This window comes from Syngnathus acus, chromosome 10 (assembly GCF_901709675.1).
Source record: "Syngnathus acus chromosome 10, fSynAcu1.2, whole genome shotgun sequence".
NCBI lineage: Eukaryota > Metazoa > Chordata > Actinopteri > Syngnathiformes > Syngnathidae > Syngnathus > Syngnathus acus.
In genome coordinates this window covers 3,419,401-3,523,584 of record NC_051095.1, presented here as the reverse complement: position 1 = coordinate 3,523,584, position 104,184 = coordinate 3,419,401, and the positions used below count along the sequence as shown (strand labels likewise).

General features: G+C 45.1%; 10 protein-coding genes and 1 long non-coding RNA gene across 20 annotated transcripts; 5 read left to right on the top strand and 6 right to left on the bottom strand.

Annotated features, from left to right (window-relative positions):
* Positions 1-1,177: 1,177 nt before the first annotated feature.
* ntn5 (netrin 5) lies at positions 1,178-10,456 on the bottom strand. The gene is made up of 7 exons (XM_037260271.1): positions 10,364-10,456; positions 4,980-6,376; positions 3,835-4,023; positions 3,415-3,564; positions 2,833-2,883; positions 2,530-2,610; positions 1,178-2,456 (listed from the first exon to the last, which is right to left on the bottom strand). The coding sequence occupies exons 2-7, from the start codon at positions 6,364-6,366 to the stop codon at positions 1,984-1,986; spliced, it is 2,331 nt and encodes a 776-aa protein (XP_037116166.1). The 5' UTR covers positions 6,367-6,376; positions 10,364-10,456; the 3' UTR covers positions 1,178-1,983.
* LOC119129656 lies at positions 9,612-26,362 on the top strand. Its single transcript, XM_037263021.1, has 11 exons — positions 9,612-9,622; positions 18,684-18,690; positions 22,026-22,179; positions 22,253-22,303; positions 22,377-22,583; positions 22,863-23,107; positions 24,028-24,106; positions 24,148-24,238; positions 24,380-24,498; positions 25,602-25,738; positions 25,812-26,362. The coding sequence occupies exons 3-11, from the start codon at positions 22,116-22,118 to the stop codon at positions 25,980-25,982; spliced, it is 1,164 nt and encodes a 387-aa protein (XP_037118916.1). The 5' UTR covers positions 9,612-9,622; positions 18,684-18,690; positions 22,026-22,115; the 3' UTR covers positions 25,983-26,362.
* On the bottom strand, positions 12,030-13,816 carry cnpy4 (canopy FGF signaling regulator 4). Of its 2 annotated transcripts, XM_037260473.1 has the most exons (6): positions 13,648-13,816; positions 13,395-13,521; positions 13,143-13,239; positions 12,941-13,063; positions 12,364-12,481; positions 12,030-12,293 (listed from the first exon to the last, which is right to left on the bottom strand). In XM_037260473.1, exons 1-6 carry the CDS (start codon positions 13,754-13,756, stop codon positions 12,217-12,219), a joined length of 651 nt encoding a protein of 216 aa, XP_037116368.1. In that variant the 5' UTR covers positions 13,757-13,816; the 3' UTR covers positions 12,030-12,216. The 2 variants fall into 2 exon arrangements, with proteins under 2 accessions (XP_037116368.1, XP_037116367.1); XM_037260472.1 differs by having other exon boundaries at positions 12,030-12,481.
* On the top strand, positions 13,060-19,557 carry LOC119128120 (calpain-5-like). 4 transcript variants are annotated; one of them, XM_037260291.1, is made up of 15 exons: positions 13,060-13,121; positions 13,432-13,505; positions 14,999-15,244; positions 15,645-15,810; positions 15,877-16,008; positions 16,087-16,298; positions 16,379-16,571; positions 16,648-16,823; positions 16,905-16,982; positions 17,124-17,439; positions 17,516-17,638; positions 18,059-18,255; positions 18,397-18,515; positions 19,034-19,170; positions 19,244-19,557. In XM_037260291.1, exons 4-15 carry the CDS (start codon positions 15,646-15,648, stop codon positions 19,412-19,414), a joined length of 2,019 nt encoding a protein of 672 aa, XP_037116186.1. In that variant the 5' UTR covers positions 13,060-13,121; positions 13,432-13,505; positions 14,999-15,244; position 15,645; the 3' UTR covers positions 19,415-19,557. The 4 variants fall into 4 exon arrangements, with proteins under 4 accessions (XP_037116186.1, XP_037116187.1, XP_037116184.1 ...); XM_037260292.1 differs by having other exon boundaries at positions 15,640-15,810; XM_037260289.1 differs by having other exon boundaries at positions 14,999-15,810.
* Positions 26,363-26,674: 312 nt separating the features above from the next.
* LOC119128240 (transmembrane protein 272-like) lies at positions 26,675-29,096 on the top strand. 3 transcript variants are annotated; one of them, XM_037260493.1, is made up of 5 exons: positions 26,675-26,823; positions 27,465-27,542; positions 27,616-27,666; positions 27,740-27,946; positions 28,220-29,096. In XM_037260493.1, exons 2-5 carry the CDS (start codon positions 27,479-27,481, stop codon positions 28,426-28,428), a joined length of 531 nt encoding a protein of 176 aa, XP_037116388.1. In that variant the 5' UTR covers positions 26,675-26,823; positions 27,465-27,478; the 3' UTR covers positions 28,429-29,096. The 3 variants fall into 3 exon arrangements, with proteins under 3 accessions (XP_037116388.1, XP_037116390.1, XP_037116389.1); XM_037260495.1 differs by lacking the exon at positions 26,675-26,823 and adding an exon at positions 26,833-26,853; XM_037260494.1 differs by lacking the exon at positions 26,675-26,823 and having other exon boundaries at positions 27,444-27,542.
* On the bottom strand, positions 28,986-33,345 carry pcolceb (procollagen C-endopeptidase enhancer b). Its single transcript, XM_037260322.1, has 9 exons — positions 33,170-33,345; positions 31,973-32,081; positions 31,632-31,890; positions 31,418-31,542; positions 30,888-31,024; positions 30,165-30,814; positions 30,013-30,093; positions 29,769-29,939; positions 28,986-29,508 (listed from the first exon to the last, which is right to left on the bottom strand). The coding sequence occupies exons 1-9, from the start codon at positions 33,253-33,255 to the stop codon at positions 29,378-29,380; spliced, it is 1,749 nt and encodes a 582-aa protein (XP_037116217.1). The 5' UTR covers positions 33,256-33,345; the 3' UTR covers positions 28,986-29,377.
* Positions 33,346-33,822: 477 nt separating this feature from the next.
* On the bottom strand, positions 33,823-44,856 carry per1b (period circadian clock 1b). Of its 2 annotated transcripts, XM_037260172.1 has the most exons (21): positions 44,669-44,856; positions 41,075-41,709; positions 40,738-40,991; positions 40,540-40,635; positions 40,209-40,330; positions 39,942-40,143; positions 39,666-39,860; positions 39,205-39,283; positions 38,993-39,099; positions 38,766-38,919; positions 38,422-38,689; positions 38,226-38,334; positions 37,663-37,825; positions 37,469-37,581; positions 37,247-37,393; positions 36,825-37,163; positions 35,971-36,755; positions 35,651-35,837; positions 35,336-35,534; positions 35,105-35,255; positions 33,823-34,842 (listed from the first exon to the last, which is right to left on the bottom strand). In XM_037260172.1, the coding sequence occupies exons 2-21, from the start codon at positions 41,428-41,430 to the stop codon at positions 34,552-34,554; spliced, it is 4,317 nt and encodes a 1,438-aa protein (XP_037116067.1). In that variant the 5' UTR covers positions 41,431-41,709; positions 44,669-44,856; the 3' UTR covers positions 33,823-34,551. The 2 variants fall into 2 exon arrangements, with proteins under 2 accessions (XP_037116067.1, XP_037116068.1); XM_037260173.1 differs by lacking the exon at positions 40,540-40,635.
* Positions 44,857-47,189: 2,333 nt separating this feature from the next.
* On the top strand, positions 47,190-54,409 carry rell1 (RELT like 1). Of its 2 annotated transcripts, XR_005098944.1 has the most exons (9): positions 47,190-47,345; positions 48,660-48,890; positions 51,337-51,408; positions 52,058-52,112; positions 52,896-53,144; positions 53,225-53,351; positions 53,515-53,615; positions 53,859-53,903; positions 53,980-54,409. XR_005098944.1 is itself a non-coding variant. In XM_037260455.1 (8 exons), exons 1-7 carry the CDS (start codon positions 47,321-47,323, stop codon positions 53,889-53,891), a joined length of 792 nt encoding a protein of 263 aa, XP_037116350.1. In that variant the 5' UTR covers positions 47,190-47,320; the 3' UTR covers positions 53,892-53,903; positions 53,980-54,409. The 2 variants fall into 2 exon arrangements, 1 of the variants encoding a protein (XP_037116350.1); XM_037260455.1 differs by lacking the exon at positions 53,515-53,615.
* A 128-nt stretch (positions 54,410-54,537) lies between these two features.
* zgc:194930 (uncharacterized protein LOC557813 homolog) lies at positions 54,538-62,838 on the bottom strand. The gene is made up of 3 exons (XM_037260457.1): positions 62,573-62,838; positions 59,285-59,337; positions 54,538-57,687 (listed from the first exon to the last, which is right to left on the bottom strand). The coding sequence occupies exons 2-3, from the start codon at positions 59,314-59,316 to the stop codon at positions 56,934-56,936; spliced, it is 786 nt and encodes a 261-aa protein (XP_037116352.1). The 5' UTR covers positions 59,317-59,337; positions 62,573-62,838; the 3' UTR covers positions 54,538-56,933.
* An 890-nt stretch (positions 62,839-63,728) lies between these two features.
* On the top strand, positions 63,729-97,335 carry LOC119128274. The gene is made up of 4 exons (XR_005098958.1): positions 63,729-63,926; positions 64,027-64,123; positions 93,698-93,842; positions 97,072-97,335. It is a non-coding gene; the product is annotated as an uncharacterized LOC119128274 (long non-coding RNA).
* Positions 66,916-82,002, bottom strand: LOC119128071 (NACHT and WD repeat domain-containing protein 2). Of its 2 annotated transcripts, none has more exons than XM_037260146.1 (8): positions 81,644-82,002; positions 80,901-81,072; positions 77,601-77,689; positions 75,210-75,326; positions 72,570-72,773; positions 72,252-72,402; positions 71,186-71,775; positions 66,916-71,120 (listed from the first exon to the last, which is right to left on the bottom strand). In XM_037260146.1, the coding sequence occupies exons 1-8, from the start codon at positions 81,656-81,658 to the stop codon at positions 67,224-67,226; spliced, it is 5,235 nt and encodes a 1,744-aa protein (XP_037116041.1). In that variant the 5' UTR covers positions 81,659-82,002; the 3' UTR covers positions 66,916-67,223. The 2 variants fall into 2 exon arrangements, with proteins under 2 accessions (XP_037116041.1, XP_037116042.1); XM_037260147.1 differs by lacking the exon at positions 81,644-82,002 and adding an exon at positions 81,384-81,565.
* Positions 97,336-104,184: the final 6,849 nt, after the last annotated feature.

Below are 104,184 nucleotides of genomic sequence, written 5' to 3'. Positions count from 1 at the left end.
CGCCTTTTGATGACTGCCCCCAGTTCTCCCAATTCAAACAACTTCAAGTAAAAAAAAAAAAAGAAAAAAAAAACTTTGTCACTTTGGTGCCCCTCGACTGCGCCGCAGAGAAGGACAACAAAGCCAGGCCACACATAATAAATTAACAAACCTTTTTATAGAAATTGATTTAATATCATCCGTTTATTAAAGCACATATAGTCAATTATATAGAGTAAATGTTTTTATGGCTCAACACAACGGAAAAAACTTGCATAGTGCTCTGAGTGCGAAGATGAAAAATTTCGGGTGTTTCCACAAGCTGATGAAATGTAGAAAACATGGGTTGAATGTTGTGCCGAGGCCTGGCTGCTCTCCATTCGTCCTAATCTGAGCGGGATTGTGTTGCCGTGGCGGCGGCGGCATGATGGCTGCGGATGGCGGGGATTGACCCTCGGACTTCCAGGTTAACAGAAGCCGGGTCCTTATGGCAGCTCCAAAAAAAAAAAGATAAAGGGGGGAAAAAAACCTTGATGCTCGAATTAAATGGTTTTTATAAACCACATTTTAAAACTTCTAGCCCCCAGAACAAATGACATCATCGTCTGTGCACATTTTGTACAGCCAAACTCCAATACACTCCTCTTTTTAAAATTCATTGTTTTGAAATTATCCTTTTATACATCCATTTTATTTTTGCATTGCTACAGCCAAATTCAATCCACTCTCCTCTTTTTAAAATTCATTGTTTTGAAATTGTCCTTTTATACATCAAATTTTCCTTCAATAGTCATCGTTCATTCTTCAAAATTGCTCGTTTATTTTCTGAAGAAGTTCTACACTCGGTGTCTGCTTTGCATTTTTGCTGTGCATATAAAAAAAAAATCTTGTCTCATAGAAATGTTTTATAAAAACAAATGCATTTTCTGAAATGTAAACAAATTTACAATTAATCCAGCTCAGTTTTAATCGAATTGAAAATGAATACATTTCACTCTTGTTATCCTAATATTAATTATCCTTTAAACATCTCCAGTTGGCTTCTCTTTTCTTAACTGGAACACATAAGAAGTTTTTTTTTTATCTTTCATGTTGTCTTACATTTGATTTGTATTTATGTACTGCCTTTTGTATTAGTATAATATATATTAGTATAATATTCAATAAATATTGAATTTTGAAATATCCCAATTTCCTACACGACCATACAACGCGGCCTCTTATAGGAACGTCCGGTAGTTTTTGTGCGTGGGGAGACGTGTGAACAACATGGCCGCGCACGGTCCGCGCCAGCCAGGCTTAAGTTGTCTGTTAGTGTCTGTGTAAGTGTGTGCCTTCGGGGACTTTGGGGGGGATCAAACGCTCATGTCGTCAGGCGCTGCCGAGAGGAGACGGCCGCTGACAGGTGCTTCCTGTAGACCCAGTGTGGCAGGTGCGCGCACACACACACACACACACACACTGAAGGGCAGATAGTTTGCCTCTCAGACATGCTTGTGCGCACACTGACCCATATGCACTTTGTTGCTTCCTGCCAATGACCAGGCAGCCAATCGGCAGCCGCCTTTTCCAAAACATGGCCGCTGTGCAAAAAGGAGCTCTCCCATCTGTCTTTTTGTAACACACACACACGCACACATGCGCGAATGCACATACTCACTGGCCGATGATGTTTTGACTCCCAAGTGGAAGCAGTCGCCATGACGGCAGGTTAGATGCCCAAATATGGACGTGGTTGGTTTAGAAATTCAAATATACCACAAAACAAAGAGGACAATGAGGCACTCTAAAGTAGCCACGCCCAAATAATGACATCACTCTTCCCTGCTCTTTCTGTGAGTTGCATGCACTCGTGGCCAACAATGTGGCGCTCCATCCATTAGCACTCGCCTCTTTTTGTATTATAACAATAAATATGAAGCAAAGAGATCAAATAAACTAACTTTATGACAAGAGCATGAAAGTGGTGGTAAAGCAAAGAGCGTTAAAAAAAAAAAAAGCTGTTCATGAGTGACTGTGTTGTGGTGACAAGGTCGAGACCTCGCCGGATGAGCTTCCGTTGTCTGTGTCGGCAAGCAAGTGAGGGGGGATGTATCCCGTCTGCGGTTCTGACGGATTCCTGTCCTGGTTAGGGGGTCGATCGGCACAGCGGCCCTTCTTGTCCTGCCCGCGAAAGCCCCTCAGCTTGGGGCTCCAGTGTTCCCGCCACTGGAGGGCCAACGTGGAGCGGTCGGCCACCAACCTCCTCTCGTCCGGCGCCCGATCCCTCTCGCCTTCGTCGGCCCCGATCAGCAAAAAGGTCCGGCCCACGTGGAGAGCGGGGCAGCCGCAGGTCAGGTCCCGGTCAGGGACCCAGAGGGACTGGGGGCCCCTGCGGATCCGCGTGGCGGATCCCGTACGGAAGACCACTTGGACCGAAATGGAGAACTGCCACCAGGGACCCGAACGCTCCATCCCTCTCACCTGAACCTTCAGCACTAACACACACACAAACCTTTGTCAATTTCTCGCCGAATCAAAGCGAGCAAGGGCTCGAATGAAGCAACCGACCGTAGTCCTTGAGGCAGTACGTGTCCAAGTTCATCCTGACTTTGCCCTGAGAAGGTTGGCAGTGGGGGACACACTCCTCATCTATGGCCAGGGGCAGATAACATGAACACAACACACAGGCCGTCTCATTAGTGACAATGTGGCCGCTTCTATTTGTCATCAGAGTATCGAGTGACCAACAGATGACCTTCCTGAGCAGTACGCAAACATTCCTGAAGAGTCTTGAGCCTCTTGAGGTCAAGTCACATGAGCCAATTAAAAATCAGTCCGTATGAATTTAGGCTTAATTATACTGTTACTCACCGATGCCGTATTGAGGTTGAAAAACTGGAGTTGGAGTAATCTCTTGAATCCCTGCAAGGATAAAAAAAAAAAAAGTCAGACACGTTTTAGTGTGTGGTCTTTTTTTTTTTTTTTTACGATCAACAAACCTCACGCGGATGTTGACTTCTTCAGATTGTAAAGTCGCAAGTCGTCCTTTCATACATTGTCCAGGCTTCTTGTAAAAGTGCAAACATTTATCACGTACCACACCAGGTTTGGTCCTTTCTGTCACAACTCGGCCTGTGACATGAAACATCCCCTTACCGAATCGCTAACCTTCCCGTCTATCGCGTTATTTTAGCATTAAGCTAGCTGACTTTTATTACAATGTCTTTTTGTGTTATGTCTTTATGTTTGTCTTGACAAGTGAGGAGAGTCAGGCGAACAGTTAAATGCCCTGCAGGAGGCTAATGGATGCTATACTTAGCCCCCTCCGTCTGGCAGTAAAAACAAACAAGGTTTTCTTTCACGCAGAGCTTTCGCTGTCAGAGTTATGAGTCTGGGCCTGTTTTGAGCCGTGTGACAGGTGATGCGAGGTTGTGCTTGGCGAGATCGACTTACGGACGCAAGGGCGCAGAGGCGACGTGCCCTGTTTGTATCCAGGGGCGCAGCGGTTGCACCTGAGGCCGGTCACTCCTTGTCGGCAAAGGCACTGACCCGACGTGTTGTTACACCAGTGGCCCACCGCTCCCAGAGGATGGCACTGACAAGCTGGGGGGAGGGGGGGGAGAACCGGGGTCAATCATCATTCAGACTGTTTTCAATGCAGACTGCATCGTTGTCATGGTCACGCCTCAGGGGTCCGGTTATAGCTGTGAAACCAAATCAATGAGAGGAGGGGGGGGTTCAACCAGAAAGGTCAAAGGTCATGGGTCACGGGCAGTGTTACAGGTGGAAGGCGCGTCCCGAATAGCTGCGCCCATAAAACACACTCGTTTACATTTGGTCCAACACACACGCATGCGTTTGTAGCGAACTGACGTTGGCAGGCTTTGCGGTGGTGCAGCGGCTTGCTTTGGTCCCGGGTGTAGCCGTTGTGGCAGTACTGGCAGTGGCGTCCGGCCGTGTGGTGGCGACACTTGAGGCACACGCCGCCGCTACGTCGGCCGGACTGCTGGAACACCTCCATGCTGAAGCGGCACTTGTTGGAGTGGCCGTTGCACTCGCACGCTGGAGAAGGGGAAATGCTTTCAATCACGTGTCAAACTCAAGGCCCGGGGGCCAGATACGGCCCGCCACATCATTTTGTGTGGCCCGCAAAGACAAATTGTGCATCAAATTCGTATGTCAATATTAAAATGACTACCGTAATTTTCGGACTATAAGTCGCACCGGAGTATAAGTCGCGCCAGCCATAAAATGCCCAAAAAAGTGAAAAAAAACATATATATGTATATAAGTCGCTCCTGAGTATAAGTCGCCCCCCCACCCAAACTATGAAAAAAAACACGACTTATAGTCCGAAAATTACGGTAATTGTTTTCACTTTTAAAAAAATAGATCTATTGCTAGCAATTTTTATTACCATTCATATTTTTAAAATTTGTTCACCGTTTTTCTTAGTCTCTGTTTTGAAAACTAGTTATTCATCTAGTCATTCACTAGTTTGTTGAGTACCGTACACTGTATATAATTTGAGACATTCAGACATTTATTTGGGTTGGCAACCCTTCGAAGGAAACCATGACTATGATGCGGCCCGCGACAAAAATAAGTTTGACACAATTGTCGGTTCGGGCCGACAATTTAAAGTTTAAATTGATTAGCCGTTATGCTAGCAATAATATTTTAGAAAGACACAAATACACTGCGGTTTGACACTGTCGTATCTGTGACTTTATGTGTGGCTTTAAAAGTCGGGGCCTAGCCTGTCAAATGGACATGGGAGTCATCCAATCAGTGTAGAGTTGGCTGCTGTTAGTTGCTAACTGGCTAGCCGTTAGCTAGCCTGTGTACCTGGGTGTCAGTTAAGCTGTGCAGCTAGTGTTGAATCCACTTGTTACGTGATTGTGAAGTTATTGAAAGTGGACCGGCGGCTTTGTATGTCCTTGACCACTTGTGGAGGGACCTTGGATGAATCTGAACTGGAGTTCGCCAGATTGCAGTAACTGCGCGGTATGACTTACCCACACAAGGGTTTGGGTGGGTGGGCGTGGCTCGATGCCAGGGTCTGTCAAAGTAGAAGTCCTCGCACACGTCGCAATCCGGGCCGGCCGTGTGATGCTTGCACACGCACACGGCTCGCCCCGCGTCGTCACGTCGACACTTGGAAGCGTGTCCGTTGCATTTGCACCGACCCCCTACCTGCAGGTCCGAGAGGGCCAGAGGAGGCAGGGGGGCTACGGTAGGCGGAGCTTGTAATGCCGCCTGAAGGTTCCTGGAGGTTTGCGGGATGTTGGGATGGTTGTTTCTTCGCTTTCTCAGTTCTCGTCCCTTGGCCGCTCTTTGGCGTCCGGTCCAGTTACAGTCACCGTTTGGACAAAGGAGCCACTCCTCGCCGTCTTTCTTACGACCAAGCTTTCTAGCTCGCTCATCCTTTTTCATCGCGACCTCCAAACTGTAAGTGTCCCCACTTTCCTTACTGGTCACGTTGTTTCCTACCTTGTGATGACTTCTCCCTCGAAGCTTCCCTGCTTTCTTCTGCGTGCTCATTTCAGAGTTTGTTGTGGCCCTGTTATTAAAGGAAGGCACGTTGCCAATCGGATCACCGGCACCGCCCGAACTCCACCTCAGGAGATCGACAACTCGACCCTCCTCAGTCCTCCCATCGTCCTTCACTCCCAAGCTCAGTTTTGCGCCGGCGGATGTTTGATGGAAGACCACACGGATGTCTGTGGCGGTCACCCAGTCTTGCAAAGTGGGACTGTAGTCAAAATCCGGAGACGACGGGCGGCCGTCGAGGGCCGAGAACGCCAGCACCATACCGCCCCGCTGCCTCTGCAAGGGCCGAGGATCGGAGCACAGCGGTTCCGTTTCCTGGTGTCTGGTCTGGGCCGCCGTCTGGGAGGGGAGCCCAAAATCCCCGAGGCAATCGCTGGAGTAATGTTGCATCGCCCTCCAAGTGTGTCTGTAATCCATGGATTTGAAGATGGAGATTGAGATCGGGTCGGACGGTTCTCCATGATAGCAGAACTGCAGACTTATGTAGGTGATTTCAAAGCGCCGACCCAGGGGCACGGTGAGCACCCAGTCCCCGCTGTCCTGACCCCCTTGCGCCTGCCAGCAGGTGAGGTTGTGAGGATTGTGAAGATCCGTCAAGGTGGTGACGTTGCCGTCGAAAGCTCGGATGGAGCGTCTGGCGTCCACTGAGACCCCGTAGGCGGCGTTGATGAACTCGGACAGACAGTGGCGAGGACGGCCGTCCGGGTGGTAGCAGGGATCGTGAGGCGAAGCCCAACTCAGCGGGACGTGGGACAGCGAAGAGAAGAGCAGAGGCCGAGGAAGAAGATAAAGAAGGAGGAAAGCAAGGAAGGGAGAGGTGGGAGGGGGAAGGGAAAAGATCCGGAACATCATGTCATCCAGCCTGTGGAGGACAATAAAAGGACAACATTAGAAGACGTTGCTTGAGGGTCACCAGTTTTGGTGAAAGTCGTCTTTTTTAAAAAAAAAAAAACAAGATTGCATCAGTGCAACTCGACCCCCACCCATGCAGGAACCTGAATCTCCAAATTGCTCCGGTGTGCTCAAAGGCTGCGATTGTCTGAAATGAGCAAAAAATATGTCCGACAACTGGAGCCGGAGCGTATCTGTCCCATTTATGGCTCTCCCTTTTCTGAAACGCCGCCGCCCGCAAGCGTGCGATTGGGTCGAGGTGTGCGCTGCCTAAAATCTTTTGGACCCGCAATACAAGCGGCGGTCACGGTCGCGTTGTGGGGAAATGATTTATAGATGGAAATCTTGCTTGAGCCCCAAACATGAATTGTTTTCGTCTCTAGTGAGACCAAATCTCTTCCTGCTTCTCCCATCTGGTGACGAGTATAATTCATCCAACTGTCAGGAATTTATCCATTCGAGAGTCGCTTTTGGAATGTAGTCAATACTAACAACGAACCCCAAAAGGGATTTCCTCTTCAGATTATCTTCCATTCTTAGTTTCTTTCCTCCGTCACCTTGCTTCTCCTCTAGGTTATATTTCCGACCCTCGCTCGTGTGTCACCTGGCCCCTTCGCTCTCGACAAGATTAACGGCGTCCTAACAAGCGTCTGACACTGACAGCAAAGTCAGCGCGGGCCCCGCAGACCCGGCCTGTCCCGCCTCGTCATCACGCTCAATTAGCAAGCAAAATATGAGGCTTCCAGAGGGACGGTCTGGCTCAGGAAGCGGATCACCAACCCTGAAAGGACATGCACCTGTCTATGCGCTATGACCGATAGAACACACACAGGACGGGAGAAAGGCAAAGAACACAATTTGTGTGTGTAGAACGGCCAGCTGACACAAGGAAATAGTGGCGTGATGACTTCAACTTCTCCAACTGCGGGGGGTGATCTTCTGATCCAACTATGTGAGGCTGGCGAGAATCCGTGCTGACAACCTGGGGGTATGTTACAGCCTGGACACCACCATGCTAGGCATATAAAAATACACATTCTTTTCTACCGCTATGTGTAGGTTGGCACTATTTTGAAGGTTTAGAATTACTATCTTTTGCTAATTTCCATTAGCGTAGCTAAGCTGTTTTACGTTAGCATTGAGTTAGCAAACATTGGGTAACACTTTGGTGTTTAAATGACCCCAATGCTAATTTATATTAGCAGCTAGTAAACAGTAGGGTATATAATTAGCCTACTTTTCACTGTTATGTTAGCATTAAGCTAGCAGACGATGGTGTGTTTGAACATTGCGGTTTGTGAATATTTAATTCTTGAATGTGATACAGCTCCGTGTGAGTTAAAGTAGCATTTGTTTGAAGGTTTATGAAGACAATAACATTAATATTTATTCCTGTTAGATCCTCAATGGGGTTTTTCTAAGATCGTCGACTAAATAATATGGCTTTGTTGTACTTTTTGATGTTTAAATAGGCGATTTTGATTCTCTTCTTTTGTGTCGGCTTTACAGTGATTTTCAACGAGGAGTGACCAAATAATAATTTGAAGCAAGCACACCGTGCCTCTTATTTAGAAAATTGAGGGAGTGAGAACAAGCAATATTAAGTGTTTTTTAAATACGTTTAAATATGTTTTAATCAGTTTTAAATGTGTTTGTGGGGTAGAAAATAGTATTTGAAAAGGCTAATTTAGCTGAATGCCTCCTGATTATATACGGATCACATGCTTCTTGACACACAATTCAACTTTTTTGTCTGATTCATTTTTATTTTTTTAATTGTCGAGCTCTCCAGCCAGCTTGCCCTCCAGTGTGTCCGGGGTGTGTTCTACTGAGCAGATGAGTCTCACACATTTTAAAATTCCTCGTCATGGGCCTTCAGCGGCTCGGGCGGAGGCGAAGTCAAAGCTACGTGCGGTTGGTCTAAAAGTGTGGAGTGTAAGAATTGATTTTTCGTGCGCAAAGTCGAAGCTGCACCACATCTGTTGGCACATGTAACCATTCTGACACCTTTGTTAATTTGCGATTGTCCTCAGAAATACAACACTGCAGCCTGGTTTTCCCAAACCACATTCCTGTGTGTGTGTGTGTGTGTGTGTGTGTGTGTGTGTGTGTGTGTGTGTGTGTGTGTGTGTGTGTGTGTGTGTGTGTGTGTGTGTGTGTGTGTGTGTGTGTGTGTGTGTGTGTGTGTGTGTGTGTGTGCGTGCGTGTGTGTGTGTTATTCCACACGGAGCAAATTCCAGCTGCTCCATTTTTGGTGTAATAATCTAATTTTAGTGGTAGGGGTGTCACAAAGTGGATTTGCGCCCAGCATGTATCTTTAGTCTATTGTCGTTAGGATTAGGGATTTATCGTAGAAAAAACAAACGAGACATTGTTATTTCCAGCGACGATGGAAATCAATTCTTTTTCTGTCCCTTATTTTGACTTAGAAAAAATATTTCGTGCTATTGTTATTATTTGCACGGGTTGCTCACGTTTAATACGTTTGAATTGCCAATTAACTGTTGATCCCACGGGATGGCTGCAAAGCACTACTTTTATCGAAATGAAGCGCCTCGATTCCCTTCAACATAAAAGACGTGGATAGTAATGACTTGCTGGGACAAATTGATTGTAAAAAAAAGAAGAAATTATATACACTGTATTCATGTAATTGTAAATAATACTATTACATTTCGCCACTTGACCCACTTCTGTTCCATGTCACCAAGACCCCACAAGATGACCCCAAAGCACTGCTTTTGACTAAATCCAGGCCCTCATGTGACATTATTCCTTCCCCACACCACAGAATCTGCCACCGGAGGCGTCTATGTGGTTTATTTTTGAAGAATTCCACATGTCAACCACTTGATGAGATTTAAAAGCAAACTTTCTGTCAATCCCAACCCGTGGCCCCCCGCCCCATTTTTTTTTTTACAGGCATACGTTCAAGTTGGCTTCCCATGGAGGCTTCACATGTTGATCTTGAAAAACAGATGGGAATGAAATCACTGTGATTCCATGCTGGTGAACATGTAGGCTACGTGGGTATGCATGTGTGTATCAATTAAATCCACATGCTGCCCACAGGATTACTCATGGCTCACACATGCATTTTGTGTCAGATCCTCAAAAACAAACAAAAACAAAAAACAAGTTTGCCAAGGCCCCCCAATTCGGATGGATCATCCATCCTTGGCCCCCTTAAAAAGCTTCATGAGATAATGACTCGTGGGTTTTGCACTACTGGCAAGAGATAATAAAACAAGTTCTTTGGATGAGCTCATGACGACAGCATTATTCATTTGCCCTATTCAATCGCATAAAGACTTGTTAAATCGCATTAATCCCTCAAGACAGAGAAGGGAAAAGTAAGAAACATCATTACATCGTGCAAGGTTTTGAACATCAAAGTCTTTCATTATTTATTTATTTCTAATAATTTTGCGGTTCGATCGACTTTTGGCTAGAACAACAGAAGCATCTTGATGGCGTCAATTATGGCTGCTAATTGCGCACATTTGCCGCAATCTGTTCGGTTCCTGGAAGTAAAATATTTGCAGAGCTGCGCCATTTCAAGATGCAAGGTCATTACAGAAGATGACATTTATATTGATTGCTGGTAATTATTCCCAGTAGTCAGTCTCATAAATCGTAAGAAGCAGAAACCCTTTTGTTATTAGACTTTTTTTTTTTTTTTTAACGGAGCGTAACTCGTTTAAACAATTCCGAAAAACTTGTTGGAAGGGGGGGGGGGGGCAGGTTTTGCTTTTAGGCCTAACTAAAATAGGCAATTAACAAGATGTTACAGTTGTTTAACTGATAAATAAAATGACTGTCTGGTAATAAATAGCCTAATTAATTAATTAATTATCATTTTCTCTGCTTTGGTTGAAAAAGGCGTGACTTAACTCGTTTTGGTAAATAAATATAATTTTAATAAAAGAGTTGAAGGCAAAGGTGCGTGCTCGCTCACCATGTGCGTCCTCCGAGATGGCGCTTCTCCTACCAAAGTGTCCTCACATCCAGTCTCGGCTCGCGCGTCTGTCTGCTGGCCTGCAGGAGGGGGGGAAAGCAGATGAAGAGGAGGAGCAGGGAGGAAGAAGGGGAGTGAGATTGCCAGGAGAAGTTAGTTGAAAGGAGAACGAATGCAGCCAAACGACTTCACGCACAAGCAAATTCATGCTATTATTAAAATAATTATCGGCATTAAAAGTAATGTTTTATTTTGAACGTTGTTGCTACTTTCCTCAAATCCACTTTCTGAAAAAAATACATTTTGTATTTTTCCCCCCACTTTGTGAGACACCAAATTGATAATAAAGCCGCTTTTTGACGTTTGCATTACTCGTTTCGATACATTTGCTGTACTTTTTTTTTTTTTTAAGTTCTGCAAAAGTATTATTTAAAAAAGGAAATTCCAGCAAATGTTTTTATTTTTTTTATATTGCCGTTGGTCTTATCTTGTTATCGTCACTCTTTGACCCAATTAGCCCTCTGGAATCGGAAACTAATTGGCGGCGTGCAATATACAAGATGGTTGTCAGATGTGAAGCAAAGCTGATACAGATGGAAATGGAAGGTGGAGGTCGCGAGGGAACACTTGATTGGAGCGAAGTTTCCCCCGAGAAAGCCATAAAACTGATTGATGGCTCCCCCGGAGGAATGTTTCCCCAGGTGCGCTTCTTCTTCTTTTTCACGCATGCATGTGCGTGTCTGCCAGTTGCAGCGCACTTAACGAATGCTATGCTTGGATGCGGGACAAGTGCAAAAATAAGGCAACACAAACAATCACAATTGGAGAGGCTTTCACTCAAAACCAGCACACAATACAAGTTGGAGCTTTGTTCCGATGGGAAGGTGTTCGCTCCCTGCATGGCAGGTGCCTCACGTTGGCAGATTTTGCAGCCTGCAGCCAAGTACGAGCAAAACCATACCGAATTGCGAAGCATGCTCCTCATATGTCATCGTCAAAGTATTCATTGTGTGATTTGGTTTGTTGGCTTTATTGCTGCAGGGGGAAAAGAACGCAGTATAGAAATGTATTGTTAGCTGAGAGGAAGGTGGTCATGCATTTGGTTCGAAGGCCAAAAATACACAAAAAATTCCGATGACGTCTATTTCCACAAAATAGAAATAAATGCATTTAATTAACGTTAACTTTTTACATGTGTTTGTCAGTTACTTAAAGGCACCCAGTCAAGAGCTCAGTTAAACCCGCTGAGTTATGTTAAAAATATAATGTAATAATTATTTATGACGACTATACATCATAATTATTTATTACAATCAGGGTATTGAACTTTACTTTCCATCCTATGTAAAATCATACTGGAATTATAACCTCTATTATCATTGTAAAAATGGTAAATACAAATATTATATTTACTATTCATATTATTTGAATATTACTAACTTAGTATGCCGTTGTGGCCTTGTGAATGAATAGTTGTACACTTTCTATGGAAAGAACGTTAATAAATCAAGTCAAGAGCCCTTTAGTCTGTATGTTTACTTGTGGCGCCCTCCTGTGGCTATTTTAGTTACGATTCGTGTGACACGGGTGGATAAAATATAAATAGAATAAACCCAACTGAATGTAACTTGTTCTCGCAAAAATAAAAAAATGTTCTTGTTTTTTCTAAGAATTTATTCCAGATGTAAAAACTGTACATTTTGCATTTGTGGGTGTCTACTATATACATGAGGCAAACGGGGTAAAAAGACATTAAATATTTGAGGAAGCACGTCGTCCTTCCACCAGGGGGCGCAGCCTACACAAAACGCGTGCTGACATGCGGGTTCGACGTCACTTCACTGTTCTGCAGGTCAAAGTTCATCAGCAAGTCTTGTCTCTACGCCTCCGCTGGTTGCCAGATCTCCCTTCCACACCTCCTTGAGACATTCTGCACCAGAAAAAACAGACAGTGAGCACAGATGGAAGAGAAGGAACTTTTGACTCAGGGTGTGTCCGACCTCTTTCGCCTGCTCCGAGGACATGCCTCTCGCACAGGTAGTCCTCCAGTTTCTGGTCTTGATGGTGGAAGTACCACACCTCCACCACTTCCTCGTACTGCTCCAACATGTTCTCGCACTGGAGAGGGATGCCCAACAGCCCGATAGGAAGTTACAAAGTTCATTGGGTTTAGGCTTTTTCTTTTGTGACTAACTGCAGTGAGTGAAGGTTAACCACATGTTCCATAATGTTCTCATTAAATGTCCACGCTGTCAATGTCCCCGCCCTCCAGTGTGTTAACATTTCCTAAAACTGTTGATCCGTCAGCAATGCTAACATGAGCCAAAAATGGTTAAATTAACCACTAATGTTCATCCTATCCCTGTCCAACTTCTCAGTAATGTTAAAAACATCCAATACGTTCCTGTCCACGCTGTCACCAATGCTAATACTAGCAAAAAATAATTTTAGTGGCGGAGGGGGTGAAATGACAAAATACACTTTGGCACACATTTTTTTGGACATTCCTGCTCTATTAATTTGATTTGTAATAAATTGTTAGAATACATTTAGGGCACCTAATGTGTATTTTCCTACCTGTTTCTTCATATCCGTCACCTCCACAGAGGGCTCGTCCCACAGCTCATACGGCAGGCCCAATTCAACTTTCACACCTTTGTGGACCAGGTTCTTCAGTGTGCTCATGGTCTGGCTGGAACCCTGCAGAACATGGGAAAGGCATCTTGGGGAGATGAGCACGTAGAAATCAGGGTTCCAAGTAAGTGAACGTTAAGGTAACCTTTGAGTAGCGTAGGCTGCCCGGCCGCTCCGCGTGAACGCTATAATGGAGGATGCGCTCACATATGTTGTCGATGGCCTCCATCAGACGGGTCTCCCTGGAAAGAGCCATTAGGGAAACACATTTAAACTAATGTTTCAAGCTTTCATGACTGCTACATTTTCATGATGGTAGTGATGAAGCCACCAAAAGGGGTTTATAGTGATGTCTTCATCATGCTGTCCAGATTTCGAAGCGCAATATTGGACGTACGAGGTGTTGTACTTGATGGTTTTTCTTCTCTTGCCAGTGTCCAGCACTTCTCCCACCTCCAGTACTTCCTTGGAGCGGCCGCTTCCCCGCAGGGCTTCCTGGAGCTCCACGGTGAGCAGTTTACACACTGGAGCACCGCAAACAAGCTCTGTTATAACAACTTATTGACTTCTAGTGTGACGTTTATGGAGGTTTTAGGGGTTTAATACCGCTACTTAGCGATCGCTAACTAAAACATTCTGCAACTTCTCACCTTCACATTTGCTCGGTAGTCTGGTGTCGTCGTCTGCTCGAATAAAAGCGTAGGAAAAAAGCAAATAAAACGCTGCAACGGTGACAAATTTCATCGTCGTTGTTGGCATCCCCTGGTGGACTGGACTATTTCTCCCAGAGCCACATCGGCACCGAAGGTGAAACTGCGCATGCGCATAGATTCGAGCAGATTTCTTCTTCTTGCTACTGTAAACGTCACCGTGATGGTGCTTTATCGCCATCTATTGGTTCACGTTTTCTTGCAATTGAAAATGACATCGTGTTTTCATTAAACAAAAATAGTTCAAATTTGTGAAATATTTGCTATAACAATGAACGTGCTTGCTCCGCCAAACTCCAATCTTTTGAAAATGTTGTTTTATGAGTGCACTTAAAATAATAATAATAGTAATAAATCATATTTGTAACGCACTTTACATTCGGAGGAATCTCAAAGTGCTACATGGCAAGTAAAAACAATAAAACAAAGCAAAAACAGAGCAAGTGTTGCTGTTTGGAGTCGAAACTATATTCTTAGAATAATTTCCAATAAGGATGTCATAACTGACCCCCGACAGGTATTAATTGTTGTTATTTTGGGTTGTTATATTAATGACCTGGACTAGTTACCAGCCAATTACAGAACACATAGTATAGACCAACAGCATTCATATTCACATTCAAAAGTACTTTGATTTTTTTTTCAATTTTATTTTATTTTGCGTTGTTTTGTTTTATTTTATTTTAAGAAACATTCAGTCATATTGACTTTTGGTGCAGGTTTCTGGTATTGTGTTACACAGCTATTTGGCTGTATATTTGGCAGTGAAGCAGTTAAAAGTGACACGGCTTCTCTTTCTCATGTGTCAGGGGGCAACACACACACATACACACTGGATGGAAAAATGATACCCAGGGAGTCGTTTGGAACACGCAAAGAAAACCAGCAAAAAAAAAAAAAACAGTAGAAGTTATTCTGCACAATATTCATGGCAGCTCTTATGTGAGTTGAAAATGGGCTGACTTTGGGTGGAAAACAAGACTTAAATTAGAACAGCAGAAGCAGCAGTAAGTGATACACACACAAACACACACACACACACACACACACACACACACACACACACACACACACACACACACACACACACACACACAAAGACGGACTGTCCCTTGGAAAAGTCATGCAGCCTAAGCGTCCACAAACAGGTGAGTGAGGTTAAAGTGTTCATCTTGAATGTCTGAAACTCAAGTGTTTCTTGTGTAATTGTAGCGTGTCGCTGTTGTGATCAACGGTGTGTTATGTCACCTTGCGTTTTGACTGTCTATTGTGTGTGTGTGTATTTGTGCAGATGGATAGAGTTACACTGCAGTCACCACCACCCTGAGCTTCCTTGCCATACAGATAAAGACGGTCTCTCACACCTTCATCCTGGAAGCGACGTGCACCCGGCAGGCACATCTGTCCTCCAGGTACAAAGCTGGACACGTGGGGATGAATCCTGGAAGCATCACGGGAAAAAGAACCAAGCTTAGGAAGACTGAATCGCGAGAGGAAAAGTGGAGGATGAATTAGGCCATCTGAGGAAGTGGAGAAGGTAAAAGTTTGCTTATTTGGATCAGAGAGATCTGAGTGAAGAAACTTAGGATGCTTTCAAGGTGTTAAATGCCTCTCCCACTTGAAGTTGACTGTCGAACTAAACATAGAACAAAGAGAAATACATCTTGTGTATTTAAAACAGCTGCGCCTTAAGAATAGCCTTCCAGCTAAATGCTAACATATAATGGAAAATGCCATTGAAATGCTAATGCTAAAAGTTAACGTTGATAGTCGTGGTTTTCGAAGCAATGGATGTTGGAACACAAACGATGGGGCAACACATGGAGACATCACGATGCAGGCAACTCTATGAAAAATGACTCATTTTAAAGCGTCTTACTGAGTCGAAGTAGAAGAACTAACATTTGTTGCGTGGATTCCTCCACTACCAAGACGAGTATGACAGAGCGAGTGAGTGACTTCCAAGATCAGAGCTTCCACAAGCTCCGGCGGGCGTGCCTCCGACGCGGCGCCCTGTTCAAGGACCCCGAGTTCCCTGCCGCCGCCCAGGCGCTCTTCTACAAAAGGGCGCCGCCGCCAGGGCTGACCTGGAAGAGGCCGCGGGTGAGGACGGTGTGGCTTCGTGACGCTGGACGGGTTTTGGCTCATTGCCGCATCTTTCCATCCCAGGAGATCTGCAAGGACCCACGTCTGTTTGTTGACGGCATCAGCACGCGTGATCTGCACCAAGGAAGTTTGGGGAACTGCTGGATGGTGGCCGCCATTTCCTGTCTGGCGTCCGAGCCCACCTTGTGGAAAAAAGTACGAGAAACATCATTCGAATACAGATTTTTAATCTACTGGCGGCTCGATCTGATTGTTTCCACTCGTCCCGCCAAGGTCATCCCCGACCACATGCACCAAGAATGGAACCCCAAGCGTCCAGATTTGTACGCAGGGATCTTCCATTTTCGCTTCTGGCGCTTCGGTCGCTGGTTGGACGTGGTGGTGGACGACCGCCTGCCAGTCAGCAGCGACGGGGTTCTGCTCTTCTGTCGCTCGGCCACGCCCAGAGAGTTTTGGAGCGCCCTGCTGGAGAAGGCCTATGCCAAGTTGGTCACTCTGCGACCTCCACCAAGAAGCTGATATCGCATAAGTTGACGCGGATCTGTCACGGCCGGTGTTCTCGCAGGCTAAATGGATGCTACGAGGCTTTGGAGGGAGGAAACACGGCCGAGGCTCTGATCGACTTCACCGGGGGGGTTTCGGAGCCTCTCAGCCTGAAACGCGAGACCCTCAGCCTGCACGCCGACCAAAGGAAGTCTCTCTTTCAGACGCTGGCCAAGGCCCACGAACACAAAGCCCTCGTCACATGCTCCATTCGGGTAATTGATAAACAAGCGGAAACTGGCATTGGTAACTTGCCATAAAAGGACTTTTTTGTTTTGGTGACATTGCCAGCCGTCTGAAGGCGAGACGGTGGAGTCAGTGATGGACTGCGGGCTGGTGAGGGGACACGCTTACGGGGTGACGGCGGTGAGGAAGGTGTGGAAGGGAAGCGGAACATCTAGACTGTTCTTGGTGCGCATGCGGAACCCTTGGGGCACTACCGACTGGACGGGTGCTTGGAGTCAGCGGTGAGGGGCCCACTAAAACCTTTTACAATTTTCTGGTAAAATCGAGTGATTGTGATTTTTTTTTTTTTAACCCTTGTGCAGGTCACAGCAGTGGCAGCAGATGAGCCGTGCAGAGAGAGAGAAGATGGGACTTGTCGTTCGGGATGTTGGCGAGTTCTGGTAGCTATTTATTCACATCATAAACAAACGTTTAAATGTATTGCAGGTTCGAGAAACTGTAACTGATCTTTTACTCATGAGAAACAAAAATTCCGAGTGACGTTTTCCTCGCTGTGAACGTGGATCCTGTCCTTCCTCCAGGATGGACTTTGAGGACTTTTGTGGCTACTTCACGGACGTGGTGGTGTGCCGCCTGGTGGAGAGGTCTTTCCTGTGGCCCAGCTCCCACTGGAGGGAGGTGCGCTGCTACGGAGAGTGGGCCCCGGCGCCATCGTGCCCCAGTAGGCCTCCGTCGGCCGTTTGCGTGCTGAGCCGGAGGAAGGAGGATCCGGTTGAGGAAGGGAGAAATGGAGACAGTGAGGAGGAGGAGAACGGAGGCCGGGAGGCGCAGATGGACAAGAGGAGCCGATGCGGAGGATGTATCAACCATAAGGACACCTTCCTGCACAATCCACAAGTAAAGCAACTCTGAATCTTTCATGCGGGAGGGAACAAGCTTGAACGCAAGCGTCCCCCTCAATTTTCTTTCGCAGTTCATGTTTGAGATCCGAGGCCACGAGGAGGAGGTGCTCATGTGTCTGCAGCAGGAGGACCAGAGGATACGAAGGAAGGACGGCGGAGGAGACAACCTGCCCATCGGTTTTGAGGTGCTCAAGGTGAGCTCACCAACAGCCTTTCGGGGAAGACGTTTGAGCTTATTACTTTTTGAAATATTTATTTTTGCTTTTGTACCGAAACCCATTATTTATGTATTTGTTTGTTTTTAATATTATTTATATAATATAAAATGTATGTATATATATATATGTATATATATATGTATATATATATATATATATATATGTATATATATATATATATATATATATATATATAATTTTATTTATTTATTTATTTATTTATAATCTTAAATATATATATATATATATATATATATATATATATATATATATATATATAATATAATTTTTTTTAAATTTATTTATTTATTTACTCACTCTACCCTCATAGCATTTCTGGATATCGATTAAATGGTGAAACTTTGAACTCTGCACCCCGCCTGGTTTGACCTTCAGGCGGAGGAGAACCGCTGCAGCCGAGTGCAGCGGGTGGTGGAGCAAGCGGCCAGTTCCGTCTACATGGACTCTCGCAGCATCACGCTAAAGGCCACGCTGGCACCGGGCTCCTACGTGGTGCTGCCCACTACCTACCTGCCAGGAGCCAGCGGACACTTCCTCGTGCGGCTCTTCTCGCGTTCGCATCTTCACCTCAGGTGCGGCATCTTGCGTACCTTTACCTTTTGGTATTCGGTAAAGATGGGAGGGAGGAACGTATGTGCAAATCATATGTAGGGCAAGGTTTTGTGGCTGTATGATTTTTTTATTGATCTTCCAATGACCTTTTTGTCCACTAGGGAACTGAAGAACGACTTGCCATCGCCACCTTTACTTCAGTGCTTTTTACCTCAACCCACTGTTGTGACCACAGTCCACCTACAGAGGGCGACAGGACTCTGCCCTCCCAAACAGATAGGTATGTGCTGTCATTCGGCCATTTTTTTTTTTTTCCTGTATGGAGATGATGACTTAAGTGACTTAACTAGAGGCTTCAACCTTTTTCAATGCTCTATGCCACAAGTGTCAAACTCAAGGCCCGGGGGCCAGATCCGGCCCGCCACATCATTTTATGTGGCCCGCGAAGACAAATTGTGCATCAAATTCGCGTCATTACTAGAATTGTCTTCACTTTTAAGATCTTTTTTTTTTAAATATTTGACCAGTTTTTACTCGTCTGATTTGAAAACGAGTTATTTGTCAGTTTGTTTTGTAGCTTTTACTGGATATAATATGAGGTGCTCATACATTAATTTGGGTTGACAGTCATAATGGCCCTCCGAAAGAATCTATGACTACAATGCGGCCCGCGAAGAAAATGTTTGACACCCCTGTTCTATGCTAGCTTAATGTTAGCACAAAAAGGAAACAACTTGTGACACAAATTTTGGGCGAAGCGATACCCGTCTCTCGTAAATGTGGCGCTTTGATCAACAGCTCCCGATGTTTACGCCATCATTCGTTGTGAGAGCGCCACCGTTCGGTCTCAGGTGTTTAAAGCCAAAGGAAACCCAGAATTCCACCTGAGAGCCATCTTTTACAGGAGATACCCCGACGCACACATCTCAGTCGAGGTTTGCCGTCTTCCAGTTATGATAAACATTTGCCTCGGGTGGGTTTATTTGAATGACAGTGTGTTGTGTGCAGATTTGGAGCAGAGGCCTCCTGTGGGACTCCATTTTGGGCCACGCCCGACTCCACACGACGCCGACCGACCAGAGTCGGGACCACGCGATGGAGCTACGAGGAGGCCGTTCAGGTTCAGGAGGTCGCGTCTATGTGGAGACGTCATCGAGCGTCTGCCTGATGGACTTGTAGCCGCCTCGCCGGCTCGTCCGGTTGACGCGGTAACGAGAACCGCGCCATCCCCTGGAGTGTTTTCATTTGAATCTACCAAAATAGGGACGATGCCAAATGCTTGCAACTGCTGTACATTTGCAAAGTTTTGTTTTCTTTTCATGTCATTTCTCAGATGTGTGAATATTAGGGGTGTAACGATTCATCGATACACATCGATTAATCGATATAAGGCTCTACGATTTATTGGCATCGATGCTAAACGTAAACATTAGGGGTGTAACGATTCATCGATACACATCGATTAATCGATATAAGGCTCTACGATTTATTGGCATCGATGCTAAACGTAAACATCGATTTATATCGCCGTGTTTGACCTCGGACATTAGACGCGACTTTATTTTGAAATCCAGTTCATTGTTGCTTGCTTCCTCTTTCCGGGAGCAGTGAGCGGCGTGTTGTGTTGTGAGCAGAGCAGGCACGTGAAAAGGGAGTCGACAACTAGTACGCGGCTCCTGGGCTGGTGCTATGGCTAGTGTCCAAAAAGACGAGGAAATTTCCTCCCCTTTAGGCTTCAAGTCATTCTTTGGAAGCACTTTGGATTCCAAAGAAAAGATGACTCAACGAGTCAACGGACAAGACACGTGCAGTTTGTAAATCCTGCCATGCGGTGATCAAATATTCAGGGACCACAAATCTCGCCGCACATTTAAAGACGACATCAAAGTTCAGTGTTAAAATAAGCACTTTGTATACTACAATACTCTTGTAATTTCCAAAATAAAGAGTTTGCAGTACCTTGTTGATTTTGCGTATGAATTGTTATAAATCAGAATATTGTTCTATATTTTTTATTTTAAAAAATATATATATATGTATCGATCGTACAGCACTATATCGTGATGTATCGTGAATGAATCACAGCAGGGTTTAAGATATCGGCAAATATCGTATCGCGGTTCTTTGTATCGATATGATATCGTATCGTGACAAAACCCGCGATTTACACCCCTAGTGAATATTATTGTTTCTTCGAGTGCGTCTCTATGTTCCTGTCATTTGATAGAACAAGCGACTCCATTTAAGAATTTTTGTCATGGGAAATGATACCGCCAGAAACACTAGTGGCTGATTAGTCTTTATTGAAATATTTTCATTTTGGGGTGTGCTCACTTTTGTTGCCAGCATTCATGAAAAGGTACACCCCACTTACTCAACTGTTATTTTCAATTTACACATTATTTATTTACACTATCTTTTCCTTTACCTCTAACAAAATTGTGGGGGAAGTCCGACTGGATATTTGATGTGTAACTTATTTCTCAAAGACATTTCTTTTCTCGCTCAATACATTTTTTATTACCGTTAAATACATGCCATTTTATTTTACAGTGTACTATCGTGAATGCCTGCATTATTAGATGACTTTAAAGATTAAAAGTTTTTTTCTTATGTTAGGCTATTTAAAAAACAATACAACTAATAAAACTTATAAAACAAATTCTTAGCTCACCTGTCAGCGGGACGAACCTCCCTCTCTGACGTCATCAGCTGAGGTCCGACCAGCGACCACAACTTTGCCGCATGCACACGGTGTGGCAGTGATTCAAGAAAGCGGAGAATCTTCCACGCTTAACCCTGCAAGAGGTCGTCCGCGCCGGTTCGGGTAAGAGCAGAGGCGTAGACAAGCCGGGGCGAACCGGGGCGGCGCCCCGGTTAGGACTCCCTGCGCCCCGGTTGTAGAAAAAAAAAAAAAAAAAGCTTTTTCGATTCTTCATTTTCATGCCGTTTTTTTCTTTCGGTCTTGCGCGAATGTGCTTGCGCTATTCTATGTGCGCGATGTTATCCATTCACCGTTTGCCTCCCGGACGTTGTTTTAGCGATCAGCGAACGGCGTGGGTGATGTTCGATTTTTTTTCCTGTGGGCGTGCGCCCCTACTGGAAAAATTCCTGGGCACGCCGCTGGGTAAGAGGAAAGAGCAACTTGCGTGGACACGTAGGATGTTTGTGTCAAATGGGGTGTGGTGCTAAAACTTTTGGTTGTGTTGTTTTGCTTCTGATAAGTGTGTTTTGCATTGCTTTTACGTCGCTCCCCCCCCCCCCCCCCCAAAAACTTGTCACGATACGATATCATATCGATACAAAGAACCGCGATACGATATTTGCCGATATCTTAAACCCTGCTGTGATTCATTCACGATACATCACGATATAGTGCTCTACGATCGATACATTTTTTTTTTTAAATAAAAAATATAGAACAATATCCTGATTTATAACAATTCATACGCAAAATCAACAAGGTACTGCAAACTCTTTATTTAGGAAATTACAAGAGTATTGTAGTATACAAAGTGCTTATTTTATCACTGAACTTTGATGTCGTTTACGGACTTAAGTAGGAGTCCAAATTTGGGTGCGTATTATATATACATGGGTACAGGCTTTTTTCCAGCATCAAACTGCCATTTTTAGTATTATACATGGGGGCGCATTATACATGGAGAAAAACAGTAAATAGCTGGCATATTTCAAGACAATGTTAATAAAACACAAAGACGGGCTGGTTGCTGGAGATGCAGTTTGTGTTGCGTCACTGCACAGGTCAGGTTATCCCAAGTAAACACAGTGATGAGAAACGGCAGGAAATGAAGACCGACGATGAGAAATTGGATTGAATTCCCAATTCTTCTCCTCACCTTTAGCTCCGACCGTCATCATGTCCGACAATGTGCTCATGAACCAAATCGGTAAAATTCCGAAAACGTCAACACCCGTGTTAGGTGAGAGACTCCTTAAAAGCGACCAACTTGAGGAAGGAGACAATCCTGATGTTCTCCTTTATGCTCCCCTCAGTGCTTCTAAAGGTGATCTTGTGCATCATCCCGATTGCTATGATCGCAGTGGGTGAGTGACACTGGTACTAACTTTCAAGTTAATTGTACAAGTCGGTAAGTGTGACATAACTCGGTGACATCAGGGGCAGAGCACCTGGACGACTGCCCCCGCCAACGCTACATTCCCATTTACCTGATTGTGATGGGCGTCTTCTCAATGCTGCGGGTGATATCGGTTTACCTGCCCTGCGCCCGGCAGCCCAAAGACGGCCCTCCGAACCCGCTCTACCGACTCAGCCTGGGTTGGAACGCTCTGTTGGCCGTGTTCCTCATCGCCTGGTTCATCGCCGGTGAGTAGCGGAACTTTTTCGCACTTGGAGGCAAAATGGTGCTTGCTACTTTGAGACTCCCATTAGTACCTAATAAATCCGATATTTATTGTAATACAAATTTGTTAACTCATTCACTCCCATTGACGACTATAGACGTCAAATATCTATTTTAACTGTGCTGGCAGTTAAAAAAATACTCCTTGAAAAAAATAATCATATTAAATTACAATATTAAGGGGGGGGAAAAAAATGCACGGATCACTAAAGATTGTCGACTTTGCATATTCCTTCTTCTAGGTAACGTGTGGATCTACTCCATATACAAGCCCAACTACCACAAGAACATCACAATGCCTGAGCCTTACTGCGACAAAAGACTCTACCAGTTTGCCTTCTGGACTACGACGCTAGTCTACATCCTGGCGGGTGTCATCATGGGATTCGTGGCACTCGGCATCCTCGTGCCGGTCTGCTCATGTTTGTTCTGCAATGCCGACCCCGATGATAACATCTGGAAGATCGCTGAGGTTTCGCGCGACCGTGTAGCGGCGGACGAGCGGCCTGCCGCCGAGGCCGCTGAGCCTTGACAGTATCATGGCATTGTTGGCGATATGAACAGATGACAGCACTCATGATTTAAAATTTTGATTCTATTTTCTCTGAGGAACATTTGGCTGCAATGTCAAGTAGTAGTTGGCAAAATAACAGGTCAAACATTTGATTGACAGTGTTTTTATATATGGAGCTACCTAATTTTTTTTTTTTTAAATCATTCAGGTTTGTTAAGAAACGGTCCATTTCTTATTTGAAATTACAGCGACTTTAGCTAATAATGGTTAAACTGCTAGCAACAAAACACATCCAAATTGGGCTCGTTTCGTTAAATTTGCAAAATGTCATTTTGTTGGTGTCGTCCACATTTGTGAGATAGCAGTCATGTTTTTTTTTGTTTTGTTTTTTTTCCCTTCAAACTAGGCTTCTTCCTCTTGTCACATTGCTGCAAAGTCTGTCCAAGCGAAACAAGCCTGTGAGGTTGTTGATTGTTTACATGTTAAATCAGGAAGTCTTGTACAGCTTTAAACGAGGACAATTTAATTTGCATTTAAACTATGACAATCTTCAAGTATGACATCTGAGGTTATGTCACCATGTTATTGTTAAATAAAAGACGCACTGAATGGTGAATTGACCGCGTACAGGAAATGATTACGGATTTATTTCTGTGCAAGCCGTCTTGCATGTTGCTTCATGGAGGAATTTGTTCAAATCAAAATTAAGCACTTAATTGCCCCTTTGACCCGGACAACAGCATCACACCCTTTTTTTTTTTTTAAACATAAATTACATAACATTATCCTGCTATTGTAGAGCAGTCGGAATCTTAGTGGGTATTACAATATATTCATGTTTGTGGAGCCCCGCCCCTCTCCCCTCTGATTGGCTGATCTGGTTGTGATGTCAGACGTCAGCAGCCTTTGGCCGCCAGGAGGTCGAGAGCTTTGTCGTGCACCGGCCTGTAGAAGAGGGTGAAGCTGGACGGGGTCAGGAGTCCTTTTCCCTGGGGATCTACTTTTCCCATCAGCACGTCGTTTTGGCCTGGGGACAAACATAAAACAAAAATCTGTGAAATTCGTCCTCGTGCGGCTCTTCTCGCATTCACATCTTCACCTCAGGTCCGGCGTCTTGCGTACCTTTACCTTTTGGTATTCGGTAAAGATGGGAGGGAGGAACATATGTGCAAGTCATATGTAGGGCAATATTCTGTGGCTGTTTGAACTTTTAATTGATCTTCCAATGACTTTTTTGTCCACTAGGGAACTGAAGAACGACTTGCCATCGCCACCTTTACTTCAGTGCTTTTTACCTCAACCCACTGTTGTGACCACAGTCCACCTACAGAGGGCGACAGGACTCTGCCCTCCCAAACAGATAGGTATGTGCTGTCATTCGGCCATTTTTTTTTTTCCTGTATGGAGATGACGACTTAAGTGACGACTTTTTCAATGCTCTATGCCACCAGTCTCAAACTCAAGGCCCGGGGGCCAGATACAGCCCACTACATCATTTCATGCGGCCCGCGAAGACAAATTGTGCATTAAATTCGTGTCATTACTAGAATTGCTAATCATCTTCACTTTTAATATCTTTTTTTCTCCATATTTGACCAGTTTTTACTCGTTTGATTTGAAAACGAGTTATATATATATTTGACTGACTGTGTGTCTGACTTCATAAAGTGTGTCTGACTTCATAAGTGTGTCTGACTTCATAAGACCAAGTCGGGTTGTTGTGATGCGTCTAGTGTGTTGGTAGAGTGCCCAGTGCATGTCACTTCTCACTGTCAACCCTCACCGCTGGCTAGCAGTATGCGAACGGGAGAGCCGAGTGCGTAAGTCTCTCCCTGCCAGTACATAGCCTCTCTAACAGCAAGCCCTATGTAGTGCCTCCACGCGGCGGCACATGGTAACTGGGTATAACACGGACCCAGGCTAAACTACAAGGGACTCGGAGGAGGTTTGGCCCCTAGACGTGCGGCACGCAGGCCCACCGGTGTGTGGACACGCCCTGGTGCCCACGAACCAGCCCCCAACTATGGGTTAAATAGTACCACTGCCCAGTGGGCTCCTCGGGAGAGGAATGGGCTAAGGGAGTCAACCCCTACAGAAAATCAATTTCCCCTTGGGTTGGTGTCAGGAAGGGCATCCGACTGTAAAAAGTTTTGCTCCAAAAATATTCTCAGCCATATCGAGAACCCAGTTCAACCCAGCGGCGCCTGGAAAGCGGACTTTACACCGATGATGATGATGATGATGATGATGATGACTGTATATAATATGAGGTGCTCATACATTTATTTGGGTTGACAGTCATAATGGCCCTCCGAAAGAATCTATGACTACAATGCGGCCCGCGAAAAAAATGTTTGACACCCCTGTTCTATGCTAGCTTAATGTTAGCACAAAAAGGGAACAACTTGTGACAAATTTTGGGCGAAGCGATACCCGTCTCTCGTAAATGTGGCGCTTTGATCAACAGCTCCCGATGTTTACGCCATCATTTGTTGTGAGAGCGCCACCGTTCGCTCTCAGGTGTTTAAAGCCAAAGGAAATCCAGAATTCCACCTGAGAGCCATCTTTTACAGGAGATACCCCGACGCACACATCTCATTCGAGGTTTGCCGTCTTCCAGTTAGAATAAACATTTGCCTCGGGTGGGTTTATTTGAATGGCAGTGTGTTGTGTGCAGATTTGGAGCAGAGGCCTCCTGTGGGACTCCATTTTGGGCCACGCCCGACTCCACACGACGCCGACCGACCAGAGTCGGGACCACGCGATGGAGCTACGAGGAGGCCGTTCGGGTTCAGGAGGCCGCGTCTATGTGGAGACGTCATCGAGCGTCTGCCTGACGGACTTGTAGCCGCCTCGCCGGCTCGTCCGGTTGGCGCGGTAACAAGAATCGCGCCATCCCCTGGAGCATTTTTATTTGAATCTACCAAAATAGGGACGATGCCAAATGCTTGCAAGTGCTGTACATTTGCAAAGTTTTGTTTTCTTTTCATGTCATTTCTCAGATGTGTGAATATTATTGTTTCTTCATCGAGTGTGTTTCTATGTTCCTGTCATTTGATAGAACAAGCGACTCCATCTAAGAATTTTTGTCATGGGAAATGATACCGCCAGAGACACAAGTGGCTAATTAGTCTTTATTGAAATATTTTCATTTTGGGGTGTGCTCACTTTTGTTGCCAGCATTCTCATTTCATCACAGTTGTCTAATGAAAAGGTACACCCCACTTACTCAACTGTTATTTTCAATTTACACATTATTTATTTACACTGTCTTTTCCTTCACCTCTAACAAAATTGTGGGGGAAATCCGACTGGATATTTGATGTCTAACTTATTTCTCAAAGACATTTCTTTTCTCGCTCAATACATTTTTTATTACCGTTAAATACATGCCATTTTATTTTACAGTGTACTATCGTGAATGCCTGCATTATTAGATGACTTTAAAGATTAAAAGTATTTTCCTTGTTATTTTTTTGTGTGTTAGGCTATTTAAAAAAACAATACAACAAATAAAACTTATAAAACAAATTCTTAGCTCACCTGACAGCGGGACGAACCTCCCTCTCTGACGTCATCAGCTGAGGTCCAACCACAACTTTGCCGCATGCACACGGTGTGGCAGTGATTCAAGGAAGCGGAGAATTTCCCACGCTTAACCCTGCAGGAGGTCGTCCGCGCCGGTTCGGGTAAGAGGAAAGAGCAACTTGCGTGAACACGTAGGATGTAAAAATGGCGCTTGTTGTATGTTACATGCGTTTGTGTCAAAGTGGGGTGTGGTGCTAAAACTTTTGGTTGTGTTGTTTTGCTCCTGATAAGTTATGCATTGTTTTTACGTTGCTCACAACCCCCCCCCAAAAAAAAAACTTCCTTCAATGTCTTTATCAAACAGCACAAAAATGTTATTGTTGTTGCAATAGCTACTTGCTCAAGTGTGAATGTAGTGTGTGTACAAACATGCTCCAACAATCCACTTGTGGATGACACTTTGCCAGGTGAACGTTGTGTACCTGTACTTTTGGTCAAACTGGCTCGGCTGGGAATGTGGTCCGACTGCTTCCATGTTCGGTATATCTCTGACTTGTATGGCGACTTACTTCACGCAACTGCGATAATGGCTTGAACATTTAAAAACGAACTAAATAGCTGGCATATTTCAAGACAATGTTAATAAAACACAAAGACGGGCTGGTTTCTGGAGATGCGGTTTGTGTTGCGTCACTGCACAGGTCAGGTTTTCCCAAGTAAACACAGTGATGAGAAACGGCAGGAAATGAAGACCGACGATGAGAAATTGGATTGAATTCCCAATTCTTCTCCTCACCTTTAGCTCCGACCGTCATCATGTCCGACAGTGTCCTCATGCACGTCATCGGTAAAATTCCAAAACCGTCAACAGCCGTGTTAGGTGAGAGACTCCTTAAAAGCGACTAACTTGAGGAAGGAGACAATCCTGATGTTCTCCTTTATGCTCCCCTCAGTGCTTCTAAAGGTGCTCTTGTGCATCATCCCGATTGCTATGATCGCAGTGGGTAAGTGACACTGGTACTAACTTTCAAGTTAACTGTACAAGTCGGTAAGTGTGACATAACTCGGTGACATCAGGGGCAGAGCACCTGGACGACTGCCCCCGCCAACGCTACATTCCCGTTTACCTGATTGTGATGGGCTTCTTCTTCATGCTGCTGGTGATATCGGTTTACCTGCCCTGCACCCGGCAGCCCAAAGACGGCCCTCCGAACCCGCTCTACCGACTCAGCCTGGGTTGGAACGTTCTGTTGGCCGTGTTCCTCGTCGCCTGGTTCATCGCCGGTGAGTAGCGGAACTTTTTAGCACTTGGAGGCAAAACGGTGCTTGCTACTTTGAGACTTTCCCGTTAGTACCTAATAAATCCGATATTTATTGTAATACAGATTTGTTAACTCATTCACTCCCATTGACGACTATAGACGTCAAATATCTATTTTAACTGGCAGTTAAAAAAATACTCCTTGAAAAAAAGAATCATATTAAATTGCAATATTAAGGGGGGAAAAAATGCACGGATTACGAAAAATTGTCGACTTTGCATATTCCTTCTTCTAGGTAACGTGTGGATCTACTCCATATACAAGCCCAACTACCACAAGAACATCACAATGCCTGAGCCCTACTGCGACAAAAGACTCTACCAGTTCGCCTTCTGGACTATGACGCTATTCTACATCCTGGTGGGTGTCATCGTGGCACTCGGCTTGCTCGCGCTGGTGTGCATATATTTGTTCGGCCAGGCCGACCCCGATGATTACATCTAGAAGTCCGCTGAGGTTTCGCCCGACCGTGTAGCGGCGCACGAGCGGCCTGCCGCCGAGGCCGCTGAGCCTTGACAGTATCATGACATTGTTGGCGGTATGAACAGATGACACCACTCATAATTTTAAATTTTGATTCTATTTTTTTCTGAATAAGGAACATTTGGCTGCAATGTCAAGTAGTAGTTGCTAAAATGAAGTAACAGGTCAAACATTTGATTGACAGTGTTTTTATATATGGAGCTAATTTTTTTTCTTTTTTTAAATCATTCAGGTTTGTTAAGAAACTGTCCATTTTTTATTTGAAATTACAGCGACTTTAGCTAATAATGTTTAAACTGCTAGCAACAAAACACATCCAAATTGGGCTCGTTTCGTTAAATTTGCAAAATGTCATTTCTTTGGTGTCGTTTACATTTGTGAGATAGCTGCCATGTTTTTTTTTTTTTTTTTCTTCAAACTAGGCTTCTTCTTCTTGTCACATTGCTGCAAAGTCTGTCCAAGCGAAACAAGCCTGTGAGGTTGTTGATTGTTTACATGTTAAATCAGGAAGTCTTGTACAGCTTTAAACGAGGACAATTTAATTAGCATTTTAACGATGACAATCTTCAAGTATGACATCTGAGGTTATGTCACCATGTTATTGTTAAATAAAAGACGCACTGAATGGTGAATTGACCGTGTACAGGAAATAATTCCGGAATTTTTTCTGTGCAAGCCGTCTTGCATGTTGCTTCATGGAGGAATTTGCTCAAATCAAAATTAAGCACTTAATTGCCCCTTTGACCCGGACAACAGCATCACACCCTTTTTTTTTTTTAAAACATAAATTACATAACATTATACTGCTATTGTAGAGCAGTAGGAATCTTAGTGGGTATTACAATATATTTGTTTGTGGTGCCCCGCCCCTCTCCCCCCTGATTGGCTGACTTGGTTGTGATGTCAGACGTCAGCAGCCTTTGGCCGCCAGGAGGGCGAGAGCTTTGTCGTGCACCGGCCTGTAGAAGAGGGTGAAGCTGGACGGGGTCAGGAGTCCTTTTCCCTGGGGATCTACTTTTCCCATCAGCACGTACTTTTGGCCTGGGGACAAACATGAAAGAAAAATCATTGAAATTGTTTCTCCACGAAAGGCAAGAGAGAACAGATTTTATTTGTTGTTCAAGATTGACCAAAAGCAGCGTGGACTGATGAAATTGACATTGCGGGTTGTGTGAGCAGTTAGCGAAGATCGCCCAGATTGACGAAATCGAATCAATCTCATGTTCTGACATTTCTTGCAAGGAATAAAATCCTTCTTATCTGGAAGGCTTCTTCGCCGTTCAACCGTCTTTTGGTCATACCTTTGTTCAGGCCCGGACATCTCTTGCACGTCGAGATGAGTTTGACAGTGACGGCCGGTCTTGCTTTGTTGATCTTCAGTTTTCCTGCCTTATAGGTTTTGATGACAGACACTTCCACCGTGGCGGAACCTCTCGGACCAGCGATCACATCTGTAATTTTTCCTGTAACCACTAGAAGGGGAAAGGGCGTAGTGTGTATTAGGGTAGAAGCGACCAAGCCTGGAAGGGGCCGGGTTTGTCTTACCGAAGTCGTTGGGGCAGAAGCTGGTCAGGAGAGTTCCTGTTTTCTTGCAGGCTTGGGTGCACACAGGGTTCAGTGGCAAAGCTACGGCACAGATACACGAAAATAAAGCAATGGTCAATAAACGAGTCGAAGGAGACGATAGGGCGACTCACGTTTCTTGTTTACTGCCGGCTTCTTTGGAACCACCTTGCTCACTCCGGGTTTTGGCGTCACTTTAGGTTTGGGCATCACTTTAGGCTTGGGCATCACTTTAGGTTTGGGCGTAGGTTTGACGATGGGTTTAGTTTTAGGGGTGGGTTTCACTGGTTTGATTGCTGCTTTGGGAGTGGGTTTGGTCTTTGGTGCGGGCTTGCGTGTCGGTTTGTCGACTTTAACGACTTTGGGTTTGGATGAAGGCTTTGTTTTGGGTTTGGGTGGTGGCTTTTTCACTGGCGCTTTGGGGGTGGGTTTAGCTGTTTTGGGTTTGGCCGTCGGTTTACGCGCCGGAGGCTTTATCGGGATCTTCACGGCTGGTTTTTTGGCGGGTTTCGGGGTGGCTTTAGGTTTAGGTTTGGGTGTGGTTTTGACGGGTTTAGTTGTGGGTTTGACGGGTTTGGCCGTCGCTTTGACGGGCTTCTTTGGCTTTACGGACGGTTGCCGCGTTGTGGTGGGGATCTCGGATCGATGGATAAAGTCTCCCCCGGCGGTGGGACTCCGAGAACCCCGGGGCACGCTGTTATAGTAGGCCATGAAGCCATCTGAGGTCACGCTCAGGTCGGAGACAAACTGGACAAGGAGCTGATTCCCATTGGTCACGATACCCCTACGGAAGACATGCCGTCAGGTCGACAGCTACCGCAAGATCTCCCGGCTAAATCATTTTAACTCAGACTCACCCCGGTACCTTGTCGCCACAGAACTTGCCAATTCTCCTGGAATCGTCTCTCTCTCCCCCGTTGAACAGAGCCACGTAGTCATAGCGACAGTACGTGTCCGGTTCCAGGTCCAGCTTCTCAAACTTCAGCTCGATCACCTGGCGAAGAAGCGGCGACAGGCCAACACAAACTGTGACATGAAATAAATAATAAGCGGGCAGCCGAGGCGTGTTTCCTGAATCCCACCTCCGCAATACAGAGGATGCCATTTACCCCCGCTCTCGGCCCGGTTTCCTAATTCTTCAATCTATTGGCACGCACAAGTGCGCTCATAAGGAACTCTTTCATTGGAGCGAGAACTGCTACTGGAGACGGAGCCTTCTTTTGCAGGTATGTTCCTGCCTCTTCCTGCTCCAAAGAACCGCAGTTACCAAGATTTTGGAAACTTATATAAGGAGCTATCTAAAGCTAACTTGAATCTTTAGTTGAGTCAGTTTTTTTTTTATCTAAACAAATGAATGTAAAAGAATTGAATTCGCAAGTCTGCTCACGTTGCTCGGCTCGACCGAGATGTACCAGGAGCAGCTGATGCCCGCTGGGTAGTTGGAGTTGGGCCAGTTGGGCGTCTGGATGGATCCCTGGGCTTTGGTCAACCGCCCGCCGCAGAATTGATTCTCTGTGGAAGCAACGGGGCGAAACCACACCAAGATTTGCCCATATAGTCATCTAAATATATTTATAAGCGCCACAAAAATGCCACCACACCTTCCACATGTGGCTTCCCCGCCCGGAAGTAGGCCAGAAAGCCCCTCCCTCCCGTGGCTTCGTCCGACACCATATCCAGCATCATGGTGTTGGAGGTGGAAATGAGCGCTCCGGGCCGGAAAGTCCCGCAGAAGCGGCCCAGTTTCTGTACCAAGCGCGTGTGGCCGTTGTAGACGTCCAAGTAGTCGTAGCGACATGTGGGCTCGGCCTCCATGTCGAATAGGCGGAAGGACAGCATGACCACGTGACCTTCTGGAACCTTGAAGGAAATTAAGAATAATATGACGTCTGTTCCTGAATGCTTGCTAATATCCGTTAGCGAAGAAAGACGTGTGACTCACGGTGATGTACCAGGTGCATTTACTGTTAGCTTTGTAAGGACTGGGGAAGCCTTCGCTGGCCACGATTCCCGAATCGACGACCAGATGCCCGCCGCACTTGAAGACGGGCCTGATGGAAGGTAGAGAAGCATATACGAGGCCACCATCAAACGCAGGGCGACTTCAAATGCCAAGTTTAATGAGGCGCGGCGCCTGCTAACGTTTTCGTACGGGCTTGCAAACCACAGCGGCACAGTGCGTGTCTGTTTTCGCAGCCGATCATCGCTACTACTTTGGGAAGACCGTCAGTTGACGGTTATGAGGGATTCATTAATCGAGCAACTCAAATTCAGACTCTGAAAGATTCTCGGTTTTGTTTTTGTTCAGTTTTGTGTGTGCTGCTGTACAGTAAAGCCACATTTAGCCGGTGGTGTCCCTCCCTTACATGCCACAGGCATTTGGAACCCAGTGTAGAAGACAATATTCCAGGTGCTTCATATACAAAGTCCAGCAGGGGGTGACTTTACTTCATATCTGACCTGAGCTTTTGACCTTTACGAATTATTTGTTTATGTTTTGTATTTCTTAGGCTTCGGTACAATTACTTTGTTATGGTTGTGGTTCAATCTGGATTAAAAACAAAAAACACTGGTCAACAAAAAATTTTGATTCAAGATGGTTTAGATATATTTTTGACCACTGATTTTAAAAAAAATGCCTTTACTTTTTCAGGTTTTTTATTTATTTTTATTAGGTTTTCTTATTTATTTTTATTAGTTTTTTTAATTTATTTTCATTGTTTATTTATTTTTTAAATTTGACCTATAAATGCTTGCGCAATATGGATTTTTGTCATTTATAACAGTGATGTTTCAGGGAGAGAAAAAAAATCCACCAGTTACTGAAGCTAAGCTTTAATTCTTAAATATTACTAAAGACATTTTGACACGTTGTTTTTTTGAAATAAATTATTACGAAAACCTAACATAGATTGCAAAAGTGCAATGTGGGAAAAGCATCACACGTGGATTGCATTTCTGACAAGTCAACCACATCGTCTCTAAGCTGCAGCCTGCAATTTCTGGGGCGCGCACACACACACGTATAACTGTTGACCTGCACACTAGTGTGTTTGAAAGCCAGGCTGCCACATATACAAATGTGGCAAAAACAACATTCTCAACTCTCTCCAGTTTAGAAACCAGGACAACAACTCACCTGGTGTAGTTGGTCTGACTTTGCGCTTCCGTCCATCCTAGCGCCAACGTGAAAAGCACACACACCATCCACACGCCGACCTCCATCTAGCTTGCCCTCTGAGATTTAGAGAGGCGACGGTGGTAGCGGCGAGGAGCAGGAAGGAGGGACAAGCGGGGTAGAGGGTGGAGAGGAAAGGAGGAAGTCATGATTGGAGGTTCATTCATGTACAGCGATGTTGCATATGTTTTTTCTTCAGATGTGTGTGTGTGTGTGTGTGTGTGTGTGTGTGTGTTGGACAGAGTGCCACTGTTGGGTGTGTGTGTTTATTACTCCACGACAGTGCTCCACATTCAAGCCTTTCATTTGCTAGCACTGCAATTGAGCCACATGTCTTGAAGGGGCTACAAAGTCTGTTTTAAAGGAAATTGGGCTAAATTTGTTAGCTCACAGCTTTCCTGTATTGTGTTGTTTCGATTGTAAAAGAAATCCACACAAACTGTGGATTTGGTCCGTTTACTTAGTCCAAACACGGCCATTCCTTTTGTCTTTTTTAAGCTGTGGCGAGAAACCACCGCTGAATAGCTAGCTTGCGCCGGACACTTCCTTGTGTCCGTGCCAAAACATGCAGATAATTTTACCAGAAATGGAAAAAACAGGGGAAACACAGTATTACATTTGAAGTTGTTTTATTGTCTTTTTTGTACAAAGGATTTCACCCAAATTTGAAAGCAATTGACAGCAGCGACGCCATGAAGCAGAGTATCACTTGACCACAATAGCGTCACAGAGAGGGACAAAAGGGAATATGTAAATGGGATTTTGTTTTTTAGGACTTCACCACACTCGTGCTGTCTCTCTTTACTGCACCCCCGAGCAAGGCCCTCTTTAATAAACTTTTTATACATGGCACAAGCTCGGGTCCGTCGTCCGCTCTCAATTCTCAGTGGGTGAACATATAAAAATATACACATTTTAACAAAATAAAGTCAGCCCGTCTTTCACTGTACTGTACATTTAGCGTCCTTTTTATTTACACAAGCCGACAACGTGATTAGGAGCAATAGAGAAGCCGGATCCCGCAACATTCGTAGCTGGAGGTCACAGAGGTGAACATCACACAGAATGTCAGTGAAGCACATCTATCATACATGACAGGTGCTTTTTTTTTTTTGTGACTCGTCTTCCTACTTCAATAAATATGACCCACGAAAGAGGAAGGCGCATCGTGTGGATTCCAGAAGGTCTCACACGTCAACGTAAATGTCAGTCGGGATTTAGTTGAGACGGCGAGTCTGAAACCCTGAGTGCTCCAACGTCTCATGATGATGTCATTGTATGTGTGCTTCAGGAAAGCGCACATTAAAAAGTTCTAAAAAGTTGTGCCATCTTTGGCCGCTGACTTAGTGACTCATGTCAGACTGTGGCGGCAGAGCGTTGTCCTCTTCCGCCCCCTCCGGCGTCGCTCTGTGTTTATCTGCGGTCAGCGCTTGGCAGCTTTCTTGTGTTTTGCCTTCCTCCTCGTCCCCCTCATCTTCCTCGTCGTGGTCCTCCTTCTCCTCGGTTGCCTCTGACGAGTTTTTCTTGACCTCCTTTTGCGTCTTAAGCACGCTGCAGAGCTCCATCTCGTGGATCTCCACGTCGAAGGGGGTGGCGTGGGGGACCAATGTCGGGGACTTGCAGCCGGAGCAGCCCTGAGAGGAGCAAAGAAACGCGTCTGGGTTATATGCGCCTGTCTCCAACTTTGCGTCACCATTTAATTTCAAGTAAGTTGAAGTGAAGTCATTCCATGGTTAATGCATCCTCACGTTTTAATAACTATGACTTTGAGTGTGTGGCTTTAAAAGGCGGGGCTTGGCATGGTGAGTGACGTGGGTGTCGGGTTAGGGTTAGTTGAAAGTGTTGCGTATATCCTACCGACTTCAAGTTCGGTTTGAGTTAGTATACTGTACTTACGGAGATGTTGATGGCTCTGGGGAGGCGTCCTGTGCGCACCCACGGGTGCACCTGACTCAATTCCCTCTTCTGATCTTCCGTGAAACGGGGCTGGTGTTTCTGCATGCCCCTCAGCGCTTCGCGATCCTCTCGCAGCACCGCGTCCATGTCCCTGTTATACAATGGCGCGAGATAACCGTAAGTCACACGCCATCACGCGGCCAAAGCGATCCTTTTGCCTGATGCTCTTACCTGATGGGCAGCTGGTAGGTCATCATGACCTTGTCGTCTTTGTTGGCCATCAACAGCCAAATGGGGTCCTGCAGGACACATTTGATGAACTGTTCCTCGCCACCGTCACCGCCCCCTGCTGGCTGCTTGCGGGAGTGGTCGTTCTCTAACGAGTCGATGCTGCCAAAATATTTGCTGGTGTGGCTGCCCTGGCTGCTACCTGGATGGACACCGAGAAGGAAATGTCAATGTGGCGTCAACATTTTTTTTCATCAGGTAAAATAACGTGACTGTACTCTAATGATAATTCAGCATTAGTAATGATTCTCTACTAACTGGTGCCACTGGTGCCGGAGGAGCAGCATCCGTTGGAGCCGGAGCCAGAACCCGAGGACCTGGTGCCTGATGATCCGGATCTAGAGGCGGCGGATCCTGTTCCAGAACGCGAGTCTTCCTGCAATAGCAGATCCAGCAAATCGCTGGAAGTCGACATGGCGTCGTTGTTGGATTCATTGGCTTCCCCCTATGAGGTAAACAAACATGAACATTCATGATGAGGAACATGTTCCAGGGTTGTAATGATATCTCATATCATCGCTATCAACCGCATATTTCAACGACAGACACCCAAAAAAAACAAAAAGCACTGTACTTACGTTATGATTCTCCTTGGTGTTGTCATCTGAGCTCCTCTGATTGGCTGAGCTCTGCACACCGCCCGTGCCACCCTGCACGGTGGGCGTGGTTTGCTGAGAAGCCGCCAGTACGGTGGCGGCCTCTAACCGGTTGCTTGTTGACTCCTCCAGCTGCAGCAAATTGAGGGGGGAGGAGCATCGGGACTGGAAGAGGGGGGAGTGGGCACTCTCGTGATCGGCGGGGATCTGCGTGTAGGACTGGGGAGTGCTGCTACGAGACGCCGCACCCGTGCCAGGTACGGACACGAGGTTGCAAACTGCTGCGGGGGCCGGAACCGGGGCTTGAGCGATGCTGGGGTAGTTATAGTTTTGATTGAAAAACTGCAAGGGCGGGGCGCCTTGCTGAGAAATGGGTACCCCCATTTGGGGGAACATGTAGTTGGGAAGAACCAAGGCCATCATGGGGGGCACCATCTGGGCAGGGGGGAAACGTGACGCATCTGGTGCGGTTAAGGGCTGAGAGAACGGCGGGTAGGCCGGGTAGATCGGAACCATGCCGGGTGCAAACGGAGCAGCGGGAATACTGGGCTGAGAGCAAACAGACGGCCAGGAGGAGGAGTTTGCGGGGGCTCCGATGTTGAGGGGCCCGGCTGCCGCTCTGCTTCTGGGATCTTGGTGCATCCCCGTGAGCCCCAGAGAGCTTTGCTGCTCAGATGACTCCTGGTGCCTGGGCCTCTTTCCGCCACGGCCACGTCTGTGACTGGAGCCGCCTCCCGCGGCCGGGTAGTCCCGAGAACAACGCACTCCTAAGAGACACATCATGAAGAGGATCAGTTAAGTTTAAATCCAGCCCGCCCTGAAAGTTAAGAACGTACCTCGCGCCAGAGGGTTGGCGGCGGGCGCTTGGCAGCGCACGGTCGAAGATGTGGTCTGATCGAAAATGCGGAGCTTGCTGAGGTCTTTGAATCGGTCGAGGAAGGCCTGCTCCTCCTGCTGCGTGTGCGCCGACAGCACCTCTTTTGTCAGACCCAGACGGCCGCCCCCGGCGGGCCGGCTGTCCCTCTCCGGCTGAGTTGGCGGTGCAGCTTGAGGGGGCATAGCCATTGGGGGAGGAGGGGGAGGAGGAGGAGGAGGAATGGAGATGGTAGCTGGCCCACTCGAGAGGTTAGGAGGCGTGAGTGTTGGAGTGCTCGGGGCCTCCTCCATCACAATGTCTGTCGGACAAACAGGAACTAATGTTTACAAACGTGACGCTCGGCTGGGTATCTTTTGAAAAATAATCTGTGACTTTTCCAACCTGATTCCGGCGGCTTCTTATCTCCCACGTGCACGATGGTGCTACTGAAGCTACACTGGGACGTGACGGAGGCCACGCTCTCCGCCTTCATGGCTAACGTCAGCGGGGGCAGCGGAGGGGGTTTGCCGACCCGGCCGACCGACGCACCTGGAGGGAGCGAGTGACAAATATGATACGTTGCACAGATGAACAGGCGGCGGAAGGAATGAAATCAACACCCACCTTTGACGTTCCCGCCGGCGTCCTGCTGCTTGTCTTCATCGGAAGCTGATGTGCCCGAATAGGAGCCGCACTTCCTTTTGACCGTATTAGGAATGTTACAGCTCTCCAGGTACCTGGAGGACGTGGTCAAAGAGGTCAGTAGGTACTGCAAGTCAAATAACGGGGCCGAAAATGCTCGCAAGAGCCATTCTTACCTGATGATACTGTCGAGACAGTTGATCTGTTGGTAGGAATATCCCGGTGGGGACTCTTTCTGTACCAGCGAAGCAGGCAGGAAATCTTTCAGTGGTTCGGTCATGTCAGCGATGAGACCTCGAACGGGTTCACTGTTGATGGCTCTCGGCCTGCTCGTGGCAACTAAAGTAGACAAAAGCACAAATTCAAAATAGGCCTCTTTAGCACATGTGAGTAGCTAGGTAGCTTGAGCTATGCTATCTTCTGCTTTCACTGGCTTTCCCTTCTCTATGACACATGCACCATACGAAGGAGTTGATCGAAGTTAAGACCGCAAGGTCGCACGTTATCAAATAGGCTAGGCAAAGTGGTATAAGAGTCGGGACCTTGGAGGTGGGGGGGTTAGACCTTCTTCCGCAAACTCGCAGAGAAGGCTCCACTGCTGTGTATGGACCTTTCTGGCATATATTAAATAGTTCAACTGAGAAGGTAGACTCCTGCTAATTATTATTAGCATAGCGAGCATTAAAGGAACTGGGAGAAAATCTAACAGATCCTATTTTTCATATTTTTTGAACATCACCTGTGCTGCGATTTGCTCGAGGGGCCGGCCTGTTTCGAGACTCGATGAAAACCTGCTGCCCGTTTGTCTTGACCATGTGAACGTCTTTGCAGATCTGCTGAAAGGTCATCTAGAACAACCAAATGCACAACGACCACAATTAGCTCGTTGGGAATACGACAAAATCGTCAGTTGACGCCCAAGTCTTGAAACTCACAGGCTTGCGCAACACGACCGCGCCGTCATCCATGGCGGGCCCGTTGCTGTCGCTGGAGGAGGCGGCCGAGGCGCCGAGACGCTGCGGCTGAGAGTGCCGCGAGCCCCGTGACCCGCTGGAACCCAACGAGCTGTAACCCTGAGACCCGGCGCTGTGCACCGGCTGCACCAGCAGACGGTGGATCTTCTCGCTCAGCTGTACTATATCGGGCGTGGAGGTGCGGGACTCGCAGCCCTGCGCCGCAAACACGTCCTCGTTCAGCGGGCTCCTGGCGACGGGAGAAAACGGTACGTTCAACCTCCGGCGCTTTCACTGTCAGTCGGTCTAACAGGGCGGTGGCTTACGTTCTGACTTTGTGGCGCCCTACGATGAAGGCCACCTTGCGGCTCCAAGGGTTGACAAAAGAAGACCAGCTGGTGTCGATGGTTAGGTATTCCCCGTTGCGGGCGCACATCCTCAACGGCGAATACTCAAACGGCTGGCCGGCAAACTGAAAGACTGCAGGGAGACGACAATCAGTGAGGGTGACCGCGCCCACCAGGATTTTCTGACCATATTCAAATAAGCTTACTCTTCTCGTGTATGGCCACCATCGTGGGTCTGTCTTCGGGGTGGATGTAAAGCAAGGTCGGGGTTCCTACCAAATCCTGCGGCAGATATCCCAACAACGGTACCGCCCTGCACGTGGAACAAAATGAAAATGTCAGGAAGGCAGATCGCAGCAGACGAAGCGGCAGAAGGTGAAACAGCCGTAACTGCGTCACCCAAGGTGAGGGAACTGACCTCTCGTCGACTTCCTGGAAGAGGCAACTGGGGGTGTGACTGGTGGTGAAGATCCTTTTGTCTGTAGGGATCCGAGGTGCTGATGGGAGAAGATGGCAGGAAAGAGGGGCATGTTTAGACACAAGCCGAGCACTCACGTCACCCATCACGTTGCATCTCTCTGTTACGCCAATTAATGAGCATTTCTCAAACATGTGAGATGTGTTCTGTGTTGTCGCCTCTCTGCTAAGCGTGTGAGGAAAACATGTGAAATCATCACACGTCTGAGATGAGAACCTTTTTTTATCATTCTGGCACCGTGAAGGCTGGCTTAGCGTGAGATTCGTTAGTCATGCCTCACAACCGTCACAACCGGCGCTTAGCATGCGCTCATAATCCACGGAGTCAGAATTTGTGTTGTTGGAAATAATATTTAAAAAAAAAAAAATCAACCAGTTTGAGAATTATAAAGTTAATAGTACCTTCGTATCCAGAGTGGACCCTCTCCGCAATGAGCAGGCAACAGGGCTGCGGCTCGGAAGTATCCGAATCTCGGATGGTGAGCTGATAGGGCGTCAGGCGGAAGGGATAGTAGCGCACCTCGCCGCCCTGCATCCGGTTGGCGCTGATTCTGCAGAACATGGACTTCTCCTGAGTGCAGTCCATAGCGGGCGAGGCTGAGGGGAGGCAAGCGGACGGTCCAACGTTATCGCACGGCCCAATGAAGCCGTTCCTGACTTGCTTGAACGGGAACTCACCTGATCCCATGCAGGAGGCCCAAAGGGGTAGACGGCAAGGCGCCGTGCCACTGTAGAAAGTGCTGACGTCCTGCGGAGCCAAAAGCTCGGAAAACATGGTGCCCTGGAGACGCTCTGGCTTGCAGCGCAGCACCGACGATCCCTGGGGTGACACGTAGACCACCTTCCCGGACAGGAAGGACACGGCCATTGAGAAGGTATCCTGGGAGAAGAAACACAGCCATTTAAAAATGTTCTTCTGGACCGATGCTTTACGTGTGAACTTACCGTGTTCTTTAGTGTGTATTCTGAAGTGATGTTGTCCAACTCCTCGATTGTGAAGGCAGACAAGTCCAGGCTACAACCGTGGCACTCTTCCACACTCCATTGGTGATAGTACTCCTTGTTGGCTGGAGATAACACAACAGGAAGTGCATCAGCAACGAGATTCACAGATTTTGGTTCTCTTTGTCGATTATTGTCAGCCCTGCAGTTTTAGTGTCGCTCATACATTTGTACGGCAAGGTGAAAGCCGGATAACAAGTGTTGCGGACGTTTTATTTGTTACTGATTTCAAAAGAGACCTCCAGGCCTGAAGGAACTATTGGAAGAAACTAACGGATGGACTGGAGTAGCTGGCCGAGACACTGACACCATATGTTGCAGCCCGGCCCAGCAGGAGTTTGCCAGAAAATCCAGATTACACTCTCCAGGCCTGAAAGTGTATATGTGTGAATATTGAGTGTGACAATTAAATTTGCCTCAGAGGTTGACTTCACTTTCTATAAATTGATCTGAAGGTAAAAGCGGATCTTACCTCGGACTTGTCTGACACACTGCAGGGCGTATTTAAGCGCATTCAGCGTGCTGGAGTGGCCCTTGGACTTGCGCTCGGATGGCAAGCGGAGCTTCAGCTCCTTGATGGCCTTCATGAGTTCCTTCTGGCCTTGGGCCCTGGCCGACTGATTGCTGCTGCAGCCAGACGTGGAGGGCGGGTCGTGCTCGGAGCTGGTGGACAGCAGGCTGTAGGCTAGCGAGCCGCTCGGAGGCGACAGGCTCTGCGAGTTGGAGCTGGAAAGAGCAGCGGTTGTTGAAAAGACGGCGGACTTCCCCTCCCGTTTTCCGGCCGAGAGTTCGCCGAGTTGCGAGCTTACCTCTTTTGGCTCTCTGTGGTTTCCATCATGCCCGAGTCCTTGCCGTTGGACGAGCTGTGCGAGCTGCGTGTGGACTGGCGCCCGCGGGAACCCGTGTCCCTTTCGCCGGAGTCGTTCCCGCTGGAGAGGCCGCCGTCCATGTCGTCAGAGTTGGGCTCCCTCTGATCGCCGGATCCTTCGCTTGGGGACGACCCGCGCCCGGCCCTGTTTCCCTGGTCGGAAACATCGTCACCGGTGCTTTTTGCGGCGTTCAGCTGCTCGGACTCAGTCTCCTGGTCATTGTCTTTGTCTGCAAACCTTGTCCCTCGCCCACGAGCGTTGTTGCTGGCCGCTGACTGAGTGATGTCATAACTCATACTCGACTAGGATGAGGCTTGCACCTCTCGTTTGAAGCGGTAGCTGAGGAATGAGCTCAATGCTACTACTACTTAGGTGGGACTGCTATGTACGTACGAGTGAATCATAGCTGATGGCTGCGTTATGTAATCAGATGAGAAGAGAAAGTCACGGTCTGAGATCCTGTCATCTTGTCACGCAAAAAGAGCTTCTGAACAAAACGCCACTCGGACAGTTGAGATGCTCAGTTGGATGTCTATCTGGTCCTGAGATGTGATTCCAGGCAATTGGATGGCCACCTAAGAAGACAGAGAAAGATAAAGTGAGGACTTGATATTCTGCGCAGCATTGTCACTCAACGATCTTATTTATCATGTCATGTTCACGCCGCCCAGATTAACGCCGGTGAAAAGGCTTTTGAAAATCGAAAGCCTGTTCCTATTTCCAAACTTATGCTGGTGTCTCATTATAGAACGGGTAGAACATACGTTGGTGTCTTAAATTAAAAAGAACATTTGCCAGTCGTCAGAGCTTAGTCGCTTTTGACCTTGAGGACAATCTGGAATGGATAATCTGTAAGTGTTCTAATAAACTGAGGTTTGCTGCATCGGGTGTATATGTGGACATCACCTACGCACGTAAAAGTCTACGGCTATTTATTCCTTCAGTGAGGGAGACGCCCAGTAATCTCTTAAACCCTACAGACGCAAAGAAGACAAGCTCCGGGACGTCACTACTTTCTAATTGATTTAATCGCATGACACGACAATTCAATTTTAGATGCAGAATTTGGTCATGAACGCCTCCTGTCGTGTCACAACAACAGCTCAACACAGGTGACATGTCAGGACAACTATAACTTTTGAAAAAAAATTCCGACCTTCCTCAATATTACGATTTATTATGCGATTAATTGTTACAAGGTCCTCTTCACATCACTTATTATAAATAACTGTTGTGGTCATAAGTTATCTAGACACTACATAAATTAATTATGAACGTGTTTGCTGTGATTGTTTCTTTTTCACAGTGAAATGAGCGCTCATCTTGGTCAGGAGAATGATAACACTCCCACATGACAAAATGTGTGCTCCACCGTTGGACGTATGGACGAGAAATATGCAAGCAGGCTGTGCGAGTGGGTGTCAAGGCCGGCTTTCATCCATGCAGACTTCCATGGGCTTTGGTCCTGACACACACAGCGGCGGATCAAAAGAAAGACGGTGAGGCTAGAATGCTAAAGGCCATGACAGCCGCCCACCCAAATTATTGACCGGATATGCACCGTATAACCTGTGAATGTCTTATTCTCAAAATATGGAACCAGACTTGGGATATGAGTTGGGTTTGTTCCGTGGCCACGCCGGTGAACGGGAATGTCATTGATACATTCCAGTAAGAGCTAAACGTTCTTTGTCATTCCTTCTGGTACGTGCGCAGATACAAATCAACTTTTTTTTTTTTTTTAAAAACGATTTAAGTCAAAACCCCTCAGTAGCGATATTAATAATTCTTTGCAGGGGATAAAATACTAATTGTTAGCCATTGTTGCTTAGCATTCAGGCAGCGGAGGCTATGTGGTTGTTTTAAATGCACATTGTGTTCTCGTTTTTTAAGTTTATTTTAATAGTAGACTTCAACTGGGTGTGACAATTAACAGTTTGAAGTCTCTTTTTTTATAAGTTACTATCCACCAAACTGTTGTGAAGTGAGTCACCATACAGCACTTTTTTTTTGTTCACTGAATTGGCAAGCATGATTTGGGTCAGCTCCATATTTGAATCAATTCTTGTAGGTCAATCTTTTATTCCCCAGTATGTTTGCTACGTGATCGCCCAAAATATATTGACCTTTCTGACATGTTCTCTGTGTTAAAAAGTGATAAGAAACTTGTCTGTCTGAGTGTAATGACGATGGAACACGGGCACATGCGGAGACCACAGCCTGACACTTGACGTGACACACTTCCCCGTTGCAGTGTACAAAGGCTGAATGTGGGTGTGGTCTCGGCTCAGCAACGTGCGCCTACATGTGATGTGAGCATGCCCACCAAATATATCGTACTAAACAAACGATTGCATTTTAAATCAAGTTGCTCCAACATGGGTGTTTTCATGTCCATTTCATGACATTTACCAATGTCTAAACCGAAACACCAAGTCTTTATGAGCCCCGTACATCAGGCACGTGTACTCGGCAGTGTTTTCCACAGTGGCTCGCCGGCTATGATTGGCTAGCCAATCGGACCAATCAGAGAACGCGCCGGTGATCGCCTGCCTGTTACTGGCTGGCCGAAACTCCGCCCCCTCGCCTGGATTTGGCCGGTATTCCATCTGATTCCAGGTCAGCTTTGACAGCTTTGCACAAGATGCGCACTATCCACAACTACATCATAATCATGTTGTATGATACAAAACCTACATTTTAAGTTTCGTATTGGGAGATTCAAAGATTCAGTTTGAAGACTGAAGCCAGATGAAAACCACACAAAATATAACAAAACATTTATTTTGTGCAAAGCTACAATTGATATTGGGATGCGCATGATCTAAGATGTACATATAAAAGCCATATTTTTTTTTTTTTTTTTTTTTGCAAGTGCACTTTGTGCAGCTTGGGTACACGATGTACAGTACTTTAAACGCTCGTCCAGGCCACGTCATTTGATTGGCTTGCAAGCTTGCAGACTCTACCAATAGATGAACGCTATCAGCAACAGTAACGTTTTTTTTTTTTTTTTTTTACCAACACACCCACCACCTTGCAAAAAAGTCCATAAGAGCAATCTCAAAATACAAAACAGCATTGGAGAAGAATGTGTTTTAGTAAATTGACGTGATTCAATCACGACCTAGTTTCTTTGCCTGTAATTATCAAGAAACCAGAATCAATGTGTTAATGTGGCGTGGGGATATACAAAACTGTTATCATCTTAGTCACTAACTAGTAACCAAACAAATTAAAGACAGGCTGTTGATAATCGACGTGCACGCAAAATAAAACACGTTAAGACCAAAACTCACATTTTGCTGACACCCTCAATTCAATCTTAAGCATTTGATTAAAGCACTCGCTAGAAGAAAAAAAACTGCGTTACTGTAATAAATAATTATGAAATGATTACTATATATTGTAGCTACAGGTTTTGGTACGGTCTCTTGCGCTATATGTTATTATCCTGATTATTACACTGCTATTGCGTTAACATGCAAGCGCTAAGCCAGATCGAAGACCCGAACTCAACAGTCGGCAACGTACCTTTTTAAATTCCCGTTGAAAATGTATCAGGCGAGCTAATATCCCATTTTAGGTATCCAGAAAAATTGACAACGTTTCAATCATCCTCGATTGCACCGACTGAATGTTTGTAAGCAGTGTCTTCTCACTCAACATTTTGCAATTCCTACTCGCCCCAGCCCCCAGATAGAACAGTACACACACGGACACACGTGAGGAAACATGGGGAAGCGAGTCGGACTCTCTCATTGGACGTCAAGACAACTCAGGCCACGCCCATAACAGCGCCCGAGCGCGTTCCATTGGACGTGAGGGGCGGGGCTCGTAGCACGGGGCTTGCTAGTCACGTTGCAAGCTGAGTGCTTCTGAGTTCATTTACCAACAGTGCAAAAACGTGAGAGGGCGGCACCCTGTGGGTCTTCGTTTTACCGTAATATCCAAATTGAGATGCCCAACAAAAATGACACAAGGGGCTTTGTCCTTCGTTTTTTCACAACAGTGTCATTTCTTGATCTTTTCTCCCGTCTTGTTAAAGAACTGCAAGTAATACATTCTACTGTTTGCCTATTCATGATGTACATACTGTAAGGATATCACGGTCGAATTCCAGAGCGCGTTTATTGGCGGTCTTACGGACTGTGCAGACACGTTTCAACGTGAGAGGGCGTCACCATGGGGTTTTGCTTTACCGTAATACCCAAAATGAGATTCCCAAACAAATGACACAAGGGGCTTGTCCTTCGTTTTATTCACAACAATGTCATTTCTTGATCTTTTCTCCCTTCTTGTTAAATAACTGCAAGTAATACATTCTACTGTTTGCCTATTAATGATGTACATACTCTACAGATATCACAGGCGAATTCCAGAGCGCGTTTATTGGCGGTCTTACGGACTGTGCAGACACATTTCAACGTGAGAGGGCGTCATCATGGGGTTTTTGCTTTACCGTAATACCCAAAATGAGATTTCCCAAACAAATGACACAAGGGGCTTGTCCTTCGTTTTATTCACAAAAGTGTCATTTCTTGATCTTTTTTCCCTTCTTGTTAAATAACTGCAAGTCATACATTCTACTGTTGGCCTATTAATGATGTACACACTCTACAGATATCACAGGCGAATTCCAGAGCGCGTTTATTGGCGGTCTTACGGACTGTGCAGGCACATTTCAACGTGAGAGGGCGGCACCATGGGGTGGGTTTTGGTTTACCGTAATACCCAAAATAGATGCCCAAGCAAACGACACAAGGGGCTTATCCTTCGTTTTATTCACAACAGTGTCATTTCTTGATCTTTTTTCCCTTCTTGTTAAATAACTGCAAGTCATACATTCTACTGTTGGCCTATTAATGATGTACATACTCTACAGATATCACAGGCGAATTCCAGAGCGCGTTTATTGGCGGTCTTACGGACTGTGCAGGCACATTTCAACGTGAGAGGGCGGCACCATGGGGTGGGTTTTGGTTTACCGTAATACCCAAAATAGATGCCCAAGCAAACGACACAAGAGCCTTGTCCTTCGTTTTATCGTAACATTGTCTTTTCTTGATCTTTTTTCCCTTCTTTTTAAAGAACTGCAATTCTACTGTTTGCCTATTCATGATGTAAATGCTGTACAGATATCACGGGTGATTTCCACAGCCCGTCTATTGGCGGTCTTACGGGCAGTGCAGGCACATTTCAACGTGCTCAGGCACTGACGTCAGTGTCCCACGCCCCTTGTTCACAAGCACGTTGCAAGCCTGTTGTTGTTGCTCTCTGGCTGTAAACAGAACAAATGTAGGGCACTTCCAGCCACGTCAGTGAATAAATTGGGATCTCATGTACAATTACACCACGCCACCATAACATCTAATGTCTTTACACGCCTATATTTGAATTCATAATGATTTCATCCTATTTTTACTGGTTCGAATTAAAAAAAAGTTTCCTCACATGGCCGTCATAAATACTTAAGTGGTATGGATGTGTTCTTTTGTTTGATAATATTAATAGTGTTAATCCCTTTTACTTGAGTTGCAGTGTATTCGGCAGAATACGGCACATTTATGTCTGGCGCCACCTGCTGGTTGCCAAGTAATCGTGCTGTCTGCCTAAGGAATGAAAGTATGCTTATTCCCTTGAAAGATGTATGTATGTATGTATGTATGTATGTATGTATGTATGTATGTATGTATGTATGTATGTATGTATGTATGTATGTATGTATGTATTTATTTATTTATTGATTTATTTATTTATTTATTTATTTATTATAAAAATAGCTCCACAATGTCTCCTACCGATTTGTTAAGTGGGATTCCCGGTTCTATGTTTGAGCGATAGCTGTGAAAGTTGGGAGACATGCATATATAACAGGCTAAGAACTACAAAAAAACTATTTTAGAGCCATATGCAATTCCTGACAAGAAGTCGTGATGTGCAAGTATCGTGCAAGGTCGACGTTGCAGGCTGCCAAAAATGTGCGTGTCACTTTAAGAGCAGGGCGTGTCCGCTGTTCAGGAATCAGGAAGTACGTTGATGTTTGGTTAAAAAAAAAAAAAAAAAAAAAAGTCCCTCCTCAAGCTAGGCTGGTTGTGCGTGTGTGACCGCGCAGCGTCCAAGATAGGCTGCTAGAAACATCACCAGCATCCCGGCCAGCTGCTGTCCACGTCGCCGCTTCCACCCATGGACGACCCAGTGGCGGTCACGGGTAGGTGTCCAATTTTACGGATTGTTCCTCGGTATGCGTGTTGTTAGCTGCCTGCCCTGCGACTATTTTTCTCCGCTGCCCGAAAAGGTGGCGTAGGGATGACCCTGTTGAGAAAGTTCTTCTTTTGCATTTATTGCTAAGTTTTTTGTTTTTTTTAGAGGACAAGATGAAGGTTACCGAATCAACTGTGGCTGTGCAGATTGAGATGCTTTAAATCTAGCCTTGTAACACTGAATATTTCTTCAGACAAATAAAAGGGAAGCTGTTGGTGATAAATCCCTGACACAGCAAGTGGTGCTTGGATCCTTGTGTGAGTTTCTTGACTGAATCAGCCGTAGAGCTATCAAAGTCTTTTTGGTGTCTTAGAAGATGAAGGTCCTGCCTGAAAAGTGTTTGACAGTCTCAATGATGAAGGTCTTGTTTGAAAAGCAAGACCCCTAAAGAGCAACTTCTAGATTATTGTGCTCACTCCTGTGTTGGTTGTTGATAAGAATATCAGTATCTCTCCATGTACATTTTGAGGGGTTTAAAGTATGGCCAGTCTGGTTCAGCCACACTAACTGATGACACATAGTGGTCACGGGAAGGCCACGATGCAAACTATTGTGTTCATCTGAGTAAAGTTCATGCAAGTGCAACAATGGACACGCACACATGTGACTTGAGTGTGCAAGCAGACAAAAGGCCGCATACAGCAGCAGGACAAGTTTCCGAAAACATGCAAATGTGATCTCGGATGGATGACTTTTTATGTCGTATGTCTTTTGCGAATCTGTTCAGAAAACACCTTCAAATTAGAGTTAAACAGTACAGCTTTATAATTTCAAAACATACTCGTTGATGTTTTGTCTTCTCGGGGAATCCCCTTCTCTGATTGGTTAACCAGTTTGACTTAAAATATCCACCAAATTATCGGGCAGGACAAAAATTCCAAACATGAACGGGTCAAAATTAATATCATGTTTTAAACGTTTACACTTGTCCTAAAAACTCAAGTTAACAAGCACGGAAGGAATATTTATTATTGGTGAGAAAAACAGGTTAGGAAGTAGAATAAGTCATTTAGGGATGAGCGAGTCATTTTAAGGTATCGGGTACGAACAGAGACTGCCCATACCAGCCGCTGTTAATCTTGGGGGGAAAAAAATAAAATGTGAACAGGGGTGTGTAGACTTTTCCTATCCACCGTGTGTACCCTTTGACGTAATTTTCATCTACTCCTCTGTGCCGTTGACCTCCAATTTGTGCCGCTCGCACATCTCACCGGTCTCCAGCTCACATTACTCTCTGTCCATCTTTCCATTTGTCCTCCAGCTAGTCAGAGCACAATTAGCGGGAAAGTTAACGAGGCCGACCGGGGGAGCAACACTGACTACACGGCCTTCGTGCTGGTGCCAGTCTTCTTCCTGCTGGGGCTGCTGGGGGTGATCATCTGCCACGTGCTGAAGAGGAAGGGCTACCGCTGCACCACCACAGAGGCGCCGGATGAGGATGAAGCGGAGCAGGCGTGTGAAGACGAGGAAAAAGATCCAGAACTGGGCGGAGGTGAGGAAACGGACTTTGGAATTCCGAGTAACTGTTTATAATTACGAGTGTCGGAAGTGACAAAAAGTACAGCGATGATGAAATCAATTCATTTCACAATAGGCTGCACTTTGGAAATTGGTCAGCAAGCCTTTGGAAAAGAAGCTCCAAGCTGATTAATCAAACTCCCAGTTACTATCAATCTAAACATAAAATACAAGCAAATCATTCCTCGTCTATTGTAAACGACCGACTTTCAGTCCACTAGTTTATGCTAATTAGCATCTGAATTGCTGTGATACATCCCAACAGATTAAGCATACATGTACATGACGGTGTAAAAACACTCATCTATTCTTTATCCTCTGTGAAGAGCGACTAATATAAGTGCTGTACTGATGAGCTGAGAGGAGTGGAAATGTCTCCGTATATCTGCCTCGTACCGTCACAGGTAGCCAAGGGGGGCATGCCAAAAAAAGCAACACAATGACAATCGAAGCGATGCAGTGTGACAAAGACGACTTAATTCCATTTAATTAAGTCATTACTGTATGAATGAAATTATTTTTTCACAGTGGGGGGGGTTAATCTGGCACAAGAATCCATCTCAGCAGCCATTTTGCCACTTGATCCCAACTGAAAATGAGATCACGGTGGCTCAAGGTGACGACCAATCACTTCTCGATTTACCGATGTCACATGACCAAACTCAGAAAACAGGTGAGCCGTGATTGGTTGCTACCTGAGAGCCCTAAGCAACTGTCATTTTCATTTGACAGCAAGTGGCAAAATGGCCGCCCTTTAGATGGATAATATTTGCTTAATTCATATTCCACAAAGGCAATATTTATATTGATTAATATCTGATGTAGTCTTGTGGAGGCTATTAGAACGCGTTATTGCAAAGAACATTTTTGATTTGACGTCCTCTTTATATCAGGCGTGATCTTGCGTTAGCTCAACTTTTGTTAGCGAAATGTGTCCCCGTAGCTTGCTAGCACCGTTTAGCAAAAACAAAACTACTCGTATGTATTTAATTGGATCAGATTTAGTTTTTTTAAAAAGCTGCCTGTACTTTTGGTGGCGTGTGATTATGTCCCACTCCCATACTTGATTGTCACATATTTGACTCGTGTCATCCGACACGGCTGGTTTTGACTCGTGTCATCTTACAAGGCTTGTGCATTCATGACACTGATTACTTCATGGAATTATCACGGCAAAGCTACTTTTAATTTCCATTGGCTCCCTCACTGCGTGACAGCTGCGGCTCATGTGTACTCTCGTCACCGTGGTGACCACAAGGTCATGGGAGCGACCGAGTCGAAGCCTTTTTGCTTCCTCCTTCCCGTAATCGTTTTCAAAGTCAATCGTCTTGGTGCGCGCAGACGTGATTCTTCATGTTACGGCCTTTCCTCACTTTGTGCCACTTCCTGGAATATCGCTGCTCCCCCACAGCGGTTCACACGGACCCCTCTCATGTGAAGCTCAACAATCAGCTCTCATTCATTCCCACTTTTCATTCCGCGGCGCTCGGGTCGACGTGAGAACGCCTCGCATATCGCAAGGCTGCGTGAGATTTTGGGCTCTGCATTCCGTCGGATTTCTTTTCTAGCCTGCACCGAGTGTTTGCGGTATTTGGTGAGCAGGAAGCAAGAAACAGGCTAGCCAACAAATGATGACAATTAAGACATGGTGAGAGAGAATGGGAGATTAAAAATAGCTTACAGACAAAGGTATTGGAGCAATAAAGTCAATTAGTTGGTTTTTGTTGTATCCTGAAGACGTTTGGGTTTCTGATGAAAACATGAATGTCACACAAAAGTTCAGAATTCCAGCTTTCATTTCATGGGATTCACATTTGGAGGTGTTGAACAACTCATGACAAAGCCTCTTTTTTTTTTTTTTTTTTTTTTTTTTAAGCCACCCACTCTTCAAGTGAGCCAAATTTTTGGAGCATACATTATTAAATTAACTTAAAGTGAATAAGTGTATTTCATTCTCTTGTTGCATGAAAGGTTCTTAGGATTAGTTTCGATTTTTTTTTCTGTAAATTGTCAGAAAACAAATGGCTTTGTAGACAGCATTCATGAGTTGCCTCATCAAATAAAAACTTGAATTGATATTTACCTTTTGATTTGTCATCGGTATAAAAGAAAAACAAAAAAAACGATCTTGCTGTTCCAATACTTCTGGAGGGGACTGTATAAAGCAACCTTGTGTTTTTTTTATTTTTTTTTTATTATAGCGCCGTGGGCCCTTGAGGAACAAAATTTCGTCCGTTTCAGACAGAATCGACTATAAAATAGCTTTAAATGCTCTGTTCAAGTGTCAAATAGCTAAGCTTGTCCATCTTCCAAAGTGTTGGCATTTCTCTCCGTCACAATCAATGCCCAAATGGTTATTTTTTTTCCCCTCAAAAGGTTTTTCTGATTTCAAATTCATCTTTGTTTCTTCCTGCTCGCAGAGTTCAACGACACCCTCAGCGACAACAATGACACGGTGGGACAGATCGTCCACTTCATCATGAAAAATGAAGGTATGTCTCACTATGTCCCTTTTTTTTTTTTTATTTGAAGATGATTGCACGAGTGCCCGTGCAGGTTTGTAATTAAAAAAATGCCAGCGTTGACAGTTAATATCCCGCCGCTTCCCGACGGGCCGTTTATTGATCGTGCGGTTCGACGCTTCCACCTTTTATTAGATCTCGGGGGCCAATGGCGGCGTACCGCAGTCCCGAAACGATGTCGGAAAGTAAATGGTTCAAATAGGCGTCACGTTCTACTGAAGGCCGTCGTGCTGCGGGGGCGATAAGAGAGTGCTGCAGGCTGATAAGGTGCACCTCAGACGTCTTTGGGCGTTTGTGTAGATTGGCCGAACGTGACGACTTCCGTCTGCTTACTCCTCCACTGAAATGATTATAAGCGCCATTATTAATCATTTGAAACTTAAACATACCACCTACTGCGATTCCCCCTGAACTCTTTAATGGTATTTCAGATGTTTACAAACATCCAAACATTGCTTGACTCTTAATATGTGTGATGTGAATTTAAAGTTGAGTTTTTGGACATTTGCGTAGTCGCCGTAACAAACACGCGACCCATTTGTGTGTTCAGATAATCTGGTGGTGGAAAATGATCATTTTTGTTGTTGTTGATAAATGCACATTTTTTTTCCTGTTTCAGCCAACTCGGATGCCCTCAAAGCCATGATTAATGACAACAGCATTGATTCTGATGGGTAAGCTTTATTGTAATTAAGGTCATCGTCCTGCTGTGTTGAGTACGACCACAAGATGGCAGCCTAACCCTGCTCGGAAGCCTGACGAGCCTGTCAAGCCTTTTTTTTTTCTGGCACAGATCTTATTGAGAGCAAGCAGCTGTGAGAGTAGGGTGGGGTAGGGGATCCTTACCACCCCACCGCTACCCCTCTTTTGTTTCATGTTTTGATAGTGACCTAATTTCTCAAAATGTAGCATGCTCAAGCTCCCTGATCACGCCACATCACTGGCAACAGCGTCTTAGCTAACCTAGAAAATGCAAATACTGTACAACTTGTGTGTTAATGCTGAAGATCTAAAGCAGAACTGAAAGGCTGTGGGATGGTTTACTTGGAAGTCGGAATGGTTTGATTGGGTTAAGAAATGTAGGATTTGCAAAGTAGTGGAAAGAATGGAATTTTTGGAATATTTAGTGTCAGCTCATTCAGTGTGTTTCTAATGACCACATAGGTATTTAGCAAATTTTGACCCAGATTATTCAGATAAATCTAAAAACGAAGGTGGACCTAACACAGAGCCCTGTGGTACACCCTTGTGAACAGATAGTCGGCGCATACACCATCATATGTAATGCACTACGAGCGACCGCAAAAGTCTACATTTTAAAACAACGTGGTCGACCGACATTTTGGAATGCGGCAAGTTAATCGCAATTTGATTCACCAAAACACGACGAGAAGTTTCTTGGCGCAGAATAACGTGTGAATAAAAACCAAAGCCCAATTTTCTTTTTCCTTCCACAGCGCACCCGTCACCCCCACCTCCCCCTTCACGCCCTCGCCTCCCACGACCCCCATATCGCCCGGAGCGCCCCCTGGGGCCGCTAAGCACACCTGCAACCACCTGCACACGATTGGCGGCTTAGGCGGCCACAAGAATATCTGCACGCGCTGCAGCCAGAAAAAGTGGCCGCTCATGAGCAAGCCGGCAGCCCGCAAGGCGGAGCCACGCCGCAGCCTCCTCGGCGAAGTCACGGTGCTGTCCGTGGGCAGGTGGGCGCCATTGGCTCAAATTCACTCGACCTTCGAGATTTGCCATCTTGATCTCGACCGTGTTTGTTTTCCCCGTTCAGGTTCCGTGTGACAAAGTGTGAGAAACCTACCAGGGAACGGCGGATTATGTTCACAGCGGATTCCAACGGGAGCGTTCCGTCCGAAGATGCTGTGTCAAATAGCCGGACAGTGTCCGAGTCCCAAGAGGTTGGTGAATTGTTTCCTACTTCTGAATTAGAAAAATCACCAACGAAACAAAAAATTACGAAAGATATTTATACAAATATTTAATTGTGCTGTCAAATTATTTTGTGACATTGACAGACGATAGATTATTGAACCTGATTTTTTTTTTATTGCTCCATTCCAGAAAGCCTGACTAAAACCAAGCCATCCCTTGGGAAATAATGACAATCCAAAGGAATGAAAGGCCGAGTCGCACATTTTTTTCAGAGCTGGGAGAAAATTTGGGTGAAAACATTTCTTGGAAAACTAATTGAACGAAAACAAAAGCATCTAAAAATAACCAGGAAATAATTTGAAGGAAGTAAATCATTTTTTTTGTATTGATTAAATGAGATTAGATAGTTACCCACTGCACACTTAGTTAGAAATCAACTCAGATCTTTCGTAGAATTTCTAGCTGCCTTCCCTTCCCCTTAACCTTTTTTTTTTTTTTTTCATTTGAATCTTTCTGCTTTTGTGTTAAATCAGGAGGAGAAAGTCAACTTGGACAAGGACAAATGAGGAAAAATCCAGGTAATTACGAAATGCCCAAAAACTGCATCCCCTTAGCTTTTCCAGTAGATTCATTTTATATTCTCGCCCTTTTCAGCCTCTTCCACGAGAAGACACTTCTTAAGCCTCCCGACGCAAACGTCGACACATAAGAGCAATATCAAGTGTGTGCGCACCCCCTCACGCCCCCACGCATCCTTCCCCAACGGGACCAGAGACGTGCAGTCACACAAACCTCTTATTTACCAGCTACGGAGGAGAACGCAAGTGTTCCTTTCTCATTTAATATCCACACGTCAAAAGGCAGGAAGCAAACGTGCGTGCCAAATTCCACTCGATTTAATAAGACTCGGTCAATCGGTACGAGGAGTCGGACGGAGACAGGAAGTAAGGATACGATCATGTCGTGGCCTCAGGAAGTTGGTCGTCATAAAGGAACATAAGCGTCATATCGTGCTCCAGCTAGAACTATATCGAGTATTGCAAACGTGTAAAGAATCGCTTCTATGTGCCAGTGAAATATTTTTTAAAATGTTAAGTCAGACGGAGGAAAGGCTCCATTTTTACTGTCGTAACTCATCATTTCATTTCTAACTTTCTTCCGAGGCATACTAAGGATGCACTTATCTCCTTGTTGTTTTTCTCTTTTTTTTTTAAGCTTCTATTATGATTATTATCATGAGTAGGAGCTAAGCGTCCTACTCATGGGCGTGAAGGGTTTGTGTTGGGACATTTGTGTGCTGAAAATCAGCCCATTGAGTCCGTTCTATTTTTTTTTTCCTCCCGACTTGGGTTTTACTTATGTAAGATCGAGCCAAGTTTTGGATGCTGGTTGCTGGTCTGAAGCGATACCAAAGCAAGAGAGCGTCGACATCATAAGTGTCGAGCTCTTCTCTCATTCTTTAGGGGTTATTCACCTTTTAAAGGCTATTATTTTTTTAAATATATATATATTTGTTTACAGCATAAGTATTATCACATCAGTTTTTGGATGTATGACATATATTTTATTATTTCTGCTGTTTTTTTTTTATTTAATGACAAAAAAAATATGGAAATAAAGACGAATGTACACTCTTGTTAAGTGTGTCACAATAAGATTGAACTAGACAGGACTTTGAGGGCGGTTTTGATGGGGGGGTGGGGTAGACCTGAATATCACACAAAACTACGTCACCCTGCCCGTAGCTGTGAGCTTTAAGCAAAGTTCCCTTCCCCAAACACGCAAGGTCGCAAAAGGGCGAGGCAGGCAGGCAGGCAGTCACTAGTGCAAATATTGACTCCTGGTTGTGCACATAAGTGTGTTGACTTGAGCTTTTTTTTTTGCCAAGTATCATCCAAAAAGTTTCAACAATATTTTTGTGGAAAATGGAACATTTATATGCACTTGTCTCTCTGGTGTTCAATTATTTAAGGCACCATGGTGACAGTGGGGAAGCCTGGTCAATGTTTAACGGCCGTGAACACAAACATCTTGCCTCTGGCTTGAGCAACACGGCTAAATGCAATTTCCACTGAAATGAATGTAATATTTAACTTGAGCCAGCAGGCCAGCAGGGACAGCAAGGACAGCTTTTTTTTTTTTTCCTTGCCACCGTGTTTTTCCTTTTCCTCCTCGGAGACATGGAAATGTGTGTGTGCTACAATTAAGGGTGACATCATTAACGGCAACAAAGCCTTGAGAAAAACAAACAGATTAGGCAGGCCTTCACACCTCGGGGAGCATCCATGTGTGTGTCTAATGTCCATGGCTAACTTGCAGAAAGTGGTGCTGCTGTTGTGGAAATATCTGCGACCTGTCAATTTGTTCAAATTGTCAGAATTATCTTGTACTTGATTTACAAGAAACCAGCGCTGAGGGAAAAACAACCAGTCACACGACCTGAGTCCTGACTGACCAATTGTCAAAACATGCAACCTGACCTGTTAGCTTAAGCATTCCCCCTCAGGGAAAAGAAAAAGGCCATCCCTTGTTTGCTAACAATAGGACATAAGACTAGCAAACAGAAGCTGGTGGATTCAGAAGCATTACAAAATTAGCAAAAATTCTACTTAATAGTATGTTTATCAATTGTTTATATTTTTTATTGGTTGTACTTTGCCAAAAAAATACATTTCAAATACATAGTGTTATACGAGCAATCCATTTTGACCGTCATGCTAGCAGCCGTGGCTAACATCCGCTTGTTTGCAGTGCTAATGCTAGCTTAGTATTAAAGTAAGGCACTGCACTTCAAACATTTGCGACAAATTATAATGAACCCTTGTTTACGGTGACATATACTTAATATTTACATTTTGACGTCAACATTACAAATTTTGACCGGTCGCAGATCTTTCCGTAGCACCGTTATCTCCATGACTGAACCTCACTGGTATGTCAGAAATGGATACTGAGAGCAAACAATAAGCGGAATTCTATTCAAGATTCTGAGTCGATGCTTGCATTTTTCCTTAAAATGTGCAGTTGGAATGTGACACAAGTGGTAGCGTGAGAGCCCAAAGGTACTCATTAGCGGCCGCCGCGGCAAGCAGCCGGTCCCACGGTGAAGCTGGAGAGAGTCAACAAACATTTGTGTGGTCCATTAAAAAACACAAAGTGAAGGTCCATTGGACACAGTTTGATAAGTTATAAAATGGAACGCTCACAGTTTAGCAACATTATTTGGCAGCAGAGACATGAGCAAACAAAACAACTGCAGTTTTTTTCAGGTCTCGTATCCTACTGAGCACTCGTAAATGAGCCTTGACGAGATGGCGGACAAGATTAGATCAGATCTTGCAAAGTTCCGGCCTCAACCTGCTCATCATCAAGCATGAGCTGATGTCATAAGCCAGAAGGACAAAGAAATATGGACATATTTGTGCTTTTCCTCTCACATATATACAGTATAAATAAAAGTGATGATGAGAGGAAGGGAAATGTGGAAATTCTGATATGATGAGAAAACGCTGACGCCATGCATTTTGCGAGGATGGCCGAGTACTAAAACATTTCCAGCTGTCTCTTCAGCTTCAAACCTTTGTCCACCTTGTAAACGGTTTTGCAAGTCACTCCTCATCCTCCCCGGCCGTGGCGGCCTCCAGGGCGGCGAGCGCCTCTGCCACCATGGAGTCCGTGACGCTCCCCGCCTCGTTTCGGCCTTCTTCCTCTTCGTCCTCGCTCTTTGTCACAACGATGCCGCTCTCAACCGTGGACACGTCCGCCGCCTTGGATCTTCGCTCGTTTCTGGTGTCGGCCGACCACAGGCTGGCGGTGCTGGTCTGGATGTCCACCGAAAAGACGCTCTCTTCGTCCCCGGTGTCGCAGGGGTACTCGGGTGTCCCCCCGACGCCTTCGTCTACCTCGTCCGCCGACAGGCTCCCGTTGGTGGTCACGCACTGGGTGACGGGGCTGTCCCAAGGTCTCAGCCCGCCAAAGACCCTCTGGTTGTCGTAGGCCTGAAAGGCGGGGTACACCGGCACCTGACTTTGGTGTTTATCCTGGATCACCCATTGTGGCCCCAGAGCGTCCGGTTGGATGATATAGAGTCCGCCATCCGCTGGGGGAGCGCTGGCCCGTTGGTGCGGCTGGTTGCTGGGCGGCGGCACGGCGTGGAGCCTGTAGTTGACGTGGTTGTTGTCCACCTCCAGTCTGAGGTTGCTGTCGCTGGAGATGGTGTAGGCCAGGTTGTGGAAGCCCTCCTTCTCCGAGTGGTGGGCTCCTTGTGAGCGGCCCCTGAGGGCCCCATCTGAGAGGTTGTGCGTTCGGTAGAGGGTGTCTGTCTTCCTCACATCCACCGCCGCCGATGGATCGGAGATGTAACTGGGAAAGACGGAAAAAAAACCATCAGCACAATTTAACTTTTGGGTTGACGATAGAGGCCGTTTATAATTCTTATAAATATTATTACTATTCTCTTCATTTCCTGGCTTTTTTTTTCTCAGCTATGTCTCTAAAATCTAAATCAGTCCAGGGTGCAATCAGCTTGGGTTAGGCTCCAGCTCCCCGTGACTCGGAACAGGACAAGCGAAACAGGAAATGTGGTCCTGAAGCTTTTTGTCGTGTTATTAATGATAAATATTGATTCAGAATGACTTCAAATGAATTGCTTGGCACAGTTGTGTGTTGTTATATTGCGGTTTTGTATTGTTTGGATGCTTTCTGTAATTGTGACATGACAGTGGTGATTTTTAGAGGCAGACACTGAGTGTCTGTGTTTTTGGCAGAGGGATGGATTTATTTTCAACAGATTGTTGGACGTTGCCTGTCACGTTGTTTTTTTTCACACCAATCTCCTTTTCCTCATGTTTATTTTCTCCTCCAGCTTGCAAGCTGCGCTTGTCCACCTTGCACCTCTCCAGGTGTCCTTTTCCACGCTAATATACGCCCTCTTTGTTACTCTCTTCTTTTTCGAGGTTTTCTCATCCACAATTCATCATCATCCTCCTAATTATTACAAGAACGGGCTTTTTTTTTTTTTCTCCTTCCTGGTACGAGCGGACACGGCGAAGGTTTCCTCTCTGGACCTCACTTGCTCGCTCACCCTGAAAGCTTCTCTTTACAAAGCTCCCAGTAAAGCTTGAGAAAATTAATGTTTACCTCTCCTCTCGTACCAAGGTGATGAGCATAACAAGAGTTGGAGGCTCAAGGACGTTTATAAAAAAAAAAAAAAAAAAGGGAGACACAAAGACACTTTGGTTGGTTTCCAATCAAAAACTGATTATTTTTAGTCTTTGAGTCAAACTCGAGGCCCGCTCAATTTTTTTCTACTTAGGAAATATTGTCGTAATTGAACAGTAGTATTTATATTTGATTATGACTATTTTCTGTGAATTCTTTTTGTAAATACTGATTTTATCTGGGTTGCTTTTTGGTTGTAACTGGCAGCAGCATTTCTTACGAAGTATTGTTTTGGCTCGTCTGCAGCCCCAGGTGGGCATCAGTGGTAGCACTCGAAAGTGGTTTTGGATCCTATTTGGAAGGCAGGAATTTTTACGTTAGCCTTGGTTGCCCCACTGTCGAATGGTGTTCCACAGGGTTCAAGTTTGGGGCCCCTGCTGTTTTCATTGTATTGGCAGCCCCAGGATTCCAAGTTGATTTATTTTACACTATACTTGGCTTAGTCAGGGCCGTGATTACTCTGACATCAAAAGAAACAATTTATTCTTCACCCCTTATTTGCATATAACCCTTGGCATATCTGACTGTAATTTTCCTTATCCTGTCCACCCGGCCTTGATGCCACAAGTCCTCAGTCTTCTTATTCATTCACCTGCATATCATTATGAGAGCCTTGCTACTGAAACGGGATGAAATGACGAATGATGATGACCACTTTGACACCTAGTTTCAATTAAAATAGATCTCCTCACGCTCTCATTGCAGACAGACACCTGCCAACCGGCAAACTTCTTCTCACCTTTTCATCATCCGGCAGCATTGACACCCCATTTGGCCAGCTGAGAGATAGAGCTGCAGAGGAACAAATCTCATTAAAATCAGCAGAAGTAAAAAAAGAAAAACACCCAATCCTCCGTTATTTTCACTTTTGATATGGCCATCAAGCCTTTTGTCTTTCTGTGCTGACATGAATCCTAAAAAACAAGACACATAGACTACATGCTAACAATTAGCATTAGTAATATATAGCATTGTTTACAGATTTTTGAATACATTGATTTAACAATACTCACAGAATAAATTAATTTCGTATATATGTCAACCACTGTTGACTAATTTATTGCCCCGAACATTCAGAGTGAGGACAAATCCCAAGACGCTCTAATCGAGGGGGTTGTTTTGCATTCGAATGGATGCCAGGTGAGATTTGCAAGGCAAAAGCTGCCTGTGAGTTGAGGTCATTCGTCCTACGGGTCAGCGCGGGAAAGTCCCTGTACCGCAGGGCAGACTTGACAAGGTGTCATCTTAACACTCCTCTGAGCCAAAATCCTGCTGACTCAGTCCTCGACAAAGTGTAGTCTTCCCAAAAAAAAATAAAAAATCTTAAATTCGTGTTGAACAACTGGAGATGTTTTGTGTTCACTATAATGTAAACCTTGACATCATTTTTATTTACTATAATTAAGTCTACCCGTGGACAAGTCGACTAGTAAATTTTACGCAATTGTTAGCCAAGCATCCACAATAATCATGAGATGATCGTTTCGGTGTGCACAATCATTCATTCCTTCAGCTATCTGCTGATTCTTATTTGAATTTCCATCCTTGTTTCCTGCTCCATTGAATACATCAGATACCCTTAACGCATTTTTATGATGGGAAAGATGTTGGGAAGATTACTAAAAGGCAGCCATATTCCAGCAGTGAGGCATTCCCTCACAGGAAATTGAAACATCTCATCTGCGGAGAAAAAGGTGCGATAAATGCAAAATCGTTGCGGGCTCGACGTGGACTGGATTTTAAATCCAGCGAAAACTTTTCCAATTGGGTTTCATATGTAAAGAAAGACATGAGGGCCTGTTTGATGTTAAGACACTACTTTCGTATGAACGAGTATGACCTTCTGTTTTGAAAGACAATATTGATATCAGTCTAGAGATGTGGAAGCTGTTGTGAAAGCGCCATATAAATAAAGATAAATTGTATTGTATTATATCATCAGATAGATGGTTGTCTTATTTCTGAGGCATGGCGTGGCCAGTAGATAGTAAGCTGTCATTTCCCAGCTCGGGGGAGATGGTGTTGCTGTGGGCGCGGCGTTGGAAAAGTGGACAAACTGGTCGGACCTCCATCTCACTCTCTGTAGCGTTTTTTTCCGCAAATAATAATTCCAGGTTGTTGAAAGGGAGACTTTGATAAGCCTTCTTATCACCTCCTGAGCTTTTATCATCCAACTGCCATGTTGAGATCTCTAACCTAATCTTGCTTTATTGACTTTTCACTTTCAATAATGTACTTGTGAGTATTGTTAGATGCTGTTCCCTGTATTTGTTTGAAGGTTTGGAATTATTGTATCTTCGATGCTAATTTCCATTAGCTCGTCTATGGCATTTCACTTTAGGTGTTAGCATTAAGTTAGTGGAAATGACATGATGTGTAATGTTTAATCCTCTTGTTTTATGTGTTAGTTATACAGTAAACTTAAGATGGGCGTGACCAGCTGAGTGGTAGTGACCAGAACCGAAGAACTTTAAAGTGTATTCAAAACAATTCAACATAAGCAACTCCGCCACTAGCTTAATGCTAACATAGAAAACAAGCTATTGACAGGTTAGCATAAATAGTCACGTTGTTATAACCCTTTAAGCAAGGGATATTTTGCCGCACCAACACAGCAAGAACATAACCGGTCCATTTGCTTGCTTGCTTGCTTTAGAACAATGACGCAACACTGGGTCGGTCCCATGTCACAACCAGAGGGCCACTGGGAGTACTTTGAGAAGACGCTCTGTCTGGAAATCATGTTACTGCCTTGTGCTGAGTGCGAACACCCTTCTACCGAAAACAAGGCCTCGGGCTGCAGCGTGATGAAACCGCTCAATTAGCCGACGGGCCCACGCTTATCGACAGCGACTCGGCGGCTGGTTCGTTTCGCAAACACAGCCGCCGCTGTGTTTTCTCCCACAGACCACGACCAACCCGCCCCCCCTGGAGCTCTCACTGTACTTGGAAAAAGTACACATGATCTAACAACACTCATTACACAATACCAAATTTTTATTTTGACTTGCTAAAGCGTGATATTGATTCTCGGTGGCGGGTACAAATATTTTACCTTTCAAGTACTTGACTTGAGGAATATTTTTCTGACAAATTATATAGTTATGTGAGATTTTTGGACTTTTTTTGGAGTAGCTGGAGTATAATTAATACGTTTGATTAGCTTAAAACTTGGAAAGCATAAATTAATTAAAACACTTTTTATTTTGACTTTTGCCTTGTCAGACTCTTGCAAAGCATAAATTAAAACAAACCACTTTTGGAATTTTTATTTGGACTTTTGCCTTGTCAGACTACTTTTTTAACGACCTTTTGTTTACAATCATCTAACACATTCGGTAGCTCAGTTGTCATCTTTTATATCCTGCCGCAAGTCATGCCGCCATGAGCAAATACTAGAATTTGCATCCAATCGCTAAAACTTGTTTGGTCAAACAAGCTCTACCGCAGGGTGGAGTTGACCACAACGGGAGTGGGAGACTGGAGATGAGCGCCGCCATTTTGGCCAGTGCATGATGGTCTGACGAGGCCCATGCAGGTTGGAATGTTGACATGAGCGACGTGCAAACACAGCTCAAGGCCACATACGGTTCTTCCCAGGTAACGAACAAACCCTCTGATTAATGAGTTCCCTTCACTCATTAACCAGCCTGGTGGGGATTATTGACATAATAACAATGTTATAGATACTCACGTTCTCTCTTAAAATGTACATTTTTTATATTCAACATTTACACTCACATGGGTGTAATATCCAAGAGAAAATTAGCAATTGCATTATTTAAAGTCCAGATTTAGGCATTTGGATACAAGGTAATTAACAGTTGAATTAATTTAAAGAACATAAATACTGTTGTTAAAACGGTCGTGATGAAACTTTCTGTGAGTTAAAACCACATCTCATATTCTTCCATACTTTTTAGACGTCTTAATCTTTCCTTTTGAAAGTCATTCCAAATGAGAAGCTCTTTTTCTTTCATTTTGTATTATTAACATTTTCTATTTCAAAGAGGAGTTTCGCACCTACCTGTTGCGCTACGAGAAGGTGTGGCACTTTGCCCTAGGTATCCAAAAACACACTTGACATCTAGATTCTTTCGCTTTTTAGTTTGTTTTGAAATAAAAACGATGACTCCTCTCAACTCGTTTGGGGGTAAACCACCACCGTCCCGCGGATGAAGTTGTTTGGGTCGCCCCCACCTTGGAGAATCCTCGGTCCCATATCTCCAACCCCGACGCAAGTCTGAAGAGTACGGATGACACACGAGTCTAGTGGACCACTATCAAGTCAAACAAAGTAACGCACACGAGTTTCCTGTTAACAAAATAAAACAGCAATGCCCGCTCAACAAACTCACGCTTTCAACCAATGTTTTTTACTTTAACTTTACAATGACTGGACAAAACCTTTTGTCTTTTTGAAATATTGACGGTGTTTTAAATGTCCAGTTAAATACAAAAGGCAATGGATAGCACAACAATATTGTTGAAACAGTATATTAAAAAAAAGTAGAGTACCAACTGTAATAACACTATCAAAGTAAAGAAACACGATATACCAGGACTGTGAAAAATATTATACACAGGCTTTACTGTATTTTTAACTCTTTCAAGCAACCGTGACGCTCATATCAAGTTCAAGACGGCGTTACAAGTCCTGAATAGTGAGTTTTACAAGAAGTGTATATTATATAAATAAAACAAAAGGTCTATTGAAGATCAAGTATTTTGTTACACTGAGTTGCTTGTATTAGCTGCACTGTCACTCAAATGAAGATGTGGGTTTGAAAAACTGGTTTCCTATGTTTACAGATGCACAGTGTTGTCCTCAAAAGGAACATAGATCTTATCGTCTGTGTATAATTTGTTCAGTGTTGTCACCTTGAAACGTGTTGAAATGCACTTTTTGGCCTTGGCCTCTTTGATGCGCACTGAACAGAAATGTCAGCCCAAATTGGAATTTTGCATCCGCATGAACATCTGCTCCATTAGGGCTAAATGAGGTGCATTTTTAAGTGAGTTGAACAGCAATGGCATCCTTATTGGGACTTAGAGAATAAAACATTAAGGAGGAAATTAGCAACGGGAGTTAAGTGAGTCATTTGACCTTTCAACTTTATTTACTACTAGTATTATCATTAAAAACAACTCAATAAATATCACAAAATAATAAATATCACCAAAACAATTGTAAATAGTTAAAACAATTGGTTACAATTCACCTTTGCTTATGCGATTATTTGTGTACTGTATCTTTAAAACGGTACGCGTGTGGCAGCCAATCAGCGTGGCCTAACTTTATTACCGGAAGTGAGCACGTGAAATTGAAATCAACGCATTATGGAAGATTTGTTTCATATCAAGTTTTGACAAAAGATTCGGTGAGTTATTATCAAGTTCCCAACTATGAACATCATCCCGTTATCTATGTAAAAACCCGCCCAGTGATTTTATGTTGTGTATTTTGGCTGGTGAAACAAGTAAACATTCCTTTTGGGCAATGACGCTTGCAAGACAAATCCAATGCAGGAGGGATGAGGATCATCATCTGGAGAGAAATGACAGATTCTTCACAGTGGTAAGACGTTAATTTTTTTTCTACATTTTGTTTTCCAAAAAGACTGAATGCGTTGCTTCAAAGCAAATCAAACTGTTGTAGCCGGTTTTCTTATTTACAAAACAATGCAATACAACTAGAGTGCATTTTACAACAGCTGTAAAGTGCTTCAAATATAATAATGCGCTAAAACATTGAAAACAGTAAATTAAAAGACAAATTAATAGTTAGTCAAAAGCCAAAGAATACAAATATTTATGTTACAGATGCCACAAAGTAGGCGACAATGCCTTATCCATGTAATGATTGTAATTCTAGTGATTTGTGGAGACAAATTTGTCTGCTGTGAAAAAGAGACATTGCGCGATTCTTATTTCCAATACCTTTCCTATTGATTTTGTCATGATATGCTTGTTGCTATCGGTCCTATTCCTACAGACTTTTTATGCTGACGAAATTGTGGCCATTATGCATATTTTCTGATTCCGCTTTTGTTGATATTTTTAGCCAGGTAAGGTATTCTTGACTGCTTTATCTGTAGCAGCCAGGTGGGAGGGAGGGAGTGAAACCGGGTGAGTCAGAGGCTTCCCCGTTGCTTCCGAATGGAAAAACCCAGGATCTGGCTCACAGGGTAAACACATCTGACAATGACCAGGTTATTTTGGGTCGGAGGAGATAAAGAGGCATTTTTGCACTGTACTCGGTGTAGGAAACAAAGCGTGACCTGACGCTGGGCAAACAAGGACGGTTGCACGGCTGTGTCGTGAGGACAGGCAGGCACCCCCAACAAACGTGATCTCACCATCACGCAAACGGGCGTGGCCAAGCCTGTGGATACCGTGTTGCCGTGGAGACAGGATCCACACGGATAGATTGGCTTCGAGTGACACCGCAGGGAAATTAAAACAGCAGCTCAAAGCCCCAGGCATTTCATTGGCCAATCATTGTGAATTTGTTGGCAAGTCCTGCACAGGTGCAAACCACACGCATGGCCTAATTTCAATGACAATCTCAGCCCGCGTTGGCCATGTATTCACCACGCTTGTCGTCAAGCGGAGACAAGCAATTACTGGCCTTTCAGATGCGTTAGCATCTGTGTAATATGCAATGAAGTGCGCCTATGTGTGTGTGTGTGCTCAAAGTTACTGACACATGTCAACGGTGTTAATTAAAGATCCAGACCACGTGGAGGCAAAAAAAGTGAACCGTTTTTATTTCAGTAAAATGCTCCATACAAACAATGCATACACACTAAGTTTCATATTGCTTCGGACATAAGTTTCTTTTCTGCTCGTGAACAACTCTGTAACAAAGTACAACATTTATGAAAATATAAATCTCTAAATAGGTCATCAATCCTGACGATACAAATAATACCATAGAAACATTCATCACCAGTATGTCAACTATGAGTTGCAAACATAGAACTTATTAAAAGTCATTCAAGTTACTTTAACATACAGTTAAAACCATTTACGGGCTTCCATATGGCCACATTCAAATATACGCTTAAATTGGCATTCCAATATATTCGGGCAGGACTCTTTAAAGTTTTTTTTCCTTTTTTTTTTTTTTTTTAAACAGCTACTTTTTTAATCATAAATAAAAATCACAGTCCAACACTGAAAACAATTTGGCAACAATATAATTACATTACAAGCCCCATTAAACAAAATGAGTCAAACTACCATTGGGACTTTGGCAATCACATATTAGAGTTTTTTTTTTGTTTTGTTTTTCAGAAACGCTTGAGGGGAATTATTTTAAAGCTGATCTTGCTACCTTGGGCCATCATCTTAACGGTTGAAAATGAGTAAATGCACTAGAATAGCCCTTAGAGAAGTCTATCATGGTGAGGAGAGTGTGTGGCTTTGCTTCGTACTTGTCACATGTCAACACATCCTCCAACCTGGGCCACAAATGTTGTTGTCACCCAGTGTGCATTTGGTGAGCTCCCCAAAAAAAACTGCAGTTGTGCATTTTTTTTTTTCTTCTTCATATCAACATTGGCCTTATTGGAAGTACACGGTGCAATTCAATATCATAATTGTTCTTCTACAACTACTACAAACACTTAGAGCATCTAGCACATGTGAAATAATCGTTTCATCATCCTGTAGGCAAATCCTGTTTACAAATTGTGTCAACACACAATGCTAGACCACCTAAAATAAAAGTAACACAATGCTCCACATTGGAATAAATCTATGTATTTCTCACAAACCACTGATAAAGTGCTTCCACCTTGTGTCTAAACCGCTACGGTAAATACATATGCACAGACGGGCCGAAATTGTTTCAGTCCAGCAACTAATCGCAGTCCTTTTTCTATTCCGACGCTTGAACTTCACAAGACTCAAAGCAAGTAGACTGATTAAGGCGTGACTTTGTATGGTGCTATGCTACACTGAATGCTCCTTCGTGGCGTTCCTCGCACGTCGATGGAACTGCAAATTCACAGTCAACATCCCGCCAAGTTTCTTTAACTGTTGTTTCAAAGAGTAACGCAACCCACGGCTTCCCGTTGTTGTTTTTGTGTGTGTGTGTGTGTGTGTGTATGTACTGTAGTGTTTACAAATTCCCTGCATTTTCGTAAATCTTGTAGTCTGCACGTAAAGACATTTAGAAATTCCAGGCACTCACTTTGATTGCATTAAGCACAACTTAACATTTTTAAAGAGTTGCACAAATTGCAGCAGCCAAAAAAGGAGACGTGTTTGTTTTTTGTACATACCGTCCGATAGAAAGGAAAAATCGAAATGCTTTCTTTTTGTGGAACACAATGGCATCATGTACACGATGTAAACGAACAAATTGGACAATAAAAGTGGCAAAAATAACTGGAACGACTTCAACGGTGCTCTGTCGCAAAAAAACATTGAAATCATTTGTTCTTCAAATGCGAAAAGGACACGTAATGGCAAACCCGCATCTCATACAATTAGTTTCCCTCTTATTTTATTTCTCCCAGCGTCTGAATGTAAAATGAACGGTACAAGAACTAGATAGGGTAAGATAGTCAGACGCCTGACATTTGCAGCGGAATCACGTGGCTGTAAACAAGAGTCAACGACAACCCTCCAGAGATTGTAAACCCCGTCACACGTCTTCTCTTCTTTTTTCACTGCAGCAGCTCCGTCTTTTTTGTAGGCGTAGTAGACTCACCTTCGCCGGAGTCAGACACGTTGATGGGGCTGTCCCTGGAGAAAACCTCCGTTGACTCCCTCCAAATGCAGTCGGCGACGGTCTTAAAGGAATGATTGCCGCATTTGGGACGGACCTTCTGCGAAGCGTTGTTGACGATCTGCCGGCTGTTGGATGTGGCTATCTTGATCTTGAGGGCGGCGTCTACGCGGTCCACCACGGTATATGTGCCGATGCTGCCGTCCTCAAAGCCAATGATGATGTTCAGGGCTCTCTGAGAGAGTGAAAGGAACGTGGGCGTCTTGTATAAGGAGCACGTGCCGATACTCTTGCCGTCGGCAAGTCGCATCACAATCAGATTGGACACCACGCCGGCGTCGTCGTCCTCGTCGCAGTTACGGAAGCAGACGTAGACGAGGTAACGGCCGTCTCGCGATAACTTCTGACGCCAGATGATACCGGCGGCGTGGATGAGCCTCAGCTTCCCGCTGTGTAGGTCCAGCACGTTAATATTCTCGTCACCTTTGGAGACGATTCCTTGTTTGCCGTTGGGCGAGATCTGGAAGTCCTCTAGATTTTTTAGAAAGTTGGCGGGTAACTGGACACGCCTGCAAACGGCTTCGTCCGCCACGCTCCAAATGAAGACCGTCTCCGTGGAGGTGATGAACACGACGCAGTCGGGGCAGTCGGGAATGAGTTTGAAGCTGACGATGGTGATGCCGTCGTCGCACACAAACTTCTTGGATACGCTGCCCGACCACAAGCTAACGGCTAGGAGCTTGTTTTTGGAGGTGCCCACCAAGAACGTGTTGGCTGTGGTGATCAGAGCATTCTGGAGGGTGACCAAGATGTTGCACACTTTGTGACCTGTTGCTAGTCTCCAAACTCTTGAAGCGTTCTGTTCACAGAGTGACACAACAAACTGGTCGTTGTGGGTGATTAGCAGCTGGGATATTTTCTGCCCATTGATACGAAAAATGTTCTCCCCGGTGTTGGTTTGCCAGATGTACTGACTGCACTTGTCATCCGAAGTCACCATTAGATCCCCTGAGGAGGTGAGCACGCAGTTCTCGACGATGCCCTCGTGCTTGAAGACCGTTTCTATGAACCCAGTGCCGAAGTTCCACTTGTGGACCGCTTCCGAGCCATCCATGGTAAACACGTAATCCTCTCTGCCAGACAACTGCAGTGTCTGGATCTTCTTGCCTGTTTTGTCAATATTGGACATTGCGGTGATGATGTCAATGTCCCAGACGGACAGCACTCCACTGCTGGCAACAGAAAGCAGCAAGTTATGGTGGACTGATTTGATGAGTTTAACGATGGCCCCCGATATCTCGATCAGGCTCGCCATGCATTGCCCGCTGTCCCTCCTCCACACAAAAATGGAAGAGGTGTTCTCCATCGAGGCCACGATACTTTGTCCGTTTTTGGAAAGAACTGCAGCGACAAAGCGCTCGCTCCGTTTGGCTTTGAACTTCTCCACCATTTTCCATACCTTGGTATCGAGCACCTCAATACTTGTGGCCTTGCAAAGCAGAATTGAGCGCTGGTCTTCCGAAAGCTCAATGCTCACCACTTCGCTGTCATCTCCTCTGCAGTCGTAATCCTCCATCAGACGTGGGTTGGTGATTTCTTTGGTGTTCCATACCGACAGACTCCCCTCATTGTCAATCATCACCATTTGGTTGATTGTGTCGAGGACGAGGATGGACTTAACAAAGCCGCCGGAAAACTCCGAGGTAACGGTGGCCAACTTGTCCCCATTCCCCAGATGGAAGATGGATGCGGTGTTGAGGTACTGTCCGCAGAAGGCATACATTCCATCCGGTGAGCACTGGACACAAGTCACCTCGTACCAGCAATGGAACTGATAAAGAGGCCAGCCGTAAAGTAAGTCAATGACGTTGACGTCTTTACTGGCCTCGAGCCAGGCTAAAGCATGGTGAGTTGACAAAGTAAAGCCGTTGATAAAGGCCACCCCGCCGGCGATGCCGCCATGTTTCGACCCCTTGATTTCGACTTCTGATAAAAGGCAGGATTTGTGATTATCGTAGATAAGGAGTGTGTTTTTAGTCGTGGCCACGACTAAATACTTCTCATCGGTGGTTAACCTGATTCCGAGCACCACAGATCTGGCTGTGTCGATCTGCCGTAGAAGTTGCCTGCTCTCAACGTCCCATGTGCTTACAGACCCATCTTCAAGGGCCACAAGGACTATGTTGGGTGCTAGAGTGGGCAAGATCTCGACAATATGCATGTAACTTGAGCTCAAAGGTAGCCTCTCTGGACTGTAAGTGACGTCCATCGAGGAGTGAAGAGGCACAATCGAGCAGTACTTGGGACCGTCCTTGTCGCACTCCAGAAGGAGATGCCTGAGTTTGGGCAGGGAGGTGACAACTGGCAAAAGCCTCTGCTGCAGTTCTGCAGAAAGCGACGCTGGGTTTTTCAATACCTTCACCTTGACGCTACGGAGAGTAGTGGATAGAAATTTCAGCTCTTTTTCTTGGGTGTAGCTGTAGGCCAAGTCGATATCATTTAAAGCCTTCTCAAACTGTCCGATCTTGATCATCGTGTACAGCCAGCTAAAGTTCATGATGACGCCAAACATGAGGTCATCCGTACGGCCGCTCCTAGTGAGGTGGAACACCAGCTCTGTCATCTTCCTGTGGTTGACAAAGAAAATGTCGGGCTCCAGAAGGTTGCACTGGAAGACCCAAGGCTGCTCAGGGGTTTGTCTGTCGTATGAGTACTTGTCAGATGATGTCTTCTCATGGGATTGTTGGTGGTGGGGATTTTTGTGGTGCGATATATTTTGGGAGGTAAAATGATTGTTGTCGTAAGTGAAGATCTTCTTCCTGCCCCCTGACCACGCCCCCAGGAAGTACTCGGCTAGGAGGCTGTGCATTTGATGGACGTCTTCCTCGTTGCTCAGGTACAACTTCTGGGCAATGAGATGCAGATGGCGGTTGGCCCAGACCATCAGGGTGACGTTACGCACCTGACGCTCCACTAGATAACCTTCCAGTTCTTCTTTGAGCCGTGCTACCAAGTCGCAAGAAATCCTCAAGGGGTTTTTGAGGTACGATACCACAATGACATCTCCGAGGACTATGTTGTCCAGGGAAAGAATGTCCTCCAGCTCAATCTCAGTTAACCCTGCTTTGGCCATGGTGATGTACCCCAACGCTCGGACGACAAATCGTTGGCCCAACTTGTTCTCTACGGAATAGAATAACTGTTCTATGCTTTCGTGTACCGTAGAGCACAGGGATTTCTCATCCACGTCTTTGTGAGACCTCCAGTGCACCACCTCTCTGTAGATTAAGTTAACAAACATCGGCAACGTACACTTTGCTAGAGCCTCGTTGACATAGATTTGTTGGCCCGAGGTGACCTTTCTTTTTACGCCGAGTAATTGCTGCTTTAGCGTCTGGCTGCAGACCTTGCGGTCCCTCTGTATCAACTCCACGTAATTGTCCTCGTCATGGATGGCATGTCGGAGCTTCTGCAGGATTCCGTGTTTATTGGGCAACGTTGAGACCACAATGCGGACTGTCCGAGGGAGTTGTACGGGGAGCCACCACAGCTTGCGAGCTTCATCGGCATCGGACAGCTGCTCCAGGGCATCCAGGATGATGACCAAGGGCCTGTGAAAGGACGATTCTCCGAGCAGGTTGACGAGGAGCTCCCTCATTTCCTGGATTTTGGTAGGCATAAAGTGAATCAAGCAGCGGTAGTTTATTGCAATCTGTTCACAGATGCTCTGGAGAAGGGTGCGCAAATCTGTGGAGGGTTGACTCGAGCCAATGAAACGGACAATAACCACGGGGTCCGTTTCCGGGCCCGTCTCTTTCTGCAGCCACGTGTAGGCCTGAAAGACAGTTTTGAAAGATATTTAACATTCCCGAGCACCAAATGACACTGAAAATGTCTCACCTGTTTGGCAACTTCAGCAAGTAGCAGTGTCTTTCCTGTGCAGGGTCCCCCGTGCACAACCAGCGGGCTCATCCTACTCCCCTTGGATGGCAAAAGGTACTCCTGCACGTAATCCAAGGACTCGGTCTGGTACTCGTGCAGCGCTGCGTAGGCTTTACACAGGGACAGGTGCTGGAGAATCTCATCATATAGCGGGTCGGTCTCTGTGTCAAAGTTCTGCTGGACCGTGGCCTGAATTATATCCACCATGTCCTCGTAGAACTGTTTACATAGTCCCTCCACATAGTGACTCTCCACTTCCTGGGAGTAGCCTAGCTTCATGTCGCAGTGCGTGACCGAGGAGTAAACGCGGAGGTTGGAGGCGGCCACCACGGTTGGTATGAACTCGTCGCGCACCTTCAGCAAGCGCTCGTACGCTTCCTGGTTCCGCATGATGCGGTCGCCGCTCATCACGATGTCCATGTAGCGGGTCATCTCCGGGAGTTTTGCGAAGCGGTCAAAGTTTGAAATCTTGCGAATGTAGCAAACGCATTTCCTGAGAAAGGCGGGAGTTTGTTTTCCGAGGGCAAAGTCTAATTCGTCTTCCAAGGCTGAAATGAGAAAACGACAAAAAAAACTTATTCCACTTAGACATACCGCGTGCGAATAACCGAAACTAAAACGAGTATTTCCTAAAACCGCCAGTTACGAACCGCTTAAGATGCAGCTTAAGTATACCACCCGAGATCGTCCGACGTGTCTAACAGAGTTCTTTCAGGAGATAATCTGCAAAGCTTTAGTAACCATTTTTGCCAGCGATTACATTGATCCCTTGAGCCTCATTTAAGAAGAGCCAGAGATGATATCAGTGAACAAAGTGCAAAAGAGCCCGCTGACTGAAATGCTGCCAGTGTCTCCTGTGTAGTTTTCTTCCCACAGTTGCTTCCTAATTAGATGAAAATAAATCATCTTTGGAAGGAAAAGTTCTAGGAGATGGCACATGAGTCTCCACGGAGAACAATGATTCACAATTAGGATTAAGCTACGTTTTGAAACAAAATTGGAAATCATCAAACCTGAAACTAACCAGAGCAAAGGAATTTTTTGGCCTGAGCGCTCGGCATTGTCCCCTTTTCTTGAAGCTGCAGAACCGCAGTCCGGAAGATACGCTTGATCTCCTCCGACACTTTCCTCCAGGCCTTGTCATTCTTGGTTTTGGCTGCACTGCTGGACTCCATCTAAGTTGGATCGCAGGCAAGGAGAAAGGACAGATTGATTTCATCCTTCAGCCTTGCGTCACATGCAGAATTATGAATCTGATACTAAATGAAGTGCACGTTTTGTGTTCTGCGGTCAGCGAACGAGAAGCATTTCTTTTATGAACTTCGTCCATAGATGCACTCACCGAGTTCTGGTACTTCTTAAGCATTTGGGCTTTGGGTTTGAGGTAGTATGCGGGTGGCACAGAGTTTTCATCCCTGCAGTACCACTCGTCCAAGATGTGTGTGTCCAGCCCGGCCTCCACCGCGGCATCCAAGATCATCTCAAACTCTGCCGATTCCACCTCCCCTGGGACTCGGATGCTGCCGTACTTCTCTCCGACCAAACCCTGAAGGGCGACAAAAGGACAGCAAGAAGGGTCAGCAAGGCAAACAGTCAGTTCGGTTCCGAGCATGACAGATGTAGGTCATGTGTAGGAAAGATAGCTCTTGGTCTCCTTTGTGAGGAAAATTTGTGTGGGCCCATTAGTTATTCTAATCAGAATCACCACCTCCGTCTTCATCATCATTACACAACATCTCCTCACGATCTCTTTGTGTCATCAGCAAATGGAATATTTCACCACTTAACACCGGTCGGTGCATCCTTTTGAGTGGCAGCTTAGTGGGGGATCCGCTTAAATGATTCCCCTCCATGCTTCATCCGACACCTTCAAGGACAACCTGAAACGAAGCCTTCCACGACACGATCGGTTGATCTTTACATCCCTGTGTAGCGCCACATTTCTAGCCTCGACACTCCGAGTCAAGGAACTGGAAAACTATGCTGGTCGGCTGGTTGCCTTGGCGATAGCGGCGGCAGCAGATCCGAGCAAAAAGTTCGATTTTCCGCAGCCCTCCTCTGTGATATTGACATGCGTCCGTGTCGTTTCAAAGGAATTAATCCAGAGTTGAAAAAGGCTAAAGATGAGACAAACGGGCAGGATTTTTTTAATTGTCCACTTACAGTCTTCTTTATGAGCCTTCAGGTGAAAGCAGTTAAAAAAACAATGGCTTGTCCCATCAATCAGCAAAATCGTCTTTATTGATCTGGTACACGGTCTTGAGTTTCGACTGATGCGCAATAACGACAGCCCGCTCAAGCTTCCGGGACAAGGCGATCATGTTAGCCTTACATCATGCTAACATAATAGGGGGGGGGGAGCAGAAAGCTAAAAAAAAAATCAACGTTACTTTATCCCCTATGATCTTCTTTCACTGATAGGTGGGAGAAAGAGCAGAAAGTGGAAGCGGTGAAGCTGAGACGCGTCCTTGAGGCGTTTATCGAGCATTTTATTTTTACACTGGGGAATTTGAGACCTTTGGGGGGCTGAAGAAGCGAGAAGAAGAAGAAAAGACAGTTGTGGCTCATTGTCATGCTTCCCATCACCATGCCAACCCTTGCAATCACCATGGAAACCTTCTGTATTGACAGATTAGACAACCCCCCCCCTCGTCCAGGTGTGTCACGTGCCTGAGAGGGGAGCCTTGATGTCCAGCTCATGGAGCACGACTAAAGCCTCACATGCACTTTGTAATTTCAATTGAGGAACCTTCTCAGGATTCCGTATCATTCATTTATCAAACAGATAATCAAGACATGATTTACATATTCACGGATTTTCTACTATATATAAAAAAAAAACAAGCTCAAGATAACTATACCACAAAAGCTGGTATTTGAGCAGGGGTGTGTAGACTTTTTATATCCTCTATTTTGCGTTATGTGCTTGCGGTCACCTCGACTGCGGTTTGCCGATGTTCAGGGTCAGTCATGGTGAAGGTGTCGAAATTGCGGGCTACCGACGTGACCGAAATCGGCGCGGCTTGAGCGCGAACGTCGAGACGGCGGCGCTTCTTTTCAAATCGCCATTTAGCCTGACGCCGCTCGGCTTGCATTACCTGCAGTGTCGTCGCCGTTCGTCGTGGCTTTGAAGCGCACGAGGACAAAAGAGTCTTTATCACGGAGACCTTTTTGAGAATTATGAGGCTATTAACTTGTTCGATACCACCGAGGTTAGCTGGGAAATCCGTGATTGTCTACCGTACGGCAACCGTTAGCGCAACGGTTATGCAGCTCTTGAATAAAAGACGATTGGAAATGTATAGCTCAATACATCTCTGCGCGTGAGCGTGTGTGTGTGTGTGTGTGTGTGTGTGTGTGTGTGTGTGTGTGTGTGTGTGTGTGTGTGTGTGTGTGTGTGTGTGTGTGTGTGTGTGTGTGTGTGTGTGTGTGTGTGTGTGTGTGTGTGTGTGTGTGTGTGTGTGTGTGTGTGTGTGTGTGTGTGTGTGTGTGTGTGTGTGTGTGTGTGTGTGTGTGTGTGTGTGTGTGTGTGTGTGTGTGTGTGTGTGTGTGTGTGTGTGTGTGTGTGTGTGTGTGTGTGTGTGTGTGTGTGTGTGTGTGTGTGTGTGTACACATATATATATATATATACGCACACATTTGAATTAAGTAACCATGTTGGGAGCATCTCATGACATTGTGCAATTGAATGTCATGACGCAATTAAAGTCTCCAAATAGAAACAAAACTCACTTAGAGGAGGGAGATTATGTTTTCAAGAGTGCTAGGATACTGTCCTACCCATAATGCATCACCTCTCCATCTCACCTCCAGAAAAAGATCTGTTCTATTTGAATAATTCAGCATCCATTACTCTACCTGTCATCTCTGCCCTTCTCCCCCCCCCCCCCCCCGCCCCCCTTTGGCCCTTTCCCGGACCCTAAAATTGCACGACTCGTTTGTCTTAGGAAAAGTGTCATTTTTTTTCGCTCGCGCTACTCACAACGAAGCACGGTCCCGCTGACGTCTTCAGACATTCCTCCAGGAGCTTCATCCTGAGTCGCTGCAGCTCCGGACTGTCCCATTCCTCCGGATCCACGCCCCAGTAGAGGTCCACCACCTGAGCCACCCCCCCCAAAAAAAAAAAAAAAAATCAGTCGATAATTGATAGATTGCCAAGCGGGCTCGTCTCCGACGCCGCGGCAGCCCCGAGCAGATTACAGATCGATCTGGAGGAAGCTCACAGCTTGCCACATCAGTCACGGCGTATCAGTGTCACTTATCTAGTTCCCGCGATGGGCGGCGTGCCGACGAGCCGCGGCCGGGGGAAGGAACTGGAACGAGTTTATGACGGGTGTCCGCCGGGTTCTAGCAGGTGACTGCGAGGCCGCGTTGTAATCAGGAGCTAAATTAATAGTCGTATCTATTCGGCGAGCGTGCGTGTGTGTGCGAGCGAGCGAGGGAGGGCGAGAGAATACGCTGATTAAATTTGCGCCGTGATCGTTGCTCTTCATTGCGGGACAGAGGAATGGATGGATGGATGGATGGAGGCAAAAATGGGCAGTTCAGAAGCCAGGCAGCAATCCAAGTTAAGCAAGGAAGCATAAACGAGGCTAAGAGGAAATTTATCTGAAGTGTTTTTTTTTTAAATGGAGAGGGTGAGACAGGATTTGGCACCCCCCCATCTCTTTTTTTTTTTCCTTCATGCCAATTTGCCAATCCTCTCCGATTGATAGCACTCTCCCACTCCTGCCCTCAACTGCAGTTTGCTTTGCGTAAAAGCCGAAGCAGCTTCTGCTAAGCGGCTTTTTAACGCCCTTGAAGGAGTTTGCCTCCGGCAGGTCAAATGTAGAAAAAGTTTTCTTTTTTTTTTTTTTCCACCCCCCCAGTGTATTGATTGTTAGACTGTTAAACATCGGGATAATGCCCATGAAGCCCCGAGAAGAAAGGTCACGAAATCGGCCGTGAGGCAGAAATCCCCGTCTGCGAGTATAAAACAAAATTCCAGGCAAAAAAAAAAAAAATGTTGCCATGTTTGAGATCTCATAAGCTCCTTTTTGAGATAGAAATCCAGTCACTATTTTTCACAAATTGCAGAGAGGCCTCCATTTGCCAACAAATCAAGTAGAAGAAAGCAAAATGCATTTCCGGGACTTCTTAGTGGCTTAGTTTGGGAGTTATAAATGGGTCCAGCGCCCCGTGCCCCCCCCCCACCTTTGCACGCTACTGCCGCCTCTGCATGGCAACCGGGACGCAGCCTTTTGCCCTCACGGCGGATCGCCGTGCCCACCTTTTGGCCTCCCCATCCTCTCAGTCTTCCTCATCCCGCTCCGTCCACACAAAGCAATGAATTTCCGGGAGTAAAAGTGAGTCAAGTGGCGAGGGAGCGACGAGACTGGGATTTCATCAGCCCCGGCATATGTGTGTCAGTGTGTGCCGCCGGGAGGAGACTGAATTGCGGATTGTGCGCGTGCACATGTTGTCGCCGTGGCACGTGAATATGAAATCAAAGCGAAAAAAGATGACCGGCAATTTGACTCCCGCCGCGACAATGATTCATAATCCAGCTCTAGTAAACCGGTCCCCACCGAGGCGCCAACGTGACACGGGTGAGGTGGGGGTGGGGGTTGTGAGTACTCGCGGCTTTTCTGCATAAATCATTTCACGCTCATGCGTCATGACAGCAAGCTGAATCACCAGACGTGCACATAGCCGCACATTGTCGAGCCAAAAAGTGTCTTTGCACATTTTGCTTCCCCAGCCGTCACGGCGCGCCTCGACGTCACGCACGCTCGCAACTCTGACCATCTCGCGATGTCATGCCGAGTGACACGTGTGACTTTTCCGTGCTGTTTCCTGCTAAACATGCGTCCTCGGGCGCGAGTGTTAAATCCTGTCCACACATCCCCGCGGAAAAACAGACTGTTGAATTGTTTGAGGGTGTTATTGTGAACAAATTGCAGCCAAACTGATTTGAAAAAAAGACAATTCTTTGAATGCAGACGTGCGACTCTTAATTAAGCTCCAAAATGACCTATAGGAGGTTCTAACACGAGCCGGAATTGCAATCCTGCATAAAATCGAGATGAACAAATCGCTCCTCGCTTTTCCAAGAATTATCTGAAGGCCAAATCTCCCGCTGGCTCGAGGGCTCTCCCGGATTTGTCCGACTAACTCCGATAGCAATCTCGCCGTGCGCGTCGATGTGGATTTGCAATGCAGATGTACCGCGGAGGGAGGCCGATGACAACACGGAAAAGCCCTCACGTCACCGCGCCGACGTTCGTGCCAGACGCCTTATCTCTGCCGGCCTTCTGTCCTCCGACGTCGGGGGTCCTTTAAGGTCCCGAGCGCTTCACGTGCAATCTGTCAAATCCCGGCAAATGCGACTAACCTGGAATTCAATGCCGTAATTCTCCCTGCAGAAGTCGCGTAGTTTGGGGTAGACGTGCTCTTTCAGCGCGTTCCTTTCTGCTTCTGTGTCTGAAAGCAAAGGGGAAGATAGAGGGTTCTATTTTTGTGACCGCCGCAAATCCACTGCAATGTAAATTTGCTGTCAAAATGGGTGTTGATAATTCGGTGACAAGCGCAAACCAGTGCATTCAGTGTTTCACACCGACGACGACAATCGTGACAATGATCATTGACCGAGATGCTTTAAATTTAGAAGTAAAAGCGATGACATAATATACTGTATACTCTTCATGGACACACACACGCTCATTACTAAATACTACGACTACTAAATCGTGTGCACTGCAAATAGTTTGTTTATTTTGTAAAATTGTTACTCTGATGATATTTGTAAATACAATTTTGCTGTCAAAAGCACATTTTGAAGAAATCAGATGTTTGAGGCATCACTAAGACAAGTCACTGTTGTGCTTAAAATGTATCATTTCACAAAAAAACGTATTTTTCGGTCCTAAATATTGAATTAGGGTGAAACTAACCCATTTATGATCTTTTCGAAGGCCGATTACTAAAATATTGATCAAGGTAGAATCAATCTTTTTTTTGTAACGAAAGAATAAAGGCAGTTTTTGTATTTACGTCGTCAATAATTTGTGAGCCTTGAAAGACGTCTGGCATTGAATAAAGGGGCTGTCTGCGCCGTTGTGGGTGTGAAAACAGCCGAGATCATTCGCTGCTAGTCACTGTGCAATCCATCCGTAAGCAGAGCAACGTCTCTAGCTCTCAGACAACATTAAATACAGCGTGACCTGATTGTAACCGCTGGTGACTTAAATATGTCCTCAGACAATGTTTGACATTGTGTCCCACTTTTTTTTTTTTCTTCCTGCGCTCTGTGTGCAAAATGTGGGCTAATGTGCCAAAATGCTAAGCTAGGCTAGCTGCCACCAGGCTCCGATCATGTCGGAAAGGTTGAATTGAAATGTCCCACAGTGAGAGCGAACGCCTTGTTGTTGTGTCCCACTTTTTTCCCCTCTCTGTTTTTCCGCCTCTCCAAACGCTCGCCGTAATCGATTTAGACAAGCCCCGGTCTCTTTCCCTGGAGGGCGCAGATGGACAGTTCAAACAAAACATGGCCGACAGGGAGACCTGCACGGAACGCCCCCTCGTAGAACGAGGGGGGCCAAGCCGGCAAATTTAGTCTGACGTATTTTTCGCTCGTCTATCTTTAGCAAAGCTCGGGGCTCGGTCCGGACATGCATCTGCCCACAGCTGGCCGGCGAAATGTCACATTGAAGCTCGCCGATAATGTGCAGTAAGTGGCTGCAGCGGCGCATCTCGTTCCATCACAGCTACACTGCGAGGAATCATAAACATCTTCATCATTGGGTGTTTGAAAGCTTTCAGATTAAACTGTCTGAGGATGAGTTATGGTCACCTGATGTACGGCGCGCTTGAAATTCAAAGCACGGCAATGATGCGAGACAAAAACGAGCTTTGTGAAGTGACAGGTTAGTCAGCTTGACGAGTCAGCTTGCAGCATAAAGTGACAAAAAATGGACAACTTGAGAAACGATTAATTCAGGGGGGACTCGTAAATCAAAGTAACGACAGCTCCAGTTCATTAAACTGGTCAAGACATTTTAAGAGCCAAGTCAGGTTTTCGATGTTTTTTTTGCGCTTGGAAATTCAAATTCAGAAATAATTGCATTCAGGTCTGGTGTGCCTCAAGGGTCCGTGCTTGGCCCCATACTTTTATTAATGCTTTAAATTCCGTATTGAAAGCTCTTTAACGATACAATCAACATTTTTCGGAAACGTCAAAATACCAATAAACGTCATCGCTGTAATTTACACCGTGTTGTCAAATCATATTGCGCAAGCTTTTCAAATCCAAGCATCCAAAGCGTCACTATCCTCCAGTTTGGAGGCTCTGCAGTGATGCAAACACAAAGCCAGTGAGCAAATCAATAGAAGATTGCCCGGAGAGGATGCCGAAGGCGGAGCGAGGAGGCGCGGACCGGCCATCCGTGAAGGCCAGACAGATGTTTGCTGCGTCTCCAGAGTCCCGTATAGCGACTCTGGAGCCGATCTGCTGCGCTCGCCTGTTGAGTTGAGGCGATTGGAACACCGCTTGCTGTATGTGTAGTAAAGCGGACGGGGGAACTCCCCCTTTGCTCCTACGACCGCATTTGTTAGTGAGCGCTGGAGCCAATGTCAGTCTGGCTAACATCTGTGCTAGCAGCTGTTGAGTGCTAAAAACGTAATGTGGAAATTGAACGCCTTGTTCTTGATATTAACAAGAGGCTCGTTTGAACTCTTTCGGCGTTCTGATTTGATGCCCTCTGTGTAGCATGTAGCAAATGGTGAGCTGTCAATTGGATTTCATCTCTTGGCTGTGATACCTTCCAGTTTGTGTTGTTGTTTGTTTTGGGCCAATCGGATTTCAGGAAATGGTTTTTGGTCTGGTTTGATAACATTGCATTTTCGTTTCAGAAGAAAATTTGTAGATTTTACATAGATGTGATCGGCTGGATTGGATCGATAGCAAATACTATCTTGTTCACTCCAGGGTTGTTCTGAGATGGCTTCGGAAATAATTCAAGCAATTACGGTCGAATATTTTTCTCCATTATTTTTAAATCACGTGGGGTTTTTTTGGGGGGGGGGGCAGAACACCACACCCCTCACATTTTCCACATATTGAATAATTATCAGTGTTTTTTGGTGAATTTCACTTTTTTGACCCCACTGCATTTTAGTGGGCATATTTTGCATATTCTCGGGCCGCTGTGAATACTGTACTGTACAAATGGACAGTATAGATCGGTGATCAGCTATCATTTTGTTTTTAACTTGCTGATTGGTGATCGGCTTCAAAATACTGTTTGTGTAAAGCCAAAGATGAGTACTCTTTGTAACCACAGCCATACTGATAACTTGGTAACCCGTTTCTTGGTTTCTTCAATTCATCAGTGTGTGTAGTTTATACCCCTTTTGGATTAATTTTTTTAACCAACGTGCTGGGCGAGGGTCAAATCCGGAACCCAATGTGCTGGATATAAATAAATAACCCAGCACTGAGCCCATTTTGGATCCAGTGCTGGGTTAGATATTTCACCCAATCTAGGTTACTTTCGGTTTTCAGAATCTAATATTGATGTTGCTGCTTATGATGTTAAGAATTATAGTCGGAAGGTCTAGCTATGAATTGGTAGCCACTGAGGTGCTTAGACTGCTCCGAGCTGAGGTCACCAGTTTCAAAAGGGCTGATAGCTACCGTCAGGGTTGGCGCAGATGAAGACACGCACGCTGCGGCCGCTGGGAACGTGGTGCGGCGGCAGGGCCAGGACGTTGCCGCTGATGGCCGCCCTGCGCAGCGCCGACTCCCGCGGGCAAGGCTGCCGGCTGCCCACTCCCGACGGCCACATGAGGGGCGACTTCCAGCGTGGCTGCGCACAAACACACACGCGCGTGTTTTAGTGCGCGACATGCCTGGCTAATCCGATGAACTAACTTTAAGAAAAAAAAAAAAAATCAAATCGACGTGGAGATGGCAGTGGGAGAATTACATGCAAACGAGACGTTTTAATGAGGCATGGGTGGGATAATGAGAAATTAAGATATCGCCACGGTGCATGCGTAACGCGTGTGCACATCCATGGACGCATGCATTGACCACAAAAAAAATAAAAATAAAAATGCTGCGAAACGACACAACTGAAAGGGACGAACAAGGCAAGCATCGGCCGTTTTCGCACACCCTAGAGAGGATGCTTGCAAAGGCGAATAACCACCGTGGGTGCTTATTCCGCCGGGAACAGGTGCAGACAAGTCGCCGGTTGTCCAAGAGTTGCTCAATCCGGCAATGTTTGTGTAGGAAAAAAAAAAGAGGGAGGAAAAGTTGTCGGTTCAACTCAACATGAAATCCCCCGAAAAGGGACAACTAAAAGCAGCGAGGCGTCGCATCCAGGGACGACAAGTGATGCTGGAGACAGGCTCAATAACGGTCTTGGTGCTCACATTCATCCGCTTCATTTCGCCGCTTCCGGTTAGATCCGAGCGTCGAGGGCGACAAGAGCACGACAAAAACGCCCATCAGGGTGGTCGCGGGACGGGAAGACGGTCGGCGCTCGCTGGGCTGCACCCCGCCGCATCCTGCTGCCTCTGCGAGCCGACGGAGCTCTGGCAGCCGCTGAGAGAAACGTCAGCTCGTACAAAATAAAAGCGGAAGTGCGGTGGCTTTTCAAAATAAAGTTCGTTTCGCTTTGCGGGGAGCGCTCCTCGAGGGCTGCGCCGACAGATCAGGCAACAAGCAGTGTGCTTTTGTATTTCAACGTAATGTACACGCAAAGCACCCATTTGCATGCTAGGGAAATCTTAATTATCGTGATTGTAAGTATAGTGTTGCTATCTTACTTTGAAAACTAAAGATTGGTTGTGATCAAGCTTTGATTTGGTTGTCAAACTTGATATAGGAACACTCAATTTGATAACCCAACGATTTAAAATCAGTGGCGGGCAGAGCATTTGGTACTTGGTACCACCTGTATTATGTTGCAACTCTAGAAGCTGTCAATGCTGAACAATAAATAAATAAATGCTGTATAACAGAATAAAACATCATTTGGAACCGTTCACAATATTATTTATCTCATAATGTGACAAAAGCAAATTGATTGACGCTGACCAGTATGAAATGCAGATTGATAATGAAATATTGATACCCTTGATGGAAATATCGATAATTTTGAGGCAATGTATGACAAAGGAACTAAACGATTTTGATCTTGCCCAGAGAAATATAAAATGCTACAAAATAAAAGCTAACCAAATAATATATTGGCACCAATGCAGTAGGCTTGGTAAACTAAGCTAGGCTCTTGTAGCGACCGCGTGGTGGCATGATGGCTAGCTTGACTTACCTTCTCTAAATTTTGGCTTTCATTATCAGTATTTTTACCATCGCGGTGTTGCTACCAACATCAGTACAACGCAATCCCGAAATCATATTCACTCGCAAAGAAACATAAGAAACGTAAACATTCGTTTCAGTCCGTACTTTGGTACGCAAATAATTTTTTAGCCATACAAAGTCCCCTCACACAGCAACAGCCGCGCACGTTTTTGTTTTTGCTTTGCTCTGGATCAGGCACAAAAAAAAAACCCCACTGGTGCATTAATCCATCTTTCCTCCGCCTATGTTTACATTCACACGTCCGATAACGAGGCAAAACCCAGGGGACATTGTAACGCAATGAAAGCCAGCAGGCATCGCTAGCTATCAGATGGGCGGAACCGCACTTGAGGAGAAGCAGACTATTCGAAACTCTACCTCCCCTCCATCTCCTTTGTGGCCAGACGGAAGCCCGTCGAAATGATTTTGTGGCTATTTCGGGCGGCAAGGAGCTCTTTTCATCGCTGCCCAATTAGCACTTTTTGTCTGAGCTCCCGCTGTGACCTTTGCCGCTAATTGATTTGCGGAGGAAGCGGCGTAACGCTCCGCTGTACACACCTCTGCTTTCTCATTGCCTGGAAACTTGACGCTACTTGATTTCAATTGTATAACAGTGATCAGTCGTGTAAAAAATGCACTTGTCGCTCTCTCCGCAAATTAAAGTGTCGGGTTGCCAAGTAGAAACCTGACAGTAATGGCCACATGCTGGCCCTTCGTGTTACACGTCTCAGCTCACTTTGCTGTTGAGACTGCCATGTAATTCCCCTCCGAACCATCAGGTGGCAGAAGTCAGTCATTCGAAACAAGGTCATTAGAAGCTTTAAATTTGGGCCACGCGACGTAAATTGCAAATTCAAATCTAGCAAGCCATTTTGTATAGAAGTGAGACTGTAAAAAAAAAAAAAAAAATCTTGATGAGATTTAAACATTCAACAAGAAAAGCAGAAACACACTCACGATCATGGTGGAGGTAAATAAAACGTCGAAGTGTGGAGAACGCTCTCGTCTTTCTGTGTGACTTCCCAAGGAGTTGACATAAAGGTTGACAGGGCAAGGCTAGTTAATCTTTTGCGGAACACAAAACGTCACCTTTCGTAACCCTCACGTCAACGCCATGTGCGGCGTACTGGCTGTGTTGTCATCTTGTGGCATCACGACATTGTCACGGCGAGAAATGCGAGTCTCCATCCAGCCGTGATAGGTCAAGTGTTGGACGGGTGATTGATGGCAGTGGAGTCCTGCTTTTCAGTTGCTGCTCAGTCCTGGAAAGCCAGCAATCCCTTGAATGTAAAATAAATATAATACGATACTCACAAAAAGTCAGCGATATTCAGCTTTGGGGTGAAGTTTTAAGACGAGACTATAATTTAATGGAGCCTTTACAGGTGAGCTCAGTACTTGTCCTCTAACAAGCTGCTGGATGTCAAATTTAACAACAGGGGTTTGATCCCTGGTTCAACGACCTTGGCAGCACCTAAAAATGGCTCACCAGTACCTTGCCTTCAAACAGGTTGTTAGATAAGTGAAGTTGCCACTCAACAGAGACTGGAAGAGTGTCTGAAAGGCAAAAAGGCGTACACCCTTGAACATTTTCATGGGTCAAGTAACGGTTTTGCAGATCAGTTCCTAGGCTCTGACCTTTGTGACTCGGACGTGACTTGGACTCGGACCTTTGTGGCCTCTGACTTGATTTGGACTCAGACCTTTGTGGACTTTGCAGATCAGTTCCTCGGTTCTGACCTTTAGGACTTGGACTTGACTTGGAGTCAGACCTTTGTGGCCTCTGACTTGACTTGGACTCAGACCTTTGCGGACTCTGACTTAACTTGGACCTTTGTGACTCGGACTTGACCTGGATTCACACCTTTGAGACTCGGACTTGACTTGGACTCAAACCTTTGCGGACACTGACCTGACTTGGACTCGGACCTTTGTGATTCAGACTTCACTAAGAGTCGGACCTTTGTGAACTCGGACTTAATTTGGACTTGGACTTGACCTGGATTCACACCTTTGAGACTCTAACTTGACTTGGACTCAAACCTTTGTGTACACTGACTTGGACTCGGACCTTTGTGATTTGGACTTCACTCGGACTCTGAACTTTGTGGACTCCGACTAGACTTGGACTATGACCTTGACTTGACTTGGACTCCTGTACTTGGCTTCAGCCCTGGTAATTTAATCCATTCCAAATTCCCTTCAGCAAAATGTTCCATCTTGTGCCGCCGAGCCACATGGCAGCAGTAACGTGCATCTCAAAGAGGCGACTCGTTCTCTGATCCGCACTCGCTCCTCGCTGAGCCCACCTCATTCCGATGTCGTCTCCTTTGTAGTCTTCCGGGAGTCAGACGAAGATCTTGTACCAAGCCTCTGTGGTATGTCGGGATTAAAGTCTCTTCTCACCCGTATTAGCTGAGCACAAACAAAGACTCTATACACGTGTGGCATATGTGAAAATATACATGAAAAATTCACTGAGATGTGCTAGCTTCCTGATATCTGAAGCTTCTCTCAGCCAAATGATGAATAATAGAGTTGTGCATTCATAAGGCTCGTACAGCTGCTCTTTTCATTCGCTTGAACTTTTCATGTCACCGCTCGAACCCTTGGCATGGCGTCAGCATAGTTTTTAGTCTGCCAGGATCATGTGATGTGGCTCAGAGGGCACATCCCGTTGAGGTTCTTCTGACTTTCAGGGTTCCTCCAGGAAGCCGAATAGCATCGTAGCCTCCGTGGATAGTTTAGTCTCTGTTTTTCAAGCAAAAGTCTGAGCTGGCTGTCATGAAAATTGGGAAGAAGTAGCAGATGGTGCGCCCCCCCCCCCCCCCCCTCTCTCTCTCACCCCACCACCATCTTGGACACTCTGAGTTGCTGATAAAGTGAGGCGCTTTAGAGGACGGCCAGTTTGGGATCTTTTCCTGGCTCGATATCCATGGGTTGTGGAAAGTAGGTGTCACGTTGTGGGATTGAAATTCTTTTGGAAGCTCCACGGTTGGCTTCCCATCACAAGTGATGAAGACATGACGAGAGAAGCGGCGTGAAGAGTAAGCTAAGGGACGTAACGCGCCATTTATTCCAGGCTGAATTCTTGGCTAATGAGCTCCCGCAGGATGGAGCCACTTTGGCGCTCTGACAGATGAGTCCCAATTGGTTCCCTTATTAGCCTTAGCTTAGCTTGCCAAATATCAATGCTCTCAAATGTCTCCGCTTCCTGTCCTGCTTCTCCTTTTTCAGATCCATATTTTAGGCGTTGTTTACTATCCACTTTATTAAAGACCCTGTCAAGTGAATTTAAAGATTTGTTTCGAGATGTCAAGATAACTGTCACGGAGAGCAAGGTTGTTAGTTCAGCAAAGCTTAATGAAATAACTCAAACTAAAATATATATTTTTTTCATTTTGTGAGCAAAGGAAAAGTCAATATCTATCTTTAAACATACTTACATTATGATATTTACATTTTAGACCCTCAATCACTATTTTAAGCAGTTAAGTCGCTTTTTTTTTTTATTTAGTCTTTCATTTCAGTACAGTACAATGAACATTTACATTTGTACACTATTTGAAAACTTTTCTGGTTAAAAAAAAAAGTATTTCGTGAATGTAAATGCTTTTAAGGAACCGAATATCGTATCCTTGCACTATTCAAGTGATAGCTTGATGCTAATGTTTTGATAGGTAAATGTTTTTATGCTGATGATGTCATTTGGTGTGTCTGACTTCATAACATCAAGTCGGGTTGTTGTGATGCGTCTAGTGTGTTGGTGGAGTGTCCAGTGCATGTCACTTCTCACTGTCAACCCTCACCGCTGGCTAGCAGTATGCGAACGGGAGAGCCGAGTGCGTAAGTCTCTCCCTGCCAGTACATAGCCTCTCTAACAGCAAGCCCTATGTAGTGCCTCCACGCGGCGACACATGGTAACTGGGTACAACACGGACCCAGGCTAAACTACAAGGGACTCGGAGGAGGTTTGGCCCCTAGACGTGCGGCACGCAGGCCCACCGGTGTGTGGACACGCCCTGGTGCCCACGAACCAGCCCCCAACTATGGGTTAAATAGTACCACTGCCCAGTGGGCTCCTCGGGACAGGAATGGGCTAAGGGAGTCAACCCCGACAGAAAATCAATTTCCCTTTGGGTTAGCGTCAGGAAGGGCATCCGGCTGTAAAAAGTTTTGCTCCAAAAATTCTCAGTATGGCTAGAGACGGCCATATCGAGAACCCAGTCCAACCCAGCGGCGCCTGGAAAGCGGACTTTAAAACGATGATGATGATGATGATGTCATTTCCTGTCCCCTTTGTGATGTCATTCCCTGTCCCCTTTTTGTAAATGTTACTGTGTCAAGTGAATATTTGAAGAATATAAATTGCAATCGTAACATCTGCCCGAACAATCTCAATTCAAACTATTCTGAAAATCGTTAAACCCCGTCTCATGTTTCCTATCCCATGTAAGACGTGTGTTTTGGTTCAAGTGTTTTCATCCTCCTTGCGGCCTCTGTGATTCTCTGCCGGCAATTGTTTTGCCCCAGACCCATTTGGATCTAATTGATTAGAAGGCCGTGAGCCGGTGCTTCAGCCTGTTACCATGACGATGTCGCATGGCTCCTCAGGTATCTCCTTAGATACGTGTGTGTATGCCGGGATATGTTGAAATGATGCTTATGCGTTAAGTGCGAGATGACTTTACCGCTCGCCCTTGGTGACCATGACGACAACGGCGGCTTGTGTGTAAAAATTGGCAACATGTCAATCACGCCCTTCGGAAAAGCTGCGTAAAAATAGACCGGTGATTTTAGGTGCCGCAAAAACACATCAAGCATTTAATACGTCCCCACGTAGCTTGACATGCCCTCTCATTTATTGGACCTCGGAACATCCCGGCTGCGCCCTTGACAAAATTCGCCAACCTTAAAGTGTGTCGGAGTGAGTGTGGACAATGAGCAGCGAGCAAAGACGCGATGGTGATGTCATCAAATGCCGATGTCATCGAGAGCCGGTGCTTATGATGAATTAGAAATATGGGCAGTTACAGAAACCGTCCCGGTTTGAGTGACTACGGACTCTGAAGGCTCGGAGCGGATTAGATTTACACGGCAACACAAAGAGGCTGAAATCTAATTGGACGAAAACATCCAAGATCCCGGAAGCAGCGCATCCAAGAGAAACGCGATGAAATTTAGAGAATGCAATTTCATAGAACAAATAGCAAATTCTCATTCCGTGATGCCAATAATGAACGTGATCTTTCGAGCATCCATTTTGTTTCTTATTATTTCAATTTGAAGATGCATTTGTGCTTGTGCCGTAAACACGGCATTAGAAATGAGCTAAAATTAGAAACCGGCTCAGGTTTGCAGACGTGCTGTCGTGATTGTCTGTGTGGCTACAAAAAAAAATGTCCTCCTTGAGACTCGCCCATGAATACGTTGGATGCTCAATGAAGAGTAGTGGGCTTCTAAAAATAGCTACATGCAGAAATCATTGGCTGTGTATGATATTACACTGAATGGTATGTATGTGTGAGCGTTGTGTCGCTTTGCGTCACGTTAGACGCTGTTTTATTATTGGCTGACTGTCCTAAATTATTTCTACAGCACTGTGTTGTGAACATAAGCTCCTTGGCGGAGAGAAGCAAGACCAATTTAGACGCCCTTGTGTTGTCAGGGGGAGGGGGGGGGGGGGTTGGGGTGTGAAAAGGCTTGGCTCTGGCTGACCGTGTGGCAGCTCGGGATTGCGCTGAAGGTGGAAAGGAGAGTTATGTTTTTTTTTTTTTTTAATTGATGGTTGGGGGGCAAAAAGACAAAAGGTGGAGTCGTCACGGAGTGAATGGCGGACGTGAGACAATCGGCTGCGGTGATTAAAAAGACACAAAGAGAGAAAAAAAAAGAACGACGGGCAATTATGGTTGGCAAAGAGCCAAGGCAGCTTCTTAATAATTCTTCTGCCGCTCGATGAGCGCAAGATCATGCCACATTTCATGCTAAGATTTGCAATTCCTCATTAATTTCGCCTTAAGCTCGCATCTCGCCTGACAGCAAGAAACTCCAGGCTGCATGATGTTGCTCGTAACAATGCTGATTTCAACACACGTGTGGCCAAGCAACACAAGTCAACACCATAAATTTTTTTAGTTGAGAATTATCACACTGTATATTATTCAAACGTAATAAAAGAAGCAATGTTTTTTTTTCTTGCAAACTAACGTTACTGCAGAAATGCGGAGCGGCCAAATCTACGCTCTTGCTCCCAGACTCCCACGTCACTCACCGACCAAGCTCCGCCTCTTAAAGCCATACACATTCAAAGTCATAGTCTTGAATGTGTTTTAGCCACAGCAAAATAATACCCAAAATATATTTCATACTGGTATTATGCAAAATGTTTTTTAAATGTGATTGCTTGAATAATCAATAGTCAGTTCTAAAAAAAAATATTCAATAAGAGAAGGAATACTAAAAGGTTGGTGAGGGTCACCAAGCTTGACTATAAATATAAATTATGGAAGTTCCAAAGAGGGCAAGTTTTTGAGCGATGTTTGAAAAGGTCTCAATAGCCTTTTGTCCATAATAGTCCGCATGGGCATCCCGTTAAAATGTCCCGAAGACGTGTGCGCGATGCGAGCGATATCGTCAATAGACTCTCATTGCGGTGCCTTTCTTATCTATTTTTCTCCATCCGAGCGAATTCTGAATGGACCCGAGCTCGGGCACAATCACAGGCGCTTGCTGAAATCTGTTTTGAGATCTTTGCTTTTTTTTTTTTTTCCCCTCCATCAGAATATAATAGAGGGGGATCTGATCATCAATAACCTTTTCCAGTAAGAGGCCAATCGCTCCCTCTCGGATGAGTTGAATTGATTTTTATTGTAACTTGATGTGTTTTGTGGAAAGGGATTTTTTTTTTTTGACGCCTTTATGTTTAGGACAGCCAAGATCGCTGTGTCCTTGTAAAATGCAGACCGCCTCAAGTTGAGCTTGAAGGAACATTCATTTAAAAAAAAAAAAAACGTTTGCAATTTTCACCAGATCTTTTCCCCCCGCAGTCGGCATATTTTCTCGCTTTACTTTGTCCTTGTCACACGGTTTTTGCGGTATCGATCCTGTTCCAGCTGACCGGGGATCAGATGATGCCCAATTTTGAGACCGAGAGAGGGATGATGATGATATGACTTTCCCAACAATTGTAACCTTTCAACACTAAACATGACAAAATGTTTGTCATGATCTTGTCTTCCCACTTTCACGTGTAAGAGCTGATTAGCAATTTGTCTGCAATGGGAATTCAGATAAGTTTCTAAATGCATTTTTTTTGTCTATATAGACCGGTCGGTGTCAAACCTAAGGCCCGGGGGCCCATATGCGGCCCGCCCTATCATTTTATGTGGCCCGCGAAGACAGATTTTGCATCGAGTCTTCACTTTAAAAATAGATATATTGCTTGCAATTTGTCTTTTTAAAATATTTGAACAGTTTTTACTAGTCTCTGATTTCAAAACTAGTTGTTTTTTTTAAAATGTCTTTCACCCTAACCCCATTTTGTTTTTATTTTAAATCCTCTTTTTAAAAGTGGTGTGAGACTAGCAAAGTAAACATTTCGGACTTTGTTGCTTCCCACCACTGGTCGAAGAAAAGATATCGCGCAAGTATTTAACATACACAATTCCTTAATTGTACGTGTAGCTGTCGGCTAAGTGCGTATTGGATATTCATGAGGATTTCACGGTGGGCTCGACGCAATGGCAAACTAGACCATGAAAGGAGATGTGCAAAAGCGTCCTCGTGCGATGATTTATTCAGATTGGAACGTTCGCACGCAGAGGAGCTCACGTGATGGGGAATAGTCATGTTATTTGTACATTGCAGACAGAATATTAGCATATTGCTCATCAGATGTTCTTTCTTTGTTTTAAACCAACGCTCACAATTTGCACAGTCCTCATGCTGAATTTTACTTTGGGCCTAATTTGCATATTAAAAGCAAAAGATAAGCGTTCAGTTAGTGCGGCGCGGCTATTCAAATGTTTCCGTCCAATCCTTGCAGTTCTTCCCTGCTTGTCTTCATGTCCGCCTTTGTCCTGGTGGATTTGACGTCTTGCACTTTTGCTTTCTTTGGTGTGACCACTCGCTTGGTTTAATTCGTTTTTTTTTTTTTTTTTGTCTTGGTGAGCCAAGAGGCCGTCTGAGATAAAGCACAATGTCAGAGCTCTCTCCACTGAATGGGAAAATTGACTCGGATTGTCTGTGGCAGTCCTCTCTGGCTGTGGCCCGTGATGCTTAAAGTGCTGCGCTAATTAGTTTTTCCTCCATCACACGTCCGCGTTGACTCTGCCTTTGTGCTGCCTTGCTTTTTGCTGGATGCGATTTGTTACGTAATGGAAAGTGTGCAGCTTTGCATGTCACACAAGCGACATGTCTCTCTTGACTTGATTTGGCAGCAAAAAAAAAAACTGGAGGAATGGGCTAACGTAGTAGCAGCACAAAAAAAATGGATAGTCATGTCTTACATGTAATGTGAACAAACTGAAGCATAGACTGACAAATATCTATGATATAATGTTTGAATAGATTATAATGCTGTATGTGTTCCTCAAATTATTTTTAAGTAGGTTATTTTTAAGTAGACATTTAAAAAAAAAAATCTACTTCTTTCAAGCACATCAAGTTTGACCTATAAATTTATGGCAATGAGATTTCAGAAAATAATTCCACCTGTTGCGGAACCTGACCCTTAATTCATAAATATTACTATAAATATATTTTACATGTTTTGTATTATTTAAATTTTCAATTTTTATTATTATTATTATTATCATTATTATTATTCAAACCTGATGTGCTTGAAACAAAACAACGGCAAATTCAGAATCTGTGCAAAAAAATCTAGAAAAGTTTAATTGCATCTCTGATTAAGAAATGTTGCTAACCAGCTTTGTTTTATTTATTTTTTGGGTGGGACCTGGAACAGTTTACGGGAATTTCCATTCATTTCAATGGGAGAAGACGATTTGTAATTTGAATAAAATTTCAAGGATGCCAAAGCTTGCAGAAAAACTGGATAAACAACATATGCGGCCCATTGGCAGTGTACAGAAAATACACACAAGCCAGCGAGTGTTTTGCTGAAGGCTTACAAAATAAATGAAAGATGAAAGCGGCGCACTTGGATGAATGGGAGGAGGTAGTGCACGCGTGTGCGTACGTGCGTGTGCTATTAAATCTGTCACAACATGTTTATTACCAAATCAACGCACACGCTTCTATCTCTCTGGAAACCACCATCCGTCTTTTCATCCGCCTCCTCCGTCTCCAACCGGCTCAGGCTAGTTGTGCACACACACACACTGGCAAACACACACACGTGGCGGTTAAAAAGACGCACTCTGCCACTAACGAGGGCGACATGGCGAGCGGTGGAAAGGGAGGACAGGATGAGCCCCTGGCGGCGTGGTTGTGTGTGTGTTGGAGTGGGTTAGGTGTGTGTGTGTGATCTCAGATCTTATTGGTCATGTCGGCTGCTGGCCGCAGATGAGGTCATTAGGCCCTTTAGCAAGGCGGATTTCATCTCTCCTGTCCACTCGGGCTCATAAATCTCCCAAGACGCTGGCATGACGTGGTCACTTTTGTGTCCGAGCACTTTGTGCGTGTCTTCGAATGTGTGTGTGTGGCAGTGATTGTGTGTCCGGGGAATCCCTCCGTATGATTTGTCAGAATTTATGTAGTGAGGGCCTTGTCTGCTTGCATTTCGGCGACGCGGCCTGGGGATTGTGTCTCGCCGTGGTGGGTTGTGTTTAACAACACTGAGAATTCTTGCATTGTTAGCGAGCGCCATTAAGCACTCAGCAGACGTCTCCGGAGAAGACCTATTAGCATAGATTATTTATGGCGAGCTGCCGCTTTTGCATTTTTCAGCTGTTGCTTCTTCATCATGTTTGTTTAGATTTGAAAGCTTACTCGGGCTTGATAGCCACACAAGCGCGGCGTTTCTTCTCGCCGCGGGCTCGTAAACATCCCCGCTCACGCCGGCGGTCATTGAAAAAGAAATGTTTTCTTGTAAAAAACATCTTGTCAAGCGAATGCCAAACCTACAGGTGATGCTTTAGTATTTATTATTCTCCCCAAAAACCTGACAATAATAATGCCCTGTTCAACTGTCAATCAAACACTTCTTTGACCTGAAAAATGGATGCTACTTCATTTAGCATTGTTTTTTTTATGCCTACATGTAATTTCTTGGTTGACATATACTGCAGTATATCTTCTGTCGATTCTCAATACAGTAATCCCTCGTTTATCGCGGATAATTGGTTCCAAAAACCATCCGCAATAAGTGAAATCCGCAAAGTACGGTCACCAACAAGAAGTACTGGGTAGGCTAACGAGTGAGCGGAAAGATGCTAATTCGCGATCGTGCTAACACACGATAACGGACTTCTAAAGGAATGTAAATGAACATTTGGAGCAATACTACATTGTCCTAAAGGTTAGACACATGTTTCCTAAATTTAGAAGTTTTATTTTGACTTTTAAATGTTTTTTTCATTTGGAAAAAAAAATCCGCGATGTAGTGAAGCCGCGATAAACGAAACGCGAAGTAGTGAGGGATCACTGTAATTGTATTTTAAATCACAAATTGATTATTTGAAATCGTTCAGCACTAATGCAGGTGCACAACTCTAAATTTGGACTAGCCTGTGTTCTGCAAATTATTATTCTTTTTTATTTATTTCTTTTATTTCTTTTGCGGTTTGCGTAATTTTAGAATTGTACCTGGAGTATATTTGTAGTGCATGAGGGTGAACGCTCTTCAACCTTTTGTTTTATTTTGTCACTAAAACCACAATAGCAAGAATTATTCTACATTTGCACCTTGCCTCCATGTCTATGCATGAGACCCAAACTATCGATTGTGTTGGTTGCAGCCTCAGGAGGAACAAAACACAGATTAATGACCTCTCTTACTGTTGCTCGGTAGAGCAAAATAATTATCTAAGTGATGTGTCATGATGATGTGTGTAACTTTCCTTTAAGATGGATAAAGTGCCGACAAGCGCTGCGGGAAAATCTTGATTGCAGTGTTGCGGTGTTCTCTATAAGCAAAATAAACATTGTCTTTGCAGTACCATCGCTGATGACAAACGATTCATGATGGAGATCAAAGTTGTTTTGATGGAGTCCAAGAAGAGCAAGTCTCGATGGTCCGGCTTCCTGGTGTGGGCTTTAACCACCGTGTTGGGTCCTCCCAAGCGGCGGCACCAGCTGCAGGTACGAGATGCTGATTCACTTGTGCAGAATTCAAACGAAAGCGGCTCATTGATTTTTAAAGTGCTATTTTTTTTCCCCCGACTCCCATGATGATTTACATTATCTCCTCAATTAGCAAATGAGAGTAAAAAGTCCACGTTGCCACATGCCTCTTCCCTGAGTTTGCACTTTTGCAGCGTTGGGTCAGTGTCAGCCGTGCTTTGCTTGATTGTGTTGCCTGATCGCTTTCGATGTGCAGTTTTGCATTTTCCCGTCGAGCGAACAGAGTGGGTTTTGCTTTCAATGAGATGCTCGTACATCACTGTCACACCGGCAGGCAGGCTTTTTTTTTTTTTTTTTAATCTCCCGGGAATAAACAGTGACTTTTGTTTGTTAAACGGTATCCCCAACAGAAAGCAATGTGACGCCTCACAAAACGCCATTCAGCTTTGTTAGAGTCCTGTTTTTATCCTAAAATGCCAATAAGCAAGATTTCTTTGCAAATTAAAGTAAGAACAAATTGATGATTTGAGCATTGAATATTTGTATGCGTGACTATTTATCGTACACAAAACGTTCCCACCCCTCCAGCAATCGATGAAATTCTGAAATAGGGAGACGATTAAAAAAGAAAATAACAACCCACATAGCGTCCTATATGCGGGACATTGATCTGACAATCATCTGCATAGCAGTGAAAGGAAATTTCATGCTTTCGTAAGATGAAACCCATTTGAAATGAAACCAGCAGGGGCCCCAAAATTGAACCCTGTGGAACACCACATGACAATAGGGCAGAGTGGGACTCAGAAACAAAAAAACATCTTTACAGGAATATTTTCTGTTGGAATAACCACTATTACTGGAGTTAAACTTGTGAAAAGTCAGGAAGTTGCGCGCAAAGTTAGAACGAGGAAAGTAGCACAGACGTGTTCTCTAACAAGCAAGCGGGCCCATACAGTCATCCAGCAGCGCTGTCTCTCCTGGCAGCTGACTGGACGTCTTCACTCTCGAGGGCGCTTGTTATGCTCAGGTATTTATAGGAATGGCGAGGCCATCGCTTGTCAAGATCGGGGTGCCTTATTAGAGCTGTAAAAGGCGGCCAAGCGCAATTCAACTAGAAAGTGAATGTGGCAATGTTGAAGAAGGGCACCAAAGTTGCCGATTTGTTAGGTGATTTTTTATTATTTTTTTAAGGTCGTCTTCCAATTTTTTTTTAATATCTGAAACTATATAACATGAAAAAACTATATACCTTGAAAAAGTAGCTTAATAAATTACATGCTTTAATTTTTTTGAATTATTTGACTGATTATTGGATTTTAAAAGTACCTACTTACTTTAGTTATTATTTTTAAACTTGATATATTGAAATTCCAAATTCCCTATCTTGAAAACACAAAAGTCTGCGTTAGATTAGTGACTGTAAGATGTCCACATTTTAGAGTAACATGGATGGATATTACCACCATCTCTGGATATTACACGAATGATGAGCTGCGATATTGCTAGCGTACTTTAGTCAATCTCCTGTAAATCCTTTGGCTGCATGATTAAGAAAAATCAATTTAGCTCATTGCAACCATTCAAGTGCTGCTTCTTAATAACAATATTGTTTTGTGTGTGTGGGGGCGCAAGCATAAAGCCGCCTTACGTTTACGATTTGGATGGCAGGACATTTCCAATTACGCTTCAGTCATGATTGATTCAATCTGCCCTTTAGCCCGTGACGCATCGTTTAAATTCAGCGTCTAAGCAAACCGTTCCCTCGCTCTCTCTTATCTGCCTCTGCAAAGCCCGAGAGTAGCAGCTGCCACTTATTAATTTGCAAAAACTAAATTCAAAGTTATCATTATCTCAGCTGGCAGAGGGCTAAATATTAATACGTTATAAAGAGGCCTAGCCTCATTTGGGTCCATATATATGCAGCTGTTAATGTCCAGGGAGGAATACGTGGTAGGCTTTTAAAAGCGGCGAGGAAATAATTTATGGCAGGAGAGAGAGAGAAGAGGGATGCTAGGAAATCGTGGCGTGTGATTCAAAAACGAGCGCAAAAACATCTGCTCGGGAACTCGACCCAATCGATAGGGAAGCGGTGCCAAGATGGCAGATGTTGACCTGAGGGGGGTCTTAACACCCGGTGTGGCGTGCTGCTAAAAAACATAAGCGAGGCAGAGTGAGGGGAAAAAAAAAATAGCTAGCATGTGCAGAAAAAGATTGACAAATAAATAAATAACCAAAATTGAATGGCATCCTCGGCCAGGGTCCTCGACTTCCTGTTGTCCGCCAAACAAACACGACCTTCTCGTGACTCCTGAAAGGTGAGTAAATTAAGAAACAGCCTGGAACAGCTCCTCGTGCTCCTGGCGCGAATGTTTACAGCGACACCAATTAGCCCGGCAGCGCTCGCTCGCTAAGTTAATTGGCGGCGGGAGAGCGGGAGGGCCGCCTTCTCCGAGGTAGCTGCTTGTCAGAGAGGAGCTTTGACGTGAACGGGGGAAAGAAGAACAAATGATTGCGCCACTATTGATCGACTGACTAAATGAGATGGCCAGCAGAGAATAGAGCGGTCGACGTTGAAAAAGGAAGCAGGAACAGACACGAGGAATGTCTTTTGCTAAGACGTGAACGGGTTATCTGTCGACTCTTTTCCCATTTTGCTTTTCACAACACGCAGGCAGGTCTGATTTTGGATTTGCGTACGTATAATTTGCGTGTATAATCCTACAACATACCAGCCAGCACTGACGTCGACTATAAGCAGTACAGAAGATGGCATCTTTAGCATTTAGCATGTTAGCATTAAGCTAGCCAACTTGATTAAAGGGCAAAATTATATTATATTTTGGCAAACTAGCAACGTTAATGAGGATAAAAGAAGGCATCTATAGCATCTACCATGTTAGCATTGAGCTAGCAGACTTGATTAAAGGGCAAAATTATACTATATTTGGGCAAACTAGCAACGTTAATGAGGATTATCAGTATAGAAAATGGAAGGCCAGATGTAGGGTGATGTTAAATCACCCAACTTCAGCATTTAGCATTCCAACACTACCGTTCAAATCCCCGCAACAAACACGTACCGATTCCGATGTGACATTTCACACCTGCCTTTGTTATTTCCAGTGAGACAACCAAAAACCATCTTTTAGTCTAATTGATGACTTTGGCACAGCACGCGGGATGTTCTTCACCGTGAGACTTCTTTATCTCGTTCCCCGGGCTCTCTTTCTGTCTTCCCACTCAGCGCGGTGATGCATTTTGTCTGCGGGCAGCAGGCAGCGCTGCCCTCTGAGTCCTTCCGCTCCATATCAGTCACAGCGCGCCCCATCAGACGTCCGCCGAGGCAAATGCAAACGCGCCGTGTGCACAGTAGAGGGTCGGCATGACTTATTATTATCGAGGTTGTTTTTCCCCTGTGCCTTCCAATGCAGCAGGCAAGTCATGTCTGGAAATATGTTTAACACTGCCATGCCCAAGAGCCTTACACAATATGGACAAATATCTTCAATTTTTACTTTCTATATCCTGAAGGTGCCAGTTGTGGGAAGTCAAGGTCAGCAAAACTTTTAAGCGGAAGCACTGCACCACTGGGCCGATCCTCCAGTAGCACGTCGCATTTAAACAGACTGAAAGCGGCAGCTTCGATTGGCCGTGATTGAAGTCGGCTGCGACCACTCCCACAGCGGCGCAGCCCACCCTCTGGGGAAATTACCAGCGGGTCTAACATTGGGTTTGGTGAGTATGATGTATTTTCTTGATTTGTCATGTTATCAGATAAATATAGATTCTGAACTGCTCCAGGAAATGTACCCGGCAGAATTGTGTGCTGTTTTTTTTTTTTATTATTGTATTGATGGTTTTCTATAATTTTGTGACGGTGAAGCCGGGAAATTCCGCTCTGAGAGAACAGGTACCAAATGCACAGCCCGCTGTCCCAATACTTTTAGTGTCCATCCATTGAGGCAAATGCGATAAACAGTCATTTCACAATCCTTTGTAAAAATATTCACCAATACGGGCCTTTAACTTTAATTAGCCACGACTATATTCAGTGTGTGTGTTCTCTCTGTGTTCTCGCCGGCTGCCAAGCGCTCAAAAGGAATGCGCAACGAACAAGGTGGCTTTTTCCAAGTAACAAGCTGTCTCATTTATTCCGGCTTCGTGTGCACACACACTGCCGCCGCTGCCGGCTAATTGCCCTCACACAGAACAGCGCCCGGCATTCTCTCGTAACGTCTTTAAGGGAGCGTAACGAGCTCTGATCTTTGCCACCGTTCTTACGCTGGCATTAGCATTTATCCATAATCACACATTCACATGCAGATACTGTCGATAGAAAAGTGGGCTAATTTAGATCATCAGGCTTCATTGTGTGGCGCGGCTCAGCACCAGTCATTGAGAAAATCAAGAGGAACGATTGAATGCCTTGGGATTCCCGTCAATAGAAACTGTTACTAATTGTTCCCAAGGGTGGCGCTCTGGCTTGGCTCGATTTTAGCCTCGCTCTGTGTAACCAAGTGGAAAGCCGCCAGTTCTTTTGCTAACCTTCATTGCTTTTCTCAATGGAGACCAAAAAAAAAAAAAACCGCACTGAAACATCCATTAAATTGTTTGGGAAAAATGCAAAGCGTCGCCAGAGGGAAAAGTTCCAACCTTGTCAATCAGAGCACGACTCGCTTTTTGTTTCCCGGCGCGTGCATCTGACAGGTAAAACGTTTGACGGGGTCGCTGAGCGGAACTGAAAAGGAGTCACGTGACTAAGGCTATTATGAAAAGCGCAAATTGCAAAAGTGATGGACACGTGGAAATGCGGAAATTTCCCTCAAGGGAAGAGCGGGGCGAACACAAAGGCGACTTACTCGTTCGGCTTCAACCGCAAAACGAGATATTACAAATGATGACGAGATGAAAATATGAACTGACGGCAAACGCGAGATGTCCGACTTTTGTAATCAGCGGCGGAAGGAAGCGAGTCAGAGGAGAGTGTCGTAGCATTTTCATGCTAGCACTCTGACAATCAGTGAGTCATCGGCAAAGCCTCAAGTGGTGGGGGAGGAGCTGGCTGCCAGACAATTCTCGACTTGTAAGATTCTCAATTGGAAAATAAAAATACACGTCCCAAAATGCATCTGGGTTTTCTGCAGGAGGTGCGTTTGCACCGCATTGCATTTTGGTTCCCCCGAATCAAGAACAAATATGCTAGCGTGATACGTCTGAAAACATCATCAATCTTCTATTTCATGACCATATAAAAAAAATATTTCAATCGCTTTACCCTTCCCACACACTCCAAAACACATTTGGACTTACTAGAACACACTCTTGAAAGTATTCCTTTGGGCCTGTTCTCACTCTCTGCTCGCAGTTCTCCAAATAAGAGGCGTAGCATATTGGCTTCAAGCTATTTATTTCCCTCTCCCAGTTGGTTTAACGTAAATCCGACGCCCAAGAGCAAAACAAATTAAACGCATACTTAAGCACCAAATTGTTCAACCAACCAATTTGTATGAACGGACGTCCCTTAGCGTCCCTTAGCGTTAGACAGGTCAATGGAAATTAGCATAGATGCTACTGTAATTATAAGCCTTTAAACAGAATCAATACTAATATACTAAGTATCGGTATCGCATCAATCTCAAACGCTAGTCTCGACCTTTTACATTTATTTCTATGATGTCAGTTATTTTCAAACAATTATTGCGTACAGTCACGGAGATTTTGCGTTTAGAGTCATATTTGAGTTTTTCAAACAACCAGCTCGCTGTTTATTGTTGTGACATAACATAAAATATACTAAGTGAGGATAGCTTGAAGTAAACTACCTGCAATTTTCCAATTTTAATTGCCAGCAGAAAGGAAACCAAAACGATGGTAAATACATTCGCGCTGATTAGCTTATTTAACGATTCAAATCAAAACAAGCTAGCAGAAGTTGTCTGGACGAAGGGAATTAAAGACAGGCGGGGACTAAGAATATGCAGATTACTACTATTTTGTACATTGCATTCAAAATAAAAAATAAAATGTTTTAACCTAAATGTATCGGTATTGGTATCAGCGATACTGGCGCTAGTATTTACTCGATACCAAAATGTCAGGTATCGCACGGCTCAACTGCGCCCGACAATTGGCAGAAGGGCAATCTATTTGGTTTGGAAGCCTTCACTTGCCAATCCCCACGTTGTCTGCCAGCATCCACTGAGGATTCACTGGGAGCCTTCGGGCCCAGATGTCATTCCCAATATAGCGTGAGCAGCCCTCAGGCTCAGCTCAGGCTATTTTCCCCAAATGTCATTCACCAGCCAACAGGGAAGAAACTGGCTGAAATCATTTTAAATTATTGAAGAAACAAAATGCTCTCTGCGTGTTTGCGATGAAAGATGGAGGAAGAAGCGGCGGATCATGACTGGTAGCGTGACCGGGAAACTTGACCAGCGCTAAGCTCACTTTCAGCTCTTTGGGACCTGAACTGCCGCCCGCTCGTAACGACTTCACAACCGGCTCTGTTTGAACGTTTTTTTACGTTCTTGCAAAGCGCAGCACATCGCGGCGCCTAATAAGCACATAATGCCTCATTGACTTTTCGCTAATCTGCTCATACACAGTTTGGTGCCCCAGGCCAAGCAATTTGTTCATTTAGTCCAGGATTAAACGTTGCAAATGTCTAAGCGGCTCGCATTCTCTGCTGGCCTTGGCTTCTCCTGTGTCAATTAGGCTGTGTATTCTATTCAGAACCAGGTATGAAATTGGCAGAAATGTACTCATTCACTCCCATTGACGACTACAGACGTCAAAGATCAATTTTAACCCGACTGGCAGTGAATGGGATTAGAAACTCAATTTACAAAACAAAACAAAATTTCGCTTGAGCATCTCGTCTTATCTCACATGCCGCCACAGCTGGCTGGCGAGAAAATAGTCGTGCGCGTGCGTAGCCGCCGCTCGTGCCCGTCATTAGAAATCCGAAATGACTGCTTAATCTATGCGGCGCATTGGGATGCAAAGCGCCTATTTGACGTGGCAGCCGTGCTGTTTGACACAAGCTTAGCGGCAACAATACGGAGATTTATTTCCTCGAGCCGGAGGTCCGTCCCGCCGTCTCCCGAGGCGAGGTGCGTTTGGAGAGCGGCGCGCACGTGCGCGATAAACGTGTAAGGCCTTCATTGAGATGCATGATCCTTACAGGCTAATAAAGCTTCGGCGAGACAGCGGTGGCTTTCTCGGGAGGCGATCTGCCGTCTTCCCCCCTGGTTTGCCTGCGCACGACTTAATTGAGTTTGTCTATAAGAAAACAGATGAGAGGTCGGCGGCGGCGACATTTCCTATCTGTGCCGCCGCGCATCCTTCGCCGGGCAGACAATCAAGTATCCTCTGGAGAATGGCTGCTGCGGCTCAATTAGCACAGTAGACTGAAAAGTAGTTTCTACCATTTGTCTTTCCAAAGGTGGCTGAAAGAATAGGAAAAAAAAATGTCGATCTGAGATCCTTGGTGCAACAATAAGGTCTGCTATTCCAAGCTTGCGATGACTGGTGGAGACGTGCAGAATATTTTTGGCCCTTTATGTAAACAAAGTCCCCTTTGGCCTTTTGTTTGTCTCTGTCATGCTTGCATATATTCAAACACATTTGACACGCTGAATAAATGAGATGTCTCGGATCTGTTAGCTTCTTGCCGCCTCGGTAAACAGTCAAGCGAACGTGAACAAAAGGTCAGGGAAAGGTCAGGACAGCTCTGCCTGCATAAAATTCCACCATATCCATGATTGTTTTTTTTGGAGATTCTTCGCGAAAATCCAAGTAAAGAACAAGCTATGGCAGCAAAGGAAACGCTGAGCTTGTTTACTTACCTTCGGCACTTTCTGGTCTCTCGGTCAACCTATCTTTTTCCACACTCACACTTTAATGCGTGCCTACATTTGCCCGCAGGCTGCTGTGTGCTGGATTTGAAGCGGCGATGCAGGCCACATAATTTGCTGACAGTTTTTTTTTTTTTTTCCCCTCCTTTTTCGGATGATTAGATCTTGGGCCTGCTCCTGTGTGGACAAAACAAATGTGTCTCCAAAATGAGTCCCCCAAAAAGGACTGACAGGATGACTTGGGCATCTTCAGTAAAATGGCCTCAATGGTAGCTCACGAAATGAACGAGGTGAGATTGCTGCCGTTAGTCATCATTTCTGCCCTTCAAGTATTGTGCACTTATTGCCGTCGAGGAAGACTAGCAACTGCCACTGAACAAGATATATGAGCTTATTGGAGACTAACCACTAATGGAAGCCAGATTTGGGGCAGGAGAGAAAGAGAATTTGTAAGTATTGGGAAGATAAGAGCCAAACTGTTTTATCGTCAACACATTATGGTTCACTTGAGCAGTTCAGTTGCCCCCGTGGCAGCAAAGAGCAAGATGTGGATGTACGCCAGACTGGAAAATCCTCAAATGGCTATTTCACATTTTCCCCAAATCTTGATTGGCACTTCTCGCCAGGCGAGGAGGAGGATTAAAAAACGGTTGACAGATTCAGTGCACGCAAAGTTCAACGCTTCGGCAAATATGCCTCTTTTTTTTTTTTTCTTTTTTCCGGAAAAGCCAAGATAAGAAGTTTGATAGGGATCTGATGATGCGTAAAAGCTTCTCTGATCACAATTGGTATTGAAAGTGGCGGGTTAAATGAGCTGTTAAATGAGGTATGCGTCGTTATAATCGCACAGAAGGCTGTCCGGCTTTAACAAAATAGCAACGCTAGCAATACTAAGCTAGCGTTAACAAGCTAACGGTCGCATCATATTCCCAAGATTTTATGTTTGGTTTGTGTGTGTAAAAGTAGCAGTTTATGGGTATTGAAACTTCTATGCTAATTTCCATTAGCATGGTAAGGTGTTTTGCATTTTATGTTAGCATTAAGCTAGCTGCTTTTCATAACACAAAGTGATGGATTTGGTTGGAATTTTTTTCATTTAAATATACAATGTTTTGTTGTTTTTGTGTGTCACTTTTACAGTACAGTCCAATATCGGATGAGTTAAAATATAATAATTAATGCAATAAAATGTGTTTTACCTAAGCTAAGAGAGAACTTGACAACAGGGCAGTTTGATGACATCACAGCAGCGTTAACGTTTATATAAATAGCTCTGCCAGAATTGACACAACCACAGCAGCAACAATAGTATTCAGGTTGGCGCTGGATAACATCACAGCAGGTGGTGACATCACATGCCTGTGAGTGATGTCACCACACGCTTGTCCTTTACTGTGCCCAAAATAGCTCACCTCCTTCCTTATGGACCCCCCCCCCCTCCCATCTTGTCCTTTCTGCACCCGAATCCCTTTTGCCTTCATCCCCTGCTTGTCTCCCTCTCCCTCCCCCCCCCTCCATTGCTTTCCAGTCTTTTAACAAGGGGCGGGGGGGGGGTTCAATGCGGCCACTTCCCGAGCTCTTTGCTAGATTAATTTGCGATGGCTCTGGCCTGTGCCCGCTTCACTGTATGCAGTGAAAGTCACTTGGGGATTAACGGCAGGCAGGAAGCTCCCACCCAATTGCTGCCTCGGCAAAAACCCAACGCACCCCCCCCCCCCTCTTCCCTTTGCCACCCAAACCCAGCCTCCATCTCCTTTGCTTTCTCCCAACCACTCTCTCTCTTTTCTTTTCTCTCTCCCATCAACTCCCTCTCTAGTTAATTATTGTAATGGGATGGCCGTCCTTGTGGGGGGGGGGTCCAAAGGAGCTGCAACGCCGGTCATGTATAGTATTCTCTCAACGCTCTGGACAGATGCATTGAATATAATTGGGCAGCCGGTTGCTCGGCGTCGCCATGTTGGACAACAAGTCATGAGTTTTGCGGTCCCTAAATATTGCGACATCCCGTCAGCTTTACCTTCAGCAAAATGTTCAATCAAATCGGTTCATTAGGTCTCACGGACTAGCTTAATGCTAACGTATAGAGTGAAATGCCATTGATGGGCTAAGGGTAATTAGCGTAGATGTCACTTTTAAATCTAAATTTTCAGGCAAACGCAACAAACTAAAATAGTAAACAAACACTGCATTTGCACGTCGGCCATTTTGTTCCTCAGTCAAGACAATCTCAGCGTTCATGCTTTTGAATGTCTCTCAACCAAGTTAACCATAAAATAGTGCGAATAAATGAATGGTAATGTGGGAGAGCTCTTTGGAAATCCCCCCCCAATCTTATTCCATCTGACGGGCATGCTGAGGGGCAAACAACAGCACTTGAGCCCGAGGTCGGCCGCAATGTGACGTTCATAACGAGGATTGCTGGGACCGGCGAGGAAAGTTGACAGCTGCTTGTTAGAGCGTAAGAAGCGCTCTGAAGTGTGAATCGAGGGAGACGAAATGAA

What these genes read in the sequence shown, in the direction of transcription:
- LOC119128071 (XM_037260146.1), bottom strand. An exon ending in ATTACGGCATTGAATTCCAG is followed by an intron (nt 75,327 to 77,600) that starts GTTAGTCGCATT and finishes GGGGTGGCTCAG; the next exon opens with GTGGTGGACCTCTACTGGGG. An exon ending in CAAAAAATTCCTTTGCTCTG is followed by an intron (nt 71,776 to 72,251) that starts GTTAGTTTCAGG and finishes TTCTCATTTCAG; the next exon opens with CCTTGGAAGACGAATTAGAC.
- pcolceb (XM_037260322.1), bottom strand. Translation starts at nt 33,255, where the DNA reads ATGGAGGTCGGCGTGTGGATGGTGTGTGTGCTTTTCACGTTGGCGCTA. An exon ending in GGGGAAGCCACATGTGGAAG is followed by an intron (nt 31,543 to 31,631) that starts GTGTGGTGGCAT and finishes TTGCTTCCACAG; the next exon opens with AGAATCAATTCTGCGGCGGG. An exon ending in GCCGGCAGTAAACAAGAAAC is followed by an intron (nt 30,094 to 30,164) that starts GTGAGTCGCCCT and finishes TCTGTGCCGTAG; the next exon opens with CTTTGCCACTGAACCCTGTG.
- LOC119128120 (XM_037260291.1), top strand. Translation starts at nt 15,646, where the DNA reads ATGACAGAGCGAGTGAGTGACTTCCAAGATCAGAGCTTCCACAAGCTC. An exon ending in CCTTCCTGCACAATCCACAA is followed by an intron (nt 17,440 to 17,515) that starts GTAAAGCAACTC and finishes TTTCTTTCGCAG; the next exon opens with TTCATGTTTGAGATCCGAGG. An exon ending in ACGCACACATCTCAGTCGAG is followed by an intron (nt 19,171 to 19,243) that starts GTTTGCCGTCTT and finishes TGTTGTGTGCAG; the next exon opens with ATTTGGAGCAGAGGCCTCCT.
- per1b (XM_037260172.1), bottom strand. Translation starts at nt 41,430, where the DNA reads ATGAGTTATGACATCACTCAGTCAGCGGCCAGCAACAACGCTCGTGGG. An exon ending in CGCCGGCGGGAACGTCAAAG is followed by an intron (nt 37,394 to 37,468) that starts GTGGGTGTTGAT and finishes CGCTCCCTCCAG; the next exon opens with GTGCGTCGGTCGGCCGGGTC. An exon ending in ACCTACCAGCTGCCCATCAG is followed by an intron (nt 35,256 to 35,335) that starts GTAAGAGCATCA and finishes ATTGTATAACAG; the next exon opens with GGACATGGACGCGGTGCTGC.
- cnpy4 (XM_037260472.1), bottom strand. Translation starts at nt 13,756, where the DNA reads ATGCCAACAACGACGATGAAATTTGTCACCGTTGCAGCGTTTTATTTG. An exon ending in ACCATCAAGTACAACACCTC is followed by an intron (nt 13,240 to 13,394) that starts GTACGTCCAATA and finishes GGCTCTTTCCAG; the next exon opens with GGAGACCCGTCTGATGGAGG. An exon ending in GCAGCCTACGCTACTCAAAG is followed by an intron (nt 13,064 to 13,142) that starts GTTACCTTAACG and finishes CATGTTCTGCAG; the next exon opens with GGTTCCAGCCAGACCATGAG.
- ntn5 (XM_037260271.1), bottom strand. Translation starts at nt 6,366, where the DNA reads ATGATGTTCCGGATCTTTTCCCTTCCCCCTCCCACCTCTCCCTTCCTT. An exon ending in CCACCGCAAAGCCTGCCAAC is followed by an intron (nt 3,565 to 3,834) that starts GTCAGTTCGCTA and finishes CCCTCCCCCCAG; the next exon opens with CTTGTCAGTGCCATCCTCTG. An exon ending in TCAACCTCAATACGGCATCG is followed by an intron (nt 2,611 to 2,832) that starts GTGAGTAACAGT and finishes CCCTGGCCATAG; the next exon opens with ATGAGGAGTGTGTCCCCCAC.
- LOC119128240 (XM_037260493.1), top strand. Translation starts at nt 27,479, where the DNA reads ATGTCCGACAGTGTCCTCATGCACGTCATCGGTAAAATTCCAAAACCG. An exon ending in GATTGCTATGATCGCAGTGG is followed by an intron (nt 27,667 to 27,739) that starts GTAAGTGACACT and finishes CGGTGACATCAG; the next exon opens with GGGCAGAGCACCTGGACGAC. An exon ending in CGTCGCCTGGTTCATCGCCG is followed by an intron (nt 27,947 to 28,219) that starts GTGAGTAGCGGA and finishes TCCTTCTTCTAG; the next exon opens with GTAACGTGTGGATCTACTCC.
- rell1 (XM_037260455.1), top strand. Translation starts at nt 47,321, where the DNA reads ATGGACGACCCAGTGGCGGTCACGG. An exon ending in CGACCCAGTGGCGGTCACGG is followed by an intron (nt 47,346 to 48,659) that starts GTAGGTGTCCAA and finishes TTTGTCCTCCAG; the next exon opens with CTAGTCAGAGCACAATTAGC. An exon ending in CTTCATCATGAAAAATGAAG is followed by an intron (nt 51,409 to 52,057) that starts GTATGTCTCACT and finishes TTCCTGTTTCAG; the next exon opens with CCAACTCGGATGCCCTCAAA.
- LOC119129656 (XM_037263021.1), top strand. Translation starts at nt 22,116, where the DNA reads ATGTCCGACAATGTGCTCATGAACCAAATCGGTAAAATTCCGAAAACG. An exon ending in AACGTCAACACCCGTGTTAG is followed by an intron (nt 22,180 to 22,252) that starts GTGAGAGACTCC and finishes TGCTCCCCTCAG; the next exon opens with TGCTTCTAAAGGTGATCTTG. An exon ending in ACGCACACATCTCATTCGAG is followed by an intron (nt 25,739 to 25,811) that starts GTTTGCCGTCTT and finishes TGTTGTGTGCAG; the next exon opens with ATTTGGAGCAGAGGCCTCCT.
- zgc:194930 (XM_037260457.1), bottom strand. Translation starts at nt 59,316, where the DNA reads ATGGGGTGTCAATGCTGCCGGATGATGAAAAG. An exon ending in TGCTGCCGGATGATGAAAAG is followed by an intron (nt 57,688 to 59,284) that starts GTGAGAAGAAGT and finishes CGTCTTTCCCAG; the next exon opens with TTACATCTCCGATCCATCGG.